Raw genomic sequence first — 144,179 nt, 5'->3', positions numbered from 1 at the left:
TCGGTAGAAAGCTCCGCCCCTCTCTTCACCCGAGTGTCCAAAACATGAGACCGCAAATCCGATGACACAACTACAAAGTCGATCATGGAACTGCGGCCTAGGGTGTGCTGGTGCCAAGTGCACATATGGACACCTTTATGTTTGAACATGGTGTTTGTTATCGACAATCTGTGACGAGCACAAAAGTCCAATAACAGAACACCACTCGGGTTCAGATCCGGGCGGCCATTCTTCCCAATCACACCTCTCCAGGTTTCACTGTCGCTGCCAACATGAGCGTTGAAGTCCCCCAGTAGAACGAGGGAATCACCCGGGGGAGCACTCTCCAGTACTCCCTCGAGTGAATCCAAAAAGGGTGGGTACGCTGAGCTGCCGTTTGGCACGTAAACGCAAACAACAGTCAGGACCTGTCCCCCCACCCGAAGGCGGAGGGAAGCTACCCTCTCGTCCACCGGGTTGAACTCCAACGTGCAGGCTTTGAGCCGAGGGGCAACAAGAATTGCCACCCCAGCCCGTCGCCTCTCACTGCCGGCAACGCCAGAGTGGAAAAGAGTCCAGCCCCTCTCAAGAGAAGTGGTTCCAGAGCCCTTGCTGTGCGTTGAAGTGAGTACGACTATATCTAGCCGGAACTTCTCCATCTCACGCACTAGCTCAGGCTCCTTTCCCCCCAGCGAAGTGACGTTCCACGTCCCAAGAGCCAGCTTATGTAGCCGAGGATCGGACCGCCAAGTGCCCTGCCCTCGGCTACCGCCCAGCTCACACTGCACCCGACCTCTATGGCCCCTGCTATGGGTGGTGAGCCGATTGGAGGGGGGACCCACGTTGCCTCTTCGGGCTGTGCCCGGCCGGGCCCCATGGGGACAGGCCCGGCCACCAGGCGCTCGCCATCGTGCCCCACCCCCGGGCCTGGCTCCAGAGGGGGGCCCCGGTGACCCGCGTCCGGGCGAGGGAAATCTGGGTCCTTTGTTTGTGTTCTTCATCGAGGTCTTCGAGCTGCTCTTTGTCTGATCCCTCACCTAGGACCAGTTTGCCTTGGGAGACCCTACTAGGGGGCATAGAAACCCCCGGACAACATAGCTCCTAGGATCATTGGGACACGCAAACTCCTCTACCACGGTAAGGTGGCAGGTGGCTTATTTGTATTTAACTTTATTAAATGTTTGGGTAGAATTTTATTATATAAAACCCGAATGTAGCTGAGATAGGCTACAGCACCCCCCGCGACCCCAAAAGGGACAAGCGGTAGGAAATGGATGGATGGGATGGAAAACCTGTTCTTTTCAGTCATGTAGAAATTGATAAAAAATGGTTTATCTATTTTATGGAGGAATGTAGTTCATCATAGAACTGGCATCCAATGTTATTAAAAAGTATTGATTTTGAAGTGAGAATGCTGAATCGAATCGTTACCCCCAAGATTCAAATCATGTGGTACCCAATGATTCACAGCCCTAAGATTTACGCACACATTATATATATATATATATATATATATATATATATATATATATATATATATATATATATATATATATATATATATATTAGGGGTGTGGGAAAAAAATCGATTCGAATTCGAATCGCGATTCTCACGTTGTGCGATTCAGAATCGATTCTCATTTTTAAAAATTCTATTTTTTTTTTATATATACATATTTGTTTTTAATTTAATTTAATTTTATTTATTTTTATTTTCTTTAATTAATCAATCCAACAAAACAATACACAGCAATACCATAACAATGCAATCCAATTCCAAAACCAAACCCAACCCAGCAACACTCAGAACTGCAATAAACAGAGCAATTGAGAGGAGACACAAACACGACACAGAACAAACCAAAAGTAGTGAAACAAAAATGACTATTATCAACAACAGTATCAATTTTAGTTACAATTTCAACATAGCAGTGATTAAAAATCCCTCATTGACATTATCATTAGACATTTATAAAAAAAAATTAAAAAAAGAACAATAGTGTCACAGTGGCTTACACTTGCATCGCATCTCATAAGTTTGACAACACACTGTGTCCAATATTTTCACAAAGGTAAAATAAGTCATATTTTTGGTTCATTTAATAGTTGAAATAAATTTACATTATTGCAATCAGTTGATAAAACATTGTCCTTTACAATTATAAAAGCTTTTTACAAAAATCTACTACTCTGCTTACATGTCAGCAGACTGGGGTAGATCCTGCTGAAATCCTATGTATTGAATCATTTTGAATTGGGAAAAAATCGTTTTTGAATCGAGAATCGTGTTGAATTGAAAAAAAAAAACTATTTTGAATCAAATCGTGACCCCAAGAATCGATATTGAATCGAATCGTGGGACACCCAAAGATTCACAGCCCTTATATATATATATATATATATATATATATATATATATATATATATATATATATATATATATAATATACATACATATATATATATACATATATATATATAATATACATACATATATATATATACATATATATACATATATATATATATAATATACATACATATATATATATACATATATATATATATACACACATATATATATATGTGTGTATGTATATATATATGTCTGTATATATATATATGTATGTATATGCATATATATGTATATATATGTATGTATATGCATATATATGTATGTATATGTGTATATATATATGTATATATATATATATATATACATATATTTATATATATATATATGTATGTATATGTGTGTGTATATATATATATATATATATATATATATATGTGTATATATATACATTATTTATTTATTTATTAGCCTTTATTTAACCAGGTAAAACCCCATTGAGATCAAAGATCTCTTTTCCAAGGGAGACCTGGCCAAGAGGGCAGCAGCAAGGTTACATTAAAAACAGTAAACAAATACATAAAACATCACATTTACAACATTAAAACTTGCTCACATGACACATGTGCATACAGACAAGGTAGACTGCAGTCCTTTCACAGAAGCTTTAAACTCATTCAACGTAACTAGGGTTTGAAGTTTAATGTTTGATTGTAGGTTATTCCAAGCCTTCGGTGCTGAAAACCTAAATGCTTTCTTGCCCAGTTCAGTTCTTACTTTGGGGACGACAAATTGCAGAACATTCATTGAACGAAGATTGTGACTTCCTTGTATATACATATACATATACTGTATATATATATACATATACATATACATATATATATATATATGTGTATATGTATATATATATATATGTGTATATATATATATATTTTTTTTTTTTTTTACACACGTATACATATATATATATATATATATATATATATGTATGTGTGCGTGTGCGTGCGCGTGCGCGTGCGTGTGCGCGTGCGTGTGCGTGTGCGTGTGTGTGTGTGTCATTTGGACAAACTGCCAGAAATGCATTGGCAAACACATTTCAGGGATTTTGAGTCATTCTGCACTGCAAATGGGTCAGCAATTTTAAAATAGAATTATAATGATGACAGACCAATTTGCTTAATTGTATGAATTGTAATAGCTCTAGACTGAATACCTCCCTGCCATTACAATAAATGTTTTAATTAGATTGATGATGCATTAATGTGATTTTGATATCAGCCCTGCTTGTATTAATTCTCAAGGTGATGTTTTTGTCCTGTTTGGTTGGCACTGTAGAAGAGTCGTGTTCCCAAGGTGCGCAAGCAGAGGCAAAATTAAGATTTCATCCTGTTTTAGTTGAGGCAAAAACTCATGCTAACTGCACGTAAAGCATGCATAAAGGTCTGAACATGTCATGAAGCATGTAGGTTGTAGAGCTAAACCAAACGCAAACTGTCGCATAGAAGAACAAAAATCCGTCAAGGATTGGCAGGGTGAGACGTATATAAGAGGGGGCGTGGTTAGTGGCGGCAGCGGGTGGGAACACAAATCAATAATGTGCCCACACAAAAGAGGAAAGGAGACCTGAGGACAGAACGGAACACTAAACTAAGAAGATTAATAACAATGACCTAGTTGACCGGTCATGACAGTTTTTATGATTACTTGTCATTGACAAAATATGAGCAGTGAATAAAAAATCCAAGTTGATATACTGTAAGTACGTATATCATAAAATCTATTGCAAAAAAAGATTTAATATCAAGACCAATTTTAAATATATTGTTTGAACTGCTGCGATTTGTATTGATATTTAGTCTTAGATATAAAAACAAGCTTCCAAGGAATCATCTACAAATGATACAGTACCACTAACACATCTCAAATGAATACTTTATGAAATACCTGATTTCAGTATAAAGTTCTCACACTTCAGCAAAAATGTTTCAAAATAAAACAATTGAATGTTTGGTTTTATTTTCCCGACATATATTTGTCCTAGTGCAGCTAGGATGGGCACCAGCACCCCCCGCCACCCCGAAAGGGACAAGCGGTAGAAAAATGGATGGATGGATATTTGTCCCATGTCATTGAATTGTTGCTTGTTATTTTAGTCTTCTTGCCTTGTTATTCACGACATTTGTATTTGTTCTCAGCTCATATGTTTACTTGGACTTTGAGAGAAGTGCAGCTTGTCAGAAATCATCTTGACCTTGCAGAGAACTGTTTCAACTGGAAAGATCAAAGGTCAAAAGGTCGGAATTGCGCTGCCAGGGTTCATTGTGGAAGGGGTGGTGTTGGTGTGTGGGGGTGGGGGTGGGGGGGCTTAAAATTGACCAGGCTCCTGGCGTCAAAAACACTCAAATCTGTTCCAGGCAGCCGTGAAAAGTTTATTTGTGCTGTAAGAAATTCTCCGAAGGTGGCGTGGATCAAGGCGGGGGGCAGGGGGGGGTGTACGGTTAATTTGCCATAAGGTATTCCTTCAAATGTTTGTTTGGTTAAAACGGTCCAAAATGACATATTTGTTCCTAAATACGAAATAATAACCAATTGAAACCATTAAAAATGCATTTTTAGAGCCTTCATTTGTTTTAGCTTAAACTTTTATATTTGCACTACCATTGTTAAATTTGTCACTTTTACATTTGTCCGCCAGATGGTGCTACATTTTCCCATTCAAAGCATGCAGCGAAGTGGAAACAATATCAATTTGAAAGATGTTTGCTTTGGTTTTTGGAAGAGATTAGTGAGAATATTAAATGAGGGTTAATTTGCAAGAGGATCCATCCATCCATCCATTTTATACCGCTTATCCCTTTTGGGATCCCAGGGGGCGCTGGAGCCTATCTCAGCTGCATTCGGGCAGAAGGTGGGGTACACCCTGGACAAGTCGCCACCTCATTGCAGGGCCAACACAGATAGACAGACAACATTCACACTCAGATTCACACACTAGGGTCAATTTAGAGTTGCCAATCAACCTATTCCCAGGTGCATGTCTTTGGAGGTGGGAGGAAGCCGGAGTACCCGGAGGGAACCCATGCAGTCACGGAGAGAACATGCAAACTCCACACAGAAAGATCCCGAGCCCGGGATTGAACTCAGGACTACTCAGGACCTTCGTATTGTGAGGCACACGCACTAACCCCTGTTCCACCGTGCTGCCCATTTGCAAGAGGATATTAATTAAAATCTTTGTTTGGTTAAAACGGTCTAAAATGGCAAAGCTACACACAAAAAAGGATGTATTTGTCCTAAAGACAAAAGAATAACCAATTAAAACATTAAAAATGCATTTTTAGAGCCTTCATTTATTTAAGCTTAAACTTTTATATTTGCGCTACCATTGTTAAATTTGTCACTTTTACATTTGTCCGCCAGATGGTGCTACATTTTCCCATTCAAAGTATGCAGCGAGGTGGAAATAATATCAATTTGAAAGGTGTTTGCTTGGGTTTTTGGAAGAAATTAGTGGGAATATTAAATGACTGTTTAAGGGTTAATTTGCAAGAGGATATTCATTAAATCTGTGCTTGGTTAAAACGGTCTAAAATGGCAAAGCTACACACAAAAAATGATGTATTTCTTCCCAAGGACGAAAGAATAACCAATTAAAAATGTAATTTTAGAGCCTTCATTTATGTTAGCTTAAACTAACACAATCTCTTATATTTGCAGTACCATTGTTAAATATGTCAGTTTTACATTTGTCCACCAAATGGTGCTATATTTTCCCATTCAAAGCATGCAGCGAAGTGGAAGCAATATCAATTTGAAAGATGTTTGCGCCGTTTTTTGGAAGAAATGAGTGTGGATTGGAAGTGACTACTTAAGGGTTAATTTTGCCAGAGGATATTAATTAAAATCTTTGTTTGGTTAAAACGGCCTAAAATGGAAACGCTACACACAAAACATGACATATTTGTTCCTAAATACGAAAGAATAACCAATTAAAACCATTAAAAATCAAATTTTAGAGACCTCATTTATGTTAGCGTAAACTAACACAATCTTTTATATTTGCACTACCAGTGTTAAATATGTCACTTTTACATTTGTCCACCAGATGGTGCTACCTTTTACCATTCAAAGCATGCTGTAAAGTGGAAACAATATCAATTTAGAATATTTTTAATTCAGTTTTTGCAAGAAATGAGTGTGGATTCGAAGTGATTTGCAAGCCATCAGGCGAGAGCCCCCATTCTCTGTCCGGTTCTCGGCGCCCCCCCCCCCCCATCGCTGGAGCGCCCCCGTGGGAGGAGGTGTGTTGCGCCGCACTAAATCAACAGCTTCCTAATGAGGTGTCACACTTGACCCCCAGCAGCCTGGGCCCCTCACACGGGTGTCAGAGCCACAATGAGCGGCCCTCCATCCCCAGCGCCCGGCTGACACATTTTGATTCATGAGAGAGCCTGGGCCTCGTCAGCTCTGACTCACGCCAGCACGGATGCATTCATCAACGCGCCCTGGAGCTTCTCCTCAACGCCAACCTTCTCCTGCTCGCACCTCTTCACGTCCTCCACTGATCACCTCTTTGGTCCAATGTCAACTCTGTCCCCCAGGTGTTCCTCAGCCTGGCCCCTGACCTTCTAATGGGAACAGGTCCGAACTGACTCTGAGATTTACCAGAAAGTCTCGTAAATGATCAAAAAGGAACGCCCAAACATACACTGAAGAGGAAGGTATTGACCCTATTTGCCTCCAGCCTCATGACTTCATCAAGATGGCCGCCACACTAAATTGTCGCCAAGTTTCACCTTCGAAATGTAGAAGAATTGGTTATGGGGTGGGGGACCATAAAGCGTCTTCTTTTAATGCTAATTGTAATCGACTTAAAGCTGCAAGCAACGGGAAATGTGGAACAGACGGCAACCACACATACGAGTACACTTGGCGTGTTGAACGGGCCCTGGCACTACTGTGAACCTCGGGGTTCACGCCAGTCACCAGAACGCATGACGGATGTGGCCATGTCCTTCCCAATCACGCGACCCACAATCAAAACATTCAGGAAGATCGCGACCGTTCTAATGAATTATTATAGTTTTCCACCACAAGGGGTAAACAATTGTGTCGATGGTCATGACCAGTCCCGACCAGTTCCCGACTTTAAAGTCTTTAATCAGTTTGGAAGGAGATCTGATCGTCTAAAGTCAAGTAATGACAGTTTGATGGTTGATTGAGGAGTTTTTGCCAACCACGAATGGATACCAGCAGGTACTGACCCATCTAGCTCTTCAGGGTGTCATGGTCATCATTTCTACCAATTATGATCAAGATCTGAATTTGTGGAGTTGAGTTATAAATGTAGAACGTTTTGTGGCGTACTATCAGATCAAATTTTGGCGCCATGCCATGCCCAAATCCGAAATTCCTTCGCAAATGATCATCGAAACAAAATCCAAAACACTTACAGAAAATGTGGAGCAGACGGCATCCACACATACGAGTGAACTTGCAGCGTTGAATGGGCCCTCGCACCCCTGTGAAACTCGGGGTTCAGTTTCCGACTTTAAAGTCTTTTTTTCAGTTTGGAAGAAGATCTGATCGTCTAAAGTCAAGTAATGAGAGTTTGATGGTTGATTGAAGAGTTTTTGCCAACCCCGAATGGGTACCAGCAGGTACTGACCCATCCAGCCTTTTAGGGTGTCATCGTCATAATTTCTACCAATTATGATCAAGATCTGAATTTGTGGAGCCGAGTTATAAATGTACAAAGTTTTGTGGCGAACCATTCGATCAAAGTTCAGCGCCATGCCAGGCCCACATCCGAAATTCCTTCGCACATGGTCATCAAAACAAAATGCAAAACACTTACGGGAAATGTGGAGCAGACGGCATCCACACGTACGAGTCTACTTGCAGCGTTGAACAGGCCCTCGTACCCCCGTAAAACTTGGGGTTCACGCCAGTCACCAGAACGCATGACGGATGCGGCCATGTCCTTCCCAATGCCCCGACCCACCATCAAAAAATTCAGGAAGATCGCAACCGTTCTAATGAATTATTATAGTTTTCCACCACAAGGAGGAAACATTGTGTCGATGTTCATGACCAGTCCTGACCAATTCCCGACTTTAAAGTCTTTAACCAGTTTGGAAGGAGATCTGACCATCTAAAGTCAAGTAATGAGAGTTTGATGGTTGATTGAGGAGTTTTTGCCAACCACGAATGGATACCAGCAGGTACTGACCCATTCAGCCCTTCAGGGTGTTATCGTCATCATTTCTACCAATTGTGATCAAGATCTGAATTTGTGGAGCTGAATTATAAATGTAGAAAGTTCTGTGGCGAACCATCAGATCAATGTTTGATGCCATGCCACGCCCACATCCGAAATTCCTTCTCAAATGATCATCGAAACAAAATGCAACACACTTACGGAAAATGTGGAGCAGACGGCATCCACACATACGAGTGTACTTGCAGCGTTGAACAGGTCTTCGCACCCCGTGAAACTCGGGGTTCACTCTAGTCTCCAGAACGCATGGCGGATGTGGCCATGTCCTTACCAATGCCCAGACCCACCATCAAAAAATTCAGGAAGATCGCGACCGTTCTAATGAATTGTTATAGTTTCCCACCACAAGGGGGAAACATTGTTGTCAATGTTCATGACCAGTCCTGACCAGTTCCCGACTTTAAAGTCTTTAACCAGTTTGGAAGGAGATCTGGACATCTAAAGTCATGTATTGACAGTTTGATGGTTGATTGAGGGTTTTTTGCCAACCACAAATGGGTACCAACAGGTACTGACCCATCCAGCCTTTCAGGGTGTCATCGTCATCATTTCTACCAATTATGATCAAGATCTGAATTTGTGGAGCCGAGTTGTAAATGTACAAAGTTTTGTGGCGAACCATCAGATCAAATTTCGGCGCCATGCCACGCCGACATCCGAAATTCCTTCGCAAATGGTCATCGAAACCAAATACAAAACTCTTACGGGAAGTGTGGAGCAGACCGCAATGAATTATTATAGTTTTCCACCACAAGGGGGAAACATTGTGACGATGTTCATGACCAGTCCTGACCAGTTCCCGACTTTAAAGTCTTTAATCAGTTTGGAAGGAGATCTGAGCATCTAAAGTCAAGTAATGAGTTTGATGGTTGATTGAAGAGTTTTTGCCAACCCCAAATGGGTACCAACAGGTACTGACCCATCCAGCCTTTCAGGGTGTCATGATCATAATTTCTACCAATTATGATCAAGATCCGAATTTGTGGAGTCGAGTTATAAATGTAGAACGTTTTGTGGCGAACCATCAGATCAAAGTTTGGCGCCATGCCATGCCCACATCCCAAATTCCTTCCCAAATGATCATCGAAACAAAATGCAAAACATTTACGGAAAATGTGGAGCAGACGGCATCCACACATATGAGTATACTTGCAGCGTTGAACGCCCTCGCACCCCTGTGAAACTCAGGGTTCAAGCCAGTCTCCAGAACACATGACGGATGCGGCCATGTCCTTCCCAATGCCCAGACCCACCATCAAAAAATTCAGGAAGATCGCGACCGTTCTAATGAATTATTATAGTTTCCCACCACAAGGGGGAAACATTGTTGTCGATGTTCATTACCAGTCCCGACCAGTTCCCGACTTTAAAGTCTTTAATCAGTTTGGAAGGAGATCTGATCGTCAAGTAATGACAGTTTGATGGTTGATTGAGGAGTTTTTGCCAACCACGAATGGGTACCAGCAGGTACTGACCTATCTACTGACCTTCAAGGTGTCATCGTCATCATTTCTACCAATTATGATCAAGATCTGAATTTGTGGAGTCAAGTTATAAATGTAGAACGTTTTGTGGCGAACCATCAGATCAAAGTTTGGCGCCATGCCACGCCCACATCCGAAATTATTTGACAAATGATCACCGCCTACCGCTGAAGTATCTGTCATCTTAAACGTGGCTCATCCGGTTCAAGTCCCTAGGAGGAGTTCGTTAACATACGACCCCGGTTTTTGGCCTGAAAATGGAAGATAGAAACCAAGATGGCCAACTTCCTGTTGGTTTTCAACTATGGGTTCTTGTGACTTTTATGTGCGTCCAATCATGGTAGACATCTCCAGCGATTTTAGCAACGATAGGGGAATCTGGTTGCAGGGGCTAATTGTTTCCAATTTTAAAGGGGGCGCTAGAGAGGCAATTTGAAAGTTTCGTGTTCAGGACTTCGAAAAATTTTAAATTTTTTGCCCAACTTAACGCACTTGCAACATTTGGTGAATTCTTGTTAAGTGGGAGAATAATAATAATAATAATTCTTTAGGGTGTCATCATTTGAAGTAATTTTTCGCAAGACCTCAATTTGCGGAGCACAGTTAAAAATAATAATAATAATAATAATGGATTAGATTTTATATCGCGCTTTTCTATTATTAGATACTCAAAGCGCTCACAGAGAAGTGGGAACCCATCATTCATTCACACCTGGTGGTGGTAAGCGACAGTACATTTGTAGCCACGGCTGCCCTGGGGTAGACTGACGGAAGCGAGGCTGCCAGTTTGCACCTACAGCCCCTCCGACCACCACCTATCATTCATTCATCATTCATTCACTAGTGTGAGCGGCACCGGGGGCAAGGGTGAAGTGTCCTGCCCAAAGACACAACGACAGCGATTTGGATGTCAAGAGGCGGGGAGCGAACCTGCAACTCTCAGGTTTCTGGCACGACCGCACTACCCACTATGCCATACCGCGTATGAGATGAGACTCAGCACTTCCAAGTCCGAGTCCATGTTTCTTGCCCGGAAAAGGGTGGAGTGCCATCTCCGGGTTGGGGAGGAGATCCTGCCCCAAGTGGAAGAGTTCAAGTACCTCGGAGTCTTGTTCACGAGTGAGGGAAGAGTGGATCATGAGATCGACAGGTGGATCGGTGCGGCGTCTTCAGTAATGCAGACGCTGTATCAATCCATTGTGGTGAAGAAGGAGCTGAGCCGGAAGGCAAAGCTCTCAATTTACCAGTCGATCTACGTTCCCATCCTCACCTATGGTCATGAGCTTTGGGTTATGACCGAAAGGACAAGATCACGGGTACAAGCGGACGAAATTAGTTTCCTCCGCCAGGTGGCGGGTCTCTCCCTTAGAGATAGGGTGAGAAGCTCTGCCATCCGGGGGGAGCTCAAAGTAAAGCCGCTGCTCCTCCACATCGAGAGGAGCCAGTTGAGGTGGTTCGGGCATCTGGTCAGGATGCCACCCAAACGCCTCCCGAGGGAGGTGTTTAGGGCACGTCCGACCAATAGGAGGTCACGGGGAAGACCCAGGACACGTTGGGAAGACTATGTCTCCCGGCTGGCCTGGGAACGCCTCGGGATCCCCCGGGAGAAGCCGGACAAAATGGCTGGAGAGAGGGAAGTCTGGGCTTCCCTGCTTCGGCTGATGCCCCCGCGACCCGACCTCAGAAAAGAGGAAGAAGATGGATAGATGGAGTTATAAATGTTGAAAGTTTTGTGGCGAGCCATCAAATTAAAGTTTGGCACCATGCCACGCCCACTTCCTAAAGTCTAGGCAAAATTCCTTGGCTATTTATCATTGCCCAGCCGTTTAGTCCTTTTACCCACGGCTCATTTGGTCCAAGTCCCAGGGAGGAGTTTATTTACATATGACTCCTGTTTTGGGGCTAAAAATGGCAGACGGAAACCAGAATGGTTAATTTCCTGTTTGTTTTCAAATGTGGCTTCTTGAGACTTTTACGTGCGTCCTGTCATGGTAGACGTCTCCGTCGATTTTGTGGTTGCATGTGGTTGCAGGGGCTATTTTTTTCTACCTTTCAAGGGGGCGCTAAAGAGTCAATTTTGAAATGTTCTATTCGGGACACTAAAAATATAAAATTTCTTGCAGGACCTGACTCTCTTGCAAAAATTGGTTATTTTTTTAGCTTGTTATATGCCTTGAAACCGCAATCGAAGTGGGAGAATGATAATAACTGAATACATTATTATTATGGGTCTGCTGCAATGCAAGTGCCCATTCACAAGCAACTCATATTATTATTGCTCATACTTCAACTTTTATTATGGGCCAAGTGCCTATTCACATGCTGCTAAGCAGCAGTGAATGGGCGCTTTTTCTCCTATTTCTGCAGCGATACACCTTGCAGTCATATAACTTTGTATGTGAAACATGCTAACTGTTAGCATGTTAATGTTAGCATGCTAGCGTGCTACCATTAAAGTGCGAACTTTTTGAGATAATTTTGCAACCGTTTACCCTACAGTCATTTAACCTGGTATGTGACACTTGTTACTCTGTTAGCATGCTAACATTAAAGTGCTAACTTTTTTAGCTAAATTTTCACTTTTTACTCTAATTCCCCAGCCATACACCTTAAAGTCATATAACTTGGTATGTGACACAAGCTAACTGTTAGCATGCTAACATTAGCTTGCTAGCATACTAACATTAGCATGCTAACCTTTTGAGCTAGTTATGCAACCGTTTACACAAGAGTCATATAACTTGGTATGTGACATTTGTTAACTGTTAGCATGCAAACGACACCATGCTGGCCAGCTAACTTAAGCATGCCATGTTTTTCATCTAATTTTACACTTTTTTCTCTATTTTCGCAGCCATACACATTTGAGTCATATAACTTGGTATATGAAACATGCTAACTGTTATCATGCTAACGTTTACACACATGCTAAATGTTAGCATATTAGTGTAAGCATGCTAACGTTTTAGACTAACTCTGTTAAGTTAAAGTTAAAGTACCAATGATTGTCACACACACACTAGGTGTGGCGAAATTATTCTCTGCATTTGACCCATCACCCTTGATCACCAGAGGTGTGGACTCGAGTCACATGACTTGGACTCGAGTCAGACTCGAGTCATGAATTTGATGACTTTAGACTCGACTTGACAAAATGTGAAGAGACTTGCAACTCGACTTAGACTTTAACATCAATGACTTGTGACTTCACTTGGACTTGAGCCTTTTGACTTGACATGACTTGACATGACTTGCCACTTTCCCCAAAATCCAAAGCTTAAAAAGTTATTTGGGAGCGCTCCGTATTTTTCATTTTCTTTGTCTGTCTATCAGCGTGTTATTCCTGTCAGCTGGTGTGCTGTCAGTACAACAGCCAATCAAATTAGATATACGTTGTTTTCATCACACAGCATTCATCCAATCAAATTGCAGGACAACCAATGAACAAGAGTTGTCCAACAACGTGCCAGTGATAAACAATTATGTTAAAGTTGGTTTCGTTCGGGTATAAAAACTACGACTTGGTCAACAAAAAACGAATTGCGGTATGCAAATCACGCAGTTCAAATATTACAGACGGAGACGCAACAACTTCCAACTTCGTTCGACATTTGAAGTTGCACAAAGAAGGGTAAGTTTTGAATGTAAGATAACGTTTATTGGCTAAGTAACGTGACTTTTATTTGCTGTGTAGTTAAATCAGTGAGGCTGCAAACTCACTGCTAACGTTATAACCATAGACATCTTATAAGTAGACGCAGCATCGAGCGCTACTGCCTACTGGCGCAGACGAGGCGCGTGGCCGCCATCTTGGAGTGGTGATCCGCTCCACTCAGTGCAATTAATTTGGCAGGAGCAATGAACTGTCAGCGCATTTAATTCATTTTACCTCACTGAATACGACTGATTTTCACCCCCTTTTTTGTCATACGTGTAGCCATGATAACAGACACATGTTTTGGCGTGTTTTATTATTCATAGTTTGCTTAACAGTAATATAATATTCTTATACACTATAAATGACCAGACGTCCGAGATCAAAACTGGGAATATAATCCCAGAGAAGGGGGAAAAAAACGGTAATCTATTTTTAAATTGAAGAAACAATATGATTAGGTTATATATACATATGTGTGTATCCTACACAAACAATGTATGAATACATTAGATATCTATATATCTTAGGGACCTATAGACTGTATCTCTGTTGCTTCAGCAGCAGAGAGTTTATTCTGTCTTGACACTTTGTATTGATATTTTCTATTACATTCTTCCCTTAAATGATAATGTTTGCAGTGATTGTTTTATATGTATTATTTTATGTAAGTCGCTTTGGATAAAAGCGTCTGCCAAATACTTAAACATATATAAACACCTGAAAGTCTTCATATCAGCTAAAACCACCAATCTGTTTCACTGGATTCAGAATAAAACCAAATTCTGTTCAACACAACAATGTTAGTATTTGAATATTGTTACTTGAAGACTGATTCCTGGTTACAATTATACTGTTAAGAAAGTATTGTCTTATACTTTGCCTAAAATGAGAATGCATCATAATCAGTGGCGGCTGGTGAATTTTGTTTTAGGTGGGGCTGAAAGTTTGTAAACCAAACCCCTGTAGGGGCGTCATCCTCCCCCAGAAGATTTCTTTGTGATTTTCACATACAAATATTGAAGATCTTTGATCCTTCTCAACTCTGTGGTAATATTATTTTCATAAAATACAACCAATAGTACGTTAATGTTAAATCTCACTTGTGAAAAGTAATCCCCCGATTCCTATTTTCAACAGTCCGCTCATTTGAGCAGGAAAACGGTGAACACCACCATCTTTGTTTTCTACCTGTCATCTGTCAGTTTCGGCTGCTCGCCGGCTCCTCATCGCCACTTCAAGATGGCGGCCAAATTGCTCACGTCACAGCAACCAATGCTGCGTCTACTTATAAGATGTCTATGGTTATAACGTCATTGCAAACACGGCAATCTGTTGCGTCCACTGCAGTTTGCTACCTTATTCATACTTTTTGTCAAGTGATTTTTTTTTAAGCAGGGTTTCATGAGGTACCTATACATAACGTTACGTTAGTCAATGTATCACACACAGTAACGTAACGTTAGACGGCAGTCAGCAGCACCGCGTATTTTAGCCACCTACAAAAAGACAAACATAGTCAAATAAAGGTCAGTTAAAATGTATACTATATTAAGAATATGTGTACATATTGCATAGGGTCCTGACATCTAAAAAGTACAACTCTGTTCAGTGTTATGTTCATATATTTGTTATGTTTTTCATGTTTACGCACACATAAACACACATACAGTATGAGATGAGATCAATGAGATAAGGTACAGGATAGAAACTGCTGTGGAACTAGTTACAATGCAATATGCCATGGAAATACAATGTTAACACTTTTGTGCAAATAAGTACAGTTGCACTTGTTTTTTTTTCAAATGTGTTTATTCTGTAAAGGAATGAGTTACATGTTTAAAATGACTGGTTAATAGTGCTATTTTGAAGTGCAATGTCAGCACTATCTTTTTCCCTGCAATTTCAAATGCACTTGTTTTAATTAATAAATACAGCGTTTTAAAAGCATACACAATCTGTGTAAATATATTAGTCTGTGGTTAAATGACTTGAAAGGACTCGAAACTCAAGATGCAGGACTTGGGACTTGATCTTGAGACTTTCCAGTCTTGACTTTGGACTTGACTCGGACTTGCCCTGTCTTGACTCGGGACTTGACTCGAGACTTGAGGGTAAAGACTTGAGACTTACTTGTGACTTGCAAAGCAATGACTTGGTCCCACCTCTGTTGATCACCCCCTGGGAGGTGAGGGGAGCAGTGAGCAGCAGCGGTGGCCGCGCCCGGGAATCATTTTTGGTGATTTAACCCCCAATTCCAACCCTTGATGCTGAGTGCCAAGCAGGGTAGCTCCTTTTGTACAGTTACACCTAAAACTCCCGGATTCTGACACTCTGCACCATATTAAAAGTACGGCGGCTTCCGGCGACCCCCGGCCAGAGGTCCAGGGCACAGATAGCAGGCCCATCAAAATGTTTTAATTAGTATTATTATTATTATTCTTTAATTTAATTTGTTCCTTTAAAGTTGGAAGCAATTAGCCCCTGCAACCAGATTTCCGTATCGTCGCTAAAGTCGCTGGAGACGTCTATCATGATTGGATGCATGTAAAAGTCACCAGAATTTGATAATTGAAAACCAACAGGAAGTCGGCCATCTTGGTTTCTGTCTGCCATTTTTAGGTCAAAAACAGTTAATGTTTGTTAGCAAACTCCTCCTAGGGACTTGAACCGGATGAGCCACGTTTAAGACGACAGATACTGCAGCGATAGGTGGTGATAAATTGCGAAGGAATTTTGCCTACAACATATGATGTGGGCGTGGCATGGTGCCAAACTTTGATCTGGGTCGCCAGAAAACTTTCTACATTTATAACTCGGCTCCACAAATTCAGATTTGGATCATACTTGGTAGAAATGATGACCATGACACCTTGAGGCATTAGCATACTTGCATGACAGCACAGAGTACATCAAACCATGAGTTTCAGGTTCAAACATACAAAATTGACACACAAAAAAAACTAGGATAAAACCTGCTGGTTTCAATGATAGATAGATAGATAGATAGTACTTTATTGATTCCTTCAGGAGAGTTCCCTCAGGAAAATTAAAATGTGTAGGGTGAGTGGAGTGTGTGGATGTTGGAACAGTTTAAATCAGATGAAAATTGTGTGAACTATACAGTCGATTCTATCTTTCCCATTCGTTGTCAATGGGGAGAAAATTACCAAAAATTCTGGGAAAACCGGGAATTTGGGGAAAGGGAAAACATGTATTCAACATGTGTGAAGAGCTGTGTGGGTTGATGGGTAAAAGGTGGGAATCGGGTAAAAAAAAATGGCGCAAAATGTTGTTCAAAATTGTACAACTATAAATACACCCGTACATTTAAATGGGAATTTCGGGAAAAACGGGAATTTTTAAAAATAAATATAATACAGCAATTTTCCTAGATGATATGAATGGGTTGCTGTTGGAATTTTTGGAAACGGTTGAAAATTTTTAATGTGGTAACAGTTAGAAATTTTAATTGGTATTTCGGAACCCCTAAAAAAATCGGGAAATATTGAAAAAAAAAATGTTTTTAACTAAAAAAAAACTTTTATTGTCCCAATTAAGAAATATGTTTTGAAGGTGGAATGGACAAAGTGGTTGAACATTTTTGACGATGAAAACTTTCCAGGAAGAGATGAAATTAAAGCTTTGGAAAACCTGGAATTCCTGGAAATTTTTTGTACTTGGAAAATGGCGGAATTCCGAAGTGTCATGTTGGCCAATGGGAAACAGTCCAATGGCAGCCTGTGACTGACAGGAGTTGCCAATGTTGTCTGTGGTCCTGAAGGGAGGCAACAGGAACACATTTCATCACAGGGGCTTGATGTCCATTAAACATATATACATTTAAGTCTATATTCATCATGTTTCTTTCTGCATGAGCAAAGGGACTCGAGCATACTTGCCAACCTTGAGACCTCCGAATTCGGAAGATGGGGGGGGTTTGAGGTGGGCGAGGTTGGTGGGGGCAGGGTTGAGGTGGGCGAGGTTGGGGGGGCGGGGTTTGGTGGTAGCGGGGGGTGTATATTGTAGCGTCCCGGAAGAGTTAGTGCTACAAGGGGTTCTGGGTATTTGTTCTTGTCAGGCTTGGACGAAGGAAGGGATTCAGATGCAGAGATGGGAATCTAAATAAAGCTTTTATTTTGAAAACTCTTTAACCTCCAGAGCAGAGTAAATTCAAATACTATGAATCACAAAAACAGACAGCGAAAAAAGGTTCCAAAAAGAGAAAAAAAACGAAAATCACTCCAAAAGGAGGAAATACAAAAATAAAGACGAATTATAATTAGCACTATATCCGCTATCAAAAACTTTAACACAAAACGCTCCAACAGGAGGAAGAAAATAATGACTATAAAAATTACTACTCTAATCTTATTCTAATAAATGTAAACAAAAAATCACTCAAAAACTTTGAGGAAAGATCATTAGGAAAAAATCATAACTCACCACTGCGGTTGAAAAAAGGCTGTATAACAAAAGTCGCTCTGAGGGAGGAGAAAAAGTTAACTCAAAATTACAGCGTGGGAATTTCTGGATACAAGGACGTAGACGTGGGACGAGGCAAGGCATGGACATGAACATGAACATGGATGCTAGACAGGCACGAAAGCTCGAGACAATCTGGCACAGAACAAGGGGAGGCATGGGCTTATATGGAACATGAGGGTAATGGGAAACAGGTGGAAACAATCAAGGGTCAGGGATGACGTCAGACTGGTGACACAAGAGGAAGGACCCGTGATCTGAAACAAGAGGAGTTGCTTTTCAAAATAAAACATGCAAATCACAAGACAGAAAAAACCAAGACAAGACTTCCCTCACCGCGGTGTGACAGTTCTGTTGTGTTTATGTTGTGTTACGGTGCGGATGTTCTCCCGAAATGTGTTTGTCATTCTTGTTTGGTGTGGGTTCACAGTGTGGCGCATATTTGTAACAGTGTTAAAGTTGTTTATACGGCCACCCTCAGTGTGACCTGTATGGCTGTTGATCAACAATGCATTGCATTCACTTATGTGTGTGTAAAAGCCGCACATAGTATGTGACTGGGCCGGCACGCTGTTTGTATGGAGGAAAACCGGATGTGACAGGTTGTAGAGGACAGTAAAGGCAGTGCCTTTAAGGCAGGCCCCCAATAATGTTGTCCGGGTGGAAATCGGGAGAAATTTGGGAGAATGGTTGCCCCGTAAGGTTTTCGGGAGGGGCACTGAAATTCGGGAGCCTCCCGGGAAAATCAGGAGGGTTGGCAAGTATGGACTCTAGAGAGTGTTTATGTTTACTAAACACCTTCAACATAAAACTAATATTTATCCACGTTAATGTGGCCCTATATGACTCCTTAAACTTAGTAAACACTTCTACTTAGTACACACTTATACTTATAAACACGTATAGTATGAACACAAACTCAGTCCTTTTAGTTCATTGTCTAATGTCTTTTTTTCCATAGTTGTAGTCCACCTACTGATCTTAAAGTTAAAGTTAAAGTACCAATGGTTGGCAATAAAAACTATTCTGATTCTGATTTAACCCCCAATTCCAACCCTTGATGCTGAGTGCCAAGCAGGGAGGTAATGGGTCCCATTTTTATAGTCTTTGGTATCACTTGGCCGGGGTTTGAACTCACAACCTACCGATCTCAGGGTGGACACTCTAACCACAAGGCCACTGAGAATGTGAAATTAAAATGGACAACTTACCTGCCTTGAACCTTGACGCGGACCTTATTATTACAATCTGTTTCAAATGTCCTGAGTCGTTCTGCTCTTTGCCAGGTCTGTCACATCACCACGGTGTTGCAACAATAATGGCCTCCTCGCTCCCTCATTTCAGTGTCAAAAGGCCGACAAACACAAACCCGACGCAGCCGCCGACCGACAGGCCGCTCCTGGCATGTGTCACAGCTGCTGGTTGAACTCCCAGGCCTCTCTGGAACATGACTCCACACTGGCAGGGTGTCACTAAACCTTTTTTCACCAGAAACATACAAGGAACTATTGTCTTGTTCCTTCATATACTTGAAGTCGTGACAGTCACAGGAAGTGGGACTTTCCACAGATGTCAGAATGATGCAAATTAACCATCATCATTATTCACCTTATTAAAAATCAGAGGTGTGGACTCGAGTCACATGACTTGGACTCGAGTCAGACTCGAGTCATGAATTTGATGACTTTAGACTCGACTTGACAAAATGTAAAAAGACTTGCAACTCGACTTAGACTTTAACATCAATGACTTGTGACTTCACTTGGACTTGAGCCTTTTGAATTGACATGACTTGACATGACTTGCTACTTTCCCCAAAACCCAAAGATGAAAAAGTTATTCGGGAGCGCTCCGTATTTTTCATTGTGTACTTGTCTATCAGCGTTGCGTGTGTCAGCTGGTGTGGTCTCAGTACAACAGCCAATCAAATTAGATCTACTTTGTTTTCATCACACAGCATTCATCCAATCAAATTGCAGGACAACCAACGAAGAAGACATGTCCAAACCACACGCCAGTGAACAAAAAATGATACCTAAAATAATTTCGTTTGGGTATAAAAATTACGAGGTCGTCAACACAAAACGGTTTGCAGTATGCAACACATGCGGTTCGAAAATTACTGATGGAGAGGCAACAACTTCCAACTTCGTCCGGCATTTGAAGTTGCACAAAGAACGGTAAGTTTTGAATGTAAGATAACGTTTATTGGCTAAGTAACGTGACTTTTATTTGCTGTGTAGTTAAATCAGTGAGGCTGTAAACTCACTGCTAACGTTATAACGTTATTGCAAACACGGGAATCTGTTGCAGTTCACTACCTTATTCATACTTTTTGTTCAGTGATTTTTTTTAAGCAGGGTTACGTTAGTCAATATATCACACGTAACGTTAGACGGCGGTCAGCAGCACCGCGTATTTTAGCCACCTAAAAAAAGACAAAAATAGTAAAATAAAGGTCAGTTAAAATGTATACTATATTATGAGTATGTGTACCGTTTTAGCTAGCTTTCTGACATACTGTTGGTTGTTTACCTCAGTGGTCCCCAACCACCGGGCCGCGGCCCGGTACTGGTCCGTGAATCGATTGGTATCGGGCCGCACAAGAAATAATTTATTTTTTTCTTCTTTTTTTAATTAAATCAACATAAAAAACACAAGATACACTTACAAGTAGTGCACTAACCCAAAACAACTCTCTCCCCCCTTTTGTTCTGGGCATTGAACATGAAGACTCTTCCTTCACTGTTCCGAGTGGCCATGAGAGTCTTGGCAGTGCCTGCCTCCAGTGCTCCAGTGGAGCGAGTTTTCAGCCATGGTGGCATCATGCTACGCCCCCATCGTGCACAAATGACTGACAGACTCTTGGCTAATTTGGTCTTTTGCAAATGCAATGCAGCATAGGGCCCTGACATATAAAAAGTACAACTTTTTTGTTATGTTCACGTATATGTCATGTTTTTTCAATGTTAACACTTTTGTACAAATAAGTACATTTGCACTTTATTTTTCAATGTGTTTGTTCTGTAAAGGAATGAGTTAATGTGTAAAATGACTGGTTAATAGTGCTATTATAAAGTGCAATGTCAGCACAATTTTCTTTCCTGCAATTTAAAATGCACTTGTTTTAATAAATAAATACAGCGTTTGAAAAGCCTACACAATCTGTGTTAATATATTAGTCTGTGGTTAAAAGGACTTGAAAGGACTCGAAACTCAAAATGCAGGACTTAGGACTTGACTTGAGACTTTCCAGTGTTGACTTTGGACTTGACTCGGGGCTTGCCTGTCTTGACTCGGGACTTGACTCCGACTTGAGGGCAAAGACTTGAGACTTACTTGTGATTTGCAAAACAATGACTTGGTCCCACCTCTGTTAAAAATGCAACTCAGTTAACCCATCTGCAGCACAGAATGACCCAAAATGTCTGGGTTGTCCAAGTGGTGTCACCGAGCAACAAGCCAACAGGACAATATGGAGGACGCTAGGGTTGTCTCGATACCAATATTTTGGTACCAGTACCAAAATGTATTTCAATACTTTTTCTACATAAAGGGGATCACAATAAATGTCATTATTGTCTTTATTTGAACAAAACAACTTAGGGTACATTAAACATATGTTTATTATTGCAAGTTAGTCCTTAAATAAAATAGTGAACATACGAGACAACTTGTCTTTTAGTAGTAAGTAAACAAACAAAGACTCCTAATTAGTCTGCTGATGTATGTAGTAACATATTGTGTCATTTATATTCTATTATTTTGTCAACATTATGAGGGACAAACTGTAAAAATGGATTATTATTCAATTTGTTCTTTTACTGTTAATATCTGTTTATTTTCTGTTTTAACAACATTTCTGTTCAAATGTAATAATCACTTATTCTTCTGTTGTTTGATACTTTACATTAGTTTTGGATGATACCACACATTTAGGTATCGATCCGATACCAAGTAGTTACAGGATCATACATTGGTCTATATTCAAAGTCCTCATGTGTCCAGGGACATATTTCCTGAGTTTATAAAAATAATATGAATTTAAAAATAGGAAAACAGATTTTGTGATGATAAAAAATATCGATGTAATCATAGTAGTATCAACTAGATACACTTTTGTACTTGGTATCATTACAGTGGATGTCCGGTGTAGATCCACCCATGGCATTTGTTTACATTCAGGGGCGCTAGCTTTTGTTAGCGGTGACGCCGGTGAGCTATTGTATCCTCCTACGGTGTGTAGTGAAGCATGTTTAGCTATTCCTTGTCTTTGTAAGAAACGTACTTTATTCGAGGCGAGGATTAGTGATTTAGAAGTAGCTAAAACACCGAATGGATGTTAGCTGCTAGCTAGCTAGCCATGTCTTAAAGCACCTCTTCCTGAGGGCGTTACAGTGTTATAACTTCACCTTTAGCTTTACTTTTTAAGCCAAAATGTGTCCATTCTCCCTTTTCTGTCTACACACTGTGTCTGCTTGTAAGTACTTCGTGTATGTGCGCTGCGGAACGTGCTCCTCTGCTTGTAAAACCAGCAATGTCATGACGTGACGACAACGTGACGTCATGCCTGTTAAAAAAAAATATGGGGAACAGGTACTTTTCAAACTGAGTATAGTACTGTTTTTGATTCATTAGTACCGCGATACTATACTACTACCGGTATACTGTACAACCCTAGAGGATGCTAAAGCAGTGTTTCTAAGCGGCACAAAAAAGATATCATGAAATTGGTGCAAATGGGATTATGGGTCAATGATATAGACCACAGGTGTCCATTTTATTAACGGACCGCAGCACATTCTAAAAATACTATGAAAAAAAACATAAAAGTGGAATAAAAGCTACTGACAGATTGGTTATGTTTGGGTTTTCCTGTGTTTAGAATCACTTCCTGTCCCGGTGCTCTTGCTTTGTCAGTGTTTCCTATTTGGTCTCTGTGTTTTGAAGCACCTTTACTTCCTGTTCCATGTCCTGTTAGCACACCTGTTCCTGGTTCAATTAATTTAGTTCCACCTGGGTCCCTCCTTCAATGCTGGATCGTTGTTCCTCTGAGACTGATGTTTCCTGCTTCCTTGTGAGCAGTGTTGGGACTAACGCGTTACAAAGTAACGCGTTACTGTAACGCCGTTAGTTTCGGCGGTAACTAGTAATCTAACGCGTTATTTTTTTTAATTCAGTAATTTAGTTACCGTTACTACATGATGCGTTACTGCGTTATTTTACATTACTTTTGATGTAGTATCGGCTAGAAACAGAAGCGCTGCGGTGTCGTTCTTCTGAATCTTCCTCTGTCACAAGCCGGAGAGAAGAAAAGAGGCGCGGTCTATGTGTGTGTGTGTGTGGGTGTGGGGAGGGGATGAGGCACACAACTGATCCGCGGTTTGATATATGAAACAAAAAAAAAAGTTGTTGGCACGTTCAGTCCACACACAGCGTGGTCATGGCGAGCGGAGTAACGGAGGAGCTTGAACGCCCCCGCCATTGAATCGGTGTGTTTATAAGTGCAGACTCGGTTGTGCAAAACGAGGGTTTTAAACACATGCTGAACGTGCTTGAACCACGTTACGACATCCCGTCGCGCACCCACTTCAGCAATAAGATTGTGCCAGATCTTTATGAGCAGGAGAAGAAAAAAGTTGTGGATGAACTATCCCGAGCATCAGCTGTTGCGCTCATGACAGACGGGTGGACGTCCAGCGGAACTATAAGCGCTCACTTCATCACAGCAGACTGGGAGATGAGAAGACACGCCCCCTCTACGAGAGTCACCTTGCGCAGGTACTGACACAAGCAGTGGAGGAATGGAAGATAAAGATATCCCAGTCACACGTGATAATGCCAAAAATCAAATAATTACAGAGAATGAGGCAGGACTGGGACCACAGGTAGGTGCTTTGCACATGTAGTGAATTTGGCATCACAGAAGGGAATCTCAGTCAATAGGATGGAGCGCCTCTTTGGGAGGATCAGGAAGGTTTCTTACTTCCACCCAAGCACAACAGCTGCTCATGTGCTTAAGACAAAGCAAGAAATGCTAAAGCTGCCTGCTCATACATGATGTCCCAACGAGGTGGAACTCCACTTATGATATGTTGGAGCAGCAGGCAGCTATATACTCTGCATTGACCCACAACACCCTGAAGACAAATGTCACCCTGTCTGATGATGATGTGAGAGTGGCAGGTGAGGTCCTCCAGGTGCTTAAACCCCTCAAAAGTGTTCCATCTCTACTGAGCACTGAAACTTCACCATCTGTGTCAATGATCCTGCCACTGAAAACAAGGATTCTACAATCCATGGCTCCAAGTGTGGAAGACAGCAGCATCACTCCAGATGTCAGGCGTTATGTTTCAAGGAAGATGGTGTTTCTTCTTATGTTGCACTTTAACTTGTTTTTTATTCATGGTCATTGGTCCAAGTTTAAAGAAAGGAGAAATGCCTTTTTATGTTGCACTGTTTTTCATTAATTATGTTAAAAGGAAAATAAAAATGTATGTCAAGTTGATCAACAGATTGTATTATTCTCCAGTGCAATAACAGTACTGAAATGAAGGCAAAAAGGGCATTAATGGGAGCTTTAAAAAAAAAAAAGAAGAAAAAAAGAAGTAACTAAATAGTTACTTTTCACAGTAACGCATTACTTTTTGGTGTAAGTAACTGAGTTAGTAACTGAGTTACTTTTGAAATAAAGTAACTAGTAACTGTAACTAGTTACTGGTTTTCAGTAACTAACCCAACACTGCTTGTGAGTAATAAATTGTTTTTCACTTGCATTCCGCCCGCCATTCTCTGCCACCTTGGGGTCACGCCGCAATCAACGCTCAGCAGATCGCGACAAAAAGAGCAAATAGGTGAAATTTGAGGAGAAAAAGTTGCAATGTTGACTCTAATAACACAGACATTTGTAATAAAGAGCTATATAAGTCAACTCAAAAAATAATAATGAATTAAAATCAATATTGTTATGAATTTTTCATCCATTCAAGGCTCTAATTTCTTCACATCAAATGTTTCACTTTGAAATAGGTTTGGGGTAAATTATCACAGATTGTGTGTGTTTGCCATATAAAAGAAACAAAGTCTGACAAAAAATACATGAAAACAAACATGAAAAAAATTATAAAAACATATAATCGACGGATAAATATGAAGTTGATTGAGAGATTTAAGCGTTGAAAGAAAAAAGAAAAAAGTCTGACCTTTTTTAATATGTTTATCTTTGGGACCCTTTTGGGTCCCCAAGAATTTTAGTGGGACTTTACTACAAAAAAAAAAAAAACTTTCATTGCTTAAAAAACTATCATTAAAATCAATGTTGTTATAAATTATTGACCTATTTAAGGCTGGAATTACTTATAAAATATTCCAGTTGAAAATTTTTTGGGTGCTTTTTTTTTTTTGCCGTAAAGGGCAAAAAGGGTATAAAGCCATACTTTAATTTGACATGTATATGTATATATATATATATATATATATATATATATATATATATATATATATATATATATATATATATATATATATATATATATATATATATATATATGTGTGTGTGTGTGTGTGTGTATATATGTATATTAAATACAATTTCTTTAATTTAAAAATGCAACGCAATTTTACACTTAGCAAACTCATCTCACGGGCCTGATTGAACCTGTCCGGGCCTGATCCGGCCCGCATGTTTCACACCTCTGCCCAGACTATTATGAATCTACTTGTACATTTCCTGCTAATATTTGCTTACTTTCTGCTGTAACATGATTCCATCTACATAAACTTTACAAACCACTTATTTCTTGGTGATGTTTAAAGTTAGCTTAGCTAATATGTCTGATATATATATATATATATATATATATATATATATATATATATATATATATATATATATATATATATATATATATATATATATATATATATATATATATAAAATTGACGACGCCTGTTGACTTCTCTGAGCCCATTTAAAAAGGGCTCATGTGATGCAGTCATTAGACTGGGTTACAAACGCGACAATGGGAAAGTCAAAGGAACTCAGCACAGATCTGAAAGAACGAATCATTGTCTTGAACAAGTCAGGAAAGTCACTTGGAGCCATTTCAAAGCAGATTAAGGTCCCAAGAGCAACTGTGCAGACAATTGTTCATAAGTATAAAGTGCAAGGCACAGTTTTGTCACTGCCACGATCAGGAAGAAAACGCAAGCTATCACCTGCTGCTGAGAGAAGACGGTCAGGATGATCAAGAGTCAACCGAGAACCACCAAAAAGCAGGTCTGCAATGAATTAGAAGCTGCTGGAACACAGGTGTCAGTGTCCACAGTCAAGCGTGTTTTGCGTGGCCATGAGAGGCTACCATGCAAGAAGGAAGCGCTTGCTCCAGAAGCCACAGTTTGCTGCTGATCACATGGACAAAGATAAGACCTTCTGAAGGAAAGTTCTGTGGTCAGATGAAACAAAAATTGAGCTGTTTGGCCACAATACCCAGCAATATGTTTGGAGGAGAAAATGTGAGGCCTTCAATCCCAGGAAAACCATCCCTACTGTCAAGCATGGTGGTGGTAGTATTATGCTCTGGGCCTGTTTTGCTGCCAATGGAACTGGTGCTTTACAGAGAGTAAATGGGAAAATGAAAAAGGAGGATTACCTCCAAATTCTTCAGGACAACCTAAAATCATCAGTCCGGAGGTTGGGTCTTGGGCGCAGTTGGGTGTTCCAAAAGTGGTAAAAGAATGGCTAAATCAGGCTAGAATTAAGGTTTTAGAATGGCCTTCCCAAAGTCCTGACTTAAACGTGTGGACAATGCTGAAGAAACAAGTCCATGTCAGAAAACCTACAAATTTAGCTGAACTGCACCAATTTTGTCAAGAGGAGTGGTCAAAAATTCAAGCAGAAGCTTGCCAGAAGCTTGTGGATGGCTACCAAAAGCGCCTTATTGCAGTGAAACTTGCCAAGGGACATGTAAGCAAATATTAACATTGCTGTATGTATACTTTTGACCCAGCAGATTTGCTCACATTTTCAGTAGACCCATAATAAATTCATAAAAGAACCAAACTTCATGAATGTTTTTTGTGGCCAACAAGTATGTGCTCCAATCACTCTATCACAAAAAAATAAGAGTTGTAGAAATTATTGGAAACTCAAGACAGCCATGACATTATGTTCTTTATAAGTGTATGTAAACTTTTCACCATGACTGTATGTTTGTATGTAGATATGTGACCCCCAAAAGGGACAAGCGGTAGGAAATGGATGGATGGGATGGAAAACCTGTTCTTTTCAGTCATGTAGAAATTGATAAAAAATGGTTTATCTATTTTATGGAGGAATGTAGTTCATCATAGAACTGGCATCCAATGTTATTAAAAAGTATTGATTTTGAAGTGAGAATGCTGAATCGAATCGTTACCCCCAAGATTCAAATCATGTGGTACCCAATGATTCACAGCCCTAAGATTTACGCACACATTATATATATATATATATATATATATATATATATATATATATATATATATATATATATATATATATATATATATATATATATATATATATATATATATATTAGGGGTGTGGGAAAAAATCGATTCGAATTCGAATCGCAATTCTCACGTTGTGCGATTCAGAATCGATTCTCATGTTTAAAAAACGATTTTTATTTTATTTTTTATTTTTTAATTTAAAAAAAATATACATTTTAATTTTTTTTTAATTAATCAATCCAACAAAACAATACACAGCAATACCATAACAATGCAGTCCAATTCCAAAACCAAACCCGACCCAGCAACACTCAGAACTGCAATAAACAGAGCAATTGAGAGGAGACACAAACAGAACAAACCAAAAGTAGTGAAACAAAAATTAATATTATCAACAACAGTATCAATATTAGTTACAATTTCAACATAGCAGTGATTAAAAATTCCTCATTGACATTATCATTATACATTTATAAAAATCAAAAAAATGAACAATAGTGTCACAGTGGCTTACACTTGCATCGCATCTCTTAAGCTCTCTGTGTCCAATATTTTCACAAAGATAAAATAAGTCATATTTTTGGTTCATTTAATAGTTAAAACAAATTTACATTATTGCAATCAGTTGATAAAACATTGTCCTTTACAATTATAAAAGCTTTTTACAAAAATCTACTACTCTGCTTGCATGTCAGCAGACTGGGGTAGATCCTGCTGAAATCCTATGTATTGAATGAAGAGAGAATCATTTTGAATTGGGAAAAAATCGTTTTTGAATCGAGAATCGTGTTGAATTGAAAAATAATCGATTTTGAATCGAATCGTGACCCCAAGAATCGATATTGAATTGAATCGTGGGACACCCAAAGATTCACAGCCCTAATATATATATATATATATATATATATATATATATATATATAAAATCTCCTGACGATTGAGGGTACCCCCCCTCATGAAACAGGCCTGTAGAGATGAAATAGTCTTGTGATTTTTTCCCACACATACATATATATATATATATATATATATATATATATGTATATATATATATATATATATATATATATATATACATATATATATATATATATATATATATATATATATATATATATATATATATATATATATATATATATATATATATACATATATATATATATATATATATATATATATATATATATATATATATATATATATATATGTGTGTATGTATATATATATATATATATATATGTGTGTGTATGTATATATATATATATATATATATACATACACTGATGTAGACGACCTGGAGAGGGACGAGCAGTAGAAAATGGATGGCCAACAAAGCTGATTCTGATGCAGATATTCTTTAATGAGGATTTTTTTTCATAGAATTACATTATATTTCATTGTTTCTTAGTGTGACGCTCACACATGAAAATAAGGTTTTTCAGTCCAATGATCCGGCCCTGCAGGTCACGGTGCAGGAGGAACCTAACAGCCAACACAAGAACCTTTAACACCTCAACAATGGACGATTTATCCGAAACATTGCACACGACAAGCGAGGAACAAATTGTGTGTGTGTGTGTGTGTGTGTGTGTGTGTCTGTGTGTGTGTGTGTGTGTGTGTGTGTGTGTGTGTGTGTGTGTGAGAGTGTGTGTGTGTGTGCACGTGCGCATGGAACCCCCCCTCCACGTCCAACAAGCGGCCCTCAAATAAAAAGGCTGGAGAAAGAAAAGAGAAATCATACTGTGTGGAGGAACTTTACGAGATCCAACGGAGAAAAGGCCGAGTCTCCATGGGAATCTCAGCCTTTCTCCCTGGCTCTCATGCGCTCTCCCCCGCTGCACCCGCGCACCCACGCGATTGTTTATTTTCCCCCATTGAGCCATTCACTGGCACCGCCATTGACTCAGCTCAATTGGAGTGAGACAGCACTTATTCGGCGGGAGGAATGCAGTGTTCCGCTGACAGAGCAGCAAGAATGCCGGAGGAACGGTTAAAGGCTTTTAAAGGTACAGCTGAGCACCAGGGAGAAGTGTCGGTCCACACATCAGGACGCACAAAGATCATTAATTCTCTGCGCCTTCCCAACTCCGACTTCCCACAGGACAATGAGGCCTTCTCCGGCCTGCAGGTGCAGTCCTGTGGCCCTCGCCCTCCACCTTCCTTTCCCCCGAGTGCATCCTGGGTCTCGCTCGGACCGTCTGATGTCGGAAATGACTACCACTACTCATCACCGGCTTGACATCTGCAGGAGAACCACCAGATGAACCACCACTGAGTAAATGTAGTCACGCTATGACGTACGTGTACTTTGGTCTTTAAGGGTGTCCAAACTTTATCCACGGAGGGCTGCATACCAAAACATCTAAAAGTGTGAGGTAGGTCTGTACGGTATATTCGGTACTGTACCGCCTCCAAAAAGTACCGGTAAAGATAAAAGTGAAGTTATAACACTGAAACACACTCAGGAAGATGTGCTTTAAGAAATGGCGAGCTAGCCAGCAGCTAACGTCCATCCGCAGTCGGCAGTGTTTTAGCTACTTCTAAATCACTAATCCTTGCCTCCATGAAATAAAGTAAGTTTTTTACAAATACCATTATCACTGGAGGACGAGGAATAGCTAAACATGCTTCACTACCAACTGTAACTCACCGGTGTCACAATGTAAACGCCATGGGTGGGTCTACACCTGGCATCCACTGTAATGATATGACGTACAGGAGCATATCTTGTCGATGCTTCTATGATTACATCGATATTTTTTAGCATCACAAAATCTTCTTTCGTTTTGTTTTTAAATTTATATTATGTTTATAAACTCAGGAAATATGTCCCTGTACACATGAGGACTTTGAATATGACTAATGTATGATCCTGTAACTACTTGGTATCGGATCGATACCTAAATGTGTGGTATCATCCAAAACTAATGTAAAGTATCAAACAAGAGAAGAATAAGTGATTATTAAATTTTTTCAGAAGGGTAGATAAAACATGTTAAAACAGAAAATAAGCAGATATTAACAGTAAATTAACAAGTGGAATAATAATCAATTTGTACAGTTTCTCCCTCACAATGTTGACACAATATGTTACTGCATATGTCAGCAGACTAATTAGGAGTCTTTGTTTGTTTACTTACTACTAAAAGACAAGTTATCTAGTATGTTCACTATTTTATTTAAGGACTACATTGCAATAATAATATGTTTAATGTACCCTAAGATTTTTTTGTTAAAATAAAGCCATTAATGCAATTTTTGTGGTCCCCTTTATTTAAAAAAAAAAATTGAAAAGTATCAGAATAAATGTTGGTACCGGTACCAAAATATTGGTATTGGGACAACACCAGTGTGAGAAACCTCTTTGATATTTTTATATCATTTTTTTATTATGTAAAAGAGAGGGTTGCCTAACAATTTAAATATTTAATCGCGATTAACCGCAGTTTGTTCCTAATTAAATCAAAATTAATCGTGATTAATCGTGGATGTAATTTTCCGTCATTAATAAGTGTACCCTAGACAGATAATTTTGTAGTTTTTATTACCATGACTGAACAATTGGTTTGTTTTAATGAAATGTTTTTTAAACATGATGCTTTTGACCTGCAGTGTGTTGGTGTCTTGCTAAATTTTGTATTTTGTAGGAATACAGAATGTGTATTCTTGCTGTAGGAGCACTTGCATTCAGAGGAGGAGCTACACTTTCATGCATTAATAACACAGCATGTGGATTGTTACTGTTACACGGCTCGAAAGATGGGCCAACTCTTTCGTTGTGCGACACATTTATTTTTCAGGATCAAGCTGCAAAACATCTAATACAGCATTACAACCGGAGCTTGATGCATCTGTTTTTTTCATATCACGTACTGACAGACTTCTTCTACGGGCCAGCTACTGATACCAATGGCACGAAGCGCCCTCTGCTGGTGTAACTAAATATCGCCTGCTGCATAGAAATACATAGAAAACCTTGACATCACAAAAAAATTGTCTTTAAACAGTATTTAAATCGAGTTTTCTGACCTTAAAGAGTTTTTAATGGGGGGGCAACTATTTTAGTCAAAGTAAATCTGTCATGTCTGTGTAATCATGTTTTGTTTTAGTCATGTTTTGTTTTGTTTAGTTATTGGACTCTTTAGTTTCTGGCTTTTCACTCCCTTGTCTTGTTTCCATGGTTACCCATTAGTTTCACCTGTTCCACGTTTGGACTCATTGTGCACTCTTGTTTGTCACCATAGCAACCCATTAGTTTTCACCTGCCCTCACGACTCACGCACCTGTCTTTAATCATGTCACTATTATTTAAGCTTCCAGTTGCCAGGCTGTCTGTCTGGCGACATCATACCCCTGTCACACTCTGTTTACCTCTGCGCACTTCATGCCATGTCCAAGTAAGTTTTTTCTATTCATGCCACAGTTAGCGACTTTTGTTCATGTCCTTAGTTTTTTGCCCACGTGCAAATATTTGTTTCATTAGTCAAGTTTGTACTTCCGCCTTGTGCGCGCCTTTAGTTTGTTCTTTTTTTGATAATATTTAATAAATCATGTACTTACATTCCCGTCTCGCCCGAGCCAACATTCCGTTGCCTTCCGGAAAAACAAAACCCAAGGACCAAGTCATGACATTATGTCGCCAGCAGAACAGTTTTTCCGCACAAAAGTTGGACAGTTTGGACGAGGCAGCGTGGGAGGTCCTCGGCGCCATGGAGGAGGAAACGCTGCGCTACTCCTCCGTGGAGTACAGAGACTCCATTTGGTCCCAGGACGACGCCGCGTCTCCCCAGCCACGGAAGCGCCGCCAAAGGCGAGGGACGTCAGGAAGAACTTCCGCGAGCCGGCAGGACACACCGCTCCCACAAGCCCCTCCCCCTCCGGGCGGAAGCAAGCAGCAGCCAGCCCGGCTTCGCCCTGATGACGTCAAAGACCAGGATTTTTTTTTTCTGAATTCTTTTTCTTTTGATTCCCCGCCCCCCAGGACTCAAGCCACGCCAATGTCACACACAAAAAATTCTCACCCACAAAGTCCCAGGTAGAAGAAAATAGACTTTTTGGACAATTTAAAGGGAAGGTTTCTGCCCCCCTCCTGACCTCCCTCCACCCACACAAAAAGACGGTTCCAGACCGCGGGGAGCGCGTCTGGTATCAGCTCCTTGAGGGGGGGGGCTAGGGCTGGGAATTGTTCAGGTGGGGTGGCTCAGCATCACCAGGCCAAGCCACAGCCACCAGCACGGCCGCCGCCACCGGTCTTTCAGCCTGCCAAGCCGCAACCCCCAGCTAGGCCACCTCCACCTGCACCAAAGCTAGCACCAGTAGCTGCACCACGGCTAGCGCCAAGGCTAGCACCAGTAGCAGCACCACGGCTAGAACCACGGCTAGCTGCTCCAAGGCTAGCACCACGGCTAGCTGCTCCAAAGCTAGCACCACGGCTAGCTGCTCCACGGCTAGCACCAGCTCCACCACGCCAAGACCCACCACGCCAAGTGCCGCCAGTCGCAGCTCCACGACGCCAAGTGCCGCCAGTCGCAGCTCCACGACGCCAAGTGCTGCCAGTCGCATCTCCACGCCAAGCGCCGCCAAGCCAAGACCAAGCCCCGCCAATCCCCGCCATGCCAAGCCCCGCCATGCCAAGACCAAGACAAAGACCCGCAATGCCAAGACCAAGACCAAGATCCGCCATGCCAAGACCAAGAACAAGACCCGCCATGCCAAGACCAAGACGCGCCACGCCGAGCTTCACCGCCTGACGCGCCACGCCGAGCTTCGCCGAGCTTCGCCGAGCTTCGCCGCCTGACGCGCCACGCCGAGCTTCGCTGCCTGCTTCATCTGCAGCTGCCACGATGACGACGCGCCTACCCCCTCATCGGCCACGGATATGGCCGCTACCTGGTCGCCCGCCACGCCAAGTGCGCCCACCTCCCAGTCGGCCACGAATGTGGCCATTCCCTGGGCGCCCGCCTCGCCTGCTGCAGCGGCGTTCCACTCGCCGCCGCCACCTAACTCTGCCCCGGTGGATACGGGGACACGTGGTCTGGCGACCCACCGCCATGTCCCCCACCCGCCCTCCCATGACTATTGATCATTGGTTTTTTTTGGTTTTTTTATGGACATCTGGTATCTGTCCTTAAGGGAGGGGCTCTGTCATGTCTGTGTAATCATGTTTTGTTTTAGTCATGTTTTGTTTTGTTTAGTTATTGGACTCTTTAGTTTCTGGCTTTTCACTCCCTTGTCTTGTTTCTATGGTTACCCATTAGTTTCACCTGTTCCACGTTTGGACTCATTGTGCACTCTTGTTTGTCACCATAGCAACCCATTAGTTTTCACCTGCCCTCACGACTCACGCACCTGTCTTTAATCATGTCACTATTATTTAAGCTTCCAGTTGCCAGGCTGTCTGTCTGGCGACATCATACCCCTGTCACACTCTGTTTACCTCTGCGCACTTCATGCCATGTCCAAGTAAGTTTTTTCTATTCATGCCACAGTTAGCGACTTTTGTTCATGTCCTTAGTTTTTTGCCCACGTGCAAATATTTGTTTCATTAGTCAAGTTTGTACTTCCGCCTTGTGCGCGCCTTTAGTTTGTTCTTTTTTTGATAATATTTAATAAATCATGTACTTACATTCCCGTCTCGCCCGAGCCAACATTCCGTTGCCTTCCGGAAAAACAAAACCCAAGGACCAAGTCATGACATTATGTCGCCAGCAGAACAGTTTTTCCGCACAAAAGTTGGACAGTTTGGACGAGGCAGCGTGGGAGGTCCTCGGCGCCATGGAGGAGGAAACGCTGCGCTACTCCTCCGTGGAGTACAGAGACTCCATTTGGTCCCAGGACGACGCCGCGTCTCCCCAGCCACGGAAGCGCCGCCAAAGGCGAGGGACGTCAGGAAGAACTTCCGCGAGCCGGCAGGACACACCGCTCCCACAAGCCCCTCCCCCTCCGGGCGGAAGCAAGCAGCAGCCAGCCCGGCTTCGCCCTGATGACGTCAAAGACCAGGATTTTTTTTTTCTGAATTCTTTTTCTTTTGATTCCCCGCCCCCCAGGACTCAAGCCACGCCAATGTCACACAAAAAAAAATTCTCACCCACAAAGTCCCAGGTAGAAGAAAATAGACTTTTTGGACAATTTAAAGGGAAGGTTTCTGCCCCCCTCCTGACCTCCCTCCACCCACACAAAAAGACGGTTCCAGACCGCGGGGAGCGCGTCTGGTATCAGCTCCTTGAGGGGGGGGGCTAGGGCTGGGAATTGTTCAGGTGGGGTGGCTCAGCATCACCAGGCCAAGCCACAGCCACCAGCACGGCCGCCGCCACCGGTCTTTCAGCCTGCCAAGCCGCAACCCCCAGCTAGGCCACCTCCACCTGCACCAAAGCTAGCACCAGTAGCTGCACCACGGCTAGCGCCAAGGCTAGCACCAGTAGCAGCACCACGGCTAGAACCACGGCTAGCTGCTCCAAGGCTAACACCACGGCTAGCTGCTCCAAAGCTAGCACCACGGCTAGCTGCTCCACGGCTAGCACCAGCTCCACCACGCCAAGACCCACCACGCCAAGTGCCGCCAGTCGCAGCTCCACGACGCCAAGTGCCGCCAGTCGCAGCTCCACGACGCCAAGTGCTGCCAGTCGCATCTCCACGCCAAGCGCCGCCAAGCCAAGACCAAGCCCCGCCAATCCCCGCCATGCCAAGCCCCGCCATGCCAAGACCAAGACAAAGACCCGCAATGCCAAGACCAAGACCAAGATCCGCCATGCCAAGACCAAGAACAAGACCCGCCATGCCAAGACCAAGACGCGCCACGCCGAGCTTCACCGCCTGACGCGCCACGCCGAGCTTCGCCGAGCTTCGCCGAGCTTCGCCGCCTGACGCGCCACGCCGAGCTTCGCTGCCTGCTTCATCTGCAGCTGCCACGATGACGACGCGCCTACCCCCTCATCGGCCACGGATATGGCCGCTACCTGGTCGCCCGCCACGCCAAGTGCGCCCACCTCCCAGTCGGCCACGAATGTGGCCATTCCCTGGGCGCCCGCCTCGCCTGCTGCAGCGGCGTTCCACTCGCCGCCGCCACCTAACTCTGCCCCGGTGGATACGGGGACACGTGGTCTGGCGACCCACCGCCATGTCCCCCACCCGCCCTCCCATGACTATTGATCATTGTTTTTTTTTGGTTTTTTTATGGACATCTGGTATCTGTCCTTAAGGGAGGGGCTCTGTCATGTCTGTGTAATCATGTTTTGTTTTAGTCATGTTTTGTTTTGTTTAGTTATTGGACTCTTTAGTTTCTGGCTTTTCTTCCGCCTTGTGCGCGCTTTTAGTTTGTTCTTTTTTTGATGATATTTAATAAATCATGCACTTACATTCCCGTCTCGCCCGAGCCAACTTTCCGTTGCCTTCCGGAAAAACAAAACCCAAGGACCAAGTCATGACAAAATCACTTAGTGCCACATTACGATCAGTCAAAGATGTTTGTTAATGTAGTCTGTGATATTTCTACCTGGATAAATATTATGTACATTACATGTTGTACGAGTTAATGGTCTTCATATCTCTGCATGACAATTTTTATAACCTTCTCTATTTATTAATAAAATGTAATATTCAGTCTACTAAACATTCTGTAATTGAGGACTATCAACCAGAACACGTTATAAAATAATATACACTTTATTTCAATCTGCCAGAAAACATTTATTCAGGTAGATATATCACAGATTACATTACAAAACATCTTTGACAAAGCATGATCGTAATGTAAAACCATTTTTCATTTTGTTATGTAGTTAGACCGGATGTGGCGCTTTTACTGTGGAGCCGAAAGTGTGTGATTAGTTTGAGAATTGACGATGTGAAAGTCTCCGATTAAAATGACTCCTGACTTATTTTATACATTCTTTTTTTCTTGCACAGCTTTTATTCCATCTTACTAAAGCAGGTAGTGTAATAATCTACATTTTATGTTGTTAATGCACTCAACTGGAATGTAAACACAGACGAGAAGTTTGTTGGGCGATGAAAGATAAAATATTATTTTCTTGTCATGGCTTTGGACCTGACATTTCCATAATGTACCTTTTTTATTTGTACATTTCTGCTCACTATTTTCTCACTTGTGGCTCAACAGCAACCAGACGTCATTACATTCCCAGACCACGGAACGGGCCAAGGGTCAAAAAGGAGTCAGCAAGCATGCACGTTAATCACACGTTAAAAATATAGTTTTAGTGCGTTATAATCATGTAAAAAAATGTTATTTATTAAAAAACATATGTTGTTATCAGTAATTCCATGATTCTGCTAGCTTTTTTGGTGATTTTGTGTAAATAACCTAAACTCGTGGCAGCTTTTTCAGGAAGTTGTGGGAAAAGTTGTGTTATTTTAAAGCTTATTTTTCTGCAGAAACATTGAAACAACTTGTGATTTTATGACTCGGTTGTCAATGTTCCGAGTCCTCCTTGTAACGTTCACCTCAAAAAGTACAGGACTTTAACGAAAAATTGTAAAACAAATACTGTATTGATGTTTTACTTGTTTTATACCACACAGACTTAGCGTCTTATTTACATGCCAAAGTCCTCCTCCAGGCCGAGCCTCCTAAGACAGTGTTGTAGTTTTTAGCGCTTCCATAGCAAATCTACTGACAGATATAAGTTAGAACTGTACAAAATGTGTCACTAAAGTTTCAAATTGTTTGGAATTTGGCACGGTTGTTTTGTAAATATCTCTGATATGCCTCCATGGTTTGATTCCACATTTCCAGGAATTGTGGGGATCCTGAATACACAGACAGATACCAACAGGTAAGAAAAGTTGGATTTTTGTAAAGGACCCCTTTAAAAGTAAACACTAGATGGCAGTAGAAGCACATACTTTGTCAAATGATTGTACAAAACCCAAAAGCAGAGAAGTTGTCACGTTGTGTAAATGGTAAATAAAAACAGAATACAATGATTTGCAAATACTTTTCAACTTATATTCAATTGAATAGACTGCAAAGACAATATATTTAATGTTCACACTGAGAAACTTTTTTATTTTTTGCAAATAATCATTAACTTAGAATTTAATGGCAGCAACACATTGCAAAAAAGTTGTCACAGGGGCATTTTTACCACTGTGTTACATGGCCTTTCCTTTTAACAACTCAGTAAACGTTTGGGAACTGAGGAGACACATTTTTGAAGCTTTTCAGGTTGAATTATTTCCCATTCTTGCTTGATGTACAGCTTAAGTTGTTCAACAGTCCGGGGTCTCTGTTGTGGTATTTTAGGCTTCATAATGTGCCACACATTTTCAATGGGAGACAGGTCTGGACTACAGGCAGGCCAGTCTAGTACCCGCACTCTTTTACTATGAAGCCACGCTGTTGTAACACGCGCAGAATGTGGCTTGGCATTGTCTTGCTGAAATAAGCAGGGGCGTCCATGAAAAAGACGTTGCTTGGATGGAAACATATGTTGCTCCAAAACCTGTATGTACCTTTCAGCATTAATGGTGCCTTCACAGATGTGTAAGTTACCCATGCCTTGGGCACTAATACACCCCCATACGATCACAAATGCTGGATTTTGAACTTAGCGCCTATTACAATCCGGATGGTTCTTTTCTTCTTTGGTCTGGAGGACATGACGTCCACAGTTTCCTAAAACAATTTGAAAAATGTGGACTCGTCAGACCACAGAACACTTTTCCACTTTGCATCAGTCCATCTTGGATGAGCTCGGGCCCAGCAAAGCCGGCGGCGTTTCTGGGTGTTGTTGATAAATGGCTTTGGCTTTACATAGTAGAGTTTTAACTTGCACGTACATATGTAGCGACCAACTGTAGTTACTGACAGTGGTTTTCTGAAGTGTTCTTGAGCCAACGTGGGGATATCCTTTACACACTGATGTCGCTTTTTGATGCAGTACCGCCTGAGGGATCAAAGGTCACGTTGGTTTTCATCCTTGCTGCTTACGTGCAGTGATTTCTCCAGATTCTCTGAACCTTTTGATGATATTACGGACCGTTGATGGTGAAATCCCTAAATTCCTTGTAATAGCTGGTTGAGAAATGTTGTTCTTAAACTGTTGGACAATTTGCTCACACATTTGTTGACAAAGTGGTGACCCTCGCCCCATCCTTGTTTGTGAATGACTAAGCATTTCATGGAAGCAATCATGGCACCCACCTGTTCCCAATTAGCCTGTTCACCTGTGGGATGTTTCAAATAAGTCTTTGATGAGCATTCCTCAACTTTCTCAGTCTTTTTTGCCACTTGTGCCAGCTTTTTTGAAACATGTTGCAGGCATCAAATTCCAAATGAGCTAATATTTACAACAACAAAAAATGTTTCTCAGTGTGAACATTAAATATCTTGTCTTTGCAGTCTATTCAATTGAATATAGGTTGAAAATGATTTGCAAATCATTGTATTCTGTTTTTATTTACCATTTTCACAACGTGACAACTTCACTGGTTTTGGATTTAGTACTATTTTAAAGAATTATAACTACTAATAAAAAATAATCTTATTATAATGACAGAAAGGTTATAGACATTCTCCGTGTATGTTTTACACTCGAAAAGTGTCCATTTTAACATTATTTATGTTCCAACACATTTAATCACGGACGTTCAGAATATTTGTCAAATGTTGAGAGTGATCCACAGCATTCATTTTTGTTGGTAAATGAGAGACAATGAGGGATTATCGTCACACTTCAACTTCTCTAACATGGAAATGCTGCCTCTTTGCTAGGTCAGCATTGCAAAAAAATATTTTCTTAATTGCCTTATATGGACATATAAATGTTAAATATATCAATACATTAAGTAAATGTTTACATACTACATTACCCAGAGTGCTTAGCGCTGTGGACAGGAACAGGAAGTCGTGTGAGCTACATTGAGCAATAGGTGTACTGCAATCACGTGGCCTGGAGGTACTTCTAGGTTTCAGGTGATGGTCTAGAGTCCCATTAGGCTACTGTTTATTTACCTGCAGCAGTACAGATTTGAACGTATTTTGAAAAGGCAAATATAAAAGGAAAAATATTTACAATAGGATGAAGTGGATTTTTTACACAATATATAATGTGGTCATCTGTGTCCAAAAAAGCACTTGTCTTTCCTGCACAACAACAACTAAGTTTTTAGTTTCTGTTATAAAAAAGGAGAATGAAAATAGGGTGGATTGGAGCAACAATCACAATATTTATTACTAGGACTTAACATGACGTTAGTTTATTTGCACAAGCAGGTCTTCTAGTTATATTTAGGCATAGCAACCACAAAAGAACACAAACTAATTGTCCTTTCTTTATGTTTAGTTCTGCTCTCAAACACTACTAATATAGTAGAGAAACACAGAAAGTTTCTCAGACAAATCAAATGTTCAAACAAACATTTTACAAAGTGATCACTGCAGACGCCGGCACGGTGCGATTGTATTGCACAAGATGTGGAACGGGATATTTTTAAGAGCCATTTCCTTTTTTCCCTGACTTTATGACTTTTATCAACCACTTCTTTCAGGACTCTATAAAATATATTTCCTATCTCTCTATTTGAACGAATGGAACACCCAAGAACACATTTTTAATAGAAGAAGAAATTTGTGATGAAAGACAACCTTTGATGATTATCCTCTTTTCTGACTCATAAATGTTGAATATTGGTGGTAAATTATTCCGTTGTGTCAAATCCTGCATTTATACGTCAGCCTGCAGGCCATTTTGGATGCCTCTGACTTGTGTTGTCTTTCTTTTAACAGCTGCTGTGGGTGTAACCTTCATGTCCTAACGGGAGCGAACGTACATTTCCGTGTGTAAATGTGCAAAAACCATTCTAACAACTTTGTTCACCATGTCTAAAAAAAGGAACCGTTCATTTTCAAGGTATATATTTCAAAATTGTACAGAGGTGGGCGTAGAGACGTTAATTTGCATCTTAAAAGACAACCTCCCCTAATAATTTTCACACCTGGGTGAAGTCTTGTCTGGTTTCATGTTGTTTTGACATTTCCTGTTTTATTTTGAAATGCTGACTCTCCCGCTCGTTTCAGATCACTTGCCTTTCCTCCTGTATCACTGGTCTGATGTCTTTCCTGATTGCCTGATTTGTGCCCACCTGTGTCACCCTCCCTCATGTGTATAAGTGTCTCGTCTTCCTTCTGTCCTGTGCCAGAGTGTTTCGTATCTTCTTGTGCGTACCTCCAGCGTTCCTTTGCCATAGTCTTGTCTTCAGCCATTGCCACGTGTTTTTGTACCTTTTGAACCACGGGAGATTCTTTGTTTGTAGACTTTTGTCAGGTAAGATTAGCTTCCTAGCATCGCCTCCGTTTGAGCGCTTTTTGTTGTATTTAGTAGTTTTGTTCTAAGACCCTTTTTCCCTCCATAGCCGGAGCGTTTTGAGTTGTTAGTTTAGCTGTTAGTTTAGTGGTCAGGTCAGATCGGTTTTGATAGCCTGTTTTGTTTCTACCGTTTTGGACCCCTTCCCTGTTCAGAATAAATATCTGTTTCTGAAAATCCTGCATCTGTGTTCAGAGTTCTGTTCTGGTCGTGACAATAATCCATTTTCCACTCAGAAAGTGTGTTAGAGATTACAGTCATCTTAGGTCCGCTTTCAATTTAATAAAAGAAAAGTTTTCTACCCATATTTTCGAATTTCTTTAAAAATATAAAATATTTATAAACTGTTTTTTAAACGACCAATCCTTCCTCACCAGATGTGTGGTTGATGTTTTTGCAGAAAAAAAGGCACCTTAAAATAAAATCACAAAGACAAATAAAAATGACCGCAATACAAATATATGAAGAAATTATGTAATGATTTAATGTTATATTAGTGCAGTGTTTCTTTACCATAGAGCCGGGGCCGACAAAAAATCCAGCTGTGCAGCGGTACTCAGTTGTAATACACTTTTCCACCAGTTGTGGCAGTAATGACAATATTACGCAAACAGAAGAAGCCTGGAGATGAAGTCATAGAAGTTTCTTAAGCGCAAAAATGATGACTATAGTGCTGAAGCTATATTTTCAATTGCACTTTAATTTAGTAAATACTTTTTTTTATTATTCATTTAGTTAACATTTATTTACTTCATCACTGCGTAAATGTATTTTTCATCACATTTATTTTTGTAATCAGTCTGACCTAAGCCTTGATAAGTCTTTGTGATGAACATGTTTTTATATCATTTATCCTGTTAAGTAGGTTAGATATAATTATTGAATATGATAACAATTTTAAAATATTTTCCATATATTAGCCACACCTATTTATATTGTGAAATGAGTTATTTACACAGAAATGTTTATTTACATACCTTTGATTATTTCGAAACGGTGTCTGTAACACGGCAGTAAAACGGCAGATTAAACAAAACAGAAGTCATCGTCATGTACCCGCTAGCTGCGCAAACTAGCTCTCCAATCACCTAAAGAGACTCAATAACTTCTAAATCGTCTAGAAAAGATAGCCCATAGTAGCGTATTTTCCAGACTATAGAGCGCACCGATATTTAAGCCGCACCCACTAATTTAAAAAAAATAAAATGTTTCCATATATTAGCCGCACCTGACGATAAGTCGCAGATATATACATTGTGAAATTAGTTATATTACACAGGAATATTCTGTAAATGTTTATTTACACACCGCAATTGTTTCCAAACGGTGTCTGTAACAAAGCAGTAAAACGGCTGATCAAACAAAACAGAAGTCATCGTCATGGACCCGCTAGCTGCGCAAGCTAGCTCTCCAATCAGCTAAACAGACTTAATAACTCCACGGTGACGTTTTGGTGAATTTACTGAGGAATTTGTGAAACTGAAACAACACAAAAAGAATGCCATTGTAAGTTAATAATACTAACACAGACACTCGTAAACCTGTTAGCATATTAGCTAATGCTAACGATGCTAGATTGATTACATTACGATAGCACGTACAAATATGCATGAAAACACTCCTACAGACATCACACTTGGGACACTTTAGTAAGTAAAAATTGTTTTTGTTATATTGTAAAACTTACAAACATTGAATGGAGTGATAAATGAAGAATCCATAAGAGTAGAAATGCTATGGATGGCTGGAAGACGGAACGGCACTTGTACTTATTTTGTACTACTTTAAAAAGAAGGAAATACTATGAACATTCAAGCCGCAGCACCTGCAGTGAGTGAACTTGTCCAGAAGTTGCTAAACTATTTGCAATATGGCCGTTAGCGAAGAAGAATCCATAAATTAGCCGCACCGTTTTGTAAGCCGCAGGGTTCAAAGCGCAGGAAAAAGTAGCAACTGATAGTCTGGAATTTACGGCGCATTGTTTTGGTTTGAAACATGACTCTGTTTCACCAATCAAAGGAGGTCTGGCAGTCACATGACTAGGGTTGGGTATCGAGTATCGAGTATCGAGTATCGATTGGAACCGGGACTAACTTTCCGATTCTCCCGGAATCGTTCAAAAGTTTAAATTTCGATTCCTAGTTTCGATACCCAGTCCGCCGACCGGAAAAAAAGAATAAGTCCGCCGACCGGAAGAAGAAGCCGCTGAACACCAACGAAGAAGCGCCCACCGCCGGAAGTGTTAGCATAGCCGAGCCTATGTAGCCGAGCGAGTCAGTCAAGCATGGATAGCGGGCGTCGGCAATCGAAAGTGTGGCTTTATTTTACTAAAAAAAATGAAATATCGGCGAAATGTAACACGTGCGTCAAGACTGTTTCGTGCTTAGGAGGGTGCACGTCGAACATGATGAAGCACCTCCGAGTTCATGGAGTACAAATAAATGCGTGTCCCGTCTTCGACGCGCTGCGCCGACCGTCCTCCTCTGTCTCTTCCTCTGGCTTTGACGCCCAGCCTGGCACCTCGGTGACTGCACTGCAGTCCGAATATGGTAAGTAAAACAATATATATGCAATAAATAATGTGTTTTGCGCCAACGTTGAGGCAGCTAACAAATTAGCCCGCGTATTTTTTCATAGACAATTTACAACCTGCTAGCCAGGCTCCGCGATGTGCTCAGCGTACTCCATTCACCGTAGCGGCAATGGGGAAGATGTCGGTGCCACAGACGGAAGAGTGCCACAGTAAGGTCACTGCACACATAGTCAAAAAACTGCATCCCTTTTCAGAGGTGGAATCTCCAACATTTAGGTTAGTTAAGCAATAACGTTAGAGCTAAGCTAATTGATACTGGGCTAAACAGTAGCAGTTTGTTTATGTTTGCAGGGATATGGTGAAAACTCTCAACCCAAAATACATACCACCTTCCAGGGACTACCTGTCAAACACATTGATCCCGGCATGGTAAAAGAAGAATCGGAATCGAGAATCGTCAGGAATCGGAATCGAAACAAAGAATCGGAATCGGAATCGTTCGAATTCAAACGATACCCAACCCTACACATGACCGCACCTAAAACACTTTTTAAAAGTGACTTTTTTACAGCGCTGAAGAAAACGTCAGCGATTGTTTGTTTTTTTCAAGATGTAGTGGCTGCTGGTTGCACAAGCTCTTAAGTGTCCTCCTTTTGTGTTCTGGATGTTTCCTTCTTGTAGATGTGGAGGCTTCGGTCTCCCTGGACCGGACGTTGGCCGGGAGCTAGTGGGCAGCCTAGGACAGAGTCAGTTCTCTTGGTGGCTTTGTTGAAATGGTGTTTTTGTCTATGCACGGTGCAAATATGTACGCAATGTGGAGTGTTCATTGCTCCTTTTTTGTTTTTTTACTCTTGTAGCTGTAAATGTAGAAGTTGCATCATCTCTGCACTCTTTAAGGTCTTTTATGTCCTTTCATGTTTCCCTCTTGCCACATGGGATAAATGTTCATATTTCTGTTGGAAATGTTCACTCCACTTCCGACGAGAGAAAAGAGGTAGAGGTAAGTTGCAGATGTGTTTTATGTTTTGGTAGCACACACGCTAACAACATTAGCCCTGTTTGTCTCTCACACGCACACACATTGCAACTAGGCATGTCGTGCCAATACAATGAAAATAACTTGTCAGTAAATCACAAGTTACTTTCACTGAGTTACTCAAGTAATTATGTGGACGTTTACTTTTGACTTATACTTGAGTCATATTACCCTACGGCAGGGGTGTGCAATTTTTTTCCACTGAGGGGAAAAATCAAAGCATGCGGGAGCCATTTTGACATTTGTCATAGTCAAAACGCATACAACATGAAGATTTTTTAAAACTTCAGAGTCCATTAAGTTTGGTCCCAGGGACGCAGAAGAGTCTCAGTCATTAAAATGTTTAAAATAATTTATATATATTTTTTATTGTTTTTATATATCTCTACATCAACTTCAGATCGCTATCGATATAAATGTATTTTATTTATGATATGTTTTTGTCAAAACCCTTTTTTTGTGGCAAAAACACAAAATATGCAATCTTTTCCCCACATTTTTTTCCAAAGTGGAATATTTGATGTGAAGTATTTATTGGGGCCTTAAATAGGTCAATAATTCATCATTATTTGAATCATTTTTAAAATAAAAATCCCAACAAAATTCTTGAGGACCTAAAAGGGCCCCACTTATAAAAGAGTTAAATATAGTCATACATTAGTATAAGTTAAAGTACCAATGATTGTCACACACACAGTAGGTGTGGTGAAATTTGTCCTCTGCATTTGACCCATCCCCTTGTTCACCCCCTGGGAGGTGAGGGGAGCAGTGGGCAGCAGCGGTGCCGCGCCCGGGAATCATTTTTGGTGATTTTGTATGACAGTATTATTATTATTGTTGTTGTTGTTGTTAGTAGTAGTAGTAGTAGTATTGTTGTTATTGTTGTAGTTATCATTATTGTTATTATTGTTATTACTATTGTTGTTGTTGTTGTTATTAGTAGTAATAGTAGTATAGTTGTTATTATTATTTTATTGTTATTGTTTTTATTGTTGTTGTTATTATTATTATTAGTAGTAGTATTGTTGTTATTGTTTTTATTATTAGTAGTAGTGGTATTATCATTATTATTATCATTATTATTATTACTAGTTATTAAGTATCAGTAAAGTTATTACTAGTTCCTAGTTATTATTACTATTATTAGAAGTATTATTGTTGTTGTTATTATTATTATGATTATTATTATTAGTAGTAGTAGTAGTAGTAGTACTACGTGTTGTTATTGTTATTATTATTATTATTATTAGTAGTAGTAGTATCATATTATATCATTATTATTATTACTAGTATTAATTATCATTATAGTTATTACTAGTTCCTAGTTAATATTACTATTAGAAGATTAGAAGTAGTATTGTTGTTGTTATTATTATTATTAGTATTATTATTATAATTGTTATTATTAGTAGTACTATTGTTGTTATTATTATTGTTATTGATATGATTGTTATTATTGTTATTATTATTACTATTATTGTAATTGTTGTTATTGTTATTATAATTATTATTATTATTACTAAGACTGCTGACGTTGGCTGCTGGTCAGTGAATGACGCTGACGTGAACCTCATCTGCCCTCTAGTGGCCAGCTGTTGTTACTGCACTCCAATATTAAGACGAAAGCGAGAAGATTCAAATTAAGTTTTTGTTTCGTTATGACGTCATCACGTTATAACTATACTGCAGTTGATTCACTAATGAATCGATACGTGGATTCTGAAAATGTTGTATCTTAGTATATTGTACCAAAGTATCCTATTTAATAATCTATCGCTTTGTTGTTATTTGCTTTGACAAAATAGTGTAGTTTACAAAAGTGATGAGATTTTCTAGAAAATAAACACGCCGCGCGTGGCATTCAATTACATAATTTTAGCTCGTAGTTTAAAGCTTTAACGCTCAATAATGGCGACGATAATGATAAATCATCATTGCTGACTAACATCCAAATAACGAGAGTAACAAAATCAACCAATCAAAGAACAGCACTATTTTTAAAGAGAAACGACCATACTGTAAGTACTGTACATCACAGCCCAGAGACATCATGCTTTCACCGAGTAAATTATTTCAACGGATATTGAACCTAACGTGTTTATTTTTCCAACGTTATTCCTCAGTATGGTGACCAAAATCAATCTCTATTGATCATTCATAACACAGTTTGACACATTAGCGCTCCCTTTTACGACAGACCGTGAACGTGTCACACATCCAGCGCGACCCCGCCCCCCCCCCCCTCCCACTCCCCCCCTTCAGGAAAGAAAAAAGTTTACTTTTGGGAGTAAAACTACCTGCCAGCGGTTGTATTTTAACTTTAAATCTGCTATCGGACCCCCGGAGCGTGTCGGAAAGACTCGGTTCATGTTTGCCCAGGAGCATTCAGTTGGAATGTGGGGAAAGTGAGAGGATGGAGAGCGAAGATTGCATGGAGGCAGTTAGCTTCGGATGCTAGCTCGCTAGCCTGCGAGGTAAGAGCCAAACTTTTGCGTTGCAGAGATTGTTTCTGCAGCATTCCCACTTTGTGCATGCTACTTTCTTCTTTTTGACTTTTGGGTTGGAAACACAAGAACGCCCCCAAGTTGATGCCCTTTTAAAAATCCCCCAGTTTTTGTTTTTTTAAAAGATGCTCCAAAAGCTGAGGCCCAACGTCTGTGCAGGTTGCAACTAACACAAACAACTCTTTATTTTGAGCACTCATATCACCGTGGAGCAATGTGCAAGCTACTTGAGATGTTTTTATGGATAAATGAGCACAGCAGCCCAACGTGGCTACCATCTGTACTGCACTGGTGTCAAACTCAAGGCCAGGGGGCCAAACCTGGCCCACCACGTTGTTTTATGTGGCCCGAAAAAGCCTGGAAATAATATGCATAAATAAAATGTTTTCTTACTAAATATATTTTTCTTTCCCTTTTGACATTAAAAATCACGTACTGAATATCTTTTAAAATTCGAGTCATACCAAAGACTATTAAAATGGGACCCATTACCTCCCTGCTTGACACTCAGCATCAAGGGTTGGAATTGGGGGTTAAATCACCAAAAATGATTCCCGGGTGCGGCCATAGCTGCTGCTCACTGCTCCCCTCACCTCCCAGGGGGTGATCAAGGGTGATGAGTCAAATGCAGAGAATAATTTCGCCACATCTAGTGTGTGTGACAATCATTGGTACTTTAACTTTAACTTAAAATTCAATATGATCAAAATATAATACTATCATGTATTCCATGAATTGATTAACGTGGACCCCAACTTAAACAAGTTGAAAAACGTATTGGTGTGTTACCATTTAGTGATCAATTGTACGGATTATGTACTGTACTGTGCAATCTACTAATAAAAGTTTCAATCAATCAAAATCCCAAAATATTTTACGCAAAAATAAAGATAAATACTGTACTTAAATATCTGCTTGACTTGTGATTTCAAAACAAATTATCGATCAAATTGTAGACTGTAAAATTGACAATAGATTTTACGATTTAGGTTTTTTACCGTTAAATCAACTTTGGTACTGTTTTTTCCCATATACAGTAAGACACTAAAACAAAAAAAACAAAACAAAAAAAACTTTAAAACAAGATTTTATGGTAAAAAAAACAACAACTGGCAGGCAGCTCTGTTGCTTGAATTTTACCGCTAAAACCAGTGGTGTTGTTTCTCCATTCCATTGTATTTATTCCATTTTCATAAAAGTGTAAAAAATATGTCATACATTTTATAATTTTTTTGCTTCAAGGACTTAAGTCTCCCGGTCAACTTCAGATCTATCTGTCAATTTTTCATATCTGTTTTTACGGTATGCACTTTTTTCATAGAAAACATTTATTTATACGGAAAACACACAAAATATGCAATAATTTCCCCCAAAACATATTTAAAGTGGAATATTTAATGTGAAGTAATTGGAGCCTTGAATATGTCAATAATTCATTACATTGATTTTTATTTAAAAAAAATTTTTTTTTTACAGTTTTAAAGAAAAAAACACCTGCATGGCAGATTTGTGTTATTAGAGTGTCATGTCCGTGTAATCATGTTTTGTCTTAGTCATGTTTTGTTTAGTTTCTGGCTTTTCACTCCCTTGTCTTGTTTGCATGATTACCCATTAGTTTCACCTGTTCCACGTTTGGACTCATTGTACACTCTTGTTTGTCACCATAGCAACCATTAGTTTTCACCTGTCACGTCACGCACCTGTTTCACGTTTTGAGTCACGCACCTGTTTTCGTTAATCATGTCTGTGTTATTTAAGCTTTTCATTTTCTGTTGTTCGTCCTGACGACATCCCCGTATTCATACCCATGTCACACTCTGTCCACCTCTGCGCACTTCATGTCCATGCCAAGTAAGTTTTGTTTATTATTGCCACAGTTAGTGTTTTTTGTTGTTCATAGTTTTTTGCCCCCGTGCAAGTCTTTTGTTTTCGTTAGTCAAGTTTGTACATCCGCCTTGAGCGCGCCTTTTGTTCCTTTGTTAGTGTAAAATAAATGATGTCTTCACCTTAACGCCATGTCTGGTCCAAATGTTCATTTGCACCTCGGGAGAACAAACCAAGCCAAAGTCCAAGTCGTGACATAGAGTCAACATTGCAACTTTTTGTCTTTAGATTTCACCTGTTTTGCATATCTTTTTAAAAATAATTTTTAAAAATTCAATATTATCAAAATATTCTTATGTATTCCAAAAATAATTTTTGTTAAAATAAAGATCCATCCATCTTCTTCCGCTTATCCGAGGTCGGGTCGCAGGGGCAGCAGCCTAAGCAGGGAAGCCCAGACTTCCCTCTCCCCAGCCACTTCCTCCAGCTCTTCTTGGGGGATCCCGAGGCGTTCCCAGGCCAGCCGAGCGACATGGTCTTCCCAACGTGTCCTGGGTCTTCCCCGTGGCCTCCTACCGGTCGGACGTGCCCTAAACACCTCCCTAGGGAGGCGTTCGGGTGGCATCCTGACTAGATGCCCGAACCACCTCATCTGGCTCCTCTCGATGTGGAGGAGCAGCGGCTTTACTTTGAGCTCCCCCCGGATGGCAGAGCTTCTCACCCTATCTCTAAGGGGGAAACTAAAATAAAGATAAATATCTTAAATATCTGCTTATGATTTCAAAACAAATGATCAATCAAATTGTAGACTGTTATTTGACAATAGATTTTACGGTTAAATTCCTCCGACTGAGTTTATTTTACTGTAAAATCAACTTTGGTACAGTTTTTTCCATATACTGTAAGACCCTAAAACATTAAAAAACAAACAAAAAACATTAAAACAACAAGATTTTACGTTAAAACTAAAAAAAACTGGCAGCTCTGTTGCTTGAATTTGACCGCTAAAAACATTAGTATTGTTTCTCCATTCCATTCCATTTATTAAATTTTCATAAAAGTGTTAAAAATAAGTCATACATTTTATTTTATTTTATTTTTTATTTTTTTGCTTCAAATACTTAAGTCTCCAGATCAACTTCAGATCTATCTGTCAATTTTTTCACGTCTGTTTTTACAGTAAGCACTTTTCTTCATAGAAAACATTTATTTATATGGCAATAATTTTCCCCAAAACATATTTAAAGTGGAATATTTAATGTGAAGTAATTGGAGCCTTGAATATGACAATAATTCATAACATTGATTTTGATTCATTTTTGGGGGGAGCAATGACAGTTTTAAAGAAAAAAAAACGCCTGCATGGCAGATTTGTGTTATTAGTCAACATTGCAACTTTTTGTCTTTAGATTTCACCTGTTTTGCATATATTTTTTGAAATTAGTTTAAAATTCTATATTATGAAAATATTATATTATCATGTATTCCAAAAATAATATTTTTTTAAATAAAGATAAATACTGTACTTAAATATCTGCTTGACTTCCATCCATCCATCCATTTTCTACCGCTTATTCCCTTCGGGGTCGCGGGGGGCGCTGGAGCCTATCTCAGCTACAATCGGGCGGAAGGCGGGGTACACCCTGGACAAGTCGCCACCTCATCGCAGGGCCAACACAGATAGACAGACAACATTCACACTCACATTCACACACTAGGGCCAATTTTAGTGTTACCAATCAACCTATCCCCAGGTGCATGTCTTTGGAGGTGGGAAGAAGCCGGAGTACCCGGAGGGAACCCACGCAGTCACGGGGAGGACATGCAAACTCCACACAGAAAGATCCGGAGCCCGGGATTGAACCCAAGACTACTTATGATTTCAAAATAAATTATCGATCAAATTGTAGACTGTAAAATTGACAATAGATTTTACAGTTCAATTTTGCCGACTTGAGTTTTTTACCATAAAATCAACTTTGGTACTGTTTTTTTCCCATACACAGTAAAACACTAAAACATAAAAACAAACAAACATTAAAACAAGAAGATTTTACCGTAAAAAACAAACTAGCAGCTCTGTTGCTTGAATTTTACCGCTAAAAACAGTGGTATTGTTTCTCCATTCCATTCCATTTATACCATTTTTTATATGCTGTAAAAAACAACAACACTGCTTTTACTGTAAAAACTTCCAGTTTTTAAAGTAATTTTTTATTATTTTTTTGCAGCTTATGTAAAAACATATATTGTTAATGTACTATATATATATATATATATGTATATATATATATATATATATATATGTATATATATGTTCATACATTACTCATTGTTAAAATCGACCCTCTGAGGGCAACCATAACTGCGTGTCCTCAATGAAAAGGAGTTTGACATCCCTGGTCTAATGTATACTTCATTTAATTGACTTTATACACCTTCTTTCCATCCCTGGCTGGCACGTGAAGGCTTCAATTCTCACTTATTTTTATTGTAGCAATATTGCATGAACAATTTGCAGTTATGAGGGGAAAAGAAGCAATGTGTTAAAGTTGCACCATAAAAGTAAACAAATGCAGAGAAGTAGAGTTTGCAACATCCTCTTTCTGTGGAAAACAACACTGTTGTAGCAGAAATTATATTTCAGAGGAACTATTAGATGTGTGACAGTTAACCAGATAATCTTAAATTTTAGACGCACACATCTAACCAGTATTTTTTAGTATTGTGCTTTGAAATATTCCCCAGTACACATTCCAATGTGTTGACCTGACGGTGAAAGGTCAGAGGTTGACTGGCCAGGACTGTCTCATCTTAGAAAAATGCATAAGTTGAAGAGTCAGCACACAAATCCAATCAAGCACCATTGTTGTACATTTCAAAAGGTGACTCTAGTGCAATAGCATCAAAAAGTTATCACTTCCATATTAAGTGAAATTACTTGTGAATCGCTTTTTTAATTGAAGAAAAAAAAATTATATGTGTAAATTGTTTTTTCAATTGAAGAAAATTAGTTGTTTTTTTTAAGAAAATTAGTTGGTTTTTTTTTACATTGGAATAGTTTTTTTAATTGAAAAAGGTAGTTTAGTTTTTACTTGCAAATACTTTTTTAAATTGAAGAAACCTTTTTTTTCCTTGCTAATCGTTTTTTTAATTGAACTTTTTTTTTAAACTTGCAAATTGTTTTTTTAATTGAAACAAATTTTTATTTTATTTACATTCGAATATTTTTTTTTAATTGAAAAAAATGTTGTTTTTTTACTTGCAAATAATGTTTTTAATTGAAGAAAATTGTTTTTTACTTGATAATTGTTTTTTAATTGAAGAAACTTATTTTTACACTTGCAAATAGTTGTTTTTTATTAAAAAAATGTTTTTTACATTCGAATAATTTTTTTATTGAAAAAAATGGTTTTATATTTGCAAATAGTTTTTTAATTGAAAGAAATTTGGTTTATTTTACATTAAAATCGTTTTTTTAATTGGAAAAAAATGTTGTTTTTTACTTAAATGTTTTTTTTTAAATTAAGAAAATAGTTTTTTTACTTGCATATGTTTTTTTATTGCAAAAAAATGTTTTTTTTACATTCAAATAGTTTTTTTAAATAAAAAAATGTTTTTTTTACTTGCGAATTGTTTTTTTAACTGAAGAAAAAACATTCTTTACTTGCAAATTGTTTTTTTAATTGAAGAAAATTGTTTTTACAATTGCCAATAGTTTTTCTTAGATTGAATAATTAGTTTTTTACATTCCAATAGTTTTTTTAATAGGAAAAAAAGTTTGTTACCTGCTTATCGTTTTCTTTAATGAAGAAATGTTTTTAAATTTTTTTTTACTTGTGTAAAGAAAAATATTTTTGTGTGTTTGTGGAGTTTTGCCAGTAATTCCACTCCATACTTGCTGGTCAAGTTGTTTCCATTACTAGTGTTTACGGCAGTGATGTGCGATACCGCTGATTTTCTTTCCGATCTGATACCCAGTAAAATTCAGGCTGATATCAGCGATACCAATCCGATACCGATACTTTGTGCAAATATACCTCGTGTGTGGTAAGATGTAAAAAAAAAAGCGTATTTCAAGTGTTGCTGCTCTTGTATAATCCTCTTCAAACGATAAAAAAATCACAAATGACGACATTCTGCACTGAATGCGTTATTTTATGTATTTTCATTTCTGCGTATAGGCAACAATTAAAAAAAAACTTACTGTTTTAAAATATCGAGTGACTCATTTTAATTGCTAACTTGTTCACACGCGCTCAGTGAGAGACAAGATTAATTTCAGGCCTTTTATTCTTCTCCTGTGGAGCCTGCAGGCAGCACGCTATCAGGTGGAGGTGGTATCCATGGACAGTTAGGGAGGGACTCTTTGTTTGCTTTCTTTGGCGTCTTAAAGCCGCAAATTGATGCAAGACGACGCCACACGCTGTAATGTAACAAAGTAGGCGGAGCTATGTGAAATGATGTGTTTATATCATAAAACTTGATTATTAGTGAGTATTCTAATGTTCTGTACTGGCATACACGTGTAAAAAGATGTCAATGCAAATAAATATGACTCTGAAATGATGTGTTTACATCATTAAACTTGATTATTATGGAGTATTCTAATGTTCTTAATTGGCATCCACATGTAAAAAGATGTCAATTTAAATAAATATGACTCTGAAATTATGTTTACATCATAAAACTTGATTAAGTTAAAGTTAAAGTTAAAGTACCAATGATTGTCACACACACACACTAGGTGTGGCGAAATTATTCTCTGCATTTGACCCATCACCCTTGATCACCCCCTGGGAGGTGAGGGGAGCAGTGGGCAGCAGCGGTGGCTGCGCCCGGGAATCATTTTTGGTGATTTAACCCCCAATTTCAACCCTTGATGCTGAGTGCCAAGCAGGGAGGTAATGGGTCCCATTTTTATAGTCTTTGGTATGACTCGGCCGGGATTTGAACTCCCAACCTACCGATCTCAGGACGGACACTCTAACCAATAGGCCACTGAGTAGGATTATTAGGGAGTATTCTAATGTTCTTTATTGGCATACACGTGTAAAAAGATGTCAATGCAAATAAATATGACTCTGAAATTATGTGTTTACATCATATAACTTGATTGTTAGGGAGTATTCTAATGTTCTTTATTGGCATACACGTGTAAAAAGATGTCAATTTAAATAAATATGACTCTGAAATTATGTTTACATCATAAAACTTGATTATTAGGGAGTATTCTAATGTTCTTTATTGGCATAAACGTGTAAAAAGATGTCAATGCAAATAAATATGACTGAAATGTTTACATCATAACATTTTATTATTAGGGAGTATTCTAATGTTTTTTATTGGCATACACGTGTAAAAAAATGTAAATGCAAATAAATATGACTCTGAAATTATGTGTTTACATCATAAAATTTGATTATTAGGGAGTATTTTAATGTTCTTTACTGGCATACACGTGTTAAAAGATTTCAATTTAAATGAATATGACTCTGATATGTGTTTTGTTGAGTTATAATAATTTGATTTATAGACACATTTTAGACACTCAAAGAAAAGTGATTCGGTAAAGTTTAGAGACTTGAGCATACGAGCAGCACACGGACGTCAGATTGATATTGCTGCAACTTGTTAGTGTCCTCGCTAACAAGCTAGCGGCTAATGTCCCTCCACAGTGCAGAGCCGCTTCTAAATCACTAATCCTCACCTCCTCGCAAATCAAATCAAACTTTATTTATGTAGCACTTTTCATACACAGGCAAGTGGGAAAAACACATAGTGTTGTTTCTTACAAATATCATTATCACTGGCAGTCTAGAGCCAAAGGAATACTTTATTTTTCCACTGTACAAGCCACACCCACTAAATTTAAAATAAGAAATTGTTCCCCATATATAAGCCACAGATATATACGTTGGGACATGAGTTGTATACACAGTTAATTGTTTCCAACTGTAACACGGCAGTAAAACGGCTGATCAAACAAAACAGAAGTCATCGTCATGGACCCACTAGCTGTGCAAGCTAGCTCTCCAATCAGCTAAACAGACTCAATAACTTATAAATTGTCCAGAAAATGAGAAGTTATTGAGTCTGTTTGAGTGCACCGATATTTAAGCTGCACCCACTAAATATTAGAAAATAAAATGTTTCCTTATAATATCCGCATCGGACTATAAGTCGCAGATTTATACGTTGTAAAAATATTCTGTAAATGTTCATTTACATACATTAATTGTTTCCAAACGGTGTCTGTAACACGGCAGTAAAACGGCTGATAAAACAAAACAGAAGTCATCGTCATGGACCCACTACTACAATCTGCTAAAAAGACTCAATAACTCCACGGTGACGTTTTGGTGAATTTACTGAGGAATTTGTGGAACTAAAACAATACAAAAAGAATGCCATTGTAAGTGAATAATACTAACACAGACACTCGTGAACCTGTTAGCATATTAGCTAATGCTAACTACGCTAACTTCATTATATTACAATAGCAAGTACAAATATACATGAAAACACTCCTTGCAGACATCACACATGGAATGGTTTAGTAAGTAAGAATTTTTTCGTTATATTGTAGAATGTACAAACGTTGGAGTGATGACTCCATACGAGTAGAAACGCTATGGACAAATAGTGGACGGCACTTCTACTTCCGGTTCAAAGCTTTAAACAGCAGGAATGAACATGTTTCTGCTTGTGTTTAACAAAAACTATTTGCATTATGGCCGTTAGCGAAGAAAAATCCATAAATTAGCCGCACCGTTTTATAAGCTGCAGGATTCAAAGCGTAAGAGCGGCTTATAGTCCGCAATTTACGGTAGCTGAAGGAGCTGTACTCATTTAGTAGGAGTAAGGATGAGCAACATAAATAACGACAGTCCAAAACGTTAAGTGGCTAATTGCACTTCCACTGGTCACCTAACGTCAGCGGCACCAGGAGTCTTCTGGTAAAAATGACGGGGGAATATTTGAGGAATTTGTTTAGGCAGCTGCCATCTCAGACACAAAGGCTTCTGTCTGCCTCCTTGGGGACTTCTGCTGAGGAAAAACCACCAACTGGTCCCACTGGACCAGTCTTGGACTAAAGGAGGTCTAGTCCACATCCTGACCTGGCTACACCAGATGAAACTATTGTTAAACCTTTAGTTAGACTTAGACTTAGACTTCCTTTTTATTGTCATTCAAATTTGAACTTTACAGCACAGATAAGAACGAAATTTCGTTACATAAGCTCATGGTAGTGCAGGATAAAAAAGCAATAAGGTGCATATAAATAAATATATATAAATAATATATAAATATATATATATATATATATATATATATATATATATATATATATAAAATAAATAAATATATATCCTGGATAGGAGGAAGAGGAGTCCTGATGATCTTTTCCACCGTCCTCACCACTCTCTGGAGAGACTTCCAGTCTGAGGCATTGCAGGCTCCAGTCCAGACAGAGATGCTGTTGGTCAGCAGACTCTCTATAGTGCCTCTGTAGAATGTGGTGAGGACGGGGGGGGGGGGGCTGTGCTCTTTTCATCCGACGCAAAAAGTGCATGTGCTGCTGAGCTCTTTTTACAAGAGCTCCGGTGTGTAGGGACCAGGGTATATTGTCAGTTATCTGCACCCCCAGGAACTTGGTGCTGCTTACTATCTCCACCGCTGTGCCGTTGATGTAGAGTGGAGCGTGGCTGGACTGGTGCTTCCTGAAGTCAACAATGATCTCCTTGGTCTTGTTGACATTCAGGACCAGGTTGTTGGTTCTGCACCAGTCAACCAGATGTTTCACCACAGTTTGTTTACTCTTAAACAGTACAGTAGTGTTCATCCAGTACCACCATAATGACAAAATTAAAGTACAGTAGTGTAGTAGACCTAAGTATTCATCAAGTACCACCATAATGACAACATTTAAGTACAGTAGACCTAAGTATTCATCAAGTACCACCATAATGACAACATTAAAGGACAGTAATGTAGTAGACCTAAGTATTCATCAAGTACCACCATAATGACAACATTAAAGTACAGTAGTGTAGTAGACCAAAGTATTCATCAAGTACCACCATAATGACAACATCAAAGTACAGTAGTGTAGTAGACCTAAGTATTTATCAAGTACCACCATAATGACAACATTAAAGTACAGTAGTGTAGTAGACCTAAGTATTCATCAAGTACCACCATAATGACAACATTAAAGTACACCTTGCAGCCCTAACTCTTCCGGGCTGCAATATACACCCCCCGCTACCACCAAACCCCGCCCGCCACAACCCCGCCCACCTCAACCGACGCACGGAGGGGGCGGGGTTTGGTGGTAGTGGGGGTGTATATTGCAGCCCAAAAGAGTTAGGGCTGCATGGGATTCTGGGTATTTGTTCTGTTGTGTTTATGTTGTTTTACGGTGCGGATGTTCTCCCGAAATGTGTTTGTCATTCTTGTTTGGTGTGGATTCACAGTGTGGCGCATATTTCTAACAGTGTTAAAGTTGTTTATACGGCCACCCTCAGTGTAACCTGTACTGCTGTTAAACAAGTATGCGTTGCATTCACGTTTGTGTGCGTACAGAAGCCGCACATATCTTGTGACTGGGCCGGCACGTTGTTAGAATGGATGAAAAGCGGACGTGGCGACAGCTCGTAGAGGACGTTAAAGGCAGTGCCTTTAAGGCACGCCCCCAAGACTGTGGTCCGGGTGGACTACGAGATATAAGGACTGATGAACACCTTTGTTCGATAATGAAGGTTGCCTCAGCTCAAAGCCTGAGCCCCGACATGAATGAACTAGCAGCCAAGAAAAGATGGCAGGTATCTGGTTTGGGCACATCAGATTAGATCAGTGTGTTGCAAAATGAGCAGTTTAAAGTCCTGAATGGTTGGTTTATTCATTGTTATTTTATTTTCAAATTTATTAGCGTGTGGAAAAAGTTAATGTTGATATTTACCTCAGAAGGCTGCAAGTAGAAAAGAGGCATTCAATTTTTATTTAAATTGTATTTGATATGCCACTGATATTTTTTAATTATTATCATTATTTGAAACTCGATTTTGCATGTCACTATAAATTTATATAAGACTTGCTTGTTCAATATTCAATGCAAAACTTGTTTGGGTCCCTATTGAAAGGTTAATTTGTTCAACATTGGCCCGCTTCTTTGTTCAGTTTAAAATTTTGGCCCACTCTGTATTTGACTTTGACACCCCTGTTTTACACACTGATGTCGCTTTTTGATGCAGTACTGCCTGAGGGATCAAAGGTCACGGGCTTAGCTGCTTACGTGCAGTGATTTCTCCAGATTCTCTGAACCTTTTGATGATATTACGTACCGTAGATGGTGACATCCCTAGATTCCTTGCAATAGCTGGTTGAGAAATGTTGTTCTTAAACTGTTGGACAATTTGCTCAGGCATTTGTTGACAAAGTGGTGACCCTCGCCCCATCCTTGTTTGTGAATGGCTGAGCATTTCATGGAAACTGCTCTTATACCCAATCATGGCACCCACCTGTTCTAGGGATGTCCCGATCCAGGTTTTTGCACTTCCGATCCGATACCGATATTGTTTTTGCACTTCCGATCCGATACCGATAGTGACCGATACCGATACTGACCGATACTGGCCTATCCAAGTATGTATTAAAGTTTAAAGTTATTTAGCCTACTTCGTTGTCAGAATCATGTTGAAAAGGGTTTTAGTACTCTTGATAACTAGCCAGCTGAATTAGGGGAGTTTGAATAATACACAATGGTTGGTAACAAGAAACTGACCTGTTTATTCAAGGATAAACACAAAATAGACAAAATTATACATGACAAACAGAAATGGCATCATTGAACTAGGGCTGGGCGATATGGCCTTTTTTTAATATTGCAATATTTTAAGGCCATATTGCGATACACGATATATATCTCGATATTTTGCCTCAGCCTTGAATGAACACTTGATGCATATAATCACAGCAGTATGATGATTCTATGTGTTTTGATTGATTGATTGAGACTTTTATTAGTAGGTTGCACAGTGAAGTACATATTCCATACAATTGACCACTAAATGGTAACACCCGAATAAGTTTTTCAACTTGTTTAAGTCGGGGTCCATTTAAATTGATTCATGATACAGATATATACTATCAGATATATACTATCATCATAATACAGTCATCACACAAGATAATCACATTGAATTATTTACATTATTTATAATCCAGGGTGTGGAGGGGGGCGCTGGATGTAAGTGTCAAAAAGACAGCCAAAAGAGTTTGATATGAGAATAAATCTAAAGTTAAAATATAGGGTAGAAATGCACCCAATTGCAGGAAATGTAGTCTTGATTTTCAAAATTTTCTTTCAAGGCTTGCATGTTTACATTAAAACATTCTTCTTCATACTGCATTAATATATGCTACTTTTAAACTTTCATGCAGAGAAGGAAATCACAACTAAAAAAATCACTAATTTTTTCAGACGGTGTTGTGGAAATTTTTGCCTTGCATTTTGATGGTGTGGACGTGTGGCACCGAATGGAGATAAGCGTCTCGACAGACGTTGCAATATTTGAACAATGATGACGAAAACTGTTTTCTCTGTCGTGTCCGTGTGTCGGAAATTGTTATGCGCTTATTTTTTTATTTGATTTTGTGCGGGGCATAGATTTGCCGTGCGCAGAGGACGTTTGAGCAGGCGCGCACCTTAGCGGCTGCGCTAGCATCACAGCTAACGTTAGCCATTCTGCTACCTCTATGACGTGACAGTATGTGACGTGTGTAAGAAGTTGCGCTTGCTGTCTGTGAGAAGGAGACAGAAGGAGTGAGAAGAGCCTGTAGTGTAATGCCAGCAGCTAAAAGCAACTGCGTGAGAATCCAGACTTGTGGATGTGTTGAAGGTGTGCTGGAAAATGCGGAACCTAAGTAGGGAGCAGCAGAAAAGTGGAATGTATTATTTGAATCTGTGCGTTGGAAAACACGGACCGGAGTTGTTTTTTAAACTGGATCGGCATTTTCCCATGCTTTGCCGATACGCATTTTTTGGCAAATATCGGCGGCCGATCCGATCCAAATATCGAATCGGGACATCCCTAACCTGTTCCCAATTAGCCTGTTCACCTGTGGGATGTTCCAAATAAGTGTTTGATGACCATTCCTCAACTTTCTCTGTCTTTTTTGCCACTTGTGCCAGCTTTTTTTAAACATGTTGCAGGCATCAAATTCCAAATGAGCTAATATTAAAAAAAAATAAAAAATTCCAGTTCGAACATTATCTTGTTTTTGCCGTCTATTCAATAGAATATAAGTTGAAAAGGATTTGCAAATCATTGTATTTAGCTTTTATTTACGATTTACACAACGTGACAACTTCACTGATTTTAGGGTTTGTATTATGAATATTTTTTACATGTAAACACTTGATGGTGGTCTACATAACATGTCATGGGGCTTCTTTGGTCCAAATGTTGCATAGATGATGTTTATGCCCACCATGCCTCCATGCTTTGATTTCACGTTTTCAAACTTAAAGGTGCCATATGTAATAATGTGGCCAGAAATGGTACTGCAATCACAGTCAAAATTCCTCAGTCCCCTCCCCCTGACTGAGGTTGCCAGATATGCAGCCGAATCCAGCTGGATGGACTGGGCTACTCCAAGGAACTTCAAACTTCCACTGCCTCTTACTAGGGGTTGAGGGGCTGGGACCATAATAGCTGAATAGACAAGCGTTTGGCAATAACAAATCTCTAACCAACACATTTTACACAGCAATGAGGCTATTTTCAGGAAGATGTACGTCATGCCTGTGTTCAATATCACAACAAATGGCAATCCTATGGTTATTGTCAGTACTATCAGAAAACAAAGACTAAAATCAACTACAACCAACGCTAGCAATGGTTATAAAGAGGAGACATTTACCAAGGTATGCCTATAGACTACTGTTTCAAACCTTTCAGATTGCCATATAACTTGGTACATGTAGTCCACAATATGCAAACACCAATGAGGAATTATTTCATCATGTGATTTGGCTGTCTCCATACCTTTCACATTGCCATGATGACAGCCGTGCTAATGTTGGAACTCATTTCCTCAGCGTATCAGCATATTGAGAAGGAAATAGGCAGTGACACTACCCATATCCACATATGATTTATTTGTCCAAAATATATGTTTCCTGTCAGTTGGATGACACATGGACATACAGGCTAACGGGCACATATTACCCCCGTTAGCCTGTATGTCCATGTGTCATTGACCGGGCTAGCATGCTCATCATTGGTTGCAGGAACATACTGTCTTTGTTAGACAAGATCATAGACTGTATTGGACAATATAGTTTACATACCAAATGTCCATTTCCATTTATTACAAGTAATACATGGAAGAAAACGTAAATGCCTGACTTAGCTATCAAGGAGGAAATTAGCAAGTTTGGCGTCGGATGAAAAAATCTTCTCCGCCTTCAATGGTCTCCATCTTTCAAAGTTTTGTTTCTGGCTTTGTGTCACACCCAGGCTCGGGTGAAGGTAATGTAACCTTTGCAAACCAGACTTTCAAATCAAGGATGGCAAGGCACGCAGTTGGTAACAGTTTACAAACATTTATTGAAATCCCAAAAAGTGTCAAAAGGTGAACAACGACAGAAAAAACAAAGCACCCACAATCTGTAATGTAATAAATAGAGGCAATATTAGTATCGTATATTATATATAGTACATTTATATTCTAAATACATTTCGAAGTTGCATGCTTTAAATAGGCCTATATAATTAATCAAAATAAGCATATTAAAAATAATCAAAAGATAAATCATTCATTATATCAAAATACATGTACTCATAGTCAAAGGTCAATAATCAAATATGTCAAAGTAAAGAATTAACTAATCATAACAGATTTAGCAAAATCAATTAGCATTCAACAAAACTCATTTAACCGGTTACAACACAACATAATCTCATCATCAAAATATTCACCTCAGTAGATGTTTGATGCATGGAGACCGAAACTCCTGCTCAGGACAGAGAACCTTCTCTGGCAGTGACCGACAGCAGACTGTCAGAAAAACAGCATCTTCCAACTTAAATAGCCCTTAGCCCCGCCCACTAGCTGGGACCAATTTGACAGGGGGAATTAAGAAAAGTTATTTTGTAAATTTCACCATAAATAACCATCACATGTCTAAAAAGTATTCACATGGTACTTTTGCATGTGTAGAGCAGTCATTTTTGTACACAGTATATTCAAGCTTAGACAACACAACTTTTAAATGTCCAGTGTCCTTCTGTAACACCCAGCATTTGAAGATCATGGTTCGACCCAAATTTGGCCTAATTAGTGAATGCAGGTGTGGTCACCTATATAAAGCCCTCAACCCCACCCTGACTCTTTTGGTCAATTGTTCAGAGCCATGGTGAGTGACAGGTAACAATTTGTTTGTTGAGCACATGCTTTTCACTGGCTAACAAGATTGAATGTTTGTGTCCATGTTGAGCTTCCCAACAAATGTGCACGGTTTGTGAGGAAGTCCAAAGGTCAAACAGTGACAGTGTGGGGTCAAACTGTCACACTTTGTCATGAATAATTTGAGAATGATGCCGAGGCCTTTTAGATTTACTAAGGTCTGACATGTTTAGTAACTTTACCAGAGGCAGTAGCTCGACAAAGATGGCGGTGCGTAACTGGCAATCTGGATGTGACACACTCACAGACTTTTTAATTGAGCGGGCGGGGCATCGAAACGAAAACAATAACATTTCGGGGCTGTAAATCTAATTTTTAAACGAGCATATCCCGGCTGAACTACTGTTATCAGCTATAGAGGTATTGGAAAATACCATGATTTATTAATGCCTTTTGACATATCAGGGCCATTTAATGATGACTTGGCATTAAATTATTCCATATGGCTCCTTTAAGCAGATCCTAAATACACAAAAATAAGTACCAATAGGTAAGAAAAATTGCTTTTGCATGACAGGTCCCCTTAAATCTATTTTTTTACACAACTCTGTCTCTCTGTTGTCAGCTAGCTAGCTAACAAGCGCATCTTTTTTTTTGTCCGACATTCGCTTGAAATGCTCCTGCATCACGGACGTACTGACAGGGTGAAAATCCAGGTCCGCTTTCACGTGTTCAGGATGAAATGTTTACATATGCTGGATCCACCTTCTCGCCCGTGATGGCCAAGAAGAGAAGAAAACACGCACAGCACTATCAACAATAAAAATATTAATAAATTGAGGAATGTTAAAAATGAACAATATCTGAAAAATTGTAGAAAAGTATTTTTAAATATGTAAAAATAAAATATAAATAATGAATACAAATAGTGAGTATTGCAATAGTAACACAAAACAAAATTGATAAAAAACAGAATCAAATTAAGAAACATAAGAAGTTCAAAATGATCAGTAAAACACCTGATTTAGTCAGTTTTAAAAGCTTTGTTCTTTGTTCTGATCCTTGGTAAAGATAAAAGTTTGGCGCCGAAGGACGTCAGGATCCACGAGAGTCGATACGGTAAAGCAGCTCAGATACATAAGAAGGCGCAAGGCCATTAGGACATTTAAAAAATATTAATAGCACTTTAAAATCCACCCTGAGACGCACAGCGATTTTAAAACTGGTGTAATGTGCTCCCACCCTCTGGTCCTCGTCAGCACGCGTAAAGCTGAGTTTTGTTATCATTGTAGACTTCTGATATTCTTTTTAGGAAGGCCAGAGGGCGTTACAAAAGTCTAAAGGACAGGAAATAAAAGCCTTAGCTTTATACATCAAGCCCAGATTTTTAGGAGTATGTTGGAGTTTAAAATCTTGTCATTTTGGTCCACATTGATCTTTGTGGCCTTAAGGACCTTTACCTAAAACCTCTGTAGCCATGATCCGAATGAGGACAAACAGTATAAAAATTGATCATGCAGGTATTTTTCATGATGGTGTCAGAGACTGAAGTCTCTAACGGATGGAAACAGTTGCTTTTTCCTTCCATGCTGCTTGTCATGTGAGATGTTCTTTACCATGTCTGGGACCTTCTTTTCTTCTTGTGTGTCTGGACTCAACATTCCTGGAAGTCCAGATGGAATATTGATATTAGGAGTGAATGTGAGACATGTGGTGAGAGACAGGTGCTGTTTGGCTGTCAATAAATCATGCAGACCAGACCCTAGACCCTGTTCTTGCCTCTCCATAGCGGAACTAACCAACTGGTCTTGTCACTGAAGGACTTGTCCACTCCTCTGGGAGATGTGGCCTGGAAATAAAATCTCCCATTTTTTTCACAAAAACATTAGATTTACCAATTTTGTAACAACTTTTTTAGAGAAACCATTGAATCATTCAAATCAAGTTTTTCTATTAATTGATCAAAAACTAGTCGTGTGAAATAAAAACTGCATGTCACTCTTGGCAAAATTCTAATGTAAATAATGTTGTTCTTTTAAGACCCAATATAAATTGTACTTTTTATGGAATAATTCTCAAAGAACTAAATGGGAAGCAATACTTCTGTCTAAATAAAATACTTCTGTTCACAAAAATGTAGCATTGTACATTGCATGCAAATAAATAATAATAATCTCCAACATTGAGATTCATAAAGTAAAACGTCTGTCTGTCTGTTTGTTATAAACGCAGGCTTTTTATTTCACACGTCTTAGCTGTGTGCAGAACGACCGATTTAGGAATCGTTCTCCGGTCTGCTGGCGGTATCATTATACATGGTATCATCATACAGTGTATCTTCATACATGGTATCATCGTACATGGTATCTTCATACGTGGTATTGTCATACGTGGTATTGTCATACGTGGTATCGTCATACATGGTATCATCATACATGGCATCTTCATACAGGGTATCGTCATACATTTTATCATCATACATGGTATCATACGTGGTATAGTCATACACGGTATCATACATGGTATAGTCATACGTGGTATATCATACATGTATCATCATAAGTGGTATAATCATACACTGTATCACACATGATATCATCATATGTGGTATCATCATACATAATATCATACATGGTATAATACATAATATCATCTTACATGGTATCATATGTTATCATTCATGGTATCTTCATACGTAGTATCGTCATACTTGGTATCATACGTGGTATCATTATACATGGTATCATCATACAAGGTATCATCATACAGGGTATTGTCATACATGGTATCACATGTTATCATCATACAAGGTATCGTCATACAGGGTATTGTCATACATGGTATCATACATGGTATCATACATGGTATCGTCATACATGATTTATCATAAATGATATCATCATACATGGTATCATCATACGTGGTATATCATACATGGTATAGTCATACACGGTATCATACATGGTATCATCATACGTGGTATGATCATACATGGTATGTCATACATGGTATCGTCATACATGGTATCATCATACATGGTATATCATACGTGGTATCATACATGGTATAACATACATGGTATCATCATACGTGGTATCATCATACATGGTATATCATACGTGGTATCATCATACATAGTATATGATACATGGTATCATCATATGTGGTATCATCATACATGGTATATCATACATGGTATCATCATATGTGGTATATCATACCATGTATGATGGTATATCATACCATGTATGATATACCATCATAATACATGGTATCATCATACGTGTTATCATCATACATGTTATGATCATACATGGTATCATCATACATGGTATCATCATAATAAAAAGTTGTATTGCAACACTGGACTGGAGGCTTCAGTATCAGACGCTGTAATAAGTTTGTTGTGCTGCTGACTTTTGTAAACAAACTTTGCAGTCATTTGTTGTACGCCTGTTGCTGCAAAACCAAACCACTGACAACACTTTTCTTTTCTTTGGAACAAACATCTCACTCCAGTTAGCGTTAGCATTAGCCATGTTTGGCTAGAAATAAGAGGGAGGGTGTAAACTAAGGAAGCTTCTGAGGGACAAAAAGTATGCCGGAGCAAGAATATAAAAAAATGGATGTCTTTATTTTTTAAATAGTCTGCAACAAAAAAGTCACATTCTGTATAAAATGGATCCATGGCCTGGTTTTGAAATATTTATTTGAATGATGGCTTTCTACAAGAAGGATATTAGACCTTAGTCCAGCACACTGTGGAGGAGAAGATGTTAGTGGAGAGTATAACAACTTCCTCAATATCTTGTGTTCTGTCTGTGTCCCATCGTCAGACCGTATCGCCCTGTTGTCTCCGCCCCCGAGGGAAGGTCTGTGAGTCAGCGCTGATAAGAGGCAGCATGAGTGCAAGCTGCTCACTGTGGATGACACACTTTCAAAGTTCTTGTGGCCACGCCCTTCTTGACTTCATTCCTCTGCACACACACGCACCAGCCAGGATCCTCACACACTGTTGGACTTTCAGCAAGTTGTCCTGAAGTGAGTACCTTGGATTGAAATCCTGCATTTTTCACCTGGATCTGTCACGGTTTCGGTTTCTGTTTCTACCCTCACTGTGTCCTTCAGGCTGCCAGGATTAGTCTCTCTTTACGCCTGAATGGAGGGAAAAAGTCTCGTGTCTCAATTTAATCACCTTCTCTGTGCTGGGGGAGGTCAAAGGTAACGTTGATGTGCTCAATCTACTTAAGTGCGACTCAAACGGTCGTTTTAACAAAAATTCTTCTGAGGAATAGTTCAAAATAGTTGGAATTTCAAAATTGCAGAGGAAAAAGATGACACGATAACAAGGCACTTATTTAAAGTGACACGAAAAGGAGTAGGAAGAAGCACCTTCTCCACTTTTACTGATACGTTTGGATCACTTCCTGTTTTAAATGTGTAACATAAGTATTTACATAAATAATAATGCTAAATACGTCAAGAAGTCCTAATCTGCATGTCAAGTAGATGTTTGGACATTTATTATGAAGGTTCAAGATTCTCCCTTGTACTTTGTAAACACTTTCGACTATTTAACGGGTCTCATTAGCACATTGCTCGACTTCTTTGCTTAACCCATTTCATAGTTGAATCCCACATACTGATATACTAAAGGTTTTAAGTGCTGTATGTGCATACAAATTATTTGATATCAGAAAAAGTGAATTCACTGTCAAAGATTTAATATACCGTCTTTTTCGGACTAAAGTTAAAAAGTTAAAGTACCCAAGATTATCACACACACACTAGGTGTGGCGAAATTATTCTCTGAATTTGACCCATCACCCTTGATCACCCCCTGGGAGGTGAGGGGAGCAGTGAGCAGCAGCGGTGGCCATGCCCGGGAATCATTTTTGGTGATTTAACCCCCAATTCCAACGCTTGATGCTGAGTGCCAAGAAGGGAGGTAATGGCTACCATTTTTATAGTCTTTGGTATGACTCGGCTGGGGTTTGAACTCTCGACCTACCGATCTCAGGGCGGACACTCTAACCACTAGCCCACTGAGCATATATATATATATATATATATATATATATATATATATATATATATATATATATATATATATATATATATATATATATATAAGGCACACTTAAAATCCTTAAATTTTCTAAAAAAATAGACATGTACGGCATAATTCTGGTTGTGCTTACCGACCTCGAAGCTGTTTTATTTGGTACATGGTGAAATGATAAGTGTGACCAGTAGATGGCATTCACACATAACAGTATACGTGTAACCTGCAATATGACTTAAGTAAACAACACCAAAACTTTAAATGTTCCGTTGAGAATAAAACACGACGCTCAAAAATCTGTCAAGATGTTTTTAGTACGACTTTGGTAAGCTATGAAGCCGCACCGCTTGATGGATTGTCGCCGCATCAAACATACAAGTATTATTATGGTGTGTGTATGAGGACCGCAAAATGGCACCAGTTAGCAGAAATTAATGTGGCGTTTTGTTTTGCAATATTATGTCTTTCTGGTACCTGCTGATGTGTATTTGAGATCTGCATAAGTCCTGAAAAATTGTGCGCGTCCGCCTTTGTAGTACTTGACGACACCGTAGTCGATAAGCTTCTTCTTTTTCTCTATCTTCTTGTTATGGGACATTCATTCTCCGCTGTTGCCATTTCTAATATAAAGTAGTGTAAAGTTCTTACTTATATCTGTCAGGAAATGCTGCTCCGTTATTGATTGAAGTAAAGTCTGAATGTCATTAAAACAGTTAGCGCCATCTTTTGACACTTCTTCCACCGCCGTACTTGCACGCTACACCGCTACAACAAAGATGACGGAGAAAAGACGCTGTCGAAGGTGAGCCACGTAAATAAGACCGCCCACAAAACGGCGCATCCTGAAGCGACTGTCAGAAAGCGGCTTGAAGATGATCTGTAAAACATCATCAATGCAACATTTTGACCAAAGAAACACCATTACATGCTATGTAAAATAATTTTAAAAAACGGCTCTGATATTGGAATCGACCGATTATCGGCCCCGATATTCGGCATTTTGACGCATATCAAAACCGCCTTTCTTTTATCAGTATCGGACAATTTTTTTTTTTTTACAGAAATCCATCAGCAGATGCAACATATACATGTAATAAATGGTGATAAGTAGAGAATAGTAGTACCGGTAGTAATAAGTTTAGTGCTGGGGTGCAGAAGAAATATAAAAAAGTCTCCCCTTAAAGGATCCCAGAATGAGTTTCATTTAAATGTTTGCCTTATTTCGACATCATGTATTTCATATCAGTCACACCATTTAGAAGATATTGATGTCAATGGTGTTACAAGTTGAGAACAGGAAGTGAAGATATGTGTTAGTAATTGCTATAAAGTGGAAAAAGGCAAGAATTAAATAAACGTTGCTTCTTCCTACTCCTTTTAGGACCTTTTGTAAAGAGAAATGAGAATATGTCAAATATGTGATATATCATAACAAGTCTCTAACCAGCACATTTTACACAGTAATTAGGCTATTTTGAGGAATAAGTAGGTTCATGCCTGCGTACAATATCACAACAAATGGCAATCATATGGTTTTTGTCAGTGCTATCAGAAAACAAAGATTAAAACCAACTATTAGGATTAAATAAGCGTTGCTTCTTCCTACTCCTTTTCAGACCTTTTTGTAAAGAGAATATGTCAAATAAGTGATGTATCATACTGAAACTGTATACAAGTTCCAAATTAACTCCAGCCAACCAATGTTTCAGGGTTCCTAACAAGGAAACTTTACAATCTATTAAATCCATCAACTGCTATAAAAATGATTAGCTTGCAAGTTATTGTGGTGTAAAGAAATGTCATATTTTTAACAATTCCCAGGAGATTTTCTATATTTTGAAATAAAATTTTGGTTCTCCTCGTAGACACACGTAAGAAAGGTGTTTGATGTTTTTTGATGCTAAATTAAACACAACATGAAACATTATGTCACTACTGGTCCCACCTTTCCTACAAAATAATGTTCCAAAAACAACTTAGAGGAGCGTGGCGAAGTTGGTAGAGTGGCCATGCCAGCAATCGGAGTGTTGCTGGTTACTGGGGTTCAATCCCCACCTTCTACCATCCTAGTCACGTCCGTTGTGTCCTTGGGCTGCTGGTTAGCGCCTTGCATGGCAGCTCCCGCCATCAGTGTGTGTGTGAATGGGTGAATGTGGTGATACTGTCAAAAGCGCTTTGAGTACCTTGAAGGTAGAAAAGCGCTATACAAATATAACCCATTTATCATTTATATGTAGTAATGTGGCCAGAAATCACGGTCAAAATGATGTAGTCCCCTGCCCCTCTCCCTGACTGAGGTTGCCAGATACGCAGCCGAATCCAGCTGGATGGACTGGGCTACTCCAAGGAACTTCAAACTTCCACTGCCTCTTACTAGGGGTTGAGGTGCTGGGACCATAATACCTGAATAGACAAGCGTTTTGTCAATAACAAATCTCTAACCAACACATTTTACACAGAATTAGGCTATTTTCAGGAAGAAGTAGGTCATGCCTGTGTACAATATCACAACAAATGGCAATCATATGGTTATTGTCAGTACTATCAGAAAACAAAGACTACAACCAACGCTAGCAATGGTTATACTGGTGAAAATAAGTAGAGCATGCTTAGCAGCTTAATGTACGGCCAAAACTAAAGAGGAGACATTTTACCAAGTCATGTCAAAGGTGTTACAAGTTGAGAACAGGAAGTGAACATCCATCCATCCATTTTCTACCGCTTATTCCCTTTGGGGTCGCGGGGGGCGCTGGAGCCTATCTCAGCTACAATCGGGCGGAAGGCGGGGTACACCCTGGACAAGTCGCCACCTCATCGCAGGGCCAACACAGATAGACAGACAACATTCACACTCACATCCACACACTAGGGCCAATTTAGTGTTGCCAATAAACTTATCCCCAGGTGCATGTCTTTGGAAGTGGGAGGAAGCCGGAGTACCCGGAGGGAACCCACGCAGTCACGGGGAGGACATGCAAACTCCACACAGAAAGATCCCGAGCCCGGGATTGAACCCAAGACTACTCAGGACCTTCGTATTGTGAGGCAGATGCACTATGTGTTAGTAATTGCTATAAAGTGGAAAAGGGCTAGGATTAAATGAGCGTTGCTTCTTCCTACTCCTTTTCAGACCTTTTTTTTAAGAGATTATGTCAAATAAATGATGTATCATACTGAAACTCTATACATGTTCCAAATTAACTTAACCAGCAAATGTTTATGGGTTCCTAGCAAGGAAACTTTAAAATCTATTAAATCCATCGACTGCTGTAAAAATGATTAGCTTGCAAGTTATTGTGATGTACAGAAATGTCATATTCTTAACAATTCCCAGGAGATGTTCCATATTTTGAAATAAAATGTTGGTGCTCCTCTTAGACACACGTAATAACGCTGCTGCTAAATTAAACACAACACCAAACATTATGTCGCAACTGGTCCCACCTCTCCTACAAAATAATGTTCAAAAATCAACTTAAAGTCCAGATGTTTACTGACATCTTTAAATAGCTTTTACCGCAAATGAATATCACCTCCAAATATCACCTCTAAATATCGCTTATCGGCATCCTTGACCACTAATAACCGCAAGCATGTGATTTTCCGTCTATAGTCGGAAATTCGTCTTTTTTATCTCTGTAAAAAATATTTTAAGATATTTGTTATTACATGCTATAAATCACAAATGGCTGTTCAGATAAAGGAAGTTAGCTAATAGAATAAACATTGTTTGTACTTTTTATGATTCTTGCATTGTGAGCAGTTAGAAGTGGAGAGGGAGTCGAAGAGACAGAAATTGGCTATAAAATCCAAGGCAGAATCCACTATACAAGAAACAAAAAGGAAAATGCAAGCTGCTCAGAAATTCACCAGGAAGGCTCATGTCAGAGCCATCAAAGCAAAAATGCCAAAGTAATGTGTGAATGAAGCAAAGTAATGTGTAAACAATGTCAATAACTAGATGAACCATCTGTGGATGTGAAGTGAACACTAGTAAGGTTGTAAATACTGTATAGCGTACGCTAACCCATGTGGTTCCTGTGGATTAAGTTGTAGTTACTGTAGTGACTAAATAACATAGTGACTGAAACAGACATAGTACTGTGTAAATAATGTCAATAAGTAGATGAACCATCTGTGGCTGTGAAGTGAACACTAGTAAGGTTGTAAATACTGTATAGAGTAGGCTAACCCATGTGGTTCCTGTGGATGAAGTTGTAATTACTGTAGTGACTAAATAACATAGTGACTGAAACAGACAAAGTAATGTGTAAATAAGGTCAATAACTAGATGAACCATCTGGGAATGTGAAGTGAACACTAGTAAGGTTGTAAATACTGTATAGAGTAGGGTAACCCATGTGGTTCCTGTGGATGTGAACACAACTACTGTAGTGACTAAATAACATAGTGACTGAAACAGACCTGGTAATGTGTAAATAATGTCAATAAGTAGATGAACCATCTGTGGATGCGAAGTGAACACTAGTAAGGTTGTAAATACTGTATAGAGTAGGCCAACCAATGTGGTTCCTGTGGATGAAGTTGTAATTACTGTAGTGACTAAATAACATAGTGACTGCAACAGACATAGTAATGTGTAAATAATAGGGGTGTAACGGTACGTGTATTTGTATTGAACCGTTTCGGTACGGGTGTTTCGGTTCAGTTCATAGGTGTACCGAACGAGTTTCCGCACGAACATATTAAGTAGCCGCCTCCGCTTCCTTCTGCCTCTGTCTATGTCAGGACTCTACACAGCACCCAGTATTGTCCCACCCACACAATCATCTGATTGGTTACAAACAGAGCGGTAACAGCCAATCAGCAGTGCGTATTCAGAGCGGTAACAGCCAATCAGCAGTGCGTATTCAGAGCGGTAACCGCCAATCAGCAGTGCGTATTCAGAGCATTTGTAGTCAGTGTTAGTGTTTAGCAGGTAACCATCAGGCAAATTATAATAAACACCTCTCAGTCAACTACTAGTAACATCACTATGAGCCCGTTGACCTTCTAGAAACCTAAACGGCAGCTCAGCTCGCTCGCAGTCCTGGCTTGAGGTGAAGGCTACTTCGCTTTTAGCGTAACGTTAGCTCAGTTTGCGGTGTGTGTGTGTGTGTGTGTGTGTGTGTGTGTGTGTGTGTGTGTGTGTGTGTGTGTGTGTGTGTGTGTGTGTGTGTGCGTGTGCGTGTGCGTGCGCGCGTGCGCGCGTGCGTGCGTTACGCATACCGTATTTTGCGTGCGTGCGTGCGTTACGCATACCGTATTTTTTGGAGTATAAGTCGCACCGGAGTATAAGTCGCACCTGCCGAAAATGCATAATAAAGAAGGAAAAAAACATATATAGGTCGCACTGGAGCCCGGCCAAACTATGAAAAAAAACTGCGACTTATAGTCCGAAAAATACGGTACTTGCCAACCCTCCCAAATTTTCCGGGAGACTCCCGAATTATAGTGCCTCTCCCGAAAATCTCCCGGGACAACTATTCTCCCGAATTTCTCCCAATTTCCAGCCGGACTTAAGGCACGCCCCCTCCAGGTCCGTGCGGACCTGAGTGAGGACAGCCTGTCATCACGTCCGCTTGGCCAACCAAAAAGTAACCAACGATTTACGTTGTATTGCGCACCCTGACGGCAAGTGTGGGAGTCGGTTCTGAAGTATGAAGTAAAGAGACGTAACTTCGTCACCTTGCAGAATATTACACTGCCCATACCTACGCTCCTTCAAAGGCTGTGCTACTGGCTGCAAAGCATTGCACTTTCAAATACAACAATGAGTAGAGAGGAGTGTTATGTGTGTATATGTGTAAATAAATGAACACTGAAATTCAAGTATTTATTTTATTTGTATGTGTATATGTATAATAAAATATATATATATATATATATATATATATATATATATATATATATATATATATATATATACATACGTATATAGCTAGAATTATTATATATATTTTATTTATATATATATATATATATATATATATATATACATATAAGAAATATTTGAATTTCAGTGAATTCTAGCGATAAATATACTCCTCCCCCTTAAACCCCACCCCCACCCCCAAATCTCCCGAATTTGGAGGTCTCAAGGTTGGCAAGTATGGTGTTACGGACAGCAAAGCCCTGTCTGTCTGTTATTTCACTTTACCTTTTTCTGTGTTGATTGAGCTGTGTTATGTTAAATGAAGAGTTTCTGTCTCTGATAGTTGATATAATAATGTAACTGCATCATTAAGCCTACATTGTGGTCAGGGATGAATAGTCTCTCCTATTGCTATTGTACCATTTTTTTCAGCTATAGCTACATTAATCATTAGTAATGCAACAGCCTAGTTTTAAATGACAGGGTCCCTGCTATCACATGTTGATAAAAAATATAACATCTACATAATAAAAATCAACTACAGGCTTTCTAAATGCTGTAATAAATTAAGCATGATGAGTTGACTTGAAACTGTTTAATGTTGCACTTTTTATATGTAGAAGAAAAGTTTTGTCATTTTATTTAATCTGAGCAACTACTTGAGGAAGTTTAATGTTGATTAACGTGGGCAGAATTATGATACTGTTCCCAATGTTAAAAGGATAAAGCCATTGCTTACAAATTTGGTAAATAAATAACCAAAAAATGTATATTTTGTTGTTTTCTTACTGTACCGAAAATGAACCGAACCGTGACCTCTAAACCGAGGTACGTACCGAACCGAAATTTTTGTGTACCGTTACACCCCTAGTAAATAATGTCAATAACTAGATGAACCATCTGTGGATGTGAAGTGAACACTAGTAAGGTTGTAAATACTGTATAGATTAGGCTAACCCATGTGGTTCCTGTGGATGTGAACATAATTACTGTAGTCACTAAATAACATAGTGACTGAAACAGACAAAGTAATGTGTAAATAATGTCAATAACTAGATGAACCATCTGTGGATGGGAAGTGAACACTAGTAAGGTTGTAAATACTGTATAGAGTAGGCTAACCCATGTGGTTCCTGTGGATGTAAACACAATTACTGTAGTGACTAAATAACATAGTGACTGAAACAGACATAGTGATTCATTTGCATGAATGGGCTATGTATTTATGTCAACTCTGTTGATCATTTTTAAATTCTTTAAACACTAAAACATTTTCAAATGGTGCTATTTTTTTGCAAATTTTTGCATGTTCAATTGCTGAAAAACCAGAAGCTTCGGAGGGGGTTGCGCCCAGACCCCGGCCTATTTTCAGTCGTTTTCATTAAGTTCAAATCACATGCCTGTAACCAGTATCGTTACTGTATTGGTGGCTATCTACTCAGATAGTCCATGTCTGGTGGTGAAACGATTCAAGAGTGTTTTTTAAGACGTTTTGATGAGTGTTTGAGCGTCTGAAGGTTGAGTCACAGCATGCTAGTGAGATTCAAGCTACACTCCTCAGTCCTGCCAACGTAATAAGGATGTGTCATCTCTGCTGATAACAGCCGGCGTTAGGAGCCGTGCAAACAAGTCGCGGCGTTCACCTCGCAGCGCCGTGGTTTTCCACCCCTCTTTGCGCTGGAATACCATTCCACCACACCGTCGCACATTCCGCCCATCCCTTTGGTTAATCATCCAGCCAGGGTCGCCATGGCACTATGACAACACCTGTGTGATCGTGGGGTCAAAGTGGCGAGTCACACCTGGATCACTGCAGTCACATGACTAACGCTCTGATTGGACGCTGGTGTGCGTCACTCACAGACGAGACATCTTAATATCAGAAATGAGTGTGCAGCCATTTTATTGCATGATCAATGATACAAATAAATTAGATTTAGATGGCACTTTTTGTGTTTTTGTTCAGTGAAACCAATGATCACATTTCACAAGCTACTTTTGGAGCCACAGCTGCCGTGGGTAGACTTAACGCAAACGTGGTGCCATTTCACAATAAAAGCACAACACAGTCGTTCGCATTTTACTCCACATGGGCAGCAAATAGATGTTTGTGTGTGTAGCTTTAATGCTATTATTAATTATTATTATTATTGTCTATTGTGAGCGAACTGTGGTGCTGAATTTCCCCCAGGGATCAATATAGTACTTTCTATTCTATTTTATTCTATTCTAATGAGCCGTGTTTTTCTCCGACTGAGTGTGTGTGTCCCAGAAGTACAAACCCCAAAACCAGTGAAGTTGGCACGTTGTCCATCCATCCATTTCCTACCGCTTGTCCCTTTTGGGGTCGCGGGAGGTACTGGAGCCTATCTCAGCTATGTAAATGGTAAATAAAAACAGAATACAATGATTTGCAAATCCTTTTAAACTTACATTCAATTGAATAGACTGCAAAGACAAGATATTTAATGTTCACACTGAGAAACTTCTTTTTTTTTTTTTTCAAATAATCCTTAATTTAGAATTTAATGGCAGCAACACATTGCAAAAAAGTTGTCACAGGGGCATTTTTACCACTGTGTTACATGGCCTTTCCTTTTAACAACACTCAGTAAACATTTGGAAACTGAGGAGACACATTTTTGAAGTAGAATTCTTTCCCATTCTTGCTTGATGTACAGCTTAAGTTGTTCAACATTTCAGGGTATTTTAGGCTTCATAATGTGCCACACATTTTCAATGGGAGACAGGTCTGGACTACAGGCAGGCCAGTCTAGTACCCGCACTCTTTTACTATGAAGCCACGCTGTTGTAACACGTACAGAATGTGGCTTGGCATTATCTTGCTGAAATAAGCAGGGGCGTCCATGAAAAAGACATTGCTTGGATGGAAACATGTGTTGCTCCAAAACCTGTATGTACCTTTCAGCATTAACGGTGCCTTCACAGATGTGTAAGTTACCCATGCCTTGGGCACTAATACACCATCACAGATGCTGGCTTTTAAACTTAGCGCCTATAACAATCCGGATGGTTCTTTTCTTCTTTGGTCTGGAGGACATGACGTCCACAGTTTCCTAAAACAATTTGAAAAAATGTGGACTCGTCAGACCACAGAACACTTTTCCACTTTGCATCAGTCCATCTTGGATGAGCTCGGGCCCAGCAAAGTGTTTCTGGGTGTTGTTGATAAATGGCTTTGGCTTTGCATACTAGAGTTTTAACTTGCACTTACAGATGTAGCGACCAACTGTAGTTACTGACAGTGGTTTTCTGAAGTGTTCCTGAGCCCATGTGGTGATATCCTTTACACACTGATGTCGCTTTTTGATGCAGTATGGCCTGAGGGATCCAAGGTCCATAATATCACCGCTTACGTGCAGGGATTTCTCCAGATTCTCTGAACCTTTTGATAATATTACAGACCGTAGATGGTGAAAGCCCTAAATTCCTTGCAATACCTCATTAAGAAATGTTGTTCTTAAATTGTTGGACAATTTGCTCACGCATTTGTTGACAAAGTGGTGACCCTCGCCCCATCCTTGTTTGTGAATGACTGAGCATTTCATGGAAGCTGCTTTTATACCCAAATATGGCACCCACCTGTTCCCAATTAGCCTGTTCACCTGTGTTTGATGAGCATTCCTCAACTTTCTCAGTCGTTTTTGCCACTTGTGCCAGCTTTTTTGAAACATGTTGCAGGCATCAAATTCCAAATGAGCTAATATTTGCAAAAAATAACGTTTTCTAGTTTGAACATGAAATATCTTGTCTTTGCAGTCTATTGAATTGAATACAAGTTGAAAAGGATTTGCAAATCATTGTATTCTGTTTTTATTTACCATTTACACAATGTGCCAACTTCACTGGTTTTGGGGTTTGTATGTACGTATGTATATATTTGTGTGTATATATATTAGGGCTCCAACAACTAATCGATTAAAATCGATTATAAAAATAGTTGGCGATTAATTTAGTCATCGATTCGTTGGATCTATGCTATGCGCATGCGCAGAGGCTCCTTTTTTAAATTTTTTAATTTTTTTTTATAAACCTTTATAAACTGCAACATTTACAAACAGCTGAGAAACAATAATCAAAATCAGTATGATGCCAGTATGCTGTTTTTTTTCCAATAAAATACTGGAAAGGATAGAAATGTAGTTTGTCTCTTTTATCCGATTATTAGTCGTTTAATCGAAGTAATAATCGACAGATTAATCGATTATCAAATTAGTTATTAGTTGCAGCCCTAATATATATGTGTGTGTGTATATATATATATATACAAACCCTGTTTCCATATGAGTTGGGAAATTGTGTTAGATGTAAATATAAACGATAAACGGAATACAATGATTTGCAAATCCTTTTCAACCCATATTCAGTTGAATGCACTACAAAGACAAGGTATTTGATGTTCAAACTCATAAACTTTTCTTTTTTTTTTTGCAAATAATAATTAACTTAGAATTTCATGGCTGCAACACGTGCCAAAGTAGTTGGGAAAGGGCATGTTCACCACTGTGTTCATGGCCTTTCCTTTTAACAACACTCAGTAAACGTTTGGGAACTGAGGAGACACATTTTTTAAGCTTCTCAGGTGGAATTCTTTCCCATTCTTGCTTGATGTACAGCTTAAGTTGTTCAACAGTCCGGGGGTCTCCGTTGTGGTATTTTAGGCTTCATAATGCGCCACACATTTTCAATGGGAGACAGGTCTGGACTACAGGCAAGCCAGTCTAGTACCCGCACTCTTTTACTATGAAGCCACGTTGATGTAACACATGGCTTGGAATTGTCTTGCTGAAATAAGCAGGGGCGTCCATGGTGACGTTGCTTGGATGGCAACATATGTTGCTCCAAAACCTGTATGTACCTTTCAGCATTAATGGTGCCTTCACAGATGTGTAAGTTACCCATGTCTTGGGCACTAATACACCCCCATACCATCACACATGCTGGCTTTTCCACTTTGCGCCTATAACAATCCGGATGGTTCTTTTCCTCTTTGGTCCGGAGGACACGACGTCCACAATTTCCAAAAACAATTTGAAATGTGGACTCGTCAGACCACAGAACACTTTTCCACTTTGTATCAGTCCATCTTAGATGAGCTCAGGCCCAGCGAAGCCGACGGCGTTTCTGGGTGTTGTTGATAAACGGTTTTCGCCTTGCATAGGAGAGTTTTAACTTGCACTTACAGATGTAGCGACCAACTGTGGTGATATCCTTTACATACTGATGTTGCTTGCTGATGCAGTACAGCCTGAGGGATCGAAGGTCACGGGCTTAGCTGCTTACGTGCAGTGATTTCTCCAGATTCTCTGAACCCGATGATGATATTACGGACCGTAGATGGTGAAATCCCTAAATTCCTTGCAATAGCTGGTTGAGAAAGGTTTTTCTTAAACTGTTCAACAATTTGCTCACGCATTTGTTGACAAAGTGGTGACCCTCGCCCCATCCTTGTTTGTGAATGACTGAGCATTTCATGGAATCTACTTTTATACCCAATCATGGCACCCACCTTTTCCCAATTAGCCTGTTCACCTGTGGGATGTTCCAAATAAGTGTTTGATGAGCATTCCTCAACTTTGTCAGTATTTATTGCCACCTTTCCCAACTTCTTTGTCAAGTGTTGCTGGCATCAAATTCTAAAGTTAATGATTATTTGCAAAAAAAAAATGTTTATCAGTTTGAACATCAAATATGTTGTTTTTGTTGCATATTCAACTGAATATGGGTTGAAAAGGATTTGCAAATCATTGTATTCCGTTTATATTTACATCTAACACAATTTCCCAACTCATATGGAAACGGGGTTTGTATATTATATGTATATGTGTGTGTGTGTGTGTGTGTGTGTGTGTGTGTGTGTGTGTGTGTGTGTGTGTGTGTGTGTGTGTGTGTGTGTGTGTGTGTGTGTGTGTGTGTGTGTGTGTGTGTGTGTGTATATATATTTTTTTTATATGTGTATATTAGGGGTGTAACGGTACACAAACTTTTCGGTTCGGTACGTACCTCGGTTTAGAGGTCACGGTTCAGTTAATTTTCGGTACAGTTAGAAAACAACAAAATATAAATGTTTGGGTTATTTATTTACCAAATTTGCAAAATCTTCCACCAAAAATATTTTTCTTACTGGAATATTTGATTTGAAGTAATCGGAACCTTGGATAGGTCAATAATTCATAGTAAAATTGATTTTGATTCAATATTAGGTTTTGAGCAATGACAGTTTGAAAGAAAAAAAACAGCTTTGTTTTATTAGTCAACATTGCAACTTTTTCTAAATTACATTTAACCTTTAAGCTTTTTTATTTCACTTTTGTTATGTTTTTGTTTATTTTAATAGTATTTTTAGAATGTGCCGTGGGCCTTTAAAACATTAGCTGTGGGCCGCAAATGGCCTCCGGGGCACACTTTTGACACCCCTGCTATAGATAATAAAAATTTAAATCTGATGAATCTATAGATAAAAAGCAGAGCCTGGCGACGCATGCGCGATTATCATAACTCTCTCGCTCTCTTTGTCTCGGCCCCTCCCTCACGAATGCTGCTGCGTGCACAATTTGTTTTGTTTTTAACCCCTTCTTAACCCTGAACGTACATTGAAAATACACGCAACCCTAACTCAAAATGCCGGACATTTGAGGCATTTAAGAAACTCCGCCCTGACAGCTCCGCAAAAGAGGACATGTCCGGTGAAAAGAGGACGTATGGTCAGTCTATCGTATCCCGTTAGCTGCTAGCATGCCGTGTGTTGTGCCTCGGTGTGCATTGTTTACACAACGTGCGTTACGCTACTTAATATGTCCGTGTGGAAACTGGTTCGGTACACCTCCGAACCGAACCGGAACCCCCGTACTGAAACGATTCAATACAAATACACGTACCGTTACACCCCTAGTGTATATATATATATATATATATATATATATATATATATATATATATATATATATATATATATATATATATATATATATATATATGTGGATATACATTCGTGGTCAAAATTTGACATACACTTGTAAAGAACATAATGTCATGGCTGTCTTGAGTTTCCAATAATTATTACAACTCTTATTTTTTTGTGATAGTGTGATTGGAGCACATACTTGTTGGTCACAAAAAACATTCATGAAGTTTGGTTCTTTTATGAATTTATTATGGGTCTACTGAAAATGTGACCAAATCTGCTGGGTCAAAAGTATACATACAGCAACATACGTTATCAATTTTGCTGATGTAGAAAAGTTACAATCAAATCAAATTAGCTTCATGGCCTCTTAACTTCATGTGAGTGATTATGTTTGACGACACCTGTTGACTTCTCCGAGCCCATTTAAATAGGGCTCATTTGATGCAGTCATTAGACTCGGTTACAAACGCGACAATGGGAAAGTCAAAGGAACTCAGCACAGATCTGAAAAAACGAATAATTGACTTGAACAAGTCATGAAAGTCACTTGGAGCCATTTCAAAGCAGCTTAAGGTCCCAAGAGCAACTGTGCAGACAATTGTTGTACACCTGCCCTACAGATACATATTACTGTTCGGATATCGTTTAAAAATCTTCCGTTGTTTTTTCAAACTGTGTTTCCAGGAAATGGTGATAATTGCCTTTTCTGGTCAGTGAAGAAGAGGAAGCAAAGAGTATGGAAGTCAACGGGGAAGTCAGTGATTCTGACAGCGGCATCATCCTTCACTCTGGTAAGTCAAACTACCTCATTTGTCATTTCCACTCTTCACTTTATTTACATTCTAATAGGTAGTTATAAACTATTTGCTTGCCAAACAGAATTGCTATTGCGACATCCAGTGGACACATTTAGAACAGCACTTTCTTTCATTTAAAAACGCAGCTCAATTTGCCGCTGAGTAAACTCGTCTCGCGGGCCGGATTGAACCTGTTCCCGGGCCGCATGTTTGACATCCCTGGGCTAGACACGAACACTTAATACATTATTAGTTGAATTTGACATCACAAGGACACTATCAATTAACACATCATCAGTCTAATTCATTACTAAATACCGCATTTTACTGACAATAAGCCGCTACTTTTCTCCCAAGCTTTGAACCCTGCGGCTTATACAAAGGTGCGGCTAATCTATGGATTTTTCTTTGCTAACGGCTAATTATGGAATTTATTAAGGAAAGAAATCAAACAACTGTACGAAACTGTTCAAACTCAAAGTATTTACAAAAATACAAGGAAGAAGAATCCTGATAAACATGTTGAACCTTATTATAAAAAGAGAACATCCCTTTGATCTCATAAAAGATGAATAAAGACATCGACGACTTCTGTTTTGTTAGATTAGCCGTTTTACTGCCGCGTTACAGACACCGTTTGGAAACAATTAAGGTATGTAAACAAACATTTATAAATAACTCATTTGAAAACGTTTCTGCACCTAATACATCCATCCATCCATCCATCTTCTTCCGCTTATCCGAGGTCGGGTCGCGGGGGCAGCAGCCTAAGCAGGGAAGCCCAGACTTTCCTGTCCCCAGCCAGTACAGGCCAAAAGTTTGGACACACCTTCTCCTCATTCAATGTGTTTTCTTTATTTTCATGAGTATTTACATTGTAGATTGTCACATCAAAACTATGAATGAACAAATGTGGAGTTATGTACTTAACAAAAAAAGGTGAAATAACAGGAAAAAAATGTCGTATTCTCGTTTCTTCAAAATAGCCACCCTTTGCGCTGATTCCTGCTTTGCACACTCTTGCCATTCTCTCCATGAGCTTCAAGAGGTAGTCACCTGAAATGGTTTTCACTTCACAGGTGTGCTTGAAGCTTTGAGGTTTCTTCCCTAGAGAGTTGTTTTCTTTTGCCGTTGTCGCCAAGTTCTTGCTTGGTTGTCTTTAATGTATTCCCAACTTCTGTTATGAATTGGCGCTATACAAGTTCAGTTGAGCTGTTATTTTGGTGCAGGCATCATTCTGGATGCCATTACACTGTGCTGCTGTACCTAATGTAGGATTGTCCCGATACCAATATTTTGGTACCGGTACCAAAATATATTTTGATACTCTTCTAAATAAAGGGGACCACAAAAAAATGTCATTATTGGCTTTATTTTAACAAAAAAATATTAGGGTACATTAAACATATGTTTATTATTGCAATTTAGTCCTTAAATAAAATAGTGAACATACTAGACAACTTGTCTTTTAGTAGTAAGTAAACAAACAAAGGCTCCTAATTAGTTTGCTGAAGTATGCAGTAACATATTGTGTCATTTATATTCTATTATTTTGTCAACATTATTAAGGACAAGTGGTAGAAAATGAATTATTAATCTACTTGTTCATTTACTGTTAATATCTGCTTACTTTCTCTTTTAACATGTTCTATCTACACTTCTGTTAAAATATAATAATCACTTATTCTTCTCTTCTTTGATACTTTACATTAGTTTTGGATGATACCACACATTTAGGTATCACTCTGATACCAAGTAGTTACAGGATCATACATTGGTCGTATTCAAAGTCCTCATGTGTCCAGGGACATATTTCCTGAGTTTACAAACATAATATGAATTTGTTTTTTTTTTTAAAGAAAAAAGATTTTGTCCATCCATCCATCCATCCATCCATCCATCTTCTTCCGCTTATCCGAGGTCGGGTCGCGGGGGCAGCAGCCTAAGCAGGGAAGCCCAGACTTCCCTCTCCCCAGCCACATCGTCCAGCTCTTCCCGGGGGATCCCGAGGCGTTCCCAGGCCAGCCGGGAGACATAGTCTTCCCAACGTGTCCTGGGTCTTCCCCGTGGCCTCCTACCGGTCGGACATGCCCTAAACACCTCCTTAGGGAGGCGCTCAGGTGGCATCCTGACCAGATGACCGAACCACCTCATCTGGCTCCTCTCGATGCGGAGGAGCAGCGGCTTTACTTTGAGCTCCCCCCGGATGACAGAGCTTCTCACCCTATCTCTAAGGGAGAGCCCCGCCACCCGGCGGAGGAAACTCATTTCGGCCGCTTGTACCCGTGATCTTGTCCTTTCGGTCATAACCCAAAGCTCATGACCATAGGTGAGGATGGGAACGTAGATCGACCGGTAAATTGAGAGCTTTGCCTTCCGGCTCAGCTCCTTCTTCACCACAACGGATCGATACAGCGTCCGCATTACTGAAGACGCCGCACCGATCCGCCTGTCGATCTCACGATCCACTCTTCCCTCACTCGTGAACAAGACTCCGAGGTACTTGAACTCCTCCACTTGGGGCAAGATCTCCTCCCCAACCCGGAGATGGCACTCCACCCTTTTCCGGGCGAGAACCATGGACTCGGACTTGGAGGTGCTGATTCTCATCCCAGTCGCTTCACACTCAGCTGCGAACCGATCCAGTGAGAGCTGAAGATCCTGGCCAGATGAAGCCATCAGGACCAAATCATCTGCAAAAAGCAGAGACCTAATCCTGTAGCCACCAAACCGGATCCCCTCAACGCCTTGACTGCGCCTAGAAATTCTGTCCATAAAAGTTATGAACAGAATCGGTGACAAAGGGCAGCCTTGGCGGAGTCCAACCCTCACCGGAAACGTGTCCGACTTACTGCCGGCAATGCGAACCAAGCTCTGACACTGATCATACACGGAGCGGACCGCCACAATCAGACAGTCCGAAACCCCATACTCTCTGAGCACTCCCCACAGGACTTCCCGAGGGACACGGTCGAATGCCTTCTCCAAGTCCACAAAGCACATGTAGACTGGTTGGGCAAACTCCCATGCACCCTCAAGGACCCTGCCGAGAGTATAGAGCTGGTCCACAGTTCCACGACCAGGACGAAAACCACACTGTTCCTCCTGAATCCGAGGTTCGACTATCCGGCGTAGCCTCCTCTCCAGTACACCTGAATAGACCTTACCGGGAAGGCTGAGGAGTGTGATCCCACGATAGTTGGAACACACCCTCCGGTTCCCCTTTTTAAAGAGAGGAACCACCACCCCGGTCTGCCAATCCAGAGGTACTGCCCCCGATGTCCACGCGATGCTGCAGAGTCTTGTCAACCAAGACAGCCCTACAGCATCCAGAGCCTTAAGGAACTCCGGGCGGATCTCATCCACCCCCGGGGCCTTGCCACCGAGGAGCTTTTTAACTACCTCAGCAACCTCAGCCCCAGAAATAGGAGAGCCCACCACAGATTCCTCAGGCACTGCTTCCTCATAGGAAGACGTGTTGGTGGGATTGAGGAGGTCTTCGAAGTATTCCTTCCACCGATCCACAACTTCCGCAGTCGAGGTCAGCAGAACACCATCCGCACCATACACGGTGTTGGTAGTGCACTGCTTCCCCTTCCTGAGGCGGTGGATGGTGGTCCAGAATCGCTTCGAAGCCGTCCGGAAGTCGTTTTCCATGGCTTCCCCGAACTCCTCCCATGTCCGAGTTTTTGCCTCCGCGACCGCTGAAGCCGCACACCGCTTGGCCTGTCGGTACCTGTCCGCTGCCTCAGGAGTCCCATGAGCCAAAAGAACCCGATAGGACTCCTTCTTCAGCTTGACGGCATCCCTCACCGCCGGTGTCCACCAACGGGTTCTAGGATTACCGCCACGACAGGCACCAACTACCTTGCGGCCACAGCTCCAATCAGCCGCCTCGACAATAGAGGTGCGGAACATGGCCCACTCGGACTCAATGTCCAGCACCTCTCTCGTGACATGTTCAAAGTTCTTCCGGAGGTGGGAATTGAAACTCTCTCTGACAGGAGACTCTGCCAGACGTTCCCAGCAAACCCTCACAATGCGTTTGGGCCTGCCAGGTCTGTCCGGCATCCTCCCCCACCATCGCAGCCAACTCACCACCAGGTGGTGATCGGTAGAAAGCTCCGCCCCTCTCTTCACCCGAGTGTCCAAAACATGAGGCCGCAAATCCGATGACACAACTACAAAGTCGATCATAGAACTGCGGCCTAGGGTGTCCTGGTGCCAAGTGCACATATGGACACCCTTATGCTTGAACATGGTGTTCGTTATGGACAATCCGTGACGGGCACAAAAGTCCAATAACAAAACACCACTTGGGTTCAGATCCGGGCGGCCATTCTTCCCAATCACGCCTCTCCAGGTTTCACTGTCGTTGCCAATATGAGCGTTGAAGTTCCCCAGTAGAACGAGGGAATCACCCGGGGGAGCACTCTCAAGTACTCCCTCGAGTGAATCCAAAAAGGGTGGGTACTCTGAGCTGCTGTTTGGCGCGTAAGCGCAAACAACAGTCAGGACCCGTCCCCCCACCCGAAGGCGGAGGGAAGCTACCCTCTCGTCCACCGGGTTGAACTCCAACATGCAGGCTCTGAGCCGGGGGGCAACAAGAATTGCCACCCCAGCCCGTCGCCTCTCACTGCTGGCAACGCCAGAGTGGAAGAGAGTCCAGCCCCTCTCGAGAGAACTGGTTCCAGAGCCCTTGCTGTGCGTCGAGGTGAGTCCGACTATATCCAACCGGAACTTCTCTACCTCGCGCACTAGCTCAGGCTCCTTCCCCCCCAGCGAGGTGACGTTCCACGTCCCAAGAGCTAGCTTCTGTAGCCGAGGATCGGACCGCCAAGTGCCCTGCCTTCGGCTACCGCCCAGCTCACATTGCACCCGACCTCTATGGCCCCTGCTATGGGTGGTGAGCCCATTGGAGGGGGGACCCACGTTGCCTCTTCGGGCTGTGCCCGGCCGGGCCCCATGGGGACAGGCCCGGCCACCAGGCGCTCGCCATCGTGCCCCAACTCCGGGCCTGGCTCTGGAGGGGGGCCCCGGTGACCCGCGTCCGGGCGAGGGAAATCTGAGTCTCGGTTCTGCCGAACACGCTCCTCTGCTCATAAAACCAGCAATGTCTTGACGTGACGAAGACGCACCGTCATGCCTGTAAAAAATAAAAATAAAAAAAGGGGGGGAACCGGTACTTATCAAACAGAGTATAGTACCGTTTTTGATTCATTAGTACCGCGATACTATACTAGTACCGGTATACCGTACAACCCTAACCTAATGCTATGGCTGCTGGCTGTATTTCCCTGACTTTGTCCTTCTACCAACAACAACAAACTCAAGCTGTGACACAGAGTCACGTTGTTGCAGTGTGACGTCACTCGGCTGCAGTTACATTGCTGCACTTTATTTTGCAACCGTTCCGTCTAAGGCGTTCAGCGGCCAAGTTGTGTTGTCGTCTCCCACACAGCAGCAGTGTTGTTGTCCTACTGCTGCCTTCTGGCCTTTGGTCACATTCCTTGCGGCCTTAATTGGGAGCACGTGGCGTCTCCTCCACACAATGAGCGAGTGTCCGCCCATCAAGGAAGGAATTCTATTGTCACACTGGTTTCCTGTGTTTGTCAGTACCTGTTAATAATCTCCAAAGGTATGCGCTCCTCAATGCATTGTCACCGAAGCTCCTCCCTGCAGCCAGGGGACTAATCCTGATGTCATTAGTTGCCATGGCGACAGGCCGTACCAGTCGGAACACTTACACCACGCGTGGTCACAAGTTGCACACTTTCATTGTCGCCATTAAACTCAACAACAAAAACATTCTTCTAAATCAGGGGTGGCAAACTTGTTTTCATTGAGGGCCACACCGCAGTCATGGCTGCCACTAGAGGGCCGCTTGTAACAGTGCCTATGAATTTAAATATTTTTAAAAAAAATGTACGTAAAGTGTAAAAAAAATCGGTGGATTTTACCACTGTTTTTTACAACAACAAAAACTGGCAGCTTAGTTGCCAGACTTTTACTGTAAAATAAATATATGTTAGTTTTTTATTATTATTATTATTATTATTTTTACAACATATTAGGGTTGTACGGTATACCGGTATTAGTATAGTACCACGATACTAATTAATCATTTTCGGTACAATACCGCCTCTGAAAAGTACCGGTCCACCAACCCTGTCATCGTCACATCATGGCATTGCTGGTTTACGAGCAGAGGAGCATGTTCGGCAGTGTACACACACACGGAGTACTTACAAGCAGACACAGTGTGTAGACAGTAAAAGAGAGAACAGACTCATTTTGCTTTAAAAAGTATAGATAAAGGTGAAGTTATAACACTGAAACACCATCAGGAAGAGGTGCTTTAAGACATGGCTAGCTAGCTGGCGGCTAAAGTCCAACCCCAGTCGGCAGTGTTTTAGCTACTACTAAATCACTAATCCTCGCCTTCATGGCGACAAATAAAGTTAGTTTCTTACAAGTATCATTATCACTGGAGGACGAGGAATAGCTAAACATGCTTCACTACACACCGGAGCTCACCGACGTCAAAATGTAAACAAACGCCATTATTGGGTCTACACCGAACATCCACTGTAATGATACCAAGTAGAGTAGCGTATCTAGTCGATACTAATATGATTACGTCGATATTTTTTGGCATCACAACATCTTTTGTTTTTTAAACATTTATATTATGTTTATAAACTCAGGAAATATGTCCCTGGACACATGAGGACTTTGAATATGACCAATGTATGATCCTGTAACTACTTGCATACCTGCCAACTACTCCGGTTTTCCCGTAATTAGTACGGTTTTCATCAACCTATTCCGGGTTACGGTTGCAGTGATAAAAAATACGGTTTTTCATTAATTAAAAAAAAAAAAATTTTTTTAAGTTTTATTCACGAAATCGCGTAACAACAATGACAATCGACACTGCTTCCCGTAACTTCCTATCGAGCCATTCCGAATGCCATGCGCGAGGCTATTTATAGCACCGCTGCCAAGTACGAGGAACCTGTTGCCATTGTTTCCAAACGAGCGAACGATCATGGAATCAGCCGGAGAAAAATCGCATACGAGTCTTAAACCGAAAAGAAAACTGCAGTCATTCCGTGAAGAATATTCAAAAGCCTATCCGGGAATAATTATCCGTTCCAAAAAGGGTGAAAACTACGCGAATTGCACCTTGTGCAGACAAGATTTTTCGATCGGACACGGAGGAATTAGCGATGTAAAAGACCACGTTGGGACAAAAAAACACAAGTCTAATGCCGTTGCTAAATTTGGATTTTAGCCACAAAAAGGTAATGACACCAATGTTATCTATTGGAATTGTTTAGTACTGTTATACTGTTAAAAGTGTTTATACTATTTATGCTTTCAAGTCCAAGTTGAAGAAATCTTGTTAAATGTTGACAGCATAACTACCAAAATACAGAAGTATGTCCTTAATATTTTTGCAGTGCTATTTCTGTTGAAAAGTTAAAATGATTACATTAGAGATGTGATGTGCCACTTTTCAAGTGTCTGATGGCTTAAATTAATTTTCATTAATTTTTCATATTTTGAATTCTTTTGAAAGGCTTACAAAAAAACTACATTTGAATTGTAATTCCATGCTATTGACAGGACTATTCATTTTAATGAAGTTAGCTTACCATGTTTACAGTATGATAATTGTGATAGAAATGTGAATTTTAAGCACAGAATATTTTTTACAATTGAACAAGGCAGTAGATTATACAAGCTTGGACAGAAAGTTAATAATGACACCAATTTTTTTTTTTATGGAATTGTTTAGTACTGTTTTATCATTTGTTTACTGTAAAAAGTGTTTATACTTTCAATTAACAAATTGAAGTCTTGTGAAAGGTTGACAGGATAACTGGCATTAACTGTCAAAATAATTTCAAACTATTGAAGTTAGCTTACAGAATAAACATGTCAATCAACCCATATGATTTTTGCTGTAATATTTTTGTTTTGAAAAGTCACTGTGACTGATAGAAAAGTGATGGTTTTAGCAACATTTTAACCTGTCTGAATGCTAATAATCATTTTGCGTCGGGGGGCGAAGCCTGAACCCCCCACCAGGACTTTGTCCTGGACCTACCCTGGCTACTAGGTTTTTCTGATTTCAAAAGTTGGCAGGTATGTACTTGGTATCGGATTGATACCCAAATTCGTGGTATCATCCAAAACTAATGTAAAGTATCAAACAAGAGAAGAATAAGTGATTATTACATTTTAACAGAAGTGTAGATAGAACATGTTAAAAGAGAAAGTAACCAGATATTAACAGTAAATGAACAAGTAGATTAATAATACATTTTCTACCACTTGTCCTTAATAATGCTGACAAAATAATAGAACATAAATGACACAATATGTTACTGCATACGACAGCAGACTAATTAGGAGTCTTTGTTTGTTTACTTCCTACTAAAAGACAAGTTGTCTAGTATGTTCACTATATTATTTAAGAACTACATTACAATAATAAACATACGTTTAATGTACCCTAAGATTTTTTGTTCAAATAAAGCCGATTGATGCAATTTTTTTGTGGTCCCCTTTATTTAGAAAAGTTTTTTTTTTTTTTTTTTAATTAATTAATTAATTTTCTTAATATATTTTATTAATATTATTATTTATTTATTTTTTTTCCCTCCCTCAGGGGGGAACTCGGCGGGGCGGTTGCTGGTTGTTCCATCTCCATCGTTGGGGTCCCTGCGGGTGGGGTGGGTGGTTCCCGTGGCCCCGTGCTGGGTGGTCCTGCGGCGGCCGACTTGGGTGGAGTGGCCGGGGGATGGCCTCGCCGCGCTCTCCGGGGGTGGGGGAAGGGCTCGTGGGGGCCTGGTTGCCGGTGGGGCGGGGGCGGTCTTCCCGTCCGGTTGAGGGGACTCTCTGGGGCACCCAGGCGGTGCGTCCCGCCTTTCTGCCCGTGTGGGGTGTGGTCTCTCGCTGGCTTGGGGTCTGGCTGTCCCCTGCTTTTCTCGTGCCTTGTCCTCTGCCGGGTGCGTCTGTCTGTGGCCTGCTGCTGACCCTTGTTTGTGGGTTGGGCTCTCGGAGAGGCTGGGGCCGTACTCTGGCACCCACGCACACTGCACCAAATGATAATATAAATACATTTAATAAAGTCAAATACAAATAAGGCAACAAGAGAAGTATCCTACACTTCTCTTTTGTAAAGTAAATCTGAACAGCCGATATGGGCATCTACATCAACTATATGATTTGCCTGAGAAGCTGGACAGGACAAAAAAATAAATAAAAAATAGAAGTATCTAAATAATTTTGCTACCGGTACTAAAATATTGGTATCGGGACAACACTACAACATATCACTGTAAATAGAAATACAGTACCACTGTTTAATTTTATTTTGGCAATTCAGCTGCCAGTTTTTTACCATAATAAAATGTGGTACCATAAAATCATCAACTGTGGATATTACTGTAAAAAAAAAAAAAAAAAAAACTTTGACAGCTCAGTCGACTTAATTTTACTGTAAAAAGACCAACAACATTGGTCGTTTGCAGTAATATGTTGTAAAAAAAACTTTTTTACTGTAAAATCTATTGGTCATTTTTATAGTGTACAATTTGATGGATAACTTGCTTCGAAATAATATTTATTTGGATTTTGACCAAAAAAGTTAGATAATATAATATTTGTTGCAATATTGGACACTATTTTTCCATGTCAAACTATAAAAAAAACAATACCTTTACTAAGAAAATAAGAAAGTAAAAAAATAAAATATAAGGTATTTTATTGACACATTATTTCCAGGCTTCTGCGGGCCATATAAAATGACGTGTAGGGCCAGATCTGGCCCGCGAGCCTTGAGTTTGACGCATGTGTTCTAAATAGTCAGATTGTTCTCTAACTGTTCACAAGTATTGCTTTTAAATGATGTAACACCCTTTTTTACTGTTTTGTCGACAGTTTTTGGAACATTTGTACCAAGTAATTAAGGGCCAAACTGGTGATATTGTTAGGGCCATACTGAAATGAAAACTATTATATGAAAAATTATGAAAACACATCATTAATGAGTCTTAGTGTTGCATGAATAATGTCATATCTTTTCTTTTACAGGATCTAAGTTAACACAAAATATATATGTAGTGTCATCATTAATTTAGTTAGAGTTGATCTATTTTAGCACGTGTATGTACATTTATTTTTCCTTTCTTTTGCAGTATATTTGATAAGTATTTATTTTTGTAATCAGCCTGACCTAAGCCTTGATAATAATCTTTGTGATGAACACACGCTTTCTTATCATCATTAAACTGTAAGTAGGTTAGATATTATTGAATCAGGTTCAATAATATAGTAAGATGTCACTGTTAATATTTGGAGTTGGCCCTGGGCCCATGTGTGGTGGAAAAGTTGGGCCCTGAAGTCAAAACGATTAAAATACCCCTGCTATAGGATATATGTCAGTGATATATATGCTTTGTGAAAAAACGAACGTTATTTAAAAGGTATTAAATTAGCCCCTTAAGTCATCTGGCAGGTATGAAATTATAAAAGGATGTTGCTGAATAGACAATGTGTTTTATATTTTTTGTTTTTGTCCAATTATGTTGACACACACACACACTCCTCTCTCACAGCCGTGTGTGGAACAGTTTGCACGGCCTTTTTGAAAGTGCTAAATAGTGCTCCCAAAACGCTGCTGAGTGTTGATAAATCACACCATGTGTGCTAAATTAAGTTAAAAAGTTAAAGTACCAATGATTGTCACACATACAGTAGGTGTGGCGAAATTATTCTCTGCATTCGACCCATCACCCTTGATCACCCCCTGGGAGGTGAGGGGAGCAGTGAGCAGCAGCGGTGGCTGCGCCTGGGAATCATTATATTTGCATCTTCTCCTCCCAGTATTGTGGGCGTTTTGATGATATTTTGCATACTCATGAAGACACATTTATTCTGCTCACTTAACATACGCAATCCTCTGCTCACAAGTTTAGTAGATCAGCTTTGCACGTGTTTTAGTACACGCAAACCGTCGGTGCATCCGGCCCTGAGTGTGTTTTTGTTTTCTGCACGCCGCAGGCTCGGACAGCCCGACGTCTCACGCGAAGGACGTCAGCACGCACACGCGGGCCATGAGGCTCAAGCACCAGGCGCTCCAAGAGCGACTGGACCTGTGCCTCCTGGAGCTGAAGAAGGTCTGCATCCGAGAAGCTGTGAGTAAACACTGGTCACGTCATCATTTCATTGTCCTGGCATTGTGTCAGAGCAGATGGTGCACACCTTTTTATGTGGGAAGGCTTGCTGAGATCTTTACTGCACCTTCACAAAAGCACAACCAAGAGCTCTTTTTCCCTGCGTGGAAGTCTCTCTTTCACGTCAGCACTTTTGAAGGTGTTAGCCGCATGGCGAGAAGAAGCTGGATTATTTAGAATTTGTCACAGCGGGAGTTTGAAAACAAAACACTGGAAAGAAAAAGAGAAGTTGATTCCTAACAAGTGGGAGTCCTTGACAACTAAACGTTATTACACTTGTTTTCCCTTTGACTTGTTGCTATTAGATCCACCCAGGAAGTCATCATGTAATTCTTGTTCGTAGCAGAATTACATCAAATGTATTTATTTGTTTACAGACTGACATTATTGTTTCTTTTGTTAATATCAGAGTCCGTTCTGCAAAAATAACTTATATATATATACGTACATTTATATATGTATATACATACATACATTTATATAAATACATACATACACACATACATATATACATACATTTGTATACAAACCCCGTTTCCATATGAGTTGGGAAATTGTGTTGGATATAAATATAAACGGAATACAATGATTTGCAAATCCTTTTCAACCCATATTCAATTGAATGCACTACAAAGACAAAATATTTGATGTTCAAACTCATAAACTTGTATTTTTTTTTGCAAATAATAATTAACTTAGAATTTCATGGCTGCAACATGTGCCAAAGTAGTTGGGAAAGGGCATGTTCACCACTGTTACATGGCCTTTCCTTTTAACAACACTCAAGCCCACTCAATCAATCAATCAATCACGTTTGGGAACTGAGGAGACACATTTTTTAAGCTTCTCAGGTGGAATTCTTTCCCATTCTTGCTTGATGTACAGCTTAAGTTGTTCAACAGTCCGGGGGTCTCCGTTGTGGTATTTTAGGCTTCATAATGCGCCACACATTTTCAATGGGAGACAGGTCTGGACTACAGGCAGGCCAGTCTAGTACCCGCACTCTTTTACTATGAAGCCACGTTGATGTAGCACGTGGCTTGGCATTGTCTTGCTGAAATAAGCAGGGGCGTCCATGGTAACGTTGCTTGGATGGCAACATATGTTGCTCCAAAACCTGTATGTACCTTTCAGCATTAATGGCGCTTTCACAGATGTGTAAGTTACCCATGTCTTGGGCACTAATACACCCCCATACCATCACAGATGCTGGCTTTTCAACTTTGCGCCTATAACAATCCGGATGGTTCTTTTCCTCTTTGGTCCGGAGGACACGACGTCCACAGTTTCCAAAAACAATTTGAAATGTGGACTCGTCAGACCACAGAACACTTTTCCACTTTGTATCAGTCCATCTTAGATGAGCTCAGGCCCAGCGAAGCCGACGGCGTTTCTGGGTGTTGTTGATAAACGGTTTTCGCCTTGCATAGGAGAGTTTTAACTTGCACTTACAGATGTAGCGACCAACTGTAGTTACTAACAGTGGGTTTCTGAAGTGCTCCTGAGCCCATGTGGTGATATCCTTCACACACTGATGTCACTTGTTGATGCAGTACAGCCTGAGGGATCGAAGGTCACTGGCTTAGCTGCTTACGTGCAGTGATTTCTCCAGATTCTCTGAACCCTTTGATGATATTACGGACCGTAGATGGTGAAATCCCTAAATTCCTTGCAATAGCTGGTTGAGAAAGGTTTTTCTTAAACTGTTAAACAATTTGCTCACGCATTTGTTGACAAAGTGGTGACCCTCGCCCCATCCTTGTTTGTGAATGACTGAGCATTTCATGGAATCTACTTTTATACCCAATTATGGCACCCACCTGTTCCCAATTTGCCTGTTCACCTGTGGGATGTTCCAAATAAGTGTTTGATGATGAGCATTCCTCAACTTTATCAGTATTTATTGCCACCTTTCCCAACTTCTTTGTCACGTGTTGCTGGTATCAAATTCTAAAGTTAATGATTACTTGCAAAAAAAAAAAGTTTATCAGTTTGAACATCAAATATGTTGTCTTTGTAGCATATTTAACTGAATATGGGTTGAAAATGATTTGCAAATAATTGTATTCCGTTTATATTTACATCTAACACAATTTCCCAACTCATATGGAAACGGGGTATGTATATATTACATACATATATATATATATATATATATATATATATATATATATATATATATATATATATAAATCTCCTGATTGAGGAACCCCTCATGAAACAGGCCTGTAGAGATGAAGTAGTCTTGTGATTTTTTTCCCACACATACATATATATATATATATATATATATATATATATATATATATATATATATATATATATATATATATATATATATATATACATACATATATGTATACATATATGTATATACATACATATATGTATATACATACATACATACATTTATGCATATATACACATACATATATTAACATATACATTATAGAACAGAATAGACATGCATATTGTATATAGATACATATTCATATGTACATACATTTATATGTACATGCATATATACATACATACATACATATATACATTCATATGTACATGTATACACATATATGTTTACATGTATGTACACTTATATATACATTTATATATGTATGTATTTATTTACAGACAGACATACTTTTATGTTACATTGTTTATTTTGTTAATATCAAAATGCAAAAAGAACATATATATACATACATGCATACATTGATATATGTATATACATACATACATTTATATAGATACATACATACATATGTACACATACATTTATAATTTGTATATATATTACATCCATATATAAATACATGCATATATATATACATACATAGTTACATCCAATAATATACATACATACATTTATACATATATTAACATATGCATTATACATACATACATTTTCATATATACATACATTTATATTTACATGCATATATACATACATAGCGGTACATACATACATGTATACACACATACACTTATATATACATACATACATACATTTATATATGTATGTATTTATTTATTTACAGACAGACATAATTTTGTATTACATTATTGTTTCCTGTGTTAATAGCAGAGTCCGTTCTGCAACAAGGTCATCCCTAGAAGCGCACAGTTTATGCACAGGGACCCACAGTTAAAATATACATCATCATATAAGATACAGAATACAGTACAATACAGTTCCTTTCAAAATCTACCCACCAAGTACTCATTTACCAGTCCATACCAACAGGTTGACATTTATAAAGAAAAAATCTTAAAATCCACCAAATCAGTCTCGATATCCTATTATTCAAATGTGATGAAGCAATATTGCAATAGTTTATATGTGGTGCAAATAGAGTCCCATACAGAATTAGGAGAGCGTTAAGAGGAAGAAAGTGCCTCAATTTTGAGAGTAGACCGACATATTTAGATCATTTATTCATAAAATATTAAATATGTATAAATCCATCTAAGTATACAGCTAGGAATTTAGTGCTCTCAACTCTCTCAATTGCTGTACCATTTATTTTGATCAGTATCTTATCAACATTTTTAGAAAGCACTTGTTGGAAGGACGTGGGTCAGTGAAGAAAAGGTGTGGCTCCGGAATTCTTCAGGTAGACGAGATGATCAGGATTGGCTGATTTTCGTGAAAATGTAAATGGTCGACCATTGCCGCTTAATAATGGCGATCGCGAAAGCCGATCCCCTCTGGCTGATACTTTATTTCAGGGGTACCCATTACCATACCATACCAACTTTATTTATAAAGCCCTTTAAAGACAAGCACAGTTGAAAAACAAAGGGCTGTACACCACAAAGAAATGAAGGCAAAGGACAGACTAAAAAATAACGTTTAAAACAGGAATAAAAATACACATTTAAAAAGCAAATATAAATTACCCTAAGAACAGTTTGTTAGATAAAAACAGTTTAAAAGTTAAAAACAGTTCAAAAAGTTAAAAGCTAAAAACAGTTCAAAGTCTCATGCTGGGTTAAAAGCCAGTGAATAAAAATGAGTTTTAAGAAGGGTCTTAAAAATAGCCAAAGAAGGGGCCTGTCTCACATGGGGAGGGAGATCGTTCCAGATCGATCGCGAGCTAGCGGTCGATCGGGAAGGGTTTAAAAGGAAAAGTAGACCTAAAAAATACTGATCATCAATCCTCAATAGCAGTGGTTCCCAACCTTTTTGTAACTACGGACCGGTCAACGCTTGAAAATTTGTCCCACGGACCGGGGGGGGGGGGTTTTTGTTTTGGTTTTTTTTGTCATAAAAAAATACAATCATGTGTGCTTACGGACTGTATCCCTACAGACTGTATTGATCTATATTGATGTATAATGTAGGAACCAGAAATATTAATAACAGAAAGAAACAACCCTTTTGTGCGAATGAGTGTAAATGGGGGAGGGAGGTTTTTTTGGGTTGGTGCACTAATTGTAAGTGTATCTTGTGTTTTTTATGTTGATTTAATAAAAAAATAAAAAAAAAGATTTTTTATTATATTTAATTTTTTGATTTCTTGTGCGGCCCAGTACCAATCGATCCACGGACCGGTACCGGGGTACGGCCCGGTAGTTGGGGACCACTGCTTAATAGGACGTCACTTTCCTCACTTGATTGACATTGTGGGATAACGCTGAAGGTGGCTCAGTGTGAAGAAGAAGAAAAAAACGACCGACATTAAGACGAGAAGCACTTTTTATTTCAACAGACTCTCTCTCCGTACCGGCCCTCAAAACTGTAAAGACCCACCGCACAGTTCCTGTCTTCACAATAAAAGTGCCGCACCATCCTGCCAGCACTAATAAAATAAAAGTCTAGCGCACGCAAGCTAGCGAGCTACGGAGTTAAATCCAATGTATTTTTTGTAAAGGGTATAAAAATGAGTATAAAAAGCTGTAAACTCGAAAATGTGGAAGTTATTGGCAACAACTGTGAATCATGTCTGATTCTAATCAATGCAAGTCATCAGAATCAGGTCAAAAGTAGCAGGATTTGGATACTGTCTCGTAGTGGGAATTGGTAGCGTTTGGGTTAAGACGTGAGAGGTAGCATCCAAGTAGAGGTGGAGGTAGTCAAGACCGGTTGTTGTGAAACTGGGCACATCATCTGATCGTTGCTTCAGGGTAAAAAATCCCAGAAGTGATCCTTCTTCCCTGTTGACACCCGGGCTGGGCACTCGTGTCAGGACCTGCCCAGGTGACGGAGTTGGAGGCGCCGCACCTTCTCCTTCCCCGCAGTCATCGTGATCAATAACACGTACACGTACATATATGTACGCGCTTATATGCCAGCTGCATCTTAAATAATGCATTTTAGCAGTGATGACATCATGAAGTGTGTTGCTGGATTTTTTCATGGAGGTTTGCTGCAGGTCCACTAGAAGGATGTGAAGAATGTGCTAGAATTGTGCAATGGACTCCATGAAGGTCTATGTCTCAACATGTGAGGACAACTTCATGCATTACAAGCTCTCACGCATGACTGACTTTTGTCTATGCCAGCTGATAGAGATAGTTGTTATCCCACTTTTGGGCCACGGACTGACAAATGAAAGACATTTTGCTAGTTTTTACCTTCAAAACCACTACAGTATATACTTTTGTTTTAAATAATGACAAAATGCCATGTCGGTATAAATTTTGTGTGAATGCTGAAGAGCCAAAACCAAACTGAAATGCAAATGGTTAGCACACTGTCTAGATAGCGCCAAGTAACAAAATATAAACAAAATGAGGTAAAAACAAATAAAAAAATACTAATAAAAAAAAAAGTTAGCATGTTAGCAGTGCTATGTTAACATGCTAACACTAGCATGCTTACAATTAGCATTAGTAAAATTCCAAGTTATATGAAACTAAAACTGAGGTGCATACCCGCTAAATTAAGTCAAAAAAGCTAGTAGGCTAATGTTGGCATGCTAAAATGCTAAGTGTAAGTGTCAAGTACCAAACTTTAATACAATTTTGGTAAAACATTTCATGTGAATGCTGAAAAGCTAAAGCCGAAACTGAAATGCTAACAGTTAGCATGCTGTCCAGATAGCGCCAAGTAACAAAAAATATGAACATAATGAGCTAAAAAAAATAAAAAATAAAAGTTAGCATGTTAGCAGTGCTTTGTTAACATGCTAACAATAGCATGCTTACAGTTAGCATTAGTGAAATACCCAAGTATATGAAACTAAAACTGAGGTGCATACCTGCTGAATTAAGTCAAAAAAGTTAGTAGTGTTAATGTTGGCATGATAAAATGCTAAGTGTAACTGTCAAGTACCAAAATTGAATACAATATTAGTACACATTTCATGTGAGTGCTGAAAAGCTAAAGCCGAAATGAAATACTAACAGTTAGCATGCTGTCCAAATAGCGCCAAGTAACAAAAAATATGAACATAATAAGCTAAAACAAAAAAAGATTAGCATGTTAACAGTACTATGTTAACATGCTAACAATAGCATGCTTGCAGTTAGCATTAGTGAAATACCAAAATATATGAAACTGAAACTGAGGTGCATACCTGCTAAGTGAAATGTATGTATGTGTATATATATATGTATATTAGGGGTGTGGGAAAAAATCGATTCGAATTCGAATCGCGATTCTCACGTTGTGCGATTCAGAATCGATTCACATTTTTAAAAAATCTATTTTTTTAATTTTTTTTTAATTTTTTTAATGTTTTTTATTTTATTTTTTTTATTTTTTTTAATGAATCAATCCAACAAAACAATACACTGCAATACCATAACAATGCAATCCAATTCCAAAACCAAACCCGACCCAGCAACACTGCAATAAACCGAGCAATTGAGAGGAGACACAAACACGACACAGAACAAACCAAAAGTAGTGAAACAAAAATGAATATTATCAACAACAGTATCAATATTAGTTACAATTTCAACATAGCAGTGATTAAAAATCCCTCATTGAGATTATCATTAGACATTTATAAAAAAAAGAACAATAGTGTCACAGTGGCTTACACTTGCATCACATCTCATAAGCTTGACAACACTGTGTCCAATATTTTCACAAAGATAAAATAAGCCATATTTTTGGTTCATTTAATAGTTAAAACAAATTTTCATTATTGCAATCAGTTGATAAAACATTATCCTTTACAATTATAAAAGCTTTTTACAAAAATCTACTACTCTGCTTGCATGTCAGCAGACTGGGGTAGATCCTGCTGAAATCATATGTATTGAATGAATAGAGAATCATTTTGAATAGGGAAAAAAACGTTTTTGAATCGAGAATCGTGTTGAATTGAAAAAAAAAACGATTTTGAATCGAATCGTGACCCCAAGAATCGATATTGGATCGAATCGTGGGACACCCAAAGATTCACAGCCCTAATATATATGTATATGTAGCGCTTAAGATTGTGTTTACAGTAGAAATGTGTATTTTATTCATTGCAGGAAAAATAACTTTGAAATGTGACCAGATGTGATGTGTGTTGTTCAGGAGCTGACGGGCCGGCTGTCAGGAGATTATCCTCTGCTGCCGGGAGAGAAACCTCCCCACATCCGCAAACGCATCGGAGCTGCTTTCCTGCTGGACAAGCACAGCATCCCCGGGGGAGGCCAGATGAAAGTAGGTTCGGTGACGCTCTGCTTCTGGACGGGCTGCAAACTTCTCCCCTTCCATCTGCAGGAGTCCGCCCTGAACCAGGTGGACGCCGAGTTGGCTCTCCAGTTCAAGATCTACGAGGCGGCGCGTCAGCTGTGCCAGGACCGGCACCTGGCCAAGGCTGTGAGGAAGAGTCGCCTGAAGCAGTGCAGGTGTGAGGAGAAGAAGCTGCGACATCTGCAGGAGACCGCCTTCCAACTGCGGCTGGAGCACGGCCGCTCATCACCGCTTCCTGCTTTCAGCCTCCCACTGCAAGGTGAGAACCTGGATCGTCTAACACTAGAACGCTGCTCCTTAGAACATTCTTCATAGGCTGCCTGAGTGGTCCACAACAAGGATGGTTCATTTTTAGTCCGACAAGCTAGCAGCTAATTATGTGTCTCCATACGCAGTGTGAGCTGCTCCAAAAAATTTTGAATGATCACTTCCATTAAGGCAAATAAACTGCATTTCTGTGTATCTTAAAGGAGAAGTGCACCGAAGTGATTAGATCTAAACGTTTGTTTACACAAACTCAGTTATTGTTGTTTTCCTTCATGTTTGCAAACTTAGAGCAGCAGGGAAGTGCTCTGGACGGCCAGACTATGAAAGAAACCAAACAAAATGCTGGAACACCGCAAAAAACACTTATTCAGAAATGTGGAGCAGACGGCGTCCACAAAGTACGAGCGCAGCATGAAAATGATCGTCTATCGCAGTGTTTTTCAACCTTTTCTGAGCCAAGGCACATTTTTTTCATTGAAAAAATCCAGAGGTACACCACCAGTAGAAAACAATGGAACTCAGCAGCTGATATTGACAGTAAAAAGTCGTTCTCGCAATTGTTGGATATGAATTCAAACCATAACCAAGCATGCATCACTATAGCTCTTGTCTCAAAGTAGGTGTCCTGTCACATGATGCCGTGACTTATTTTGAGTTTTTTGGTGTTTTTCTGTGTGTAGTGTTGTAGTTCTTGTCTTGCGCTCCTATTTGGGTGTTGATTGTCATGTACGGATGTACTTTGTCGGCGCCGTCTGCTCCACATGCTGTAAGTCTTTGCTGTCGTCCAGCATTCTGTTTTTGTTTACTTCTCAGCCAGTTCAGTTTTAGTTTGGTTTTGCTTAAGCCTTTTGTTTATTTTTGGTTTAAGCATTAGATACCTTTTTACCTGCACGCCGCCTCCCGCAGTCGTCTGCATATTGTGATCACGACAAACCACGTTCCCGACATCTACAAAGCAATTAGCTACCTGCTGCCACCTACTGGAAGAGTATTGCACGGTTAAACTGCCGAGCTCTTGACAGCACAGACAATAATTACTGGTTTGCAAAAAATATTTTTAACCCAATTAGGCGAAGTTACATAATTTCCCACGGCACACTGAAGAATATCTCAAGGTACACTGCTCTATCGTCACCCGAGAAGAGAGAATAATGTCCCGACTAGGGTTGTACGGTATACCGGTACAAGCATAGTACCGCGATACTAATGAATCATATTCGGTACTATACCGCCTCTAAAAAGTACCCGTCGTCGTCACGTCATGACATTGTTGGTTTTAGGAGCAGAGGAGCATGTTCAGCAGCGCACACACACAGAGTACTTACAAGCAGACACTGTGTGTAGACAGAAAAAGGATGAATGGACGCATTTTGGCTTAAAAAGTAAAGATAAGGGTGAAGTTATAACACTGAAACACCCTCAGGAAGAGGTGCTTTAAGACATGGCTAGCTAGCTAGCGGCTAACGTCCATCCAGTCGGCAGTGTTTTAGCTACTTCTAAATCACTAATCTTGGCCTCCATGGCGACAAATAAAGTAAGTTTATTCCAAGTAGCATTATCACTGGAGGACAAGGAATAGCTAAACATGCTTCACTACACACCGTAGGAGGATACAATAGCTCACCAGCGTCACCATGTAAACAAATGCCATGGGTGGATCTACACCTAACATCCACTGTAATGATACCAAATACAGGAGCATATCTAGTCGATACTACTAACAGAAATGTAGATAGAACATGTTTAAACAGAAAATAAGCAAATATTAACAGATGAACAAGTAGATTAATAATCAATTTTTACAGTTTGTCCCTCATAATGTTGACAAAATAATAGGTAGATAAATGACACAATATGTTACTGCATACGTCAGCAGACTAATTAGGAGTCTTTGTTTGTTTACTCACTACTAAAAGACAAGTTGTCTAGTATGTTCACTATTTTATTTAAGGACTAAATTGCAATAATAAACATATGTTTAATGTAACCTAAGATTTTTTTTTGTTAAAATAAAGCCAATAATGCCATTTTTTGTGGTCCCCTTTATTTAGAAAATCATCAAAAAGTACCGAAAAGTATCGAAATACATTTTGGTACCAAAATATTGGTATCAAGACAACATTAGTCCCAAACCAATGGTGGCGCAAGCTCAACTTAAATAGTGCTAATCGCAAACAGAAAACAGGTGAGGGGGGGTAGTGCTCGAAGGCAGCTGTAAAGTGCTTACGAATAAACACCAACACAAAAGGAAGTGCCACCAAAATAAGAGCGTAGGACAGGACCTAACACTAAACACAGGAGAAACGCAACATAACTCACGGATGAAACTCCATCCACAGGAGTGTGACGGCGTGGCGAAGTTGGTAGAGTGGCCATGCCAGCAATCGGAGGGTTGCTGGTTACTAGGGTTCAATCCCCACCTTCTACCATCCTAGTCACATCCGTTGTGTCCTTGGGCAAGACACTTCACCCCTTGCTCCTGATGGCTGCTGGTTAGCGCCTTGCATGGCAGCTCCCACCATCAGTGTGTGAATGGGTGAATGTGGAAATACTGTCAAAGCGCTTTGAGTACCTTGAAGGTAGAAAAGTGCTATACAAGTATAACCCATTTATTTATTTATCATTTATCCATACATCCATTTTCTACCACTTGTCCCTTTTTTTGGGGTCGCAGGGGGGTCTCAAAAAATCGTAAATATTATGTAAAAGTCAATTCATGTCAGCAATTCAACTCCAAACGTGGAACTATGTGATATAAACTTCTTACATGCAAAGGGAGATATTTGTCAAGCCTTTATTTCTTATTATTTTGATGATCATGACTTACAGTTGCTGCCCCCGCGACCCGACATCGGATAAGCGGAAGAAGATGGATGGATGGATAAATGGATTTACAGTTTTTGAAAACTGTAAGTCATGATCTTTAAAATTATATCAAAAGAGAGCTTGACATATCAAAAGTTTAGATGCTTTGTCACATATTAGTTTAATCTTGTAAATTAAATTGCTGAAATAAACGAACCTTTGCGGCACATTACTTTGTGAGTTCCACCTGTACATTCACGACATCGCGGACACAATGGATCATTAAATGTGCTTTACAATCAAAACTGGCCCATTTTCTATGGCTCCCAAAAGCAATAAATATTCACCCTGTACAATAGTTATTTCACTCCTCCACCAGGCAGTGGATTTTACTGTGAAAATCTGCCAGCTCAGTCACCAGGAATTGACCGTCAAATCATCAGTGGTGCTATTTTTCCATTTGCAGTAAGGCAGTGTCAAAACGGGGAACGGAGAGTTGCAGATCAGTCACCAGAAATTTAACGTAAAAATAATAGCGGTACCGTTTTTTCACTTAACGGTAATGCACTGTAAGAAAAAAAATGGACATAAATTTTACAGTAAAATACTTGCGGCTCAGTTCCCAGAATTTTAACGTAAAAACATTTGTATAGTTTTTTCATTGACACTAATTTAGTGTAAAAACCACCCTCAGTTTTACCGTAAATTCTACAAATGTTTTGACATGTTTTGACAGGCTAACTTCTGTTGACCCTGACAATCTCTACTGCATAATATTTACACCACATGAGGTCGTCGTCTACGTTCTTCTCTGCTGGTGCATGCATGTATCAGGCATGTTATTTTTTCTGTCTGTCGTCGGAAATCCGTCATTTTTCTCCGTAAAAATATTTTCCATTTTTCTTCGTTAAAATGTTGATCCGTCTTTGTCATACCTGCCAACAACTACGGTTTTCCCGTAATGAGTACGGTTTTTGCTAACAGTAGCATGCTTACAATTAGCATTAGTGAAATACCATAATATATGAAACTGAAACTGAGGTGTATACCTGCTAAATTAAGTAAAAAAAGCTAGTAGGCTAATGTTGGCATGCTAAAATGCTAAGTGTAACATGTGTCAAGTACCAAAATATATTACTCTGAGGTGTGTACCTGAAAAATTAGAAAATACAATATTGGTATATATTTCATGAGATTACTGAAATGGTAACAGTTAGCACACTGTCCAGATCACGCCAAGTAACAAAAAATATAAACATAATGAGCTAAAAAAAAAAAATAAGTTAGCATGTTAACAGTGCTATGTTAACATGCTAACAATAGCATGCTTACAGTTAGCATTAGTGAAATACCAAAATATATGAAACTGAAACTGAGGTGCATACCTGCTAAATTAAGTCAAAAAAGCTAGTCGGCTAATGTTGACATGCTAAAATGCTAAGTGTAACGTGTCAAATACCAAAATATATTACTCTGATGTGTGTACCTGAAAAATTTGAAAATACAATATCAGTATAAATTTAATGTGAGTGCTGAAAAGCTAAAGCCGAACTGAAATGCTAACAGTTAGCACGCTGGCCAGATAGCGTAAAGTAACAAAAAATATGAACATATTCAGCTAAAAAATTAATATAAAATAAAGTTAGCATGTTAACAGTACTATTTTAACATGCTAACAATTGCATGCTTACAGTTAGCATTAGTGAAATACCAAAATATATGAAACTGAAACTGAGGTGCATACCTGCTAAATTAAGTTTAAAAAAAAAAAAGCTAGTAGGCTAATGTTGGTCTGATGAAAACCTAAGTGTAAGTGTCAAGTAGCAAAATTTCATACAATATCGGTATAAATTTCATGTGAATGCTGAAAAGCTAAAGCCGAACTGAAATGCTAACAGTTAGCACGCTGGCCAGATAGCGTAAAGTAATGACCATAGCTCCCGGGCCTAACTTAAAGTTAAAGTTAAAGTACCCATGATTGTCACACACACACTAGGTGTGGCGAAATTATTCTCTGCATTTGACCCATCACCCTTGATCACTCCCTGGGAGGTGAGGGGAGCAGTGAGCAGCAGCGGTGGCTGCGCCCGGGAATATTTTTTTGTGATTTTAACCCCCAATTCCAGCCCTTGATGCTGAGTGCCAAGCAGGGAGGTAGTGGGTCCCATTTTTATAGTCTTTGGTATGACTCGGCCGGGGTTTGAACTCACAACCTACCGATCTCAGGGCGGACACTCTAACCACTCCAGCGTTCATGTGCTTTGCTTGCTCAGATCTTGGAGCTTCTGACGACAGCTCCTTGTCTGACTCGGTGGTCCAGGATGAAGGTAAGACTCCCAGGTTGCCAGCAAGAGTATTTGAAGAGGTTCTCGCTCTAAAGTGTGTCATATGTTCTTCTAGAAGTAGCCAGCGAGTCTTCAGGACTTCTATATTCCAGAGAGATGGACCCACAAGCGCCAGTCTGCGAGTCCTCAGAATCCCACACAGACTCCCCCCTACCCGTCACCCAGCGTGGCACCAGCCCCGCCGCCTACGACCCTCCTCCCATTCAGCACTCGCCTTGGTCTGAGTCGAGCCTGGACCAGCCGTACCAGAAGAAGTCACGTTCCTCCTGCAAGGCCAGGTAATGGAGTCCGTCATGACGCAACTACGTTGGAGTCGTTAGCTTCTTAAATAAAGAAGAACCCAGCTTGGTCCAGCATGTTTTAGGAACTATCATGTAGGAACTAAGACCACAGTCTTACTTATCTCTTATATTTCGAGATGTTTACAGCTCAGAGCAGAAGACGACAAATGTCTCTCGGGGTCATTTCAAGTCTCTTATGGCCCTCTTCTTCCTTCAGGGAGGAACGTTACAAGTGATGTGCAGTACTGCCATCTGCTGGTGAACAGGTGCTAGTAGTTATCAAATAACTAAACAGAGTTTTGGAGGAAATGGCTCTTAAAAATATCACTTTCATCATCTTGTGGAATACAATCGGACCATGCTGGTGTCTGCAGTGATCACTTTGTAACATGTTTTATTTATTTGAGAAACTTTCTGTGATGCAATCCGGTTTATTCTCTACTATATTAATAGTGTTTGAGAGCAGAACTAAATGTAAAGAAAGGACAATTAGTTAGTGTTCTTTTGTGGTTGCTATGCCTAAATAGAACTAGAAGACCTGCTTGTGCAAATAAACTAACGTCATGTTAAGTCCTAGTAATTAATATTGTGATTGTTGCTCCAATCCACCCTATTTTCATTCTCCATTTTCATAACAAACTAAAAGTTTAGTAGTTGTTGTCCAGGAAAGACAAGTGCTTTATTGGACACAGATGACCACATTATAGCGTCTTTGGTGATATTTGTTAGCATCAAGAAAATATCCTTCATAGTATTAATAAAGTAGATGAATATGCCCAAATCTGCACTGATGCAGGAAAATAAACAGTAAGTATGCTAATGGGGCTCTAGATCAGGGGTGTCCAAACGTTTTTACTTGGGGCCCATTTGGGCTAAAAGAATTTAACTGGGGGCCCAAAAGCCGACTGTATGTAATTTAATTTGTAAATAGGAATTTTGGATTTTCATTTGTTGCCACTTCAAATCATCAAAATTAAATGAAATAAACATTTGAATGCATCAGTCTGTGTGCAATGAATAAATATAATGTACAAGTTACACCTTTTGAATGCAATTACTGAAATAAATCAAGTTTTTCAAAATATTCTAATTTACTGGCTTTTACCTGTATATATATATATGTATATATATGTATATATATGTGTATATATATATATATATATATATGTATATATATATATATATATATATATATATATATATATATATATATATATATATATATATATATATATATATATATATGTATGTATATATACAGGTAAAAGCCAGTAAATTAGAATATTTTGAAAAATTACAATTACTGAAATAAATCAAGTTTTTCAAAATATTCTAATTTACTGGCTTTTACCTGTGTGTGTATATATATATATATATATGTGTGTGTATATATATATATATATGTGTATGTATATATATATATATCTATATATGTATATATATATATGTATATATATATATATATATATATGTATATATATATATATATGTATATATATATATATATATATATATATATATATATATATATATATATATATATATATATATATATATATATATATATATATATATGTATGTATGTATATATACAGGTAAAAGCCAGTAAATTTGAATATTTTGAAAAACTTGATTTATTTCAGTAATTGCATTCAAAAGGTGTAACTTGTACATTATATTCATTGCACACAGACTGATGCATTCAAATGTTTATTTCATTTAATTTTGATGATTTGAAGTGGCAACAAATGAAAATCCAAAATTCCGTGTGTCACAAAATTAGAATATAACTTAAGGCTAATACAAAAAAGGGATTTTTAGAAATGTTGGCCAACTGAAAAGTATGAAAATGAAAAATATGAGCATGTACAATACTCAATACTTGGTTGGAGCTCCTTTTGCCTCAATTACTGCGTTAATGCGGCGTGGCATGGAGTCGATGAGTTTCTGGCACTGCTCAGGTGTTATGAGAGCCCAGGTTGCTCTGATAGTGGCCTTCAACTCTTCTGCGTTTTTGGGTCTGGCATTCTGCATCTTCCTTTTCACAATACCCCACAGATTTTCTATGGGGCTAAGGTCAGGGGAGTTGGCGGGCCAATTTAGAACAGAAATACCATGGTCCGTAAACCAGGCACGGGTAGATTTTGCGCTGTGTGCAGGCGCCAAGTCCTGTTGGAACTTGAAATCTCCATCTCCATAGAGCAGGTCAGCAGCAGGAAGCATGAAGTGCTCTAAAACTTGCTGGTAGACGGCTGCGTTGACCCTGGATCTCAGGAAACAGAGTGGACCGACACCAGCAGATGACATGGCACCCCAAACCATCACCCAACCATGCAAATTTTGCATTTCCTTTGGAAATCGGGGTCCCAGAGTCTGGAGGAAGACAGGAGAGGCACAGGATCCACGTTGCCTGAAGTCTAGTGTAAAGTTTCCACCATCAGTGATGGTTTGGGGTGCCATGTCATCTGCTGGTGTCGGTCCACTCTGTTTCCTGAGATCCAGGGTCAACGCAGCCGTCTACCAGCAAGTTTTAGAGCACTTCATGCTTCCTGCTGCTGACCTGCTCTATGGAGATGGAGATTTCAAGTTCCAACAGGACTTGGCGCCTGCACACAGCGCAAAATCTACCCGTGCCTGGTTTACGGACCATGGTATTTCTGTTCTAAATTGGCCCGCCAACTCCCCTGACCTTAGCCCCATAGAAAATCTGTGGGGTATTGTGAAAAGGAAGATGCAGAATGCCAGACCCAAAAACGCAGAAGAGTTGAAGGCCACTATCAGAGCAACCTGGGCTCTCATAACACCTGAGCAGTGCCAGAAACTAATCGACTCCATGCCACGCCGCATTAACGCAGTAATTGAGGCAAAAGGAGCTCCAACCAAGTATTGAGTATTGTACATGCTCATATTTTTCATTTTCATACTTTTCAGTTGGCCAACATTTCTAAAAATCCCTTTTTTGTATTAGCCTTAAGTAATATTCTAATTTTGGATTTTCATTTGTTGCCACTTCAAATCATCAAAATTAAATGAAATAAACATTTGAATGCATCAGTCTGTGTGCAATGAATAAATATAATGTACAAGTTACACCTTTTGAATGCAATTACTGAAATAAATCAAGTTTTTCAAAATATTCTAATTTACTGGCTTTTACCTGTGTGTATATATATATATATATATATATATATGTGTACATATTTGTGTGTGTGTGTATATGTTTGTATATACATGTTTATGTATATACATATGTATGTATGTATGTATATGTATATGTATATATATATATATATATATATATATATATATTTACACATATACAAACCCTGTTTCCAAATGAGTTGGGAAATTGTGTTAGATGTAATTATAAAACGAATATCAGAATCGGAATCGTTTTATTGCCATTGTTTGAGAACGGGTTCACAAACTAGGAATTTTTCTTGGTGTAATCGTGCAACATAAAACACATATAACACAGATTTGGTAATAAAAAGAGCTGTAACTGAGCTATCAGATCTTGTTATTGTTCATGTGCCTGATGGCCGAGGGGAAAAAACTGTTCAGGTGGCGGGAGGTGTGGGTCTGGATGGACCGTAGTCTCCTGCCTGAGGGGAGAGGGGAGAATAGTGTGTGTCCAGGGTGAGAAGATTCAGGTGTGATCCGACCCATACGCCTCCTGGTCCTGGAGGAGAACAAGTCCTGGAGGGATGGGAGCTTGCAGCCAATCACCTTCTCAGCAGCACGTACCATACGCTGCAGTCGATGCTTATCCTGGACTGTGGCGCCGGGGAACCACACGGTGATGGAGGAGGTCAGGATGGACTCAATGATGGCTGAGTAAAACTGCACCAGCATCTCGGTCGGCACCTTAAGTTTCCTCAGCTGCCGCAGGAAGTACATCCTCTGCTGGACCTTCTTGATGATGGAGCTGATGGTTGACTCCCACTTGAGGTCTTGGGTGATGGTGGTGCCCAAAAAACGGAAGGAGTCCACAATGGAGACGGGGGTGGGAGAGTCAATCAGGGTGAGGGGGGATGGTGGGGCTGTGACTTTCCTGAAGTCCATGATCATCTCCACTGTTTTCTGGGCGTTCAGCTCCAGGTTGTTGTGGCTGCACCAGGACGCCAGCCGGTCCACCTCTCTCCTGTAGGCGGACTCATCTCCATCCGAGATGAGCCCGATGAGGGTAGTGTCATCCGCAAACTTGAGCAGTTTTACGGACTGGTTACTGGAGGTGCAGCAGTTTGTATACAGGGAGAAGAGCCAGGGGGAGAGTACACAGCCCTAAGGAGTACCAGTGTTCGTGGTTCGACTGTCCGAGACAATCTTCCCCAGCCGCACGTGCTGTCTTCGGTCTGTCAGGAAGTCATTGATCCAACTGCAGAGGGAGTCGGGCACGCTGAGCTGGTAGAGCTTGTCTCGTAGCAGTCCAGGGAGGATGGTGTTGAAGGCAGAGCTGAAGTCCACAAACAGGATCCTAGCGTAGGTTCCTGGGGAGTCCAGATGCTCCAGGATGAAGTGGAGGGCCAGGTTCACTGCATCATCCACAGACCTGTTGGCTCTGTAGGCGAACTGCAGTGGGTCCAGGAGGGGGGCGGTGATGTCCTTGAGGTGGGACAGGGCCAAGCGCTCAAAGGACTTCATGACCACAGACGTCAGTGCAATCGGCCTGTAGTCATTAAGTCCTGTGATTCATGCTTTTTTGGGGACAGGGACAATGGTGGAGGTCTTAAAGCAGGACGGCACGCGGCATAGCTCCAGAGAGGTGTTGAAAATGTCAGTGAAGACAGGAGCCAGCTGGTCCGCACTGTGTCTGAGAGTGGAGGGGGAGACACCATCCGGCCCGGGGGCCTTCCGCGTATTCAGCTTCAAGAACTGCCGGCGTACATCCTCCTCTTGGATGGAGAGGGCCTTTACAGTCCTATGATGTTCTTGGAGTCCTGTGATGTCCTTGGTGTCCTTTAACTCCTTTAATGAAGTGCTGGCTTTGGTGGGGAAGGTGATGGTGGGGGGAGCAGAGCTTTGATGAGCTGGAGGCCGTTCATGACGACAGTAATGTGTGTTGAGGCCCTGAGCGAGAGTCCGGTCATTCACTGCCTGGGGGGTTTTGGGCTTATAGTTCGTAAGGGTCCTTAGCCCTCTCCAAACGGCCGCAGAATCATCACCATCTACACTGTTCCTGTAGACGGTTAGAGTACACAGATTTAGCTTTCTCAACTTCCCTGTTGAAGTGGTACTTCGCTTCGATGTCGGTACTCCGGTCCCCGCTTCTCCACGCAGCCTCCTTTTTCTTGCGCAGCTGTCAGAGCTTGGGTGTGAACCAGGGCTTGTCGTTGTTATAACAAGCTCTGGTGCGCGTTGGAATGATGCGCTCCTCATTGAACTGAATGTATGAGGTCACAGTGTCCGTATACTTGTCCAGATTGTTCATGGCCGCTCCAATTGCCTCCCAGTCTGTCGTCTCCCAACATGCACGCAGCTCCTCCACAGACTCGGCGGTGAAACACTTAACGGTCCTCATAACAGGTTTAGCCAGTTTCAGTCTCTGTCTGTATGAAGGGATTAAGTGCACCATCACGTGATCTGATAGTCCGAGAGCAGCGCGCGGTACTGCATGAAAAGCCTTGCTTATTGTAGTGTAGCAGTGATCCAAAGTGTTCTCCTCTCTGGTCGGGCATATAATAAACTGCCTATACTTGGGTAATTCCTGGCTCAAATTTCCCTTGTTAAAGTCACCAAGCACGATAACAAGAGAGTCCGGAAAAGACCGTTCCACATGTAAGATCTGGTCTGCAAGCGTGCGCTGAGCGTCACGCACGTCTGTGCTTGGCGGTATGTAAACAGCCACCAGAATGAATGAAATACATCCATCCATCCATCCATTTCCTACCGCTTATTCCCTTTGGGGTCGCGGGGGCGCTGGAGCCTATCTCAGCTACAATCGGGCGGAAGGCGGGGTACACCCTGGACAAGTCGCCACCTCATCGCAGGGCCAACACAGATAGACAGACAACTTTCACACTCACATTCACACACTAGGGCCAATTTTTAGTGTTGCCAATCAACCTATCTCCAGGTGCATGTCTTTGGAAGTGGGAGGAAGCCGGAGTACCCGGAGGGATCCCTCCGGGTACAATGATTTGCAAATCATTTTCAACCCATATTCAATTGAATGCACTACAAAGACAACATATTTGATGTTCAAACTCCATCCATCCATCCATCCATCCATTTCCTACCGCTTATTCCCTTTGGGGTCGCGGGGGCGCTGGAGCCTATCTCAGCTACAATCGGGCGGAAGGCGGGGTACACCCTGGACAAGTCGCCACCTCATCGCAGGGCCAACACAGATAGACAGACAACTTTCACACTCACATTCACACACTAGGGCCAATTTAGTGTTGCCAATCAACTTATCCCCAGGTGCATGTCTTTGGAGGTGGGAGGAAGCCGGAGTACCCGGAGGGAACCCACGCAGTCACGGGGAGAACATGCAAACTCCACACAGAAAGATCCCGAGCCCGGGATTGAACCCAAGACTACTCAGGACCTTCGTATTGTGAGGCAGATGCACTAACCCCTCTTCCACCGTGCTGCCCATGTTCAAACTCATTAATTTTTTATTTTTTTTGCAAATAATAATTAACTTAGAATTTCATGGCTGCAACACGTGCCAAAGTAGTTGGGAAAGGGCATGTTCACCACTGTGTTACATGGCCTTTCCTTTTAACAACACTCAGTAAACATTTGGGAACTGAGGAGACACATTTTTTAAGCTTCTCATGGGGAATTCTTTCCCATTTTTGCTTGATGTACAGCTTAAGTTGTTCAACAGTCCGGGGGTCTCCGTTGTGGTATTTTAGGCTTCATAATGCGCCACACATTTTCAATGGGAGACAGGTCTGGACTACAGGCAGGCCAGTCTAGTACCCGCACTCTTTTACGATGAAGCCACGTTGATGTAACACGTGGCTTGACATTGTCTTGCTGAAATAAGCAGGGGCGTCCATGGTAACATTGCTTGGATGGCAACATATGTTGCTCCAAAACCTGTATGTACCTTTCAGCATTAATGGCGCCTTCACAGATGTGTAAGTTACCCATGTCTTGGGCACTAATACACCCCCATACCATCACAGATGCTGGCTTTTCAACTTTGCGCCTATAACAATCCGGATGGTTCTTTTCCTCTTTGGTCCGGAGGACACGACGTCCACAGTTTCCAAAAACAATTTGAAATGTGGACTCGTCAGACCACAGAACACTTTTCCACTTTGTATCAGTCCATCTTAGATTTCCACTTTGTATCAGTCCATCTTAGATGACCTCAGGCCCAGCAAAGCCGACAGCGTTTCTGGGTGTTGTTGATAAACGGTTTTCGCCTTGCATAGGAGAGTTTTAACTTGCACTTACAGATGTAGCAACCAACTGTAGTTACTGACAGTGGGTTTCTGAAGTGTTTCTGAGCCAATGTGGTGATATCCTTTACACACTGATGTCGCTTGTTGATGCAGTATAGCCTGAGGGATCGAAGGTCACGGGCTTAGCTGCATACGTGCAGTGATTTCTCCAGATTCTCTGAACCCTTTGATGATATTACGGACCGTAGATGGTGAAATCCCTAAATTCCTTGCAATAGCTGGTTGAGAAAGGTTTTTCTTAAACTGTTCAACAATTTGCTCACGCATTTGTTGACAAAGTGGTGACCCTCGCCCCATCCTTGTTTGTGAATGACTGAGCATTTCATGGAATCTACTTTTATACCCAATCATGGCACCCACCTGTTCCCAATTTGCCTGTTTACCTGTGGGATGTTCCAAATAAGTGTTTGATGAGCATTCCTCAACTTTATCAGTATTTATTGCCACCTTTCCCAACTTCTTTGTCACGTGTTACTGGCATCAAATTCTAAAGTTAATGACTATTTGCAAAAAAAAAATGTTTATCAGTTTGAACATCAAATATGTTGTCTTTGTAGCATATTCAACTGAATATGGGTTGAAAATGATTTGCAAATCATTGTATTCCGTTTATATTTACATCTAACACAATTTCCCTACTGATATGGAAACGGGGTATGTATATACATACACATACATATATACTGTATATACACATACCGTACATATATATATATAAACATACATTTATATATATATATATATATATATATATACATATATATATATATATATATATATATATATATATATATATATATATATATATATATATATAAAAATCTCCTGATGATTGAGGGAACCCCTCATGAAACAGGCCTGTAGAGATGAAGTAGTCTTGTGATTTTTTTCCCACACATACATATATATAAATGTATATTATCAGTTAATATATCCATCCATCCATTTTCTACCGCTTGTTTCTTTCGGGGTTGCGTGATATTAATATAATGGATATATAATTAATATAATGGATATATAATTGGGTATCAAGAGTATGTAAAAGTTGGAATTCTACCTTGTTTACTTCTGTGACGACCTCTTTAAAGTTTTGTAATCACTCGGAAACATCAAGCAGCTAAGATGTGCCAAACATGGATCAGTGTAAGGCGAGGTTTTTTTTTTGCATTTTTCCCATCATGCATTGTAGTGGATTTAAATTGGTGTAATTTTGAAAAATAAATGGTACTTTAAAGTTGTTGTTCATAGTATCCACAAAGTTCAGTGAGCAGGTTAAGTCATGTGTGTGTTGACTTTATTTTATTTATTTATTTTGTTAAATGAGTGGGAAAGGTTCTTTGGATTGGGTCATTTAAGTAAATGGTGTGCTACACAGTCTTAAAAGTACAATTTCTGTTCACGGATGTACAGTTTTAATGTTGCCCACAAAATAGAGGTGAATTAGCGTCAGTCAAATCAGTTGTCATTTGAAAACCGCTGCTCTAGAAACCTGGAAGTGCTCCTAGGTCAGGTGATTGAAAGCCAGCTACTATATATATATATATATATATGTGTGTATGTATATATATATATATATCTATATATATATATATATGTAGGTCTAGGGATGATGTCTGATAAGAAATGATCAAGTTTGAGCCCATTATCGGAGCCCATTATCGAATCCTCTTATCGAACCGATTTCTTATCGATTCTCTTATCGAATCCATATAGGTTGTTGTATATGGTAAAGAAAACACAATATTTGGTTTAACAAAAGCTCACTTTTATTTTATAAGAAATAAATATATAAAATAAATAGATATTGACTGTTGTTACCCCCCTAAAAATTTTTTAAAAAAAATAAAAATAGTGACTGTTACCCAAAGTATATTAAGTGGGATTTTTCAGAAAAACAAATATATACAGTAACACAAAAACAACCTGTCTCTGTGATCACAATAGGTGTATAAATAATAATATAGTGTTAAATAAAATCAGTCCCTTGGGCACGAAACTGAAAATAATACAGCTCTCCAAAAAGTGCACTTCTGCTGCTATTGGAACATCCTTCTGGTGTCCATCATTGTGGCCTCCTCCAGGAATGACTGCACGACCTTGTCCTGGAGGGAAAATGAGGGACAGACACAGCATAGAATTAGGGGGGAAATTAGCTGAATGTGAAGACTAGGGTGTCTGTTATTAAGTCTTTAGCATTAGTATGTGGAATTAAATGATGGAATGGATTAAGTAAAGAAGTTAAACATTGTACTGATATGATCCACTTTAAGAAGTTGTTCAAATTAATAGTGCTTACAAAGTACAAAGAAGAATTATGAGAAATACTTTCAACCTTATTGAAAATAAGATATTCTTCATCTCAGTATATTAATAATGACTCAATTAATTAATTACATATTACAAAACTGTTGTATATACTAATTCACAGATGTTATTTTATTATAAAAAGGGCAGTAAATGATGTATATATTTGTAAACGCTCTGAAGTGGGAAAGGGGTAGGATTAAATAAGCTTTACTTCTTCCTACTCCTTTTCGGACATGATGTAAAGTGAAATGATATGAAACTGTGATGTGTTATGCTCTAAGTGTGTTCATGTACGAAATAAACTAAAGAAAGAAAGAAAGCACTAGTTTATTAGACAGACCTGCAAACTCTGGAGTGGTGTAAGCTACAAGATACCGGCAACAGTTAATGTTAGTTACTCATCAACACTATCACTGGAATTGGCGCTGCAGGTTGAAGCAGAGGAAGAGGGGTTTGCTTCGTCATCTCTGTCGCTGCTTCTACACGACACCTTTCTCTAACCTTCAGGTCATGTACGGCCTGAACATGTTTAATCATGCTTGTTGTACTTCCCCCCCCCCCCTTACATGAGAGCGAAGCCTGGCAATAATTGCAGATAGCCGTTTCCTCGTCGTATTTTTTTGTAAAATGAAGCCATGCCTTGAGGCGTTTTTTCCGGTCCATTGTTGTTGCTGCTTTTGTATCTGCCGCCTAATGACTGTGCTGCGTCATTTCCTGGGACGTGCCACAGGGCATTTCCTGTGGGACGGGATTCGTTCCCAGGGATTCGATTAAAGAACCAACTCTTTTTCTTTACTATAGTGGTCTCGATAACGGGAACCGGTTCTCAAAAAGGGATTTGAGTCCATGGAATCGGTTCTTTTCTTATCGAACGGTTCTTTTCTTATCGTACAACCGGGAAAACCGGTTTCGAACAGCATCCCTATGTCGGTGTCATTTACATAAACTCCCATAAAGACTGACTAAATGGTTTTATGTTGGCCAAAAATTAAAGCAGTACTGTCAAACCATTCATTATTTTATTCTGATATAATCTGAGAATTAACTCTGATTAGTCACAATTCAACAATTATTGGTGTTTAGTCTTTATTAATGTTGTGCCGCAGGTGAGTTGATTGCGTAAAACAATTAATCAGATGACTATTGATTGATTATTTTGTATTAAAGCATGAATAATTCATGCTGTGCAGAGTTTTGGATCAGTGAACTGACACATTGTTCAACACTCTTCTACATTCTCAGAATTATATTTTGTGGTCTGCCTTTTTTAGGGGTTTAACCTACTTTGGAGCATTTTAAAAGCATGATAAGCCAGAGTTGAGCACATAATGCTTTTAACCTAACAAAGCTTTCCTTTATCCTCGCATTCTTTTATAACATGCTTTATGCCTAAATATACAGTTCATACGCTTAGTATTCACAGCGTTTCACTTTTTACACATTTTGTGTTACACTCAGTCCTAAATGGAATCCATTCATTTTGTCCTCAAAATTCCACACACAATACCCCATAATTACAAAGTTATTGTTTAATGTATACAAATGTATTAAAACTAACAAAAAAAAAATACATGTACATAAGTATTGAGAGCCTTTGTTCAATACTTAGTTGATGCACCTTTGGCAGCATTTCCAGCCTCAAGTCTTTTTGAACATGATGCCACAAGCTTGACACACCTATCTTTGGACACTTTCAACCATTCCTCTTTGCAGCACCTCTCAAGCTCCGTCAGGTTGGATGGGAAGGTTTTCATCCAGGATGTCTCTGTGCATTGCTGCATTCATATTTCCCTCTATCCTGACTAGTCTCCCAGTTGCTGCCGCTGAAAAGCATCCCCACAGCATGATGCTGCCACCACCACGCTTCACTGTAGGGGTGGTATTGGCCTGTTTTCCTCCAAACATTCACGCCAAATACTTCAATCTTTGTCTCATCAGACCAGAGAATTTAGTTCTCATGGTCTGAGAGTCTTTCAGGTGCATTTTGGCAAACTTTTACGAAGAAATCGCTTCCGTCTGGCCGCTCTACCATTCAGGCCTGATTGGTGGATTGTACTTCTGGAAGGTTCTCCTCTGTCCACAGAGGAATGCTGTAGATCTGACGGAGTGACCATGGTCTTGGTCACCTCCCTGACTAGACTAAGATGAATGCAGCAATGTACAGAGACATCCTGGATGAAAACCAACTGGGAAACTAGTCAGGATAGAGAGAAAGATGAGTGCAGCAATGTACAGAGACATCCTGGATGAAAACCAACTGGGAGACTAGTCAGGATAGAGAGAAAGATGAATGCAGCAATGTACAGAGACATCCTGGATGAAAACCAACTGGGAGACTAGTCAGGATAGAGGGAAAGATGAATTCAGCAATGTACAGAGACATCCTGGATGAAAACCAACTGGGAGACTAGTCAGGATAGAGAGAAAGATGAGTGCAGCAATGTACAGAGACATCCTGGATGAAAACCAACTGGGAGACTAGTCAGGATAGAGAGAAAGATGAATGCAGCAATGTACAGAGACATCCTGGATGAAAACCAACTGGGAGACTAGTCAGGATAGAGGGAAAGATGAATGCAGCAATGTACAGAGACATCCTGGATGAAAACCAACTGGGAGACCAGTCAGAATAGAGGGAAAGATTAATGCATCAAAGTACAGAGACATCCTGGATTAAAACCAACTGGGAGACTAGTCAGGATAGAGAGAAAGATGAATGCAGCAATGTACAGAGACATCCTGGATGAGAACCAACTGGGAGACTAGTCAGGATAGAGAGAAAGATGAATGCAGAAATGTACAGAGCCATCCATCCATCCATTTTCTACCGCTTGTCCCTTTCGGCTTCGCGGGGGTGTTGGAGCCTATCTCAGCTGCATTCGGGCGGTAGGCGGGGTACACCCTGGACAAGTCGCCACCTCATCACAGGCATCCTGGATGAAAACCAACTGAGAGACTAGTCAGGCTAGAGGGAAAGACGAATGCAGCAATGTACAGAGACATCCTGGATGAAAACCAACTGGGAGACTAGTCGGGCTAGAGGGCAAGATGAATGCAGCAATGTACAGAGACATCCTGGATGAAAACCAACTGGGAGACTAGTCAGGATAGAGAAAGATGAATGCAGGAATGTACAGAGACATCCTGGATGAAAACCTTCCCATCCAACCTGATGGAGCTTGAAAGGTGCTGCAAAGAGGAATGGTTAAAAGTGCCCAAAGATAGGTGTGCCAAGTTTGTGGCATCGTGTTCAAAAAGACTTAAGCTGCTGCCAAAGGTGCATCAACTAAGTATTGAGCAAATGCTGTCAATACTTTTGTACATGCCTTTCTTTTAGCCTTATACATTTGCATAAATAAATAAAACGTTTACATTTTCAATACGGGGTATTGTGTGTAGAATTTTGAGGACAAAATGAATGTATTCCATTTTTGAATAAGGCTGTAGGATAACAACTTGTGGAAAAAGTGGAGCGCTGTGAATACTTTCCGGGAGTCCTACATGTTGTTGTGAACTGTGCTTTGAAGTGTTTTTACTTTGCAGTAAATCACTTACTGGCGAATCAAATATGATGTGAAATATTTCTGTTTTCTGCAGTCCCACTAAGGCGGAGTTGCTCCCACCACTGGAGGCCGACCTGGCACATTCAAGTCTGCCCCAGCAACTGTCCCGTCTGAAAGTCAGCCGCACGCAGTCCGGCGGCACGCCCTCCACGCCACAGCTGCGTGTGCACCGCCAGCTCTCCCTCAGGTACCTCCACTCAAGTCCCGGTGTGGGAAAATTAAGATGATGTGGTTTTTCTGTCTATAGTCGGAAATCCGTTTTTTTTATCTCTGTAAAAATATAAACAATTATTTTCCGTTTTTCCCGACCTACAATGTGTGTTAAAATCTTGATCCGTCTCTTTGCCATACCTGCCAACAACTACGGTTTTCCCCTAATGAGTAGGGTTTTTGATAATCCAGTGGTTAAAAACTACGGTTTTCCATTAAAAATTATTAACTTAAAAATCGAAGCTACGTAGCTTAACTACATTTCCCAGTAACTTCGCTACTTTTTAAACAAGTAGCGATTTCCCTAGCTTAGCTATTTTTAGACCCGTGTAGCGGCTAGCTAAGCTACATGCTACAAAAGAAAAGAAAGAGAGAAATGGACTAGTGCAGCGGTCGGCAACCCAAAATGTTGAAAGAGCCAAATTGGACCGAAAATACAAAACAAAAATCTGTCTGGAGCCGCAAAAAATCAAAAATCTTATATTATTCGGACTATAAATCGCTCCTGAGTATAAGTCGCACCCCTGGCCAAACTATGAAAAAAACTGAGACTTATAGTCCGAAAAATACGGTAAGTGTTATAATGAAGACAACACATGATGTAAGTGTCTATATTAGTTGTATTAACCTACTATCAAAATGACTTTAAAAGTCTTATATAAGTGTTTTAATGAAGACAACACATGATGTAAGTGTCTATATTTGCTATATTAGCCTACTATCAAAATGACTTTAAAAGTCTTATATAAGTGTTATAATAAAGACAACACATGATGTAAGTGTCTATATTTGCTATATTAGCCTACTATCAAAATGACTTTAAAAGTCTTATATAAGTGTTATAATGAAGACAACACATGATGTGTCTATATTAGCTAGCCGCAGTGGAAGAATGGCCGTGCGCGACCCGAGGGTCCCTGGTTCAATCCCCACCTAGTACCAACCTCGTCATGTCCGTTGTGTCCTGAGCAAGACACTTCACCCTTGCTCCTGATGGGTGCTGGTTAGCGCCTTGCATGGCAGCTCCCTCCATCAGTGTGTGAATGTGGAAATAGTGTCAAAGCGCTTTGAGTACCTTGAAGGTAGAAAAGCGCTATACAAGTACAACCCATTTATCATTATTTATTTACTATCAAAATGACTTTAAAAGTCTTATATAAGTGTTACAATGAAGACAACACATGATGTAAGTGTCTATATTAGCCTACTATCAAAATGACTTTAAAAGTCTTATATAAGCGTTATAATAAAGACAACACATGATGTAAGTGTCTATATTAGCTATATTAGCCTACTATCATAATGACTAATATGTTCAACAGTCATGTGTTTATATTCCAGATAATGTCCAAAGTTTACATGCAGAGGTAAAAAAGAAAGATTGAAATGTGTAAGGGGAAAAGAAAATTGGTAAACATCTTCTACCGCATTGAAACCAATACAAAACTGAAGCTTCAGCATTAATTGAAAAATTAATGCTGTATTGTAACCAAATGTTTGGTTTCAATATAAACTTTAAAATGTACAGTCGTTTTAGTTATATAATTTATATATATATATAATGGTTATATAATTAATATAATGGATATTTAAATAATATATTGGTTATATAATTAATACAATGGATATATAATTAATATATTGGTTATATAATTAATATACTGGATATTTAATTAATATATTGGTTATATAAATAATATAATGGATATTTAATTAATATAATAGATGTATAATTAATATAATGGTTATATTATTAATATAATTGGATATATAATTAATATATTGGTTTGAACATATAATTAATATATTGGTTGTATAATTAATACAATGGATCTATAATTAATATATTGGTTATATGATTAATACAATGGATATATAAATAATATATTGGTTATGTAATTAATATAATGGATATTTAATTAATATTTGGGTTGTATAATTAATATAATGGATATATAATTAATGTATTGGTTATATAATTAATGTAATGGTTATGTAATTAATATAATGGATATATAATTAAAATATTGGTTATATAATTAATATAATGGTTATACAATTAATATAATGGATATATATTTAATATAATGGTTATATAATTAATATATTGATGTGGATATATAATTAATATATTGGTTATATAATTACTGCGATGAGGTGGCGACTTGTCCAGGGTGTACCCCGCCTTCCGCCCGATTGTAGCTGAGATAGGCTCCAGCGCCCCCGTGACCCCAAAGGGAATAAGCGGTAGAAAATGGATGGATGGATGGGTTATATAATTAATACAATGGATATATAGTTAAGATATTGGTTATGTAATTAATGTATTGGTTATATAATTAATATAATGGATATATAACTAATGTATTGGTTATATAATTAATATAATGGTTATTTAACCAAGGGCAGCACGGTGGAAGAGGGGTTAGTACATCTGCCTCACAATACGAAGGTCCTGAGTAGTCTTGGGTTCAATCCCGGGCTCGGGATCTTTCTGTGTGGAGTTTGTGGGTACTCCGGCTTCCTCCCACCTCCAAAGACATGCACCTGGGGATAGGTTGATCGACAACACTAAATTGGCCCTAGTGTGTGAATGTTGTCTGTCTATCTGTGTTGGCCCAGCAATGAGGTGGCGACTTGTTCAGGGTATACCCCGCCTTCCGCCCGATTGTAGCTGAGATAGGCTCCAGCGCCCCCCGCGACCCCGAAGGGAATAAGCGGTAGAAAATGGATGGGTTATATAAGTAGTATAATGGTTATATAATTAATATAATTGGATATATAATTTATATATTGGTAATATAATGGTTATTTAATTAATATAATGGTTATATAATTAATAGAATGTTTGTATAATTAATATAATGGTTGTATAATTAATATAATGGTTATATTATTAATATAATGGTTTTATACATAATATAGTTGGCTATTAATAGTATGTAAAAGTTTGACTCTTACCTTCTCTACTTCTGTGACAACCATCTTAAGGTTTTGTAATCAATCAGAATATCAAGCAGCTAAAATGTGCCAAACATGGATAAGTGTGGAGAGTTTTACATTTTTCCCATAATGCTTTGTAATGGATTTAAATGAGTGTAATTTAGATTTTTTTGGAATGAGCAGGTTGTGTTATGTGAGACCATGTGTGTCATTGAGCTGAGCTACTCACATTGTCCACAAGATGGCAGCAAATGTGTAGCGTTCAAAGATAGACTTAGACTTAGACTTCCTTTTTATTGTCATTCAAATTTGAACTTTACAGCACAGATAAGAACGAAATTTTGTTACATAAGCTCATGGTAGTGCAGGATAAATAAGAAATAAGGTGCATATATAAATAAATAAATATATATATATATACAATATATATATATATATATACATATATATATATATATATATATATATATATATATATATATATATATATATATATATATAATAAATAAATAGATTACTGTACAGATAAATATATTGCACTTTTTCATGTTTATGGATGTATGTTATATTGTCTTTTTTATTCCAGCAAGTTAATCCATTTTGGGGGGAGTTGAGGGGATAAATTAATTTAATTATGACGCATTCAAGAGTCTTACGGCTTGAGGGAAGAAGCTGTTACAGAACCTGGAGGTTCTGCTTCGGAGGCTGCGGAACCTCTTTCTAGAGTCCAGCAGTGAAAACAGTCCTTGGTGGGGGTGGGAGGAGTCTTTGCAGATTTTCTGAGCCCTGGTCAGTCCATCCATCCATCTTCTTCCGCTTATCTGAGGTCGGGTCGCGGGGGCAGCAGCCTAAGCAGGGAAGCCCAGACTTCCCTCTCCCCAGCCACTTCGTCCAGCTCTTCCCGGGGGATCCCGAGGCGTTCCCAGGCCAGCCGGGAGACATAGTCTTCCCAACGTCTCCTGGGTCTTCCCCTTGGCCTCCTACCGGTTGGACGTGCCCTAAACACCTCCCTAGGGAGGCGATCGGGTGGCTTCCTGACCAGATGCCCGAAACACCTCATCTGGCTCCTCTCGATGTGGAGGAGCAGCGGCTTTACTTTGAGCTCCCCCCGGATGACAGAGCTTCTCACCCTATCTCTAAGGGAGAGCCCCGTCACCCGGCGGAGGAAACTCATTTCGGCCGCTTGTACCCGTGATCGTGTCCTTTCGGTCATAACCCAAAGCTCATGACCATAGGTGAGGATGGGAACGTAGATCGACCGGTAAATTGAGAGCTTTGCCTTCCGGCTCAGCTCCTTCTTCACCACAACGGATCGATACCAGCGTCCGCATTACTGAAGACGCCGCACCGATCCGCCTGTCGATCTCACAATCCACTCTTCCCTCACTCGTGAACAAGACTCAGAGGTACTTGAACTCCTCCGCAACCCGGAGATGGCACTCCACCCTTTTCCGGGCGAGAACCATGGACTCGGACTTGGAGGTGCTGATTCTCATCCCAGTCGCTTCACACTCAGCTGCGAACCGATCCAGCGAGAGCTGAAGAACCTGGCCAGATGAAGCCATCAGGACCACATCATCTGCAAAAAGCAGAGACCTAATCCTGCAGCCACCAAACCGGACCCCCTCAACGCCTTGACTGCGCCTAGAAATTCTGTCCATAAAAGTTATGAACAGAATCAGTGACAAAGGGCAGCCTTGGCGGAGTCCAACCCTAACTGGAAACGTGTCCGACTTACTGCCGGCAATGCTGACCAAGCTCTGACACTGATCATACAGGGAGCGGACTGCCACAATCAGACAGTCCGATACCCCATACTCTCTGAGCACTCCCCACAGGACTTCCCGAGGGACACGGTCGAATGCCTTCTCCAAGTCCACAAAGCACATGTAGACTGGTTGGGCAAACTCCCATGCACCCTCAAGGACCCTGCCGAGAGTATAGAGCTGGTCCACAGTTCCACGACCAGGACGAAAACCACACTGTTCCTCCTGAATCCGAGGTTCAACTATCCGGCGTAGCCTCCTCTCCAGTACACCTGAATAGACCTTACCGGGAAGGCTGAGGAGTGTGATCCCACTATAGTTAGAACACACCCTCCGGTTCCCCTTCTTAAAGAGAGGAACCACCTCCCCGGTCTGCCAATCCAGAGGTACCGCCCCTGATGTCCACGCGATGCTGCAGAGTCTTGTCAACCAAGACAGCCCCACAGCATCCAGAGCCTTAAGGAACTTTGGGCGGATCTCATCCACCCCCGGGGCCTTGCCACCGAGGAGCTTTTTAACTACCTCAACAACCTCAGCCCCAGAAATAGGAGAGCCCACCACAAATTCCCCAGGCACTGCTTCCTCATAGGAAGACGTGTTGGTGGGATTGAGGAGGTCTTCGAAGTATTCCCTCCACCGATCCACGACATCCGCAGTCGAGGTCAGCAGAACACCATCCTCACCATACACGGTGTTGATAGTACACTTCTTCCCCTTCCTGAGGCGGCGGATGGTGGTCCAGAATCGCTTCGAAGCCGTCCGGAAGTTGTTTTCCATGGCTTCCCCGAACTCCTCCCATGTCCGAGTTTTTGCCTCCGCAACCGCTGAAGCCGCACACCGCTTGGCCTGTCGGTACCTGTCCGCTGCCTCAGGAGTCCCATGAGCCAAAAGAACACTCTCAAGTACTCCCTCGAGCGAATCCAAAAAGGGTGGGTACTCTGAGCTGCCATTTGGCGCGTAAGCGCAAACCACAGTCAGGACCCGTCCCCCCACTCGAAGGCGGAGGGAAGCTACCCTCTCGTCCACCGGGTTGAACTCCAACGTGCAGGCTCTGAGCCGGGGGGCAACAAGAATTGCCACCCCAGCCCGTTGCCTCTCACTGCCGGCAACGCCAGAGTGGAAGAGAGTCCAGCCCCTCTCGAGAGAACTGGTTCCAGAGCCCTTGCTGTGCGTCGAAGTGAGTCCGACTATATCTAGCCGGAACTTCTCGACCTCGCGCACTAGCTCAGGCTCCTTCCCCCCCAGCGAGGTGACGTTCCACGTCCCAAGAGCTAGCTTCTGTAGCCGAGGATCGGAATGCCAAGTGCCCTGCCTTCGGCTGCCGCCCAGCTCACACTGCACCCGACCTCTATGGCCCCTGCTATGGGTGGTGAGCCCATTGGAGGGGGGACCCACGTTGCCTCTTCGGGCTGTGCCCGGCCACCAGGCGCTCGCCATCGTGCTCCACCTCCGGGCTTGACTCCAGAGGGGGGCCCCGGTGACCCGCGTCCGGGCGAGGGAAATCTGGGTCCTTTGTTTTTATTCTTCATGGAGGTCTTCGAGCTTCTCTTTGTCTGATCCCTCACCTAGGACCAGTTTGTATTGGGAGACCCTACCAGGGAGCATAAAGCCCCCGGACAACATAGCTCCTAGGATCATTGGGACACGCAAACTCCTCTACCACGGTAAGGTGGCAGCTCAGAGAGGAGCCCTGGTCAGGCAGCGGCTTTTTGCGATCTCCTGGATAGGAGGAAGAGGAGTCCTGATGATCTTTTCCGCCGTCCTCACCACTCTCTGGAGAGACTTCCAGTCTGAGGCATTGCAGGCTCCAGTTCAGACAGAGATGCTGTTGGTCAGCAGGCTCTCTATAGTGCCTCTGTAGGCCTCAGTGGCCTAGTGGTTAGAGTGTCCGCCCTGAGATCTGTAGGTCGTGAGTTCAAATCCCGGCCGAGTCATACCAAAGACTATAAAAATGGGACCCATTACCTCCCTGCTTGGCACTCAGCATCAAGGGTTGGAATTGGGGGTTAAATCACCAAAAACGATTCCCGGGCGTGGCACCGCTGCTGCCCACTGCTCCCCTCACCTCCCAGGGGGTGATCAAGGGGATGGGTCAAATGCAGAGGACAAATTTCACCACACCTAGTGTGTATGTGACAATCATTGGTACTTTAAAATGGCCTAGTATTCAAGATTAATTTGAAACCACTCCTGATGCGATGCTTTGTTGAGCTCACGACGTCTCGCGGGCCGTAGTTTGGACAACACTGATGTAAAGTGTATATGTCCAGAGTAGGGTTGTTTCGATACCAATATTTTGGTACCGGTACCAAAATGTATTTTGATGTTTTTCGATACTTTTCTAAATAACAAAAAAAATTCATCATTGGCTTTATTTTAACAAAAAAATCTTAGGGTACATTAAACATATGTTTATTGTTGTAATTTAGTCCTTAAATAAAATAGTGAACATACTAGACAACTTGTCTTTTAGTGGTAAGTAAACAAACAAAGGCTCCTAATTAGTCTGCTGACATATGCTGTAACATATTGTGTCATTTATATTATTTTATTTTCAAAGTTATGAGGGACCAACTGTAAAAATTTATTATTAATCCACTTGTTCATTTACTGTTAATATCTGGTTATTTTCTGTTTTTACATGTTCTATCTACACTTCTGTTAAAATGTAATAATCACTTATTCTTCTCTTGTTTGATACTTTACATTAGTTTTGGATGATACCACAAATTTAGGTATCGATGCCATACCAAGTAGTTACAGGATCATACATTGATCATATTCAAAGTTCTCATGTGTCCAGGGACATATTTCCTGAGTTAATAAACATAATATGAATTTTTTTTAAACGAAAAAAAAAAATTTGTGACGATAAAAAATATCGATGTAATCTTAGTAGTATCGACTAGATACGCTCTTGTACTTGGTATCATTACAGTGGATGTCAGCTGTAGATCCACTCATGGCCTTTTTTACATTGTGACGCCGGTGAGCTATTGTATCCTCCTACGGTGTGTAGTGAAGCATGTTTCGCTATTCCTCGTCCTCCAGTGATAATGATACGTGTAAGAAACGTACTTTATTCGTCACCATGGAGACCAGGATTAGTGATTTAGAAGTAGCTACAACACTGCAGATGTTAGCTGCTAGCTAGGTAGCCATGTCTTAAAGCACCTCTTCCTGAGGGTGTTTCAGTGTTATAACTTCACCTTTATCTTTACTTTTTAGACCAAAATGCGTCCATTCTCCCTTTTCTGTCTACACACTGTGTCTGCTTGTAAGTACTCTGTGTGTGTGTGTGTGTGTGTGTGTGTGTGTGTGTGTGTGTGTGTGTGTGTGTGTGTGTGTGTGTGTGTGTGTGTGTGTGTGTGTGCGTGTGTGCGTGTGTGTGTGTGTGTGTGTGCGCTGCCGAACATGCTCCTCTGCTCGTAAAACCAGCAATGTCATGACGCGCCGTCATGCCTGTGAAAAAAATAATGGCGAACCGGTTCTTTTCAAACAGAGTATAGTACCGTTTTTGACTAATTAGTACCGTGATACTATACGAGTACCGGTATACGTACAACCCTAGTCCAGAGTTGCGCTCAGTTTTTTGCCAGGATCTTGTACTGATGACTTATATTTTACTGTTCCAACCTTTGTGCAAAGTCTTTTCCGGAAGGTTCCAACATCTCCTCAATGGGGTTGATGTCTAGACTCTGTGGAGTGCGGGAATAATCTGAATCTTGTTTGTGCTTCCTGGTGTGAATGTGCGCAGGATGTCCAATGAGTCCCCACTCCTGGTGGAAAAGGAGCGTGGTCGCACCAGAGGTCCCAGGCGGCGACTGATCGACGACAACACAACCTCGGCGGACGCTCCTCCCCTCCTGTTGAGTCGTGTAAACGACGCTTGGTCCGAGGACAGCAACTCCGAGCACTCGTTTGCGTCCTACACCAGCTCCCCCACTGCACCTAGACACTACCATGCAGGGTTCTACCACAGTCCCAGGCTCCGGGGCCACCAGGTCTACCACAACGAGGACGTGGTCTACCCTCCGTACGTGGACACGCCTTGGACCTACCGCACCCGGCGGTCTCCCGGTCTGCCCGACGGCTACGAGTACCGCTACCAAGACGCCCCCGCAGCCCCGCAGAGAGCACAGAGGCGTTTGGCTCCTGACGGCGGACACTCGCCACAGTGGGATCCCCCACGGCAGGTGGTCAGCGAGCAGCTGAAGTCCTGGCACCGGCGCAGTCAGCTCAAAGGACCCAGGTCAAGGTCGCTTGACAGGCAGGGAGCGGTCAGGGTGAAAAGCACGGCGGTTCGGGAGTTGCCCCGGAACCAGAATCCGAGGTACCACGAGCAGGTAGGTAGACCTTCACCCACCACGTCTTCTGTATTGTCACTTTTCAAAGGATCCCCAATTCTTGAGAGTACTTTGATTTCATAGTTCAGCGTCCACTTATATGACACAATCCAAACAACCTTCCCTAGTCATGGTGCAAAACTGTATCTTGAATACTAGGCCATCTTTGAATGCCACACATTTGCTACCATCTTGTGGACAATGTGGGTTATTCAAATCAATGACCTTTGAAAATATTTTGATTTCATAGCTCAGCGTTCACTTATATGGCACAATCAAAACAACCTTCCCTAGTCATGGTGCAAAAATGAATCTTGAATATTAGGCCATCTTGGAATGCCACACATTTGCTGCCATCTTGTGGACAATGTGCGTAATTCAAATCAATGACCTTTGAAAATACTATGATTTCATAGCTCAGCGTTCACTTATGACACAATCCAAACAACCTTCCCTACTCATGGTGCAAAAACTAATCTTGAATACAAGGCCATCTTTGAATGCCACATATTTGCTGCCATCTTGTGGACAATTTGAGTAATTCAAATAAATGACCTTTGAAAATACTTTGATTTCATAGCTCAGCGTTCACTTATATGACACAATCCAAACAACCTTCCCTAGTCATGGTGCCAAAATTAATCTTTGTATGTCAGCAGGTCATCCAAAGAAGAGATCTTCAGATGTCTGCCGACGACTCTCAAGGACCCTGGCTGGTGGACCACAGCACTCACTATGTGAGCCAAGTGTGAAACCTGGACTCCCCCCAGGATCCGACTGGATTACCTGCCAACAAATCACTTTGGAAGTCAAGGCCAGAAGAAATATTGGCAGATTTCTCGTGACCTTGAGGAAACTAATGAACTGAAGAGTTGAATAAGCACAACTCACGTCTGTGGGGGAAAACACAACATTTTTGTAAATGTTTATTTACACACCTTAATTGTTTCCAAACGGCAGTAAAACGGATGATCAAACAAAACATAAGTCATCGTCATGGACCCACTAGCTGCGCAAGCTACTCCCCAATCAGCTTAACAGACTCAATAACTTCTAAATCGTCCAGAAAAGATAGCCCATAATAGCGTATTTTCCGGACTATAGAGCTCACCGATATTTAAGCCGCACCCACCAAATGTTTTGAAAATAAAATGTTTCCATATATTAGCCGCACCGGACTATAAGTCGCAGATATATACGTTGTGAAATTAGTTATTTACTCAGAAATATTCTGTAAATGTTTATTTACATACCTTAATCTTTTCCTAACGGTGTCTGTGACACGGCAGTAAAACGACTGACCAAACAAAACAGAAGTCATCTACATGGACCCACTAGCTGCTGAAGCTAGCTCTCCAATCAGCTAAACAGATTCAATAACTCCACGGTGACGTTTTGGTGAATTTACTGAGGAATTTGTGAAACTGAAACAATACAAAAAAATGCCGTTGTAAGTTAATAATACTAACACAGACACTCGTAAACGTGTTAGCATATTAGCTAAGGGTAACGACACTGGCTTCATTACATTACGATAGAAAGTACAAATGAAAGCGCTCCTACAGACATCACACATGGGACGGTTTAGTAATTAAGAATTGTTTTAGTTATATTGTAAAACTTACAAATGCTGATGAATGAAGAATCTTTATGAGTAGAAACGCTATAAACACCTGCAGTCAGCGAACTCGTCCCTAAGACGTTGCTATAGCAGAAACAGTTACTCCTTTGTCGGTGTTAAAAACTATTTGTTGAATACAAAACATGATGGTCATTGGCCAAGAAAAATCCATAAGTCAGCCGCGTTGTTTTGTAAGTCGCAGGATTCAAAGCGTATGGGAAAAAAAGCAGTGGCTTATAGTCCGGAAAAGACGGTAACACTGATCGGATTTTTTTTTGTTACGGGTCACAAACATCATAGACAAATGAACTGAAAATGGTTTGCATCTCGCTGCGTCTGACCTGAGACCTGCAGTTAGCAGTGTCGACTTGTATGAAAAATGTCCGCCACTATTATAAAAACATGTCATTACGATAGCACATACAAATATCCATGAAAACACTCCTACAGACATCACACATGGGACGCTTTAGTAAGTAAGAATTGTTTTAGTTATATTGTAAAACTTACAAGTGCCGCTTGGAATGATGAATGAAGAATCTTTACGAGTAGAAACGCTATGGACACCTGCAGTGAGCGAACTCATCCCAAAGACGTCGCCATAGCACAAACAGTTACTCTTTTATCGGTGTTAAAAACTATTTTTTGAATACAAAACATGATATCCGTCGGCCAAGAAAAAAACATAAATTAGCCGCGTCGTTTTGTAAGCCGCAAGGTTCAAAGCGTATGGAAAAAAGTAGCGGCTTATAGTCCGAAAAAAACGGTAAGACTGGTTGGGTTTTCTTGTGTAACGGGTCACAAACATCACAGGAAAAAAATAACTGAAAATGGTTTGCATTTCCCTGACCTGAGACCTGCAGTTAGCAATGTCGACTTGTATGAAAAATGTCCGCCACTATTGTAAAAACATGTCATTACGATAGCACATACAAATATCCATGAAAACACTCCTACAGACATCACACGTGGGACGCTTTAGTGAGTAAGAATTGTTTTAGTTATATTGTTAAACTTACAAATGCCGCTTGGGGTGATGAATGAAGAATCTTTACGAGTAGAAACGCTATGGACACCTGCAGTGAGCGAACTCATCCCCAAGACATCGCCATAGCACAAACAGTAACACCTTTTTCGGTGTTAAAAACTATTTGTTGAACACAAAATTATTACATTATTAACATTATCATCAATCAATCAAAGTTTATTTATACAGCCCTTAATCAAAGTGTCTCAAAGGGCTGTAAAAGTCACAACGACATCCTCGGCTCAGATCCCACATCAGGGCAAGAAAAAAGTCAACCCAATGGGCACATTGAGAAACCTCGGAGGCGACCGCAGATGTGGGGATCCCCCTGGGCGACCGGTGCAATGGATGTGGAGGGGATCTAGTTAATAATGTGAGAGTCCAGTCCATAGTGGGGCCAACAGGGGTCATCTTGAATGTAGTCAAGTCAGCAGCGCAGAGACGTCGTCGTTTATGGTCGTTGGCCAAGAAAAACCCATAAATTAGCCGCGTCGTTTTGTAAGCCGCACGGTTCAAAACGTATGGAAAAAAGTAGCGGCTTATAGTCCGGAAAAGACGGTAAGACTGGTCGGATTTTCTTGTCTTACGGGTCACAAACGTCACATGAACTGAAAATGGTTTGCATTTCGCTGACCTGAGACCTGCAGTTAGCCATGTTGACTAGTATGAAAAATGTCCGCCACTATAAAATCATGTCATGTTCAGTCGTGGTCAAAAGTTGACATACACTTGTAAAGAACATACGGTAATGTCATGGCTGTCTTGAGTTTCCAATACTTTCTACAACTCTTATTTTTTTGTGATGGAATGATTGGAGCACATACTTGTTGGTCACAAAAAACATTCATGAAGTTTGGTTCTTTTATGAATTTATTATGGGTCTACTGAAAATGTGTGCAAATCTGCTGGGTCAAAAGTATACATACAGCAATGTTAATATTTGCTTACATGTCCCTTGGCAAGTTTCACTGCAATAAGGCGCTTTTGGTAGCCATCCACAAGCTTCTGGCAAGCTTCTGTTTGCATTTTTGACCACTTCTCATGACAAAATTGGTGCAGTTCAGCTAAATGTGTTGGTTTTCTGACATGGACTTGTTTCTTCAGCATTGTCCACACGTTTAAGTCAGGACTTTGGGAAGGCCGTTCTAAAACCTTAATTCTAGCCTGATTTAGCCATTCCTTTACCACTTTTGACAGGTGTTTGTGGTCATTGTCCTGTTGGAACACCCAACTGTGCCCAAGACCCAACCTCCGAGCTGATGATTTTAGGTTGTCCTGAAGAATTTGGAGGAATAATCCTCCTTTTTAATTGTCCCATTTACTCTTTGTAAAGCACCAGTTCCATTGGCAGCCAAACAGGCCCAGAGCATAATACTACCACCACCATGCTTGACGGTAGGCATGGTGTTCCTGGGATTAAAGGTCTCACCTTTTCTCCTCCAAACATATTGTTGGGTATTGTGGCCAAACAGCTCAATTTTTGTTTCATCTGACCACAGAACATTCCTCCAGAAGGTCTTATCTTTGTCCATGTGATGTCAGATGAAACAATAATTGGAATATTTTCATGTTTGCTGGATGAACTGCTGATTCCAGTAATGCAATGTGTACATGCCTCAGTGCCAGTACTTGTATGTATACCAATGTACTTAAATAGTTTAAAAAAAACCTCTGCTATGCTAACACACGGTACACCAGAAAAGACTTGGCAGCTGCGTACATCCGACTTGTGAGAGTCCACATCACAACAGGCCAAACTTTGGTCAGCAGCAAACACCAGAACGCTGACAAATGTCCGTCACACAAATCAAAATAGACGTGATTGCCACTCGCCGTTTTATTTATCTGTTAATTTATTGTGACTTGTGACTATCAGATCGACTCAAGTGGGACTTGAAATGGGTGAAGATAAATAGTGAGCACGTGAAAGGACACAATCATCCTTCCTTATGTGCGTTTTTACTGTCTTTTTTGTAATTTAAGGATTTTAGGTTGAAAATAGAGCAGATGTTGTAATATCATGACAATTTTTACCTGTGGAATAAAGACTTTTGCATATTGCTTGGTTTTATTTTGAAAGTTTGCCTTTACGACTTGTATCACCAACATGCGCATACTTGCCAACCCTCACGAATTTTCCGGGAGACTCCCGAAATTCAGCGCCTCTCCCGAAAACCTCCCGGGACAAATATCCTCCCGAAAATCTCCCGATTTTCAGCTGGGGCTGGAGGCCACGCCCCCTCCAGCTCCATGCGGACCTGAGTGAGGACAGCCTTATGACAGGAGGACAACAGGGTGACAAGAACTAAATCATCCAGACTAGAGATAAATTATATTATGTTTATCTTACCTAAAAATAAATATATTAATTAATTCCAAAGACATGCACCTGGGGATAAGTTGATTGGCAACACTAAATTGGCCCTAGTGTGTGGATGTGAGTGTGAATGTTGTCTGTCTATCTGTGTTGGCCCTGCGATGAGGTGGCGACTTGTCCAGGGTGTACCCCGCCTTCCGCCCGATTGTAGCTGAGATAGGCTCCAGCGCCCCCCGCGACCCCAAAGGGAATAAGCGGTAGAAAATGGATGGATGGATGGACAAAAAAAACTAAATCAATTTTTACTATATTTTGCTAAAAACATCAACATTTATTGTGTTTTTATTTGTATTTTTTCTGACTCATTACATACAGCCATAGAATTATACATTAAAATAAACATATATGAAATAATTAATTTTAAATGATAATTAATTTAAAATTACCATATTTAATTATTAAAATAATTGCTTGTTTATCAACAACTTTAGCATTTTATTCATTACATTTTGAAGCTCTCAGAAGCCAAGTTATGTTATATCCTTAAGATTTATTCATGCAAGTTTGAAGTATCAATTATCTAAACACAGTTTTGTTTGCATATTTTCAGTATGTAGATATATATATATATATATATGTATATGTATATATATTTCATACATATATATATATAAATATATAAATATATATATATATATATATATATATATATATATATATGAAATACTTGACTTGGTGATTTCTAGCTGTCAATATACACCTCCCCTCTTAACCACGCCCACGCAGTCTTTAAAAAGGACCAAAAAAACTGATTGCAGGGAGAATTTATTATTTAACACCTGCACTTTTAATTTGCAAACATTAAGTTTCGATGTGTGTTCACTTGAAAGGAGAGAGCATTTACTGTGTTTGTGTGGGAAAATGTACGAGAAAACTGACTTTACTTGCAATTAAAAAATGTGATATTTCAGGCTGTGTATTTAAAAAAAAATCAGAAATAAGTCCCTCAAAGAGTTGCAAACTATTAATTATTCAAAATGATTAATTTTTGCAAAAAATAACTGTTATTTACGAGTGCCTTTTTATGCAGTATATTTGATTAGTACTTATTTTCCCAATCAGCCTGACCTAAGCCTAAGGTTTATGTGTTAAATACATAATATTTGCAATTAAAACATGCTTTTAAATATCATTTTAAACTAAGTAGGTTAGATATAGTTTTTGAATATGATTCAAATCAAGAGTAAGATGATTTATTCAGTGTTAATATTTCGGTGGGTCCCGGGCCACTCTGTAGTAGAAAGGTTGGGCCCTGTGGTCAACAAAGTTAAGAACCCCCGGGTTATAAATAATTGTATACCTATTAAAACGTTATTAAAATAGAAGACTTTAATTGGTTCAAAGTGTTTGTAGAGAGAAATTTCAAGAGATTTAGTTTCTTAAGCAATCACGTGCAACATGATTCCCAAATTTAAAAAAAACAAACAATTGTGTCCGAAGGGAATAAGCGGTAGTAAATGGATGGTAAATATTAAGATTGTAATTGCTCCAACGTGTCCAATGACAGACTTTCACTTTTTCCAACCAGTCATGTGCAACAGGATTACAAATACCCACAACTCATATTTTGTACAACACAAATAAAAACATCAATTGTGCTTGCTTTATAAATACTATTTTTGTGAAACAAAAACGAGATCGGAAGACGTGCTTTTATTTTGAAAGCACGGGATGAAGTTCACGGAAGCAATTACAACTTCCGGAACGGATTGTGTTTTGTTTTTCGATGAATAATTCACCTTCCTGGTTAGAAGACTACCTTGTCAGGTAAGTTGTGTCGGTAGAACGGAGTCAATGTTCCGAATGTTTCTTCCATAACTGTGTGAGAAGCCGTAGAAGCGTCTCGTAGTCTTCGCTTGTCTCGCCGTTTGCCAGTTATTTGCCCAAACGGTGTCGCCCGCTTGCCAGCTCAGCGCTAGCTCGGAGGTAACGTTAGCATAGACGATCTGTGATGAGAGTTCCTCGCTCTTTCGACCCAGATTGCAACTAAAGCGCGTTGGGGGATGCATTTAAGCCCGTGTGGGTGGTTGTTGTGGGCATTGTGCTTTCCGTCTGACGCTCTGCGAAGTCACATCCGCTCTGCCGGGCTTGGCTAAGCTGCTCCCCGCTGAAACGTTTTTGTTAGATTGTCATCTGGGATGTGTTCCTCGTCTTTATTCAGCCGGCTCGTTCGACAGTTGTTGGAAACATCTTCACTAAGACCACACACGGTCCCTTGTAACGGAAGTATTAACATCGCCAGGCGGATTCACGGCCAAACATTTCCCTTCATCAATTTCGGAAAAATCAACCAACTGTTTTTGGTCCCCTGAACGTCTCACTAGACAGTCCCCTGAACGTCTCACTGGACGGTCCCCTGAACGTCTCACTGGACGGTCCCCTGAACGTCTCACTGGACGGTCCCCTGAACGTCTCACTGGACGGTCCCCTGAACGTCTCACTGGACGGTCCCCTGAACGTCTCACTGGACGGTCCCCTGAACGTCTCACTGGACGGTCCCCTGAACGTCTCACTGGACGGTCCCCTGAACGTCTCACTGGACGGTCCCCTGAACCTGCACGTCTCACGGGACGGTCCCCTGCACGTCTCTCGAGACGGTCCCCTGCACGCCTCACGAGACGGTCCCCTGAACGCCTCACGAGACGGTCCCCTGCACGTCTCACGAGACGGTCCCCTGAACGTCTCAATTGACGGTCCCCTGAACGTCTCACTGGACGGTCCCCTGAACGTCTCACTGGACGGTCCCCTGCACGTCTCTCGAGACGGTCCCCTGAACGCCTCACGAGACGGTCCCCTGCACGTCTCACGAGACGGTCCCCTGCACGCCTCACGAGACGGTCCCCTGCACGCCTCACGAGACGGTCCCCTGAACGCCTCACGAGACGGTGCCCTGAACGCCTCACGAGACGGTGCCCTGAACGCCTCACGAGACGGTCCCCTGAACGCCTCACGAGACGGTCCCCTGAACGCCTCACGAGACGGTCCCCTGAACGCCTCACGAGACGGTCCCCTGAACGCCTCAGGAGACGGTCCCCTGAACGCCTCAGTAGACGGTCCCCTGAACGTCTCACTGGACGGTCCCCTGAACGTCTCACTGGACGGTCCCCTGAACGTCTCACTGGACGGTCCCCTGAACGTCTCACTGGACGGTCCCCTGAACGCCTCACGGGACGGTCCCCTGAACGCCTCACGAGACGGTCCCCAGAACACCTCACGAGACGGTCCCCAGAACGCTTCACGAGACGGTCCCCTGAACGTCTCACTAGACCAGGGGTGCTCACACTTTTTCTGCAGGCGAGCTACTTTTCAATTGATCAAGTCGTGGGGATCTACCTCATTCATATATATAATTTATATTTACTTATTTATGAAATATATGTTTTTGTTAACAAGTTAAAGGTGTTTAATGATAATGCAAGCATGTTTAACACATATAGTTAATATTGTTAAAAAATTAAAGGTGTTTAATGATAATACAAGTATGTTTAATACATATAGTTAATATTGTTAACAACTTAAAGGTGTTTAAAGATAATAAAGCATGTTTAACACATATAGTTAATATTGTTAACAAGTTAAATGTGTTTAAAGATAATACAAGCAAGTTTAACACATATAGTTAATATTGTTATCAAGTTAAATGTGTTTAAAGATAATACAAGCATGTTTAACACATATAGTTAATATTGTTAATAAGTTAAAGGTGTTTAAAGATAATACAAGCATGTTTAACACATATAGATTCCTTTCTTTCATGAAGACAAGAATATAAGTTGGTGTATTACCTGATTCTGATGACTTGCATTGATTGGAATCAGACAGTGGTGATGATAACGTCCGCATTTTCGAATGGAGGAGAAAAAAAGTCCTCCTTTCTGTCCAATACCACATGAAAGTGGTTGGTTTTTGGCATCTTATGTATCCAGCGTCCATACTCCTTTGTATACACTTTACAAGAAATACATTGTCGGCAAACTCCGTAGCTTGCTAGCTTGTGCACGCCAGCTTTCTGAGACTCCTATTTTGTTAGCGCAACTGTGCAGTCGGTCTTTGGAGTTTTGACGACAGGTACGGCGCCACAGTCTGTTGAAAAAGAGTGTTTCTCGCCTTCCTGTCGGTAATTTTAATGAGCTGGCAGCAGCCAGCGTCATCTCAGAAGACCCTCGGGTGCCGTGAATGTCAATCAAGTGACGAAAGTGACGTCATAGTGAAGATTTATGATCGCTCATTTTTAGAACTATTTTTTTAATGCCTGGCTGGTGATCGACTGACACACCCTCCGAGATCGACCGGTAGCTCGCGATCGACGTAATGAGCACCCCTGCACTAGACGGTCCCCTGAACGTCTCACTAGACGGTCCCCTGAACGCCTCACTAGACGGTCCCCTGAACGCCTCACTAGACGGTCCCCTGAACGCCTCACGAGACGGTCCCCTGAACGCCTCCTACGGTGTGTAGTGAAGCATGTTTAGCTATTCCTCGTCCTCTAGTGAGAATGATACTTGTAAGAAACTTACTTTGTTTGTCGCCATGGAGGCCAGGATTAGTGATTTAGAAGTAGCTAAAACACTGCCGACTGCAGATGGATGTTAGCTGCTAGCTAGCTAGCCATATCTTAAAGCACCTCTTCCTGAGGGTGTTTCAGTGTTATACTTCACCTTTATCTTTATTTTTTACACCAAAATGCGTCCATTCTCCCTTTTCTGTTTACACACTGTGTCTGCTTGTAAGTACTCAGTGTGTGTGCGCTGCCGAACATGCTCCTCTGCTCCTAAAACCAGTAATGTCACGACGTGACGATCAGCCGTCATGCCCGGGAACCGGTACTTTTCAAACAGAGTATAGTACTGTTTTGGATTCATTATTCATTAGTACCGCGATACTATACTAATTCCGGTATACCGTACAACCCTAATTGGTCGATATCGATAATTACTGATATTTCGTACGACCTATGGAGAATATGGACCGGGGGAAATATATTAAATGTTAACATTTGTCTTTGAATGCCACCTTCCTCTGATTATAATCCCTCAGCTATCGAGGCAGGAAATGTCAACACAAGCATGGAAAACAACACAATTCTAATATCACAAAAAATTAACAATAACCTCTTTAAATGAAGGTGTAAAAATAGGGAAAATGTAAGAAATGCTTTACAAATTAACAAAATAGTGCAAAGTCTGAAAATTTCGACATTTTCTTACAGGTTTACTGCTAGGAAATGACGTGGTCTGTGTAACATTTATTTGGTCTGTTATTCTTATTGAAGCATGTAAATTAATTCATGTTATGCTGTAATTATTATCTAAATATCATTGGACATTTGTTAACGGTATATTTTATTTCCACAGTCCTGTTCTTTAGTTCCTACCTGTTGTTTCCCTACATCCAAATAGGGAACAGACAAGAAAAGATGAGCGTGGCAATGGTCTGTTTGAAAAAAAATCCAAAAAAACAACCAGGAAGGTTCTTTTTCCTCCACTAAATTATTTTTTACTAGCCAGGTTATTAGTGTCGTATTTGCATTTCTGCATGTATCAGAATTGAACGAACAAATCATTTTTATTGATAATTTTCTTAATGACAATCAAAGGTGTTTAACGAACAGGAAACAATACGTGAAGCTAGGCGAATACACATCTACAACGCTAAATATATCCTGTGGTGTACCTCAGGGATCAATACTAGGACCAAAATAATTCAATCTCTATATAAATGACATTTGTAAAGTTACAAAAGATTTAAAGTTAGTATTATTTGCGGATGATACAACTGTGTTTTGTTCAGGAGAGAACACACAGAAGATAATACAAATAATAACAGAAGAAATGAACAAATTAAAAAGATGGTTTGACAAAAACAGACTATCTTTGAATCTCAGTGAAACTAACATAATGCTATTTGGTAACAGTAGGAGAGAAAGTCAAACACAAATACAAATAGACGGAACAGAAATTGAAAGAGTAAATGAAACCACATTTCTAGGTATAATGATTGATGATAAATTGAACTGGAAATCTCATGCAAAAAATATAACACGTCAATAATGAATAAAGCAAAAACATTTTCTAGACCAAAAATCACTTCATACTCTACTGCATGCTAGTGTTACCATATCTGAGTTACTGTGTAGAAATATGGGGAAATAACTACAAAAGTACACTTCATTCATTAACGGTGTTACAAAAAAGATCAGTTAGAATAATACATAATGTTGGATATAGAGAACATACAAACTCTTTATTTATTGAATCCAAGATACTGAAATTCCACGACATAGTGAATTTGCAAACAGTTAAAATTATACACAAAGCAAACTATAATCTGCTACCCAAGAATATACAACAATTCTTCTCAAAAAAAGAGGAGAAATATAATCTTAGAGAAAAATGTAACTTAAAACATGTGTATGCACGTATAACACTTAAGATCCTCAGTATATCTGTATGTGGAATTAAATTATGGAATGGATTAAGCAAAGCAATCAAACAATGTACTAATATGATCCACTCAAGAAACTCTTCAAATTTAAAGTGTTTACAAAGTACAAAGAAGAAGAACCATGATAAACATTCTGAATCTATTTCATCCATCCATCCGTTCATTTTTTTCAAAATAATCTTACTCATCTCACCATATGAAATGTAACTTACTTCACCGAGTATTATTTATTTATTTATTTATTTTTATTGTGATTACTTATGGAGTATATTGTGAATAAATTGAGAACAGGAAGTGAACAAAAGTTTTAGCAACTGTTATGTAAAAGAAAAGGGGTAGTATTAAATAAGCTCTGCTTCTTCCTACTCCTTTTCGAACATGTTGAAAAGAGAAACTGGAAATTGTGATGTATCATGTTGTATGCTTGCATGTTCCAAATAAACTCAAACTCAACTCAACTCAAAGTCAAGGTGTAACAATTCGTTTTAACAATGATTCGATTCGATTCAAAATTTGTGATTGCCAATACAATTCAGGGATGATATATATATATATATATATACAAACCCCGTTTCCATATGAGTTGGGAAATTGTGTTAGATGTAAATATAAACGGAATACAATGATTTGCAAATCCTTTTCAACCCATATTCAATTGAATGCACTACAAAGACAAGATATTTGATGTACGAACTCATAAACTTGATTTTTTTTTTGCAAATAATAATTAACTTAGAATTTCATGGCTGCAACACGTGCCAAAGTAGTTGGGAAAGGGCATGTTCACCACTGTGTTACATGGCCTTTCCTTTTAACAACACTCAGTAAACGTTTGGGAACTGAGGAGACACATTTTTTAAGCTTCTCAGGTGGAATTCTTTCCCATTCTTGCTTGATGTACAGCTTAAGTTGTTGAACTTCATAATGCGCCACAAATTTTCAATGGGAGACAGGTCTGGACTGCAGGCAGGCCAGTTTAGTACCCGCACTCTTTTACTACAAAGCCACGTTGATGTAACACGTGGCTTGGCATTGTCTTGCTGAAATAAGCAGGGGCGTCCATGGTAACGTTGCTTGGATGGCAACATATGTTGCTCCAAAACCCGTATGTACCTTTCAGCATTAATGGCGCCTTAACAGATGTGTAAGTTACCCATGTCTTGGGCACTAATACACCCCATACCATCACAGATGCTGGCTTTTCAACTTTGCGCCTATAACAATCCGGATGGTTCTTTTCCTCTTTGGGCCGGAGGACACGACGTCCACAGTTTCCAAAAACAATTTGAAATGTGGACTCGTCAGACCACAGAACACTTTTCCACTTTGTATCAGTCCATCTTAGATGAGCTCAGGCAAAGGAAAGCCGACGGCGTTTCTGGGTGTTGTTGATAAACGGTTTTCGCCTTGCATAGGAGAGTTTTAACTTGTCCTTACAGATGTAGCCACCAACTGTAGTTACTGACAGTGGGTTTCTGAAGTGTTCCTGAGCCCATGTGGTGATATCCTTTACACACTGATGTCGCTTGTTGATGCAGTACAGCCTGAGGGATCGAAGGTCACGGGCTTAGCTGCTTACGTGCAGTGATTTCTCCAGATTCTCTGAACCCTTTGATGATATTACGGACCGAAGATGGTGAAATCCCTAAATTCCTTGCAATAGCTGGTTGAGAAAGATTTTTCTTAAACTGTTCAACAATTTGCTCACGCATTTGTTGACAAAGTGGTGACCCTCGCCCCATCCTTGTTTGTGAATGACTGAGCATTTCATGGAATCTACTTTTATACCCAATCATGGCACCCACCTGTTCCCAGTTTGCCTGTTCACCTGTGGGATGTTCCAAATAAGTGTTTGATGAGCATTCCTCAACTTTATCAGTATATATTGCCACCTTTCCCAACTTCTTTGTCACGTGTTGCTGGCATCAAATTCTAAAGTTAATGATTATTTGCAAAAAAAAAAAGTTTATCAGTTTGAACATCAAATATGTTGTCTTTGTAGCATATTCAACTGAATATGGGTTGAAAATGATTTGCAAATCATTGTATTCCGTTTATATTTACATCTAACACAATTTCCCAACTCATATGGAAACGGGGTTTGTATATATATATATATATATATATATATATACATACATACATACACTGCTCAAAAAAATTAAAAGAACAGTTTTTTATCAGGGTATGGCATGATTTCAATTGCACTTTTCTGATAAGGTTTTGGTCGGGTACGTGGCAGAGGGGGTTGTTGGAATTAACAACAGGTGCACTAGAGGGGCAACAACGAGATGGCCCCCAAAACAAGACTGATTTTGCAGGCGGAGGCCATTTCAAGTTCCTCCCTCTTGACATTTTTTAACTGTTTTTCCACAAGTGTTGGCTTTAGCTAGAGTCATTATCACAACTGGGAGCATGAGGCAATTTCTTAACCCTCCTGAAGTTGCGCGGATTGTCCTACTCCTCCAGGATGGCACATCCATGCGTGCGGTTGCAAGATTTGATCTGTCTCCCAGTACAATCTCCAGAGCATGGAGGAGATTCCAGGTGACAGGCAGTTACTCTAGGAGAGCTGAACAGGGTCGTAGACAGTCCTCATCCCATCAACAGGATATCTGCTGCCTTGTGCAAGGAGGAACAGGTTCAGCACTGCCCGAGCCCTACAGAATGACCTCCAGCAGGCTACTGGTGTGAATGTCTCTGCCCAAACAGTCAGAAACAGACTTCACGAGGGTGGCCTCAGGGCACGACGTCCTGTAGTGCGCCCTGTGCTCACTGCTCAGAACCGTGGAGCTCGATTGGCATTTGCCATAGAACACCAGAATTGGCAAGTCCGCCACTGGCGCCCTGTACTCTTCACAGATGAGAGTAGGTTTACCCTGAGCACCTATGATAGACGTGAAAGGGTCTGGAGAAGCCAAGGAGAGCGCTATGCTGCCTGCAACATCATTCAGCATGACCCGTTCGGTGGTGGGTCAGTGATGGTCTGGGGAGGCATTTCCATGGAGGGACGGACAGACCTCTACAGGCTAGAGAACGGCAGTCTGACTGCCATTAGGTATCGGGATGAAATCCTTGCACCCATGGTCAGACCCTACGCTGGTGCCGTAGGTCCTGGGTTCCTCTTGGTCCACGACAATGCCTGGCTTCATGTGGCAAGAGTATGCAGGCAGTATCTGGAGGATGAAGGAATTGACACAATTGAATGGCCCTCACGATCACCTGATCTAAACCCGATAGAACACCTCTGGGACATAATGTTTCGGTCCATCAGACGCCGCCATGTTGCTCCTCAGACTTTACAGGAGCTCACTGATGCCCTCAGACAGATCTGGGAGGACATCCCACAAGACACCATCCGTCGTCTCATTAGGAGCATGCCGCGACGTTGTCAAGCATGCATACAAGCACGTGGGGGCCACACAAGATATTGAAAATAATTTTGAGTTGCAGAAATTAAATTTAGGCAAAATGGACGAGCCTGCCACATCATTTTTTCACTTAGATTTTTGGGGTGTCTATATACTGAACCCTCTGTGGGCTGAAAACTTTTATTTCCATCAAAAGATGTGGCATCCTTTTGTTCCTGAGACATTAAACTGTCCATATCAGTAAAGATATCCCACATTTTTTTTTTCACCATTGAAATCTGATGTATTTTCAAAGTGTTCCTTTAATTTTTTTGAGCAGTATATATACCGGTATATATATATATATATATATATATATATATATATATATATATATATATATATATATATATATACCGGTATATATATATATATATATATATATATATTTAGAACAATACGATCTGAAAAAATTCAGTAACTTTAGCAAAAAATATCAAGCGGTGTGAGTGTGGAATAAATATTGGACACTGCAGGTGAAGTTTCCTGTATTGCTGTTATTTCTTGTAAGGGAATGATGTATAAATGAATTATGCATTCACAGCGGTATAGCTCGGTTGGTAGAGTGGCCGTGCCAGCAACTTGAGGGTTCCAGGTTCGATCCCCGCTTCCACCATCCTAGTCACTGCCGTTGTGTCCTTGGACAAGACACTTTACCCACCTGGTCCCAGTGCCACCCACACTGGTTTAAATGTAACTTAGATATTGGGTTTCACTATCTAAAGCGCTTTGAGTCACTAGAGAAAAGCGCTATATAAATATAATTCACTTCACATCTTATTTGAATAAAACACTTTAGCTTTATTTAACCGGGGGAAATATTTTCAATATTCAAGACATTTCCCATAAAAGTAGAGTGTACAACATGTTAACAGTGGATTTACCTGCCACTTCTGCTTTTGTTTTTCAACATAAAATAATACAATATTAATATAAAAAAAATAAAGTGCAAGCAACACCTCTTTGGGTTAAATTAACAATAGGTTTACCTGCCAGGTATACTGTTGTTTTTTGGCATACACTGTAAATAATAGAAAATAAATAAATGTTTAGTACAAGCATAATCTCTACAGGTTAAACGAGCAGTGGTTTGACCTGCTACTACACTTATTTGAATAAAC

The 144,179-nt window shown here is 40.1% G+C and overlaps 2 protein-coding genes across 8 annotated transcripts in view; both read left to right on the top strand.

Annotated features, from left to right (window-relative positions):
• The first annotated feature begins 44,576 nt into the window (after positions 1-44,576).
• On the top strand, positions 44,577-132,868 carry inavab (innate immunity activator b). 7 transcript variants are annotated; one of them, XM_061984765.1, is made up of 12 exons: positions 44,577-44,592; positions 66,209-66,413; positions 66,501-66,593; positions 80,925-81,031; positions 92,114-92,247; positions 99,764-99,892; positions 99,953-100,184; positions 105,271-105,324; positions 105,398-105,620; positions 118,949-119,101; positions 127,591-128,179; positions 128,836-132,868. In XM_061984765.1, the coding sequence occupies exons 4-12, from the start codon at positions 80,977-80,979 to the stop codon at positions 128,929-128,931; spliced, it is 1,665 nt and encodes a 554-aa protein (XP_061840749.1). In that variant the 5' UTR covers positions 44,577-44,592; positions 66,209-66,413; positions 66,501-66,593; positions 80,925-80,976; the 3' UTR covers positions 128,932-132,868. The 7 variants fall into 7 exon arrangements, with proteins under 7 accessions (XP_061840749.1, XP_061840748.1, XP_061840752.1 ...); XM_061984764.2 differs by lacking the exon at positions 44,577-44,592 and adding an exon at positions 46,922-47,102; XM_061984768.2 differs by lacking the exon at positions 44,577-44,592 and adding an exon at positions 62,252-62,393 and having other exon boundaries at positions 105,401-105,620.
• A 1,974-nt stretch (positions 132,869-134,842) lies between these two features.
• The window catches only part of adipor1a (adiponectin receptor 1a), a 43,456-nt gene continuing 34,119 nt past the window's right edge, over positions 134,843-144,179 (top strand). Inside the window, exon 1 of the mRNA XM_061984769.1 lies at positions 134,843-134,971. The gene's annotated coding sequence lies outside the window, so the exon portion shown is untranslated. The remainder of the gene's footprint in view (positions 134,972-144,179) is intronic.

The sequence above is a fragment of the Nerophis lumbriciformis genome, linkage group LG23, assembly GCF_033978685.3.
Source record: "Nerophis lumbriciformis linkage group LG23, RoL_Nlum_v2.1, whole genome shotgun sequence".
Classification (NCBI taxonomy): domain Eukaryota; kingdom Metazoa; phylum Chordata; class Actinopteri; order Syngnathiformes; family Syngnathidae; genus Nerophis; species Nerophis lumbriciformis.
Note: the sequence above shows the minus strand (reverse complement) of the source record. Positions and strands in the feature narration are given on the sequence as shown.

Coding starts and splice junctions, on each gene's coding strand:
- inavab (XM_061984765.1), top strand. CDS start 80,977: ATGGAAGTCAACGGGGAAGTCAGTGATTCTGACAGCGGCATCATCCTT. Junction 92,248..99,763: donor AGGTCTGCATCCGAGAAGCT/GTGAGTAAACAC, acceptor TGTGTTGTTCAG/GAGCTGACGGGCCGGCTGTC. Junction 105,325..105,397: donor CTCGGTGGTCCAGGATGAAG/GTAAGACTCCCA, acceptor ATGTTCTTCTAG/AAGTAGCCAGCGAGTCTTCA.